Genomic DNA, 136991 nt, shown 5'->3' with positions numbered 1-136991 from the left:
TAATTGCAGCGATTTTTTAACATTGCCATATAGCAAAAAGTAGCGAAATAAATAAAACGCTGCTTTAGCAAAGAGTAATTGCAGCGTTTATCGGGCGCTGCTATTAGTATTTAAAAGTGACAACAAACCCAGCTGATGCATAATTTCAACCTTTTGCAGTGCCGTAGAGAGTAATTGCAGCGATTTTTAGTCACTGCTAAAAATGTAAAAGCAACCAAAGGGCACAATTGTTGCTTTTGAATCAGGTATTTACAGCGCCATGTGGACTAATTGCAGCGATTTTTAGTCCTTATAAAAACGGTAAAAGCAACAAAAGGACAGAATTGTTGCTGTTGACTAGGGAATTTGCAGCGCCCTATAGAGTAGTTGCAGCGATTTATAGCCCTTGCAAAAACTTTAAAAGCAATGAAAGCAAAATTTGTTGTTTTTGAGCTGATATTTTTACAGCGCTAAATAAGTAATTATAGCGATATAAAAACGTTGCAAAACAATTATAAGCAGCGTAATTAAGAAGTGTTGCAATTGTTATAAAGTATTTGCAATGTTTTTTACCAATTACAGAGATTTAAAGCGTTGTAATATTGATTAATTGCAACAATAACACCTAATGCTACCTTTATCTTTATTATTTGCAGCGTTTATTTTCATATTTGCAAGGAGTTCTGTCGCTGCAGTTGATTTATTACAGCGCTTTCTACAAGGAATGTTTACACCTTTATCAGTGTTATGATTTGATATTTACAACAAAATTGAAACGCTGCAAATAGAATCAATTGCAGCGTTTTTTCATATACGTTGCTATTGATCAAAAAAGAAGGGTTAACAATGTCGAACGTGCAAGGAACTATTCAATGCTGCAATTGAATTTTTGCAGCGTTTTTGAGTAGTTTTGCAATGCTTTTGAGCACTGCAAAAAGTCAAATTCCTTGTAGTGTGTACAATCCAAAGGAGCAACTCATTACTTAAAAGCATAAAAATAAAGAAAAGAAATAACACAAAAATTAGAAATAACATTAATAGGATATCAAAAATATGTTGTGTACTGAGGAAATATCTACCAATTAAATTTCAAATTATAAAGTTAAACATAAACATGATATTAATCAATTTAAATAACAACTCATATTTATATCTATTAACTATTTATCCATCTAAAATCAATAATAATGTCATGAAATAATTAAAATATATTTATTCTAAATATATGAAATATTTCTACTCAAATTCAAACAAACAGGAATAAATGTTAGGGGGACTAACTTCATTTATTCCTCTCGTTTCCTTAAAACCCTCATATTTAAACAAGAGTTAGGTTGAGAATTGAGGGTATATTGATGATGCCAAACTTGATGGACGTTAGACAAATTAGGTCTGCTGTGCCGTAAAACTCGAACATAAGGCGTAACGTCAGTACTTCGCTGTTAAATTACCCATCCAGTGGGCAACTGATCATGACTAAGTGGAAATATTAAAAGAAGAGAAAAGCTTGTATGCCGCTATAGTTGACCGCTTTAATTGATAGTTGGTAAAAAAAATTATTTTATTTAATAATTAAAAATAATAATTTTAAATATATCAATGTATTTTTTTTATTTTTTAAAATATTTAAATATATTAAAAAATATATAAATTAAAAAAAATACAAAAGCGACAAACAATATATAGACGAGCGATACTACTCAAGCTAAAGTAAGGAACGCTCTAAAAAGAAACTCTATTATTGAGAGAGTACTGTAATTACGCCTCCTATTTTTTCAAGGAAGTTAAGTGGTTGTAAGTTAGTTCTTCGACAAAAGAGCCGTACGTAATACTTGGACCGAACCGATCACAATCTAATCCCAATATTTAAACGAGTATATACAAGCCCACAACAATATATATATATATATATGGTACGTACTCATGAAGTCCCAGCAGGAGATCAAGACTGCAAACAGTAATTTTTTGAAAGCATTGTGAAAGAAAATTAAACAAAATCATCCAGAGGGAATTGGAGAAGCAAGATGATGATGGGTGATCATGTCAAGGCATCAAGAAGCAGTCATCATGATGAGGAGCCACTAAGTCCAGCAGCTCGGTTGTTTCATGCGCCACGCTTTAACGTTTATATCATTGTCGTCGTTGGGTTCAAGACAAGACTCAATCCTGACGTTGTTAAGGCTGGTTTGGAGCAAACTTTGGTCAAGCATCCTAGATTCTCCAGCAAGATGGTAAGTAATGTATCATACCTGCCCTATAATTCGTTTCTCTGCTTCTTAATTTCCTGTATGCATGGGGTTTCTGATCTGCAGCTTGGTCGAAAACATTGGTTTAATTGATTAATCCCAGAAAGTAATTAACCATGAGGCCAGCGAAGTGGCATTTTGGGTACCCTCTTCACAGCCCACCATGAGGTTGGCATGACCACCTGAAAAGTAATTTTGACATACTGGAACCGAGAAACATGCCCCTTTTCAAGCGTATAGAACACTAAAAGCCATTTGATTTGGATTTTAGGCATGCATGCAGCTAGCTTTGACCATTAACTCAGACACATGCATTCACTTATATCCACATCTGAGACACATATTTGCACTCGGCAAGTTCATGATCAACACATGGCATGCAAGCTCAACGATGAGAAATCTTTTAATCAATTAATTAATTGATGCATAATCTTTTAAGTCAGTTGAAAGCAATTATAAAAGGAAATTAACACTACTAGTACTTGTGTTGTTTCAAAATAGAACTAACATTTTCGTTATTTAATTATTATTAACGCATGTGTCCGAGCATGATGAGTAGTTGCGTGCGTGGCCACTTGTACAATTCAATATTTTTAACGTATTTAATTTGTTTCTTGCTATTTCATGAAATTAACAAATATATAATTAAAGGTCGTTGACGGCAACCAGTACTGCAAAAATAAAAAATGGACTCAGACGAAAGTAAATCTGGAGGATCATGTTATTGTTCCCGAATTGGATCCCAAAATAGATTTTCCAGACAGATTTGTTGAAGACTACGTGTCAAATGTCACAAGAACTCCCTTGGACCTCTCCAAACCATTATTGGAACTCCACATTCTCAACATCAAAACCTCAGATGCAGAGGCTGTTGGGGTCTTTAGGATTCACCACTCGATGGGCGATGGTGCATCCCTCATATCCCTTCTCCTAGCCTGTACACGGAAAACCTCTGACCCAGAAGCATTGCCTAGTGTTCCAGTGAAAAAACGAGCAGGTTCAACGTTTAATTCGCGGGATGGATTTTGGTGGTTCTTTTTAGCAATTTGGCTGTTTTTAAGGTTGATTTGGAACACTTTGGTGGATGTCTTGCTGTTTGTGGCGACCATTCTATTTCTGAATGACATGAAAACTCCGATCAAAGGTGCACCTGGGGTTGAGCTGAACGTAAAAAAGTTCGTGCATCGGACAGTCAACTTGGACGACATAAAGCTAGTGAAGAATGCAATGAACACGGTATGTACGTACGTTGGTTCACAATCCATTAATTATAGCACTTTGATTTGGATGCATTCTTTGAATGAAGTGGGGGCACGGACAACCGAGCTATAATTATTTTACTAATACATAATAAAAAATATTTTCTAAAAAAATCAAGCACATTAAAATAAAATAAAAAGTCGGAAAATTTTAAAATCTATTAATAAGTTGTACAGAAGTTTTTAAGCAGTAATAGTACCTTTATCAGTTCCCTATTCTAATCTATTTTTAGTACGTAGGGTTGCAAGTACTTCAGCTAGTAGTGGATTAGGGAATAGATCAATATTCATCCTTAAAGTGACAATAACATAAACTTCCTAATCTTGAATGATTGCTTCAGTTCTAGTCTTACAATGAGTTTTATCAGTCTTACAATGAGTTTTATCCACTGTCGCATCTTAGTTAAGCTTGAAGACATTATGAAGAGGAGCCTACCAGGAAAGAACTATTGGGTTCGGAGTTGCTGTTGGGATCTCAAAACTGCTATTAATCTGTTGGAAATCTTGCAGCAGAAGTAGTGAGTGATGCACTAGCTTATTTGGATAAGTAAAAGCACCTTTGAACACAAAATCATTTATTCTATCCCATATCTTTCAGGAAATGTCTAAGAATTCTTCCACTTCCTTCTTATAGACTTGGGTTTTTGAATTCTAATTGAACACTACCCCTATACATCTCTGGCTAAAATACACTCCCATATTGAATGTTCAATTGTCTCAGGTTCTTGCCCACAGATGGGACAACTTGAACTATCAACAACTCTCCTTCTGGAAAATGTTAAGCTTTGTGGGAAAGGCATTTAGGCAGGCCCTCCATATATAGAAAGGTCTTGCAAGCTTGAGGAATATTCAATTGCCAAAGTTTTGGCTAGGAGTCTTTTGTAGTCTGCACACCTGATGACTAGCCCTTCTTTTGCTCTTGAATAGCTCGTCTTAGGTGATAAGCAATAGCACTCGTCACAGAGAACAGACTATTGTTAGTACATCTCCAAATAAGTTTGTCAGGGCTATTGCATGGACTGATAGGGATGGTTTGATTAGTTTAGATTCTTCCTTGGAGAAAATTGCATACAATAAGTATAGCTTCCATTGCTTGGTAGGTAAATCAGTAAGCTCTGAAACCTTAGTGTCTACCTGGAGGAATCTCACAAAGCTTTGATGCTTGTAGGTAGTAGGTTGAGGGATCCACTTATCATCCCAAATACTAACTTGATCCCCATTTCCAATTCTCCAAAAAATTCATTCTTTCAAAAGTGGTCTTGCAGGCAACAAACTTTGCCAAACATAAGAAGGAGTACTACCCAGTTTTGCTTGGTGGAAATTTGCATTAGGGAAATATTTTGCTTTGAGGACCTATGCTGCCAAAGAGTCAGGACTTTTAAAAATCCTTCAGAATTGTTTTGCTGGCATGACAAGATTGAAGTCTTCAAAATATCTAAATCCAAGCCCACCTTCTCTATTTGCTTTTCTCATCTAATCCCACTTTATCCAATGGATTTTGTTCTCATTTACTTGTTGACCCCACCTGATGTGAACTCCAATCGACTCGCTTTGAGACCCAACAACAATAATGCCAAACTCAAGTCTATGGATGGAGAATTTAAATTCGTTGAGATCTCGTTTCAAGAACCTAAATTATATTAAAATCTACACCCAATGAAATCCCGTCTCAAGAACCCAAATTACAAGGAGGAACGCTACAAAGGTTGTGATTTACCTTTGATAAGTTCAAGAGTTCAATTAAGAACAAGAGGAGAAAACTCACTCACAATGAAAATTCAATAAAAAATGTCTTACCCTCTCAAATGAGGCTACAAGTGGTTTAAATAAAATCTCCAAAACCCTAAGTGAGCCGTGGGTACTGTAGTATGAACAGTGCCCGGGCTACAGTACTTCTAAAACCCTAGTTTACTTTAAATAATAACTTTTCAAATATGCCCTTGGCCAAAATACAAGGCCTTCCCAAAAATCCTAGTTCATTAAAAATAAGACATATGTGTGGGCTGACATCCTCAAGCCCATTTATTCTAAACTAATAAAATAAGCTCTTTTAATGAAATAAATAAATTCAAAGCCTTCAATAACAATAAGCTCAAGTTGTGTCTTCTGTAGTGTATCACGTGGATGAAAACTAGATCTCCTCCTCTCAAGCCCATCTTGAATGTTGGGCTCTTGCTAAACACGTGTCAAGTGGATTTCACCAATCCTTGCATAGCTTTCTTCATCTTCCAAGCTCTTGATCTTGTAATTGCCCATTCTGAAACTTGCAAAGGATCTTTACGACTTGGTCCACCTTAGGGCCCATAACCCACAGGTCCCAGGATCGAAACCTGGCTCTGATACCAAATGATATGAACCCCAATCGACTCGCTTTGAGACCCAACAACAATATTGGAAAAACAAACCCAAGAACGCCAAACTCAAGTATATGAATGGAGAACTTAGACCCGTTGAGATCTCGTTTCAAAAACCTAGATTATATTAAAATCTACACCCAATGAAATCCCGTCTCAAGAACCCAAATTACAAGGAGGAACGCCACAAAGGTTGTGATTTACCTTTGATAAATTCAAGAGTTCAATTAAGAACAAGAAGAGAAAACTCACTCACAATGAAAATTCAATAAAAAATGTCTTACCCTCTCAAATGAGCCTACAAGTGGTTTAAATAAAATCCCCAAAACCCTAAGTAAGCCGCAGTACTGTAGCATGAACAGTGTCCGGGCTACAGTACTTCTAAAACCCTAGTTTACTTTAAATAATAACTTTTCAAATATGCCCTTGGCCAAAATACAAGGCCTTCCCAAAAATCCTAATTCATTAGAAATAAGACATATGTGTGGGCTGACATCCTCAAGCCCACTTATTCTAAACTAACAAAATAAGCTCTTTTAATGAAATAAATAAGTCCAAAACCTTCAATAACAATAAGCCCAAGTCGTGTCTTTTGTAGTGTATCATGTGGATGAAAACTAGATCTCCTCCTCTCAAGCCTATCTTGAATGTTGGGCTCTTGCTAAACACGTGTCAAGTGGATTTCAACAATCCTTGCATAGCTTTCTTCATCTTTCTAGCTCTTGATCTTGTAATTGCCCATTCTGAAACTTGCAAAGGATCTTTACGACTTAGTTCACCTTGAGGCCCATCACCACTAATAGTTCTTCACAACTTTGTTAAGCTCATAGATCAGCTTCTTTGGTAATTTGAATAATCACATACAGTAAGTTGGTATTGCTTGTATTACTGATTTCAACAGAACCTCCTTACCTACCTAAGAGAGAAAAGTTATTTTCCAATTGCTCAAATTGACTCTCACTTTGTCAAGAATGTCTCTAAAGGAGATGGACCTTGATCTTCCCACAGAGAATGGTAGCCCCAAATATTTTTCATAAGATCCAGTGGCTTTTATTTCTACAGCTCTAATAATCAGATCCTTGGGTTCACTCCTTGTGTTACTCCTAAAAAAGATAAAACTCGTCTCCTTGTTTAGCCTTTAATCCAAGGCTTTCTCATAGACATCCACAAGGCTTACCATCCTGCTCCATTCAAGAGAGTTTGCTTTGCAAAACAACAAGCTATCATCTGCAAAAAAAAAAAAAAGTTGTTAATGGAAACATGACTTTTGCCCAGTGGCAATCCAATAATCATACCATCCACTTTTGCCTCATTCAATAAAGAGCTGAGGGCCTTAGAGCATAGGATAAAAAGTAGGGTGAAAGGGAATCACCCTGCCTAATTCCTCTAGAAGGGAAGAAACATTATTGTGGGAATCCATTTAAAAGAATGGAGTAAGACACAATGGATACACATTTTTGTGCAAACCCCATTTTCTCCAAAACTACCTACAGGAACCCCCATTCAATCTAGTCATAGACTTTACTCATATCTAGTTTTAAGGCCATAAAATCTTCTCTTCCTTTCATTATACACTTCATTGTATGTAAAGCTTCGAAAGCCACAATCACATTGTCAATAATTAGCCTATCTGGGACAAATGCACTCTGAGTTAGTCAGATCAAATCAGATAAAACAAGTTTCAACCTGTTTGCTAGGACTTTAGTAATGATTTTATAAAGGACATTGCAAAGGCTAATTGGCCTGAAATCTGAAACAATGGAGGGATTTTTCTTTTTTGGTATAAAAGCAATGAAAGTATCATTTAGGCCATGTGTCCACCTTCCATGATTAAGAGCCTCCAGAACTGTAGCACATACTCCAGGTCCCACAATGTCCCATTGTTGTTGATAGAAAGCAGCAGGAAAACCATCTGGTCCAAGGGAGCCAAGAGGATTCATTGAGAAGACAGATTCCTTAACTTCCATTTCAAAGAAGACTCTAGTGAGGCTAATGTTCACCTCCTCAATGATTGAATTTTGTAATGGACTTAGCCTCATCTCAATGCCTCCAGGATTAGAAGTAGCAAACAAATCCTAGAAAAACTCCTAAAAAATTCTACTAATAAATTCAGTGTTAGAAGTAGAGTTGCCATACCTGTCAATGATCTTATTGATGGTATTAGTCTTCTTCCTTTGACTGGCACACTTATAGAAGTATTTAGTATTCATGTCCCCATCTTTTAGCCAAGCTTGCCTTGCCCTTTGCTTCCATCTAATGTGGTCCTCTTCTAGCCATGCATTCACCTCACACTGCAACTGTTTGATCTTTGCATTAAGACTCCCAACATTTGATACTTGTAAGTGTTTGATCTTCCCAAGCTTAGTCTGGCCTTTGTGGGAATTCTTACTCCATTGTTTCAGCCTCAATTGACATTTTTCCAAACTTGTAGTGACACTTAAAATACTTTCTATCATTTAAAAATTTAAGAACTAATAGTTTCCAATTGAAATTTTATTTACTCGAATGTTTAACTAAAATACTTGTTTTATATCATTTTATTCAAAATTTAAATATTATTTTAGTAAAATAGGAAGAATAATATATTATAATTACATATTAGATGTTTTACATTTTAAATATTTTTTTAATTAAAAAGATCGACTTATTTTATTTTACAAAAACTCTTTGTGTTGTTCACTTTTACGTAGTACTCCTTGTATACTCCACTAACGTGATTAATTGCGTCACTTTTTTTTATATAAAATAAATATTTTGGTCAATCACAGCAGTAAAGTGCGCAAATTAAGAGTATGCAAAAATAACTGTATATAGCATAACTCTTTATGTTATCTATAAATTTTAGATTCAACTAGTATATATTGTATCGGCTAGCCATTTCTTCAGCCACCAATTGTTTACATGATACCTTCGGCAAGTTTTTGCATTTGTATGAAAGTGTCTTAGGGTTATCAACCTTTGTATCTATTTGGAATGGATAATAATAGGCTTATTATCTCCTATCACCTATTTACTACTGTCTTTATTTTTTTTAATTTTTTTATTATTTTTTTATTTAATTATTAAGGAAGTGACTATTAGTGAAATTGTAAAATTTTTTAATTTCTCCTTAATGATTAAGGATATCAAAAAAATATTCAAAAGAAAATAATAAAAAACAAAAAAGTTTCAAGCACACTATAAAGTAGTAAATGGATGGTAAGAAGTAGTATGTCATCATTATCCATTTGGACTTCCAACAAAAGTTTTGGCATGTTGTGGCTAACATGTGGGCAACCATTATGTCTTATTTTCAAAGTTTTCGGCATTAATAGGAACACAACTTCAATTTAGGATTCTAGCATAACCAAATCGAGCAATTATCATTTCAAGTTGTTTTTTGTTTAATTTTGTTATTTACATTAGTCACTCAGATGTTATCAAGCCTTGATCCCGGGGGTGCACATCCCTTCTAACTAGAAATCCATAAAATATAAAACTTAGATACAATAATCTTCTAAAATCACATACCTCTAAAACCATTCTAATAAAAGTAAACTCAACACTAGTTCTAAATATTCTCAAAAATCTCACCAATCCATGATTTATGTCACCTGGCACTTATATCACATTTCTCTTATAATGTTGTCATGTGACATCTATTCCAATTGTCATAACCATCTACGTCATCTAAAAAGAAAATGGTGGAGATAAATAGGTGAGTCCACCGATGCAATAAGCAGTGACCCTATACTAGTATGTAAGCATGAACCAGTTACAAAATGCATAAACAAACAGTCTAAAAAAATAGCAATGATATTTTCTAAACATTTTATTATATACAAAAGACCTTTGGCATAAGCTTAATTGAAACAACATCGTAACATAACATATGTCATGTTTAACCCATGTAGCAGGGTTGTGCAAACCCCCTCGGCAAACTAAGCAGAAACAGAAGTGAAATCTCCCATTTTCAACTCAGCTTGCCGAGGGTGCATACAACAAAGACCTACTTAAAAAATCACTTTGTCTCCAAAAATAGGTGCACTCAAAAACAAAGATGTTGGTACCAACATAATAACAAAGGCCATAATTTTACACCCGTGCTACGAAGCAAAAATAGAATGTCATGCCAAATGATTTTTAGATGCAATATCATATAAGAACAGAGTACTGAGCAGATAAATATTATATAATCATATTAAAGTTTTAGACTTCATATTCACATTTTTATACAATACTGAAATAGAGTACCAAAAATATTCATGTCTACACTAGTCATGACAAAATTATTTCATTTGATTTCTCAAATATCGAGTGTGCAGAAAATCACCAAGATTGTTTTCATAACAAAATATGCAAGTTTTTCACAAACTCAATTCAGAAAATTTTTTTGACAAAGTCTAGCATATATAGGAGCACTACTTACCTAACTTTTCAAGTATACTATCTAAGTCTTGAACCCAAACAGTACTAATATCATAACCTAATCTAAATCACCACTGGTATATTAATAGCTCATAGCATCATTAAACCAACATAAATAACGAAATTCTATAGTTTGGACTACAGTTCGTTTAGAACCAACTCTTGAGTCCATAAACGACCCATTCAACATCCAGTCCACTTGGTGCCTCGACTTTATAATGACTCGAGGACGATATGTCCCAAAAATACAACTCCACTGATAATCAACCCACCCTCGAATTTTGCTTAAACTCTATTAGAAGCCCCACATCACAAAACACATACACCACCTGAACATATTTTCATACCAAATTCAAGGTCCCAAACCACTTCCTCCAATGTCCATGATATCTCAAAACCGACCTCAATTGAAACCAATCAATTTACACAAATTTCACAAACAGTCTTAATCCATAAAATTTCTCAACAATCCAAAAAACTAAACAACCCATGTTAGTGATAGCTAGATGGACCGTCAATTACACAATAGAGAGAGAGAATCGAAAAACACTTACCACAATGAAGTGAGGTGGAGCAACTAGATTTTAGGAGCAAGGTGGCAGCACTTCAAGGAGGGTTCGACTTAGCAAGACAACATGGCTGGACATGTGGCAGCCTCCACTAGTCACGATGGCTAGCTTAGTACACACAGAGAGAGAGAGAGAGAGAGAGAGAGAGAGAGAGAGAGAGAGAGAGAGGAACAATTGAGAGAAAGAGAGGGATGGAGTGACTTACCAACGGCGATGCAGCACAAATTGGGATAAACAACCTGGGGCTAGGCACTACAGAACATCACAGAGGATGATAAAGAGATACCGAGATAGAGAGAGACAAAGGGAGAAAAGTGAGATAGATTTACCGCCAGCAATGGCGCCTTACGTCGACGGTGAAGGGAGCAGCGGCAGCTTTGAACATAGAGATAAGAACAAGTCAAGAGTGGGGAGGGTTCTACACATAGGAGACAAAGGATAAAAGAGACGTTGGGCAGGGGTAGGAAGAAAATAAGAGGGATTTAAGATTTGAGTAATGCTATATAGTCGTGAAGTGCGCAAGCGCCACATAATTGTTTTGAAAAAGAGTAGAATTCATAATTAAAAAGTTATTTTTCTTTCATGTGGGTCCCGTAGTAATTTACTTTTTTCAAATAGACTACGCGGCGCTTGCACAATCCATGACTGCAAATATCATTTCTCTTAAGATTTTGTCTCAAAATGACATTGTTTTTTGTTTTAGTTTTTTTTTTTTAAAACCGGATTGGACTGGATTTAAATAGGGGTGTCAAATCATGTTAACAGATCATGTTCATGTCATGTCAAGGCATATATATTATACCATATGGGTAACTCAAACCTGACTCATTAAGCTTATCATGTCAAAATATCAAACCCTAACATAACACATTAAAATAACAAGTCATGTCATGTCAACCCATTTCAATCTATTTATGTAAATGAATTGAATAGACCCGAAATTAATTGGTTTGACCTGACTAAATTTAGTATAATTTTATATAAATGTTAAAATTAAAATATCTATAAAAATTATAAAATTAACTACAAGTCCAAAATTACAATTCAAATAATACAAATATCAAAATTAAAATTATAAAAATGTTACCTTTTGATATAAGGGTATAATTATAATTTTAAATTTCTTAACGGGTCATAACGGATTATAACATGTCAAAACGGATTGACCCGTTATCAACCCATTAAACAATCGTGTCTTAACGGATCAATCTATTTTGACCCAAACTTGTTATTATCATGTCATATTCATGTTGGGTTAATGAGTCGTGTCATATATTGCCACCCCTAAGTTTAAAGACATTTCATCTTGGGGCTTATAATCGGGTCACGTCATTATAGCTATGCTCCCAACCAATTCATTTTTTAAAATGAGTTCAAATTTATTTACGAGATCTTTTATTCACTAAAACAAAATTGTTGGTTTTGAACCAAATATATTTGTCATAAAAAAGTCATTTTCGTAGCTAAAAATTTATGATTACTAAGACTTTATTTAGTTATATAATATAAACATACATAAAAAAAAGTTTGAATATATTTGTAATAAAAACCAAAGTAAACACCGTCTGATCTCTCTCCAAAACCACATTGGGATGGCTTTTATAAGCGTGTGGTTCTATCGTAAGATTGTTTCAAGCTGCACATGTGATGCTTAATTGTCAATTCATAGGCATTTGTTTATGCACTTTCTTTATACGATCCAAGCTAATAAATGAAGCTTTTATTTTTTTCATATAATTTTGATATTATGAGAAATGATATTTGCAGTTGTGGTTATGCAAGTGCCGTGCAGTCTCTTTGAAAAAAGTGAATTAATACAGGACCCACATGAAAAAAAATTAACTTTTTAATCGTGAACCCCACTCTTTTTCAAAGCGATGGTGCGGCGTTTGCACATTCTACGACTGTATGTAGTATTACTCGTTTGATATTGTGGATGAATATTTTTACAGACCGTAAACGACGTTGTTGTTGGAATAGTTCAAGCTGGCCTATCAAGATATCTGAATCATAGATATGGTAAGTTTCCAACAATTCTATAGACAATCATTTTGTAAAATATTAGTGTATTGTTTTACCTCATTCATGCTGATCATGGCATTTTTAATGTGAAAAGTCCCCATTTGCACTTCTGCTCAAGCAATTATGCAGGGACATGACTCTATATCATGTTTAGTTGTTGCAGTAATCCCAAAGGAAGTAGCTCTTATCTTCTAGGAAATTAAAGCAACTTCCTGGTAATTATATTCATCGTCTTCTAATATGGTATTGTTATGAATACAACCCGAATCCTTGCTTGAACTTAAAGACTCAAAACCGAAACTCAATCAAAGAAATACAGTACGATAAGATAATGATAACAAGATTAGCAAGATTAAACTGTAAAACAACCAGAAATATGAAAAGATTAAGGAAACAGAAAATACAAATAGAGATTACATGGTTCGGCCCTAATGGCCTACATCCACGGCAGGAACAGCCTCAGAACTCATTTTATTGATGAATCTGCAAAGCCAATGTGCCAATGTACAAGATTGAACCAATATCGAGCCAAAAAGAGCCACAAGAATTGGCTTTCTTTTTCCCTCAACAAACCCTAGCTCTCTCTCTCTTCTCTCTAATTCACTCAAGCTCTCTGACGGCCGAATACACAAAATGACCAACCTCCCTTAACCCTAACATGAAAACACTCATATATATACATGAAGCACAGATTACACCACGTGACTTAATCGGACGATTTTCCTTCATTTTCATCCTTTAATTGAGACAGCACTGTTTAATAACACATGCCCTGCACGTCCTCATCACTTCATTTAAACATAAGAGCTGCTGCTTATCACATTTTAATATCTGCATGAACATCAGTTAGTAACATAGTGAATATAAAATAATTGACACATATATCACAATTCTCCACCTTGACAATATTTTATTCATCACTCCTATTATACTCTCATCTTGACTGTTCCTGTTATGTCCCTCTACTAAGGGACCCCAACAGATTGCATATTAATTAAGTTTAGACAGATTTTGAACTTTGCTAATGGTAAGGACTTAGTCATCATATCTGAGGGATTTTCCTCAGTAGGAATTTTCTCCACTCCAACTTCTCTAGACTCAATTACATCCCTAACAAAATGAAGCCTAACATCTATATGCTTAGACCTTTCATGATATACTTGATTTTTAGCCAAATATATTGAACTCTAGTTATCACAATGTAAATTTATATTTCCTTGAAAAATACCTAATTCATGTGATATACCATTCAGCCATATGGCTTCCTTTATTGCTTCTATCATAGCTATATACTTAGCCTCTGTTGTAGACAAAGCTACAACAGATTGCAAGTTTGACTTCCAACTAATAGCCCCCCCATAAGCAGTAAAAACATATCCTGTTAAAGATTTTCTGGTATCCACATTACCAGCATAATTAGCATCTACAAAACCTTCTAACTCACAACCTTCCTTAACATTATTCTCATATTTCAAGCCCAACACCGTAGTACCAGGAATGTATCTTAAAAGCCACTTAATAGCCTACCAGTGTGCCTTACCAGGGTTACTCATAAACCTACTAACAACATTGACAGCAAAGGTAAGATCAGGTTTGGTACAGACCATTGCATACATCACACTTTCCACCGTGCTAGCATAGGGAATTTTATGCATAAACTCCATTTCTGATTCTATTTGTGAGGCTTGTGTAGTGGACAACTTGAAATGTTGACCTAAAGGTGTGCTTACAGGTTTAACTTGGTCCATACCAAATCTTTTAAGAATTTTAGATAGATAATTTTTTTGAGATAGAAGTAGACACCTCTCTGGTCTATTCCTTATAATATCCATTCCTAAAATTCTACTAGCTGGTCCTAGTTCCTTCATATCAAACTCAGATTTTAACATACACTTAGCCTGTTTAATCAAATCAAGGTCTTTACATGCTACCAACAAATCGTCTACATATAGCAACAGATATGTTAATATTCCATTAACATCCTTATAATAAACACAACTGTCATAACAGCTTCTTTTAAAATCATTTTCAAGCATGTAAGTATCAAATCTCTTAAACCATTTTCTAGGTGATTGTTTTAAACCATATAAAGATTTTTTAAGTAAACAAACTTGATCAATGTTAATGTCTTTGATAAACCCCTCAGGAAGTTGCATGTAAATTACCTTTTCCAATTCTCCATGTAAAAAAGCAATTTTTACATCCAATTTTTCTAAGTGCAGATCATGATATGCAATGAAGGATAAAAGCAATCTAATGGAACTATGCTTAACCACATGAGAGAATATCTCATTAAAATCTATTCCCTCTCTTTGAGTGAAACCTTTAGCCACTAACCTTGCCTTAAACCTAGTACCTTCTACCCCTGGTATGCCTTCCTTCCTTTTAAAGATCCACTTGGATCCAACCAACTTAACCCCAACAGGCTTTGTAACTAAATCCCAAGTTTTATTTTTATTTAAAGACTCCATTTCATCTTGCATAGCAAGTATCCACTTGGTGGCATCCTTGCTTGCAATGGCCTCTTTATAGGTCCTTGGTTCTTGATAAACAACCTCATCAGCAATAGTCAAAGCAAAAGCTATAAGCTCTGCGTGACCTTACCTAATAGGTGGTTTTATAGTCCTTTTCTTCCTGTCTCTTACTAAAATGTAAGAGTCAGAGCCTGGTTTATCTAAATCCTCTGAAATTGGGTCCTTAGAGTTACTGACTTCCCCAGTATTCCTATATGTTGAGGTGTTTCTTCTCTCCACCTCAACCTGTACATTTCCCTCAGTGTTTCCGGGTCTTTGTTCTGCCTCTATATTTTGTACACGAGCCATTTGGGATTCATTAAAGATCACATCCCTACTAATTATACATTTATTTCTGCCAGGTTTGTCTATCCATAGTTTATACCCCTTGACTCCCTCAGGGTATCCCACAAAAATGCATTTTAGTGTCCTAGGGTCTAACTTATCAGTTTTTGAGTGTGCATAAGCCGTGCACCCAAAAATTCTAAGGTAATCATAACTGGGGGGGTTTCCCAGTCCACATTTCTTGTGGTGTTTTAAAGTCTATGGCAGAAGATGGACACTTATTAATTAAATGGACAGCTATGGCAACAGCTTCAGCCCAGAAGGTCTTAGGTAACCCAGCATTTGACAACATCCATATTACCCTCTCTAGAATGGTCCTATTCATTCTTTCAGCTAGGCCATTCTGTTGAGGTGTTTCTCTAACAGTTTTGTGTCTTATAATCCCCTCCTTTTGACAGAAATTATTAAATTCTATTGACAGAAACTCTAACCCATTATCAGTTCTTAAGGTTTTCAATTTTTTGTCTACCTGTTTTTCAACTAAGGATTTCCATTCTTTAAACTTTCCAAAGGTGTCACTCTTATGTTTAAGAATGTAAATCCACACCTTCCTAGAGTAATTATCAATGATAGAGAGAAAATAATTCCCTCCACCATGAGAAATTACTCTAGAAGGTCCCCAAAGGTCAGCATGTACATAATCTAAGGTCTGAGTAGTCATATGAGTTGCCCTTTTAAAACTAACCCTTTTAGCCTTTCCATAGACACAGTCTTCACAGAAAGGTAAATTGTCCAAGTTTGCATCTTTCAGCAAGCCCTATTTCTGAAGTTCTAAAAGTCCTCTTTGACTAACATGCCCTAACCTCCTGTGCCAAAGCACAGATTTTTCTCAACTCCATTCTGTACAAGGGATGCTTCTCCTACAATGGTTTTGCCAACTAAGGTATAAAGGTCATTCTTTATAACCTCTTTCATAATAGTGAGTGAACCTTTAGTGACTCTAAGGACTCCTAATTCAGACTCAAAGGAATAACCTGAATTATCAAGCATACCAAGAGAAATTAAATTTCTCTTTAGGTCAGGTATAAATCTAACCTCCCTCAAAAGTCTCTCCATCCCATCATGTAATTTTAGTCTTATACACCTAATACCCATGATCTTGCAGGATTTATTATTCCCTAGAATTACATGCCCACCATCCAATTCAGAAAAGTTTTCAAACCAGTCCCTATTGGGACACATGTGAAAAGAACAACCTAAATCTAAAATCCACTCTTTTTCATGGCCTATTTCAGATATATTTAGTACCTCAGCACTATCATACCCATCTAACACCACTGCTACATCCCTATCCTCTTTGTTCTTGTTTCCTACCTGAGTTTTCCTATAAGGATAATCTCTCTTGAAATGTCCTTCTTTGTGACATAGGAAACACTTTAACTATTTTCCTTTAGACTTAGACCTACCTTTCTTGTTATCAGTTTTGCCTTTCTTGCCTCTCTTTTCTGGTCTTCCCCTAACAGACAGGCCCTCACCATGTTCTTGTTTAGTATTCTCTTGATTTTGTAATTCCCTAGCATGAAGTACAGATTGCACTTCATCTAAAGATATTGTATCTCTACCATACATTATGGTCTCCTTAAGGTTCTGCTATGAGGAGTCCAAAGAACTCAGTAAGAGGATTGCTTGATCCTCATCCTCCACCTTAATGTCTATATTAGCTAGGTCTAATATAATCTTATTAAAAGTGTCCAGATGTTCTCCTATCGAGGTTCCAGAAGTCATCTTAAGAGTATATAGCCTAGTTTTCTTATAGAGTCTGTTAGCTAAGGATTTTGTCATATAGAGGTGTTCAAGCTTTAACCAGATACTAGCAGCAGTTTCTTCACTAGCTACTTCCCTCAAAACCTTATCTCCTAGGGAAAGTATCAATACATTGTGGGCCTTTTGGAGAATGTCCCTTTGGACCTCCACCTTCCCTTCCTCTTTCGAGGAAGAGCCCCTTTTATCACAGGGGAGGGCATCCTGCAAGCCCTGTTGGACTAGCAGAGCCCTCATCCTAATTCTCCACAACCCAAAATCATTTTCCCCAATACATTTTTCAACATCAAATTTCAAGGTCCTCATAGAACCTAAGCTCGTGATACCACTTGTTATGAATACAACCCAAATCCTTGATTGAACTTAAAGACTCAAAACCGAAACTCAATCAAAGAAATATAGTACGATAAGATAATGATAACAAGATTATCAAGATTAAACTGTAAAACAACAACAAGAAATATGAAAAGATTAAGGAAACAGAAAATAGAAACAGAAATTACATGGTTTGGCCCTAATGGCCTACATTCACGACAGGAACAGCCTCAAAGATCATTTTATTGATGAATCTGTAAAGCCAATGTGCCAATGTACAATATCAAGCCAAGAAGAGCCACAAGAATTGGCTTTCTTTTTCCCTCAACAAACCTTAGCTCTCTCTCTCTTCTCTCTAATTCACTCAAGCTCTCTGGGCCGAATACAAAAAATGACCAACCTCCCCTAACCCTAACATGAAAACACTCATATATATACATGAAGCACAAATTACACCACATGACTCAATCGGACGGTTATCCTTCATTTCCATCCTTTAATTGAGACAGCACCATTTAATAACACATGCCCTGCACGTCCTCATCACTTCATTTAAACATAAGAGCTGCTGCTTATCACATTTTAATATCTGCATGAACATCAGTTAGTAGCATAGTGAATATAAAATAATTGACACATATATCATAGGTATTAATTAAATGCTTAACTGATAAGATGTCAGTCATTGATTCTGTATCAGCAAATAATAAGATCACAACGATGATTAATATATAGTATTTTTCAATATGCATATCATGTATAAGCTACCGACACTAGCATTAATATATAGTATTTATCCCTAATGCATATATAGTTCACTCATCATGATGTATAGGTGAGGAGACGAAAGATGGGCAAGTGAAGCAAAGCAATAGCAATATCCCCAAAGGTATCCACCTTAGGACAGTCATTCTCGTCAATCTCAGAAAGTCTGCAGGAATACAGGTAAATTATCTTTCTATCATAGTTTGAAAAATATAGCATCATCCCAATATGCCTTAATGCTACAATAAATCTAGGGGTGGGCAGCGGGGGCCCGCCCCCCGCTACCCCGCCCCAGTCCGCCCCGCCTCCGCATGGGCGAACGGGGTACCCCACACCGCACATGCCGGGGCGGGGGACCCCGCCCCGCATGAAAAACACTAAGCGAGGGTGGGGGGCGGGCAAGGCTCAACCCCGCCCCGCTTTTCCCCCGCCCCGCATTTTATATTTATATTTATAAATATATATTTTTATTTTACAAATTGTATATATATATATATAATATTACAATTTGTTAAACTTGTTCACAAGAATCACAAGAGAGTGAGACTTGTTCATCACAAGCTTGCATATGCCATGGGCACCCTAGGCCTCATTTATATAGAACTCTAAGGCCATACAAGAGTCTTACTTGAGCAATGTGGGACTTACTGTTAAGTCCCACATTGCTCAAGTAAGACTCTTGTATGGCCTTAGAGTTCTATATAAATGAGGCCTAGGGTGCCCATGGCATATGCAAGCTTGTGATGAACAAGTCTCACTCTCTTGTGATTCTTGTGAACAAGTTTAACAAATTTAAAAATTAGTAACATAATTTTTATGTTATTAGTTTTTAAATTATTATTATATATATAAATTTTAATTTAAGATTTAATTATATAATAATTTGGGTCTAAAAATAATATTTTTAGACACAAAATTTTTTTAAGCCCATTGAAATATGAAATTTTTGAAGTGGGCGGGGGGTGGGGCGGATGCGGTGTTCGCCCCACCCCCCCGGCACTAGAGCGAGGGGCCCCGCCCCCGCCTCACGGGGGTGGGGTGCGGGATGAAATTTCATCCCCCGCATCATGCGGGGGCGGGGTGCGGGGAAGGGGTGCACCCGCCCCGCATGATGCGGGTAGCACCCCTAAATAAATCCAAACTCTAAAAAAAGAGTACAAACTCTAAATGACTATGCATCAATCATCTGCATACTTCTAACAGAATTTAAATAGGATATGGCTGATATGATGGCTAAGGGGTCGAAAATTAGGTGGGGCAATTTGATCGGATATATGTTCCTCCCATTCACCATTGCTTTGCAAGACGACCCATTGGATTATGTTCGGAAAGCAAAGGCCGCCATTGATAGAAAAAAGCTCTCACTTGAACCTATATTCACAAATACGTGTGTTGGGTTAGTATTCAAAACATTTGGTACCAAGGTAGGTACGTATGTACGTACATACGATCAATCTCCAATTTGGACCTAACACTTCATTTTTATAACTCAAGCTAGTTATTGTCAAATAAATTATTACCAAGGAGTTAAATCATATCCAAATTCATACTTTGGACTAAAAAAAAGTGAAGCATTAATCCCATATAAGTAATTAAGTTATTATTTCATCACATACATAACGGTGGAAGCCTTGTGCAGACACTTTGTAAAAAAGTAGGTCTTGTTTAAAAAAAGTAATTTTTTTATACTTTTTCATGATATGATTCATTTTTTTACAAATGGATTGCACAAGCCTTTTATATTGAGACTTGTACATATCGTTATTAAAAAAAATGAGTATATCATTGCAAAAAAAATATGTTTATCATCAAAGAGCTGCAGAACAAGCTGCTGAATAATGTCATAAATTATGTTTACATCATGGATATATAATAGGTTGCTGCTGCAATAATACACCGAGCTCTCTCTAATATAACAATGGCATTTCCGGAGTGATTGGTCCGCAAGAGGATATTAGCTTTTATGGCCATCCAATTGCTTACTTTGCTCCTGCTGTTTATGGGGCCCCAAATGTAAGTTATCCAATAAAACTCACACAAATAATAATTAATAATATTATAGCACTCGCTTCATGTATTTCACTCTGTTTCACTTAAAACTTTTAAATTTAACAAACTTGAGAACTTTTTAAATATGGAAGAATATGTAATATTGCAGAAAGTCAATATGTTGAGTGCACATTAATTGAAGAAAGGTCTTTGAAGTCCAACCCCGTGGCTTACAAATTCTAATGCTTTGTTCTATGTTTTTCTCATGTTTCTATTGTAGGCATTGGTTATCCATTATCAAAGTTATGTGAACAAGATGACTATTTCTTTGTCTGTTGACCCAAGTGTGATTCCTGATCCTCACAAGCTCTGTAACGATATAGAGGAATCACTCAAACTCATCCGACATGTTGTAGTCAATAAAGGACTCATCAAGGATGTTGTCTAAAGATTGATCTTGCGAATCCAGAAGATCGATCCACTCAAGTGGAAGTGATGAATAAAGGATGTTAATATATAGCTAATGTAAGAACTCAAGTGGGAAGTTCTCACATTAGCAGTACTATGATGCGTGTACGTGTTAAAAAAATGTGTTTTAAATAGATCTTCTATCTCTAAATAAATGAGACCTACAATATTTTATATGTACACGAATAGATATGTCTATCTTTTTTCCTATATGATATATCCATCATTTCAAATTGGTACGATGGCCTCTTGCTTCCTTAACCGCCATTATAGCTAGCCACTTTTGCTTCTCCTACACCAAGCTCGTAGCATATAGGGGGCCAAGGGCTTAATGAAATCCAGGCATGGAGAGGTCCATGGCCATATGATGATTTGAACTTTTTTTCGTAAACATAAAATTGGGTCTAATGTTTTTAGATTAAAACATATCATCTCTGTTTCTAACGAAATTGGCACTACAAGAAAAATGAATTTTTGTAACCAGTATTTTGCAATCAAAATGACTATTTCTAACAAAAATGTACTTATTTTCATCAAAAATAATCCTTTTGGTTGCCATTATCATTTTCGTCGGAAATAATTTTTTGGTTATAAAATAATTGTCACAAAAATCGATTTTTTTTGTAGTGTGGATAGTATCTATTTTATATAAAAATATTTTAATTATTTCACTTATCAACACAGCAGGAAATGATCAAAATATTCATCATTTTATATTAAAACGATGCTATCCATTTCATTTAAAAGGAAGAAAATTATATTCCAATAGATTCATGATAGGATTCTTAAGTCTTAAAGTTTGAATAAAAACTTTAAAAAAATTCTATAGATTCATTCTAGTATTCTACTTAGAGAATGAAATAACATACATAACAGTATGACTGTAGTTCACAAAATTGATTTTTTTTCCTGCTAATTTGAGCTCTAAAGTCAAAGTTAAATAGATATATTTGAACTTTCATTGGCTGTAAGATTGCATAATCCTAAAATTTTCTTTTGATTTGAAAAAAGAAAAAGTTATTATGGCTTTAAATTTTCCAAAAACAATACTTTTTTTTTTCTTACTAGGAGAGTACAAATATAAAGTTAAAAGATAGATTTAGCCTCGTTTATTTTTATAGATAAGATGAGGTGAGTTGAATAAAATAAAATTAAAAATTATTTTTTAATATTATTTTTATTTTGAGATTTGAAAAAATTGAATTATTTATTTTATATTATTTAAAAATTTAAAAAAATTATAATGATTAGATGAGATGAAATGAATTAAGTAGAGTTATGAAAACAAACGATGATTGAAATGCTAAACCCACTAAGTAAATCTCCCGAGCCTTGCATCCCGAGTGACGTGGCTCCTTTAATTACGAAAAACTCAAGCTGAAATTAAAAACAAAATCTCCCTCCCTCCAGTCCATGAATCCACCCTCCCTCCCAAATCAGAAACCCTAATACTCCTTTTAGATCTCCTCTATACATCCTGTTCAGATCCATCCCTTCCTCACTCGTCCACGAATCCATCCTCCCTCCCAAATCAAAAACCCCAATACTCCTCTTAGATCTCCTCTATACATCCCATTCAGATCCATCCCTCCCTCACTCTTGTCCACAACTCCACCCTCCCTCCCAAATTTGAAACACGTCGACTCCCCAAGGCCTGGAGCGTCACCATTCAGTTGAACTGTTGCCACCGTCGCCTTCATCCCTCAGATTTGTGACTATAACCTCACCATTGAGCCATCGTTACTCCATTCCAAAGCTTGAAATCGAAGCTCCTCTGGCGTCCTCTCCTAAATTTGAAATCTTAAGAGCTCTCTCGCCTCCCCTCTGTTGGACTCCCCGAATCCTGAGGCCAACCCCCTCACCACTGAGCCTACCGTCGCCGCTGATTATTATTATGGTGCATATCCATTTACGTTGTGGTCTGGGTTCCCTCACATAAAAACTGAGGTTGTTACTCTATATCTATCTATCAAGTAATTTCTCCTTTGTTTTAATTTTTTCTTGCATAAATTGTCCCTCGAATTACTCTATGGGTTTATTTTTGCTAAGATATGACTCCTGCTCAATGCGATAGCTAAATTGAGCCTAGAAAATCCAACTGAAATGCAAAGTAGTTTTTGAAATTGTCTGCTGAAATGGCCTTAGGATTAAAATTTATAAAATTATAGAATGTATAGAAAGAGGAAAAAACAGTTTGGTTTTCAAATATTGGATTAAAATTTATGAAAGTATTCAACTTGTGCCATTGCAATTTGGCATTTAGGAAATTATAGAATGTATTTGAAGAGGAGAAAAATAGTTTAGTTTTATAAAATTGGATTAAAATTTAGGAAAGTATAACTTGGAATACATTTGGAATTTGGCATTTAGGAAGTTATAGAATGTATTTCAAGTGGAGGAAAAACAGTTTAATTTAGGAAAGTATTAATCATAGAATATGTGTATTATATTACTGTGCATTCAATTTACATTAGAAGAAGAAGCAAAACAAGTCATGTACTTTTACTAAGAAAGCTGCAAGTGTATAGACTTTTTAACTTTTTATAGTGCGAATTTGGGGCCCACTTGGGCTAGCTTTTGGTCTCTGAAATTTGGTTTGGGGCTAACTTGATTTCAATCTATACAAAGTCAGCTAGTTTGCAACCATGGATTCAATGCTATTGGGCGAGATTAGACATGTTGTATGTGCTATGAGTTTTATAATGTATAAAATGCCACAGCTCCTGCTATAAATGTCTTTAGAATCAAATGAACGGTTAATCTTCTACATTGGTAATCAATGCTAGCTTGCCAAGTTTATGCTTTTCAGCCCAAGATGCCAGTCAGCAAGTACCAAATTGTATTAATAAATATAAAGCAGATTATGAAATAGCTAACATAAACTTTATATATTGTATTCATGCCTTCTTTTTCTTTTGACAAAATATTGCTAGGGTGTAATTGCTGGGTTGATAGTTCTGAAAATATCACTGAGGGTGAAAGATTTTTGTAGCTCATATTGACACAATGTCTGAGGCATGTAGTAGCACTAGCAATGTCTCAAGCTCAAGAAACTAGTGTTAAAATGAATACCCAATATGTTATTGTGGTATTAAAGTATGTCGACAAACTGCTCATATAGAGAATAATGAGTGGCATCAATTTTTCGATTGCCAAAACTTTGAGGTATGTTATTTATTGGTACTCTTATTTGCTAAGCAATTATTGGTAATCTTGGTTTGCTAATATGTGTTCTTCGATTTTGCAAGTTGAGCACTTAATTGTTTCAATAAAACTCACATAAATAATAATAAATATTGTAGGACTCGCTTCATGTATTTATTTCTTTTTTACTTAAAATTATCAAATTTAACAAATTTGAGAACTTTTAAATACGAAAGAATACGTAATGCGGAAAGTCAATATGTTGAGTGCACATGAATTGAAGCAAATGTCTTTGCAGTCCAACCCTGTGGCTTACAAATCAATCCTAATGCTTTGTTCTACGTTTTTCTCCTGTTTCTATTGCAATCATTGGTTCTCCATTTTTGAAGTTATGTGAACAAGATGACTATTTCTTTGTCAGTTGACCCAAGTATGAGTCCTAATCCTCACAAGCTCTATAACGCTATAGAGGAATCACTCAAACTCATTTGGGGTGCTGCAATCAATAAAGGACTCATTAAGGATGTTGTCTAAAGATTAATCTTGTGAGTCTAGAATGACAAACTAAGGTTTTGCTCAATACTCAGCACATTTCAATGATGATTCCATCAGATGTTTATACAAGCAAAAGGGAATAAAAGTTAGTTACAACTACAGTAGAGAGTACAGTAGAGAAGTAAAATACAATTGTCTACAGTTTATTCTAGAAGATTATTTTTCTTTACATTTGCCTTAGCACTATCATCAATTCTAATATACCCCCTCAAGTCCAGTGGGGTGGATAGCACTTTGAGACTTGTTCGAAATTTGAAGAATTGATTTGAAACCAGAGGCTTTGTAAAGACGTTGATAGAATGGTAATAATGTATTAAATAAGAATAAAGTTGAGGAAGTTTCAGATTAAAAACATGTTACATGCTTTTTTAATACATTAAAATAGAAGAAAGGTTGAGGCATGATTAAAAATAAAAAGAATGTTTTTCTTTGTTTAAGTCACATTAAGGACATGGCAACGCAGCATATTTCATAAAATATTCTAAGTGCTTAACTAATTCCCCTCACTCTCACTCTTTTCTATTTCAATTCCAGCCCTAACCTTCAGTGATGAACCGCACAGAATAGGAGGGGATAACCAACCACTCATGGAAGATTCGGGAGTGGAGGTGGAGAGAAGGCACGAAGACAAGGATAAGAAGGGGGGAATTAGAGAGTAGAGGGACACAGGAGAAGTTTTCATTTTCAGAGTCGATTTGGAGATTTGTTTTTTATTTTCAAAGAATCGTAGTTTGTCATGTTTGGTTTTGATTTTCTTCTTTGCTTGAAAATACACTATGTGTGAGTAATTTCTAAAACCTAGGCTCGGGAGTTCTTTGAATAGGTTGCGTTACCTAGGGTTTAAAGATTTCTCATCATGTTTAGCAAGTTGGTATCCAGAGAAATTATTACCATATGGTTTTATGATGCTGATCTCAGGGTTTGCTTACTAACCCTTGGATTCATCGTCGGCTGAAAGGGCACGGTGGATTCTTGGGTTGGGGTAAAGTTTTGGGTTCTGTTGGCACACTAAATGACAGTTTGGTATTAATCTAATGGAGGTTATTTCAAATATTATGTTGTGTATGCATGAATCATTTACATCATCCAAACATTTTTTTTCTTTGACTAAAATGGTGTTTGAAGGAAATTGAGAAGTCCTACTAACCCTTTGTGGAATCAATCTGTGAAAGGGAACTTGCGGCCTAGGTGTTTGACAAAATGTTTCTTAGACTTTCAAAAATTGTTTTACAGTTCTTTTTTGAAAATCATCTAGTTTAGATACCTTTGAAAGTACCATGAAAAATTCAACAGAGTAGATACATTGTCCCAATTGAAAGAAAAGCAACTTGAATCATATCATCTTACATACTTATGCATACTGAATCACATTTGATGGTTGGGGGTTGTGCTGTTTTTCGTCCTTGATCCCTTTTTCACCATCATTCTTTCCAAGTTTTTAACAAAAAAAAAAAAAAACTTGTCTCGGTTTAGTTCTTCAAAACTTTAATCCCTGTGAATTTGACCTTGGGACTCTCCCTAAAAACAACCTCACACCTTCTGCACTTGGGAGGCATTTTAATTGGAGAGACAGACATCTGCTAGCTAATCCTGTGAACTAATATAGGAAACATGAAGTGTCTTGGCAGCGACTTGATCACGGACAAAATGGAAATCAATGTCCATGTGTTTAGTTTTTGAATGATAAACTAGATTTGCATTCAAATAGGTGACCCCAATGTTGTCACACCATAAGGTTAGGGCCTTCGATAAGGAAATTTCACGCTCACAAATTAGAGTTTGTATCCAGATCACCTCACAAGCAGCTGAAGCTAGAGACTTTTACTCAGCTTTCGTGCTTGATCATGCAACTATCCTTTGTTTTTTTGAGCCCCAAGAGATAAGTGTTTTTCCAAGGAAAATACAGAAGCCTCCAGCAGAATGACGATCATCTGGGCATCCTACCCAGTCCGCATCAGAGTATGCATTTAAAGTGAATGAGGAAGTGTTTGAGAAGAACAGACCAAAATTGATGGTGGTTTTGAGATACCAAAGTATTCTCTTCACTGCAGCCCAGTGGGATTGTTTTGGTGAGTGCATGAACTGCAGAACTTGTTCATTGCAAATGAGATGTCAGGTCTGGTGAAGGAAAGATACCGTAGACCACCTACAATGCTACGGAAGTGATAATCATCTTCATAACTGGGAGAGTCGAATTTGGACAACTTCATGGAAGCAGCCATAGGAGATGGCATAGGCTTCGCATGAAGCATTTTGCTTCTAGTGAGAAGGTCTTTGATGTATTTACGGTGAGATAGTTGGAGACCATTCTGTAAGTAGTCAACTTCTAATCCAAAAAAAAAAAAAGACAAGGGGCCAAGGTCTTTTACTAGAAAGGCTACACCCAAGGTAGAGATAAAGGAATTAATGGCAGTGGAGGAGGAGGAGGTGATTACTATATCATCTACGTAAATTTAAAGGTAGATGCATGTATCACCATGGGCAAAAATAAAAAGTGATGGATCGGCTTTGGAGGCAATAAAACCATAGCCTATTAGCCAAGAAGTCAATTGAGCAAACCAAGCCCCTGGGGCCTGCTTAAGGTCATAAATGGCCTTATGAAGTTGACACACATAATTGGGATGGACAAGGTCAGTATAACCTTGAGGTTGTTGCATAAAAACAATGTCAGTTAATGAACCATGAAGGATAGCATTGTCAATATCAACCTGTTGTAGGGGCCATTCTCGAGCTACAACAATGGCAACGATCAAACATATGGTGGGCAACTTGGCAATAGGGTTGAAAGTTTCATCATAGTCGATCCCAACCAATTGATGGTAGCCTTTGGCAATCAATCTCACTATCCATCATTCAATAGAGCCATCTGCCTTCAACTTTATTCAGTAAACCCACCTACATCCAAGAATATTAGAAGAGGGATTGGGGGGAACTAAGGACCTAGTGTGGATCTGGGTTAGAGCCGAAAACTCTTTGGACATGGCATCTCGCCGGCCAGGAAATTTAGAAGCCACAAAAAAGCTCGTGGAAGTGTCCGATGAAGTAGGAGTAGTGGTAAATCGTGAAACACTTTCGCAATGATATGGGACAATTTCATCCGTGGCAATGCAAGGACGGGAAGAGTGTGTGCTAGCACGTGTAATGATAGGGGAACGAGGGGGAACTAATATTGGAGCTGGTTGTGAGATAAAAGAGGAGTGAAGAGGATTATCATGACTCAAAGAAGAAATACTCGTAGCAGGGGAGACTGAGGGTGTGGAGGGATTTGAGTGTTGTGAAGAAGACGAAGTAGGTGATGTGGGCCCCGGGCCAAGAATGGATGATGAGAAGAGAGGAAGTTGGGCCTGAGGTACGGTCTGAGTGTATAGAGAAGGAATGGGCCGGGACTTAGAAAAAGGGAAGGAGAACTCGTTAAATGTAACATCACGTGAGATATAAAGTCTGTTAGTTGTAACATCTAGACGTTTATATCCTTTGTGATTAGCATAGTAGCCCAAGAATAAACACGATTTAGACCGAAACTGCATTCTATGTTTATTGTATGGCCTCAAATTGGGCCAACATTCACATCCAAATATTTTTAAGGAGGAGTAATCAGGAATGCGATTATGAACCATAAAATGGGGGGACTTATTTTGAAGAGTCGAATTGGGTAAAAGGTTAATTAAATTACTGCAGTTTGAAAAGCATCATCCCAAAAGGTAAGAGGAAGTGATGCGTGGGCCAAAAGAGCAAGTCCAGTTTCAAAGATGTCTCTGTGTTTACATTCGATAAGCCCATTTTTTTGTGGGTATGAGGACACGAAAACGATGAGTAATACCCAATTTTTGACACAGATGAGTGAGGAGTTTAAATTCACCACCTCCATCAGTTTGAAGTGTAATGAGCTTTATATTGAAGAGACACTTAACATAAGGTAAGAAAGAAGAAAAAATACGAAAGACATCGGATTTTAACTTTAAAGGAAAAAACCATGTATAATGCATATATTGTTCCACAAAAGATATATAATATCGAAATCCATTATGAGAAATAAAAGAGGCTGGACCCCAAAGATCTACTGCAAGTAATTGTAAGGGTCGTGTGTAAAAGGCCTGACTTAAACTAAAGGGAAGTTGGTGACTCTTTGCAAAGGGACATGCTGAACACTGAAATGAAGGATCTCTAGGCAAAAATTTCAAATGGTTGGAGTGCAAGATAGTTGACACAAGCTTAAGTGAAGGGTGGCCTAATCGATGATGCCATTGAGCTACTAAGGTACGTTCGCCAAGATGAGTGGAAGGAGACGGAGCAGAAGACGCTGTAGAAGGGAAGACATACAAGCCATCATGGGTTGGACCGGTGGGGAGGATCTTTCTGATTGTTTTGTCCTTAACAGAAAAATGATAATCGTGAAATCCAAATAAACAACGATTATCAACACAAAACTGACACACAAAAACTAAATTTTTTGTGATGGAAGGTACGTGTAAAACATTATGAAGAATAAAGGAGGAGGAGTTAGAGTTGAAAGAGGAGTCACCGAAATGTTCGATTGGAAGAGTCAAACCATTGCCCACGCGAATTTGCTCACCACCATGACACTGCTCGGATGAAAGGTTGAGGCTGCTGAGTTCATTGATAATATGGTGGGTTGCAACGGAATCGGGATATCAAGTGGAATCTGAGAAAGAACTTGGTGTAGTGTGGTTGGCAGAGAATAAAGGTGGGGCGTCGAGTTGAAATGCATGGTCGAACCGATGGTAACACTGTAATGCTACGTGACCAATTTTTATTGTAAACCTGGCAGGTTGGGCGTGGAGCCTGAGAAGCAGTGGAGGAGGAACGACCTCCACGAGAGAACGAGCAAGATCTACCTCTGCCACTATGACCCTGGCGTCCACCTCAAGATGAACCACAGCCTCACTGATTAAGACCATTAGTAGTAGAGAAACTTGTCGTGGGTTCGACAGAGAATGGAGAGTTTCTATTGGAATGGGACATGATACTCTCATGGACCAGAAGGAGTTGGTAGAGCTCAAGAGAGGAAATGGGTTCAGCTCGAGTGGTGATTGATGTAATGAAGGATTCAAAAGCAAGGCCAAGACCTGTGAGTAAGTAGGTGACGAATTCTTTGTCAAGAAAGGGATGGTCAATGGCTGCTAAGATGTATGCAAGAGAGTGGACGTTGGCAAAATAATAAGTGATTGACTAGGTAGGGGTGTACACCGATGGTTTCGGCGTCAGTTTTAGTGCCAAACCGAGACCCCACCGATGTCTGCCATGAGAGCTTAGCACTGACTGAAACCGCTCAATTGGGGAGAGAAAACCGATATTATCAGTCTTGACGTGGTGCGGTTCGGTTCTTCAGTTTGCCGTCGACATCTCTGTGACGGAGGAGGGATGTCGCGTCCATTGTTGAGAGAGAGTAGAAAGCTTAGGGTTTAGGGTTACAGAGGAAGAAGAAGACGCGAAGGAAGAAGAAGACGATGAAGGGTTAATGAAACCTAATTCAAAACGGTGTCGTTTGGTTTAAAGCCAAATAGTGTCGTTCTAAATATATATATATATATATATATATTTTACTTCCACTGGGAAAAACAACGTCGTTTGACTCATTTAAGTGAAATGGCGCCATTTAATATACATATATTCAAAAAAAAGATAGGATCGACAGGTTCAGCGGTTTCCCAGGGGTTCAAACCGGTGCTAAATCGCCGACATCGGTTTTCCCTCAAATCCTCTCACGCGCCGACCGGTTCTTTACCTGTTTCGGTCGGTTCCTAAATCTAGTAGCCGGTCCACGTCGGAGACTGTCGATCTAGAAAATTTCTATACAGCCCTATTACTGGGTACCTTGAGTGAGGTTGGTTAATTGAAAACGAACATGAAATTCTTTGGCCTGGGAGCTGGAAGCAAACATGGTTTCCAAAGATAACCAAAGTTCCCGAGAATTTGAAGAGCAGAGGACAAAACCAATGATAGAATCAGAAAGGAAAGAAAAGAGTATACTAAAAACAAGTTGATCGGTACATTTCCAGGAAGAAAATTCTGGATTGGGGGTGGTTGAGTTGGGTAAAAATTGAGAGGGAGAGGAACGAGAACCATCAATAAATTGATAAAGATCCTGACCTCTAAGATAGGCACTGATCTGAACCTTCCATAAGGTGTAATTTTGAGATGTGAGCTTGGTGGTGACAATGTGGGAAAAGGAAGCAATGGAGGTGTTGGGGGAAGGAAGGGGTGGGTTGGACAGGGCCATGGAATCCGGAGACAGCTAGTCTTGTGGCTCTAATACCATGACAGGCTAAGGTTTTGCTCAACACTTAGTGCATTTCATTGATGATTCTATCAGTTATTTATACAAGCTAAAGGGAATAAAAGTTGGTTACAACTACAGCAGAGAGTATAGTAGAGAAGCAAAATACAATTGTCTACAGTTTATTCCAGAAGATTATTTTTTTGTACATTTGTCTTAGCACTATCATCTATTCTAATATAGAAGATATTCAAAATTAGCTATTTTTAATATGATATGATCTATTAGTTCAAATGAAAAAGATCCACTCAAGTGGGAGAGATAAATAAAGGATTTTAATAATTGATGTGGAAAGTTTCCACATTAGCAGTATGGTTGGGTATGTTAAAAAAATGTTTGTTAAATATATTTTCTCTATATAAAGTCGGCCTACAACATTTTTTTGGTCATTTAATGTTGCCTGAAATCAATATATATATATATATATATTGGCAGGAATAAATATTATAAGATTTAAACAAAATGTTGAAAGTGCGATGATCCATTTCATATTGGTACGGTGGCCTTTTACTTCCTTAACAACCCTTATAGCCACGGCTAGGCCTGTTCATCTGGGTTCCGATTCGGGAATCTAGGTAGACCCAAACCGGAATCCGGATTTCAAATTCGGACCGGAACCCGGACCGGGTTAGCCCGGGTCAGAAACGGGCCAGAACCCGGATGAATCTGGATTTTTCAAAACTTGGATTCCGGGTTCCGAATTGAACCCGGGTCTTTTTTTTTTTTTTAATAAAAATAAAAAAACCCATATAAAAGCCTAAATGTATTCAAGAATAAATTTTTTAATAAGGGCCGGAACCTGGGTCTGATTTTTTTATAAAAAACAAGAATAAATTTGATTATGCACTTCAGAGTTTAAAAAATATCAACTCCTATATCAAAGTTCCACTTAATTTGCCTAGCAATAAAAATGCATGTAAAACTAAAAAAAAATTCCAATATTCATCTATGCAAGTATGCATGCATTACAATACAATCCACTACATATTATATTATTTGTTATTTATGCATTACATTTCGAAATACTAAATTACAATATATGAATTACATAATCAGTGATTAAATTTCCATACCAAATAGCAACTTCAAAGTGATTGGCCTGAAAGTGATCCTGCAAAAAACAAAATGGAATGAAAAACCAATCAACATTCTCATCAAAACATTATAGATCTAACCCAGAATTTCATAGAAACATGGTTAAGCGTATAGATTTATTCTCTATTTTTTCTGTCTAGACACATTTGAATAGAATACCTATGTGGGCTGCAGACATCTTAGGATTTATGGTTGAGACTTGCAACATGAACTCATGAACTCATTAGGATTTATCATTGATCATATGTGATTTTCAGGACTATCACTACTACTGCTATATTACACATATCAAACATGAAGTACTTGGTTGATATTCCAAAAATCAACGGCTATAATACAGTCACTAAATGCACCCCATTCACATCTGATCACTGCAAAGCCCTTATTAAAAAAATAAACATGTTTCTCTTGTCAACCACTAATCATGTAGAATGGGAAAAAGGAAAGGAAATGGCAAACTTACTCTTGAACAGAAAGAACAAACCCAGCAAAATAAGAAACCTTGATCCCATTCAGTAATGGGATGAACTTGATGTAAGAAAAACCCTTCTCAAAACCACTAGAACATAAATTTTTTATAAGAATTTCATTTCCAACACAAAATAGCATAACAAAGATGCAGTTATAAACATCAATACACAAATACTTACAGTCTGTCAACATGTTAATCTCCATATGGAAGAACTTGTTTTGCTAAATAGCCTTCTTTCAAAACTGTAAGTTATTTGTGGCCTTAAACTGCAGTATATAGAGAAAGAACTCCTCACTGTGATCTACTGCTCCATATCATTAGTATTCTAGAATCAAAGAAAAAAACTTGTAACTTCACTATCACCTAAAATTAAAAAAGCACTTAGAATATTTTGAATCCAAATAATCAACATAATCATGTCCTAAGAATACCTTTAGTCCAAATAACAACTCCACCCCCACTGCTTTCCTGCTGAGGCCGAGAGCTTTCACCCCCGCTAGGAAGTTCAGTTCTCCTCTTCCTCACCATGATGATGTCTGCACACGGAGAATAATTAATACATTAGCACCGAGTCTACAAACTAACACAAACCCATACAACCAAGACCATCTACAACATCGATATTAACATATCCCTCATCATCACCGTATAAAGAAAAATGTGCAGATTGCAATTAGAGAAAACAACCAAAAGATTAGAATCCACTACTAAAAGGGCCTGTTTTCGACCTTACTTCACAATGGGAAAACCTTTTCATGTTCACCTGGGAAATATGGGTGAGATACTATGCACCCTATAGTGAAACTAACGACGTTATTTTAATCTTTTATGCCTAGAAAAATGGAGCCAACCGTCTTCACCCAAATCAAGCATCAAAAGCCACGATAATTTGATCACCAGAACAGAGTCTAAAAATCACCAGAAAAACACCATTGGCTACCACTTAGTAGTTTTTTCTGATATTTTCTGGGAAAAGAGTATGAAAGAAATGCAAGGGAAACATTCCATATCACTGTGCACAGATGATTCACTCCTAAGAAAAAAAAAATCTGAAACTAGAAAGTAAGAGCTGAGTACAAAAACAGACCAAAGAACGAACCCTAAAAATCATGAGACGAAATTAAATTGTGACCGATAAGCCAATGAGGAACCGTGAAACCACTGAGGGAAGAAAGAAAACATACCCAAACGGAAATACGTTCTAATCCCTTGGATCCGAAATCACTTCCACCATTCGGCATCTCATCGCTTGAAGGGATGAGAGAGAGAGAGAAGCTGGGGGAGGGAGGTGAAGGACCAAGCAGAGAAGAGAAGAAAGAGAGAGAGAGAGAGAGAGAGAGAGAGGAAGGAAATCTGAATGGGGGGCGGGGTGGAATCGCAGTAGAGAACTAGGATTTTTTTTTTCATTTTATAAAACCGGGTACCGGGTTTTAAACCCGGGTCTCGGATTTAAAATCCGGTACCCAGACAGGATTAATCCGGTTTTTTAAATCCGAGTGCCGACCCGGATTTGACCCGGTCCGAAAACCGGAACCGGAATCCGGTTATCCGGATTTCCAGTCCGGGCCGGATTTTATCCGGCCTGTATGAACAGCCCTAGCCACGGCCCACTTTTATTTGTCCTACGCCAAGCCCATCATATATGAGGGCCAAGGGCTTATTGAAATCTAGGTATGGAAAGATTCGTGGACGATAATATTCATGCAATGATTTGAACTTCCTTTCGTAAACATAAAAATAGGTCTCACATTTTTAGATGAGTACCGCTACATCTACAAGAGAATTATATTAAATAATCTTATGAATTGACGTGATTTCATTTGATTTATTAAATTTACTACACAATAAAAGTTACTTTACAATAAAAACAACTTTACAATCTAACAAACTACATCAAACTACATTAGTTTGTAAGATTGTTTTTATATAATCCCTTTCTAGTTAGAGTATTTTCCTTTTTAAATTAAAGATGAATATCTCCTTTTCAAACGAAATAGATAGTATCAATTTTATATATTAAAAAAAAATCTATTCATCTTCCCCACACACCACACACTACACTTTTTTTCTCTTTCCAAATGTGTGATATATGGATGATGAGTAGAATAATTCAATTAATTTAAGAAGAATAAAACGAAAAAAAAAATTGAAAATATGATGTAGTATGTGAAAATAATGAATATCAAAACTAAAAATAATAATAAATATTTTTATCATTTCACTCTAGGAGTGAAATGATAAAAATATTTATTATTTTATATTAAATCCATACCATCCATATGATATAAAAGGAAGAAAATTGTATTCGGATATATTCATAAGCATAAACGCTTCTAACATGTGTCTCCTACACCCTGTAATTATTGGAGGCTAATGGGAGCTCGCCACGTAAGGAGTTTATGCAAAACTCACGGTGAGATGTGTAACAGGCGATCTGAAACTCCCCCCCCCCCCTTCCCGACCCCCCAATCCTCTTTGCTTTCATTCTCTAAGGAAAAAAAAATCCCTTCCTTCTCTCTCTCCCCTCTCTGTGCTCATAGAAATCTGAAATCCCTAACCTCTCTCTCTCTCCCCTTCCCTCTCTCTCCCCTCTCATTGCTCTCATTCTCTCTCGCTGCTCTCATTTTCTCTCGAGAAACCAACGAAGCCATCATGGTATTAAAGCTTAACCACTACTCTCATTCTCTTGCTACTCTTATCCCTAACCATATGTTGCTTTGAAGCTTGAGGGAGGGTTATGACTGTTGTGGTGAAAAGGGTTTCCGATTTCCCACTATTCGCACACCGATGAACCCATCATGGTATTAAATCTATGTTTAATAATCTTGTGTCATTGAATAATCTCGTTCTGCCATAATTTATTTTTTCACTACAATCTGTATTATTTTGGTGTGATCACTCGTGGGAACAAAGAAGTCCAGGTAATTTAATCTGTGGTAATTTTTTGGTCCAATGCCATAATTTAATTTTTCAATGCTAGATGTGTTAAAGTATGATTCTTGCATGATCTGTGTGCATGCAATTTGTGTTAATGCATGCTTATTGCATAATTGTTTTTTCAATGCTAGATGTGTTAATGCATGATTCCTGCATAATCTGTGTTAATGCATGCTTATTGTTTCTTTTTCTTTTTTCTTTTTTTTGTCAATGCAATCTATGTGCTTCCATGATGTTGTATTTTAAGATTCAAAATCTGATTTTTTTATTCTTACATTGTTTATTTTGGGATGAAGGATTTTGGGTGGAGTTCGGATAGTGATGATGTTGAAATAATAACGAGTAGAAACTGTCCACGAGTTGTAAATGAAATTATTGAGGATGAAATTGTGGAAGAGCAGTGTGATGTGAATATAAGAGATAGATTAGATATGGTAGATGGCATGAATTTGGGAGATGGATTGGATATGGGAAATCGTGTGAATTTGGGAGATGGAATGAATGTGGAAGATAGAGATGGAGTCAACTTCATTTCCACTTCTAGTAGTGGTGTTTTTGAACCGTTCATTGGAAAGGAATTTGATTGAGTTAAGGACACCCAAGCATTTTACAAGGCTTATGCAAGATGAAAAGGTTTTGCAATGAAGACCAACCATACACAATTGTCGAGAGGGGAAAGAAAATTAATTAGAGTACACTATGTTTGTATAAGGGAAAGATTTAGGCTTGAAAGTCTCAAAACAAAAGGAAAGAAAAATTCTCGAACTTACTAAAATAAAAATTGGGTGTAAAGCTACCGTGTGTATAAAAAAAGATAGTGAAAGGTAGATAGTATGCAAGTTCATGCCTGAACACAACCATGGGTTACTCACACCAAGAAGTACCAGCTTGCTCCGTGGACATAGAGGAGTGACATGTGTGCAAAAAAATCTCATTCTCTTGCCTTGGACAGGTACACAAGGAGATACTTTTAATGGAAGATATTGAATAACCCATTCTTGGAGGTGGAGACATGTAACAGGATGATTCCCCTATGATAAGATCACAAGTAATATCAAATTTCTCACAAACTTTATAAGATCCTCAACGGGTGTCAACAAAAAGAAGACCAAAATTTTTGAGATCAAAGAACCCAAGAGAGACTCAATCAATGAAAAAAAGGCATTGTAGCATTTGCAAGATTGAGGGTCATACGAAGAATAACTACTCATCGTTGGGGTATAGTATTTTTCTCCAAACTTTTGTTTGTGTTTTAATCTAATAACTTAGTTTTTATGCTTTTATTATCTTGCATATAAGAATATTTGAAATACAAATGACAACATATCACAAAGGGTGGATCTTGAATAAGAAACATGAGGTTGGTGTTTATGGAACTTCTTTGTATGGAACTTAATGGTGCTCTTATTGCCAAACTTATTTGATTTATTTTTAATATTACAGGAAAGTCCGAGGGAGATAAAGTCCATAGCTATCAATTGTCATGTTGAAGAGGTTGAATTTTGTATGATCTAGTGTTTATTTTGTCACGTCCAAACTGTATGATCAATTGTCACATCCAAACTGTATTTGAATGATCTAGTGTTTATAACTTATTTCTGCATTCCCATTTTCAAGCAAACTTAATAGTCATATAATGCAGTTTTATCTTCGAGTCTGATGTTTCTCCAATGCTATTATAATGGTGTGAGAGAAACGTCGGTTGTGCTTCTTCATAAAATTTTGATTTATTCTTGGCATTTGCAGATTGGCTTCATCCAATAAAGAAATAAATAGATAGAAAGAGGAAGAGAGAAAAGTAATAAAGAAAAGTCATTGCAACACAAAGCATAGGATCTTAACAAAGTGGCCTACTAACCATAGGATCTTAGCATTGGCATTGGCCGAGATACATGATTATCATTCAAATAAAAAACAATTAGAGCACAAAGCACAACAATAAACAACCATGAAAAGAATAGAACTTTTAATGTTCCATTGTACTTCTTTTCCATAGTTTTAAATTTTGCCGCTTCAGCCATTACACATTCTTGATTGATCCTATCATTCCTTCTTTGAGCTAACTCTAACGTCATTTTGCAACAATTGTTTTGCTCCATTTCAAAATCAATCTATTGAAAAAAACCGCATTGTTTGTTCAACTTATAATTTGGATAATTGAAAAACCGCCTACCAAAACTAGTATCTTTGGCAGAAATCCTTAACTTTGGTAGAATCCCTCAATGGCAAAGTGGTCTCTCCAAAGCAACTTCATTTTTTGCTCTTGAAGTCCAAGAACTTGAACTAGCACAATTGTCAGACTGCATTTGCCACATTAATACAAGTCAACTAATACAATAGATCAGAAGATTACATTTATACTTCATATTAAAATAACACCAATTAAAATATAAGTCAACAAAGTATCTCAGCCAAGGCCATCATCAATACAATGAGTGATAATCATCACATTAATTATACTCAATCATTCAAAAGCCAACAGAAATTATTTATTAGATAAGGGGTGATGACCAAAATTGACAACTTGGGAGTGATTGCAAATTGAGTGAAAATTTATGAAAATCTTGTTCTTATGAAATTCCCTATCAATGCTAGAGCTACCACAAAAATTTAAGGGTATCCAAAGTTTTTAATATAACAAAGAGAAGATACAAATACCATCATTAAAGAGTGTGTGGGGTGGGAGGGGGGGACAATTCCTCTAGATTGTCAAGCATTACAATGGCATTTTCCCAATATCTTATTATTGGCGAAACTTTCATTATTTCTTTTTAGTGAAAATTTCATTTTGTACCCCTATATGGCACCATTTTTTCACTTTGCATTCGAAACTACAAAAACTTTTTGTAATAAGTGAAAAAACACATAAGGTAAAAAAAAAACTTTTTTCACTTCACATTGCAGTATGCAACACATCAGTTTCACTTCACAATTTCTATTTTAGTTTCTAAACAATTGTAAAAGGACTTAATTATCATTGTATCCATGATAAAAATTTGCATACTTAGTGAAAATTTCATTTTGTACTCAATCTGTCATCATACAACCAAACAACTAGTCTATTTCTTCATAAACTACTACTCAATCTGTCATCATAAAACCATACAACCAATCTATTTCTTCATAAACTACTACTTAATTTGTCATCATCAACCAATCTGTTTCTTCATAAACTACGACTCAATCTATCATCATACAACCAGACAACAGTGACAGTGACCCATACAAAGCACAAAACATATATTCACAGGAAATTAAACGATGCCCAAGATCAGTGTTGGGGAAGTTAGTACCTTCATTCTATATGGGGGCTTGTTCTGTTTTTCAAGATTTTTCCTTCGGAGGAGTGAGTCGAGGGAGGGAGGCTTAGGGTTTTATGGAGGATTCGAGTGAGGGAGGGTTAGGGTTAGGAGCTCGATTTTATGGAGGAGTGAAGTGAGGGAGTGAGGGAGGGACGGTTAAGGTTAGGGCTTCGATTTCATGAAGGAGAGAGAGAGAGAGAGAGAGAGAGAGAGAGAGAATCCTGGGACGCAGAGCTACGAACAGCCTGAAGTTCGAATGAGAGACTCTCAGAAAATGCAGAGCTTCAGTAACGAGATAGAGAGAACGATTCGAGTAAGAGGGAGAGAGAGAGAGAGAGAGAGAGAGAGAGAGAGAGAGAGAGAGAGAGGGGGGGGGTTGGGGAGGGCTTCTCTTAGAACAGGGAGCTTCGAATAGCGAGGAGAGAGAAAGAAAATGATTATTTATTTTTTGATCCCTTGCAGCGTGGCGATAAAGAGTGATGATAGATGAGTGACGTGGCACAATGCTATTCGTGTCCGACAAATGAGGTTTATAGGAAGCACCAGTGAAAAGTTATTCTCATTCATAAGATATTAATAATAGAAACTCTTGGGCAAGTATACCCTATAGAAGGGGTTTATCGGAGATTAATAGGGAAATGACATCTCAGCTAAACACATCATCTAAATCTAAATCTAGCCACACCATAGCAAGGGCAAAATAGCAAATTACAAAAGTCCCCCTCCCCCCAATTCTCTTTCTTCTTCCCTTCATTCTTTGCACCTCTCTCTCTCTCTCTATGAAACATTTCTTCTTAGAAATGAATTGTCCATGCATAGGTCTCCCCATGTTTGTTTCCTCTTTTTTTTTTTATCAGCAAAAACCTAGAAATATGGCATTGATCAATAAAACATCTCAAAATCCAGGTCACTGATAGACCTAAATATCCAGATCATACACAACCTAGCTAAAATGATATAAATAAACACAAAAGAAAAACATAAATTTGTAGCCCAAAAAATTGTTTCTGAATTAATCGACGACCTATATGATAACCTTGGTGGTGAACTTGGAACCCTTGTCCTTGTCAGCAACAGAGCAACCCTTGGCCTTGCGATCGAGAAGGGACTTGCGGTCCTTGTCGAGATGGAGCTTAGTGATGACCACCTTGGAGGGGTTGATGCCGACGTTGACAATGGAGCTGTTCACCTTCTCACAGGTGATTCTTTCGATGTGGATGACCCACTTTCAATGATACACCTGGGCCACATTTCCCTCGCTGCCCTTGAAGGTTCCGCGCACGACCTGGATCTCATCGTCCTTGCGCACTGGCATCAACCGAATGCTCAGGTCATTCGAGAGCTGGAGACTCTAGGATTGTATTTCATCTTCTATCTCTCTCTCTCTCTCTCTCTCTCTCTCTCTCTCTCTCTCTCTCTCTGAGGAAACGATAGGTGGAAATGGGAGGGTCCTATGTTTGTTTCCTCCTATTCTACAAGAATGAACAATTCTGTAATTCCAATGAGACTATCAATACTATCATTTTTATTGAACTATTTATTTACCAAACAGTTACCATGATTTTTTGTGTTTCCCTATGCTCATTTTCTGCTCCATTTATATATGGATGCCTAGTCATGTCCACAAAAAACCCATAACAAATAACAGAGCATATAATCTCAACTCAAAGGATTTGCAGAACTGAAACGGGATATTTGAAGAAATGTTTCAGAGAGAGAGAGAAAGACTGGAGGGCACAGAGAATGAGGGAAGAAGAAAGAGAATCGAGGGGTGGGGGAGAAGAAGAAATGTTTCAGAGAGAGAGGGAGGGGCAGAGAATGGGGGAAGAAGAAATGTTTGCTCTGAACCACATTACACAATAGTTTAGGTGTGAGGTCTACATGGCAAGTTATAATTGGAGTCTATTATTTGGAGAAAAAGGGGCATACCTATGGGAAGTTTTTCTCTATTAATAAATATTCTAAAGCCCAATTTACTACGTTTCTCTCTCACGCTTTTAAGTCCTAAAAACTCTAAAAGACTCTATATATTTAGTACTAAGAGAATGAAATAAGTTAAATAACATAGATAATAGTACAAACATAATTGATTTTTTTCCGCTAATTTAAGCTCTTAAGTTAAAGTTAAATAGATATATTTGAACTTTCATTAGCAAAGAAACAGGCCTCATGCAGCAATAATTTTCATATGGTATGGCAACTTATTGGAAAATTGAAGATAACCCTAGGAGATAAGGTCTTCCTTTGGAGAGCTTGCCTTGAAGGATTACCAACCCAAACTAATTTGTTTAAGAGGAAAATAGTGGAGTCATCCAGTCTCATATGTTCCAATGTAAAAGAGACTATTGTTCATACAATATGCGAGTGTGAATCTTCTAAGGGTGTATGGAGTCAGTACTCAAAAGACTACGAAAGAGTCGCTTATCTCATAGGAGTCTGTTGGAATTATTAGAGGCAATGTCGAACACTATGGATTTTGAATTGATACAGGAATTTGCAGTGGTAGCCAAGAAGATTTGGTTGAGAATGAATGAACTTATTTTCAATAAAGAATTTAATCATCCTAACAAAGTGGTGAGAGATGCTCAACAAACCTTGCAGCTGCTACATGAAGTGGAAGAGCATAAGACTGATACCTCAAGGCCAAGAAGCAGTACAAAAGATAAGTGGAAACCCTCTCCTATGAATACTTACAAACTAAATTGGGATGCAGCGATAGATCAATCTCACACCAAAATTGGCATGGGGGTTGTTGTTCGAGACTATGAAGGAAAGGTTATTGCTACCATGAGAAAGAATAAGAGACTTTTTCCAAATTTACTACTAGCTGAAGCTGAAGGGGCACTTCAAGCAACAATTTTTGGGTTGGAATTGGGATTGGTAAAAGTTATAATTGAAAGTGATTCCCTTCAAATCATTAAGGCTTTGAAGAATAAAGATAGTACTTGGACTAGTGCAAAGATGTTTGTGACTGAAGCATAGGAAAATCTAATGAATTTTGTCAAGTGGGAGATTCTTCATATTAGAAGAAACATCAATGTAATAACATATATTTTGGAAAAAGAAGCATTATCTATTTATGATGTAATTGTTACTGTAGAGAAATCTTCTCCATGTATTTCAAATTTATTAAAATGGAAATGATAACTAAAGTTTCCTTTAAAAAAAAAAAAAAATCGTGACTTTTTCTTTTGCTTTGAAAAAAGAAAAAGTCACTATAGCTTTAAATTTTACAAATACATATATATTATATATTTTTGTATTTTCTTATTGGTGAGTACAAAATATAAAATTAAAGATGGATTTAAAGGTCATATGGAATCATGGATGCTTTCCAGCTCTAAACAAGTTTTCAGGAAGTTATTGAAATTACAGAAGTATGAGGGAGTTTTCAGCAAATGAAGCACGTCTATATTATACGTTTATGTTCCAGAGGGTCTTCACGTTAAACCCTCGTCGCGATTCAACTCATTTGACTCGACACCGAGTACACTCGCTAGTTTTCACTCGTACGGTCACGTATGGCAATTATCTCCGATCTCCAAGAAGAGGAAGACAACAAGAAAAACTCCTCGTCGTCAGCAACGACGGTGCCGTTTAGCGCGGCCTTGGATCCGTCGAGCCCGCTAGGGTTTCTTGAGAATGTTTTCGACTTTCTCGCTGATGAAAGCGACTTTCTCGAGACGGACACAGCGGCGGCACAGATAGAGGTGGCGGTGAGGGCGGCGAAGGAAAAGAGGAGTAGGAAGAAGAAGGCGGAGGCTGCGGCACAGGAGAAGAGGAGGAAGGCGGAGAAGGCGGCGATCGAGGTGGAGAGGGAGGAAGAGAAGAAGGTAGTGAACAAAGAGAAGGAGGAGGCGATGGAGGTGGAGAAGTTGGAAGAGAAGAGCGGCGTTAGAGGTACGGATTATTCTGTTTTTCTTTCTCCCTGGAATTTCTTGTTCTGTGTTGTGTTTGATGAGAAAACTGAGGGTCGTATGGAGGTTGATAGATAGAGGAATGCCGGAATGGGAATTTGAAATTTAAGAATTTAGTCATCTTTCAATGATTCTTTTTTGTTTTTATTTGGTTGCTTAGAAAAATGAGGTAAAGGGATAGAGAATAAAGAGGGAGTGAAAGGGCTTAACTTGAAAGGGCTTAAAAAGTTTTGAACTTTTTATTGCCTATCCGTTTTTCAGGGTTTGATGGTAATGTTGATCACTTCATCGACTATTTTGTGCTGCGTTACTGAGAATTTGAGGAAGACAATAAGAGTCCCCATGTGGCAAACTGATAGGGCCATGTCCACAACTAGGTCTTAGTTAATCGTTGCGCATGGCTGGAAACATGTATAGAAACAAAAACAAAATTGAAACTTAATCAATGATATGTTGATTTATTTGATGAGTTCTTTTTTTTTTTTCTGAGTCATACACTCCTAACGCTTCTTATTGGCACCTACGTGAGTCTGCATCCTGCGACCTAGTTACATTTTTAAATTGATAATTCAGGATGAATCTCGTGGCTTGAATGTTGCAGTAATCCACTTTAGGGTGAGTCTGGTTGTCTGAAAGATCTCTTCTGCGTAGGCGTGCCCTTCAATCTCAAGAAATGTCAAAGGGCACATCCAACTTTTAATTTCTTTTTTTTTTTTTTTTTCGAATGTCTGTGCAGCTCCGAATAGAGGTAACGGCCTTGACCTGGAGAAGTATTCCTGGACGCAGACCCTGCAGGAGGTCACCGTTAATGTCCCAGTGCCAACTGGAACTAAAGCAAGGTTTGTTGTTTGTGATATTAAGAAGAACCATCTGAAAGTTGGACTCAAGGGTCTTCCCCCAATAATTGATGTAAGTCTGCTTGCAGGCTTTTCTGTAGTGTGCTAAACCTTATGCTGGATTTGTTGTTTCCTTCTATGTAAAATGCTGCATTCAGCTTATTTTTACCTTGGCTCATCATGCACTTTGAATGCTTGCAGGGGGAGCTTTATCAGCCTATAAAGCCCGATGATTGTTATTGGAGCATAGGTATGTTATCAATAAATACCTGCATGAACTAGTTGAAGCTTAAAATTTGATTAGTCTACTCAAAGACAAATTGCAAGTTGATTAAGTTTGTGAATGGAAGACATTAGTGGGAAGTTCTTACTATTACCACACCACACAAAAATGCCAAATATATGGTTAAATCAATCATATAAATTGTACATATTTGTGTGTTTGGGCAGAGTTTGGTAGTCCATTGTTTTAGCTGTTGTGTTTATCAACAGCCATGAATGAAGTCTCTTAGTTGCTCAATAAATCCTCTTGTTTCAGAGGATCAGAATGCCATATCTATTCTTTTGACCAAGCACAACCAAATGGAGTGGTGGAAAGCGGTGGTCAAAGGAGATCCTGAAATCGATACCCAGAAAGTTGAGCCTGAGTCCAGCAAACTATCTGACCTGGATCCAGAAACACGGCAGACTGTCGAAAAGATGATGGTAAATAATTGATGCTTTATTGCTAAATTCGGCCTTTGGCTACTATCTCCATGTGCATGTTTGGGTGTTTCACTGATCCTTTTTCTTATATTTCTTTTGTTTGATAAGTAAAAAGATTATCAATTGGAATAGGCCCAAGTACGTATACAATAGAGAACACTTAGTTAAGAGGAAGAAATAGAAGCAAGAAAATCTAGCCCATTGAAGTCAATAGCTTTAGTTCATGAAAATCCTCTGGTGAGCATTCCTTATCTTTCCTTTCTGGTTAGACTTTTTAGCATTGTGGCCATGTTTAATTATTCCACAAGTGCTTGTGAGTCAGGCTCCAGTTATGTTAGTTTAAAAGCCATTTTCATTTATTGTTGTTGAATTCTGCTGATTTATATAAACATTTGGGTTTCTATGTTTTGTATTTGTAGAATTTTGCTTGGACCATGTAATTATTTAGGTACAAAATTAATTCGTGTTACATTAGGTAGGGGAATTTAATTTGTCTGTAAGAGCATGTTCTGACCAAGCATCTGTGTTTTTCATGTAAAGTTCCCAAAATTATTATTGGGTGTACCAAATTATTGGCATTACGTTGAGTTGAGGAATTCAATATATCTTACAAGGCATTTCCAGTCAAGCCTTAGGTGGTCACAGTTGTAGCTTTTGGCCCTTTACATAGAGTTTCTGGAATTATTGTTTAGGAGGACAAATAATAGGTAGCATGTAAGTCTAGCTCTAGCTGCCCTTACGGCAGAGTTTCTAGCCAAGTCCTCCCTCCCTCACTCACTCACTCACTCATGGGTTGTGCTTACTCTATCTGGCATCTAAAGATATAGCTCGTGTTCTGGTGCCACAGAAGTTGAGCTATTTATTTGCACATTGACCCTTGTCTTATGTTCTACCCTTCTTTTGCAAAATTTTGGTTGGTCTCAGTGTTTTTATCTTTGTAATTGGTTTGTGATTCTGGAGTTTTGTGTGCTTTTTTACCAGTTTGATCAGAGGCAGAAGACTATGGGCCTCCCGACCAGTGATGAGATGCAGAAACAGGAGATTCTGAAGAAATTTATGGCTGAGGTAAATACTTAAGCTTTTGATTGCTAAATTCCCCTCACTAATGGAATATGTAAAATGTTATGGTAATAAATGTTTGATATGCTGCAGCATCCGGAGATGGATTTTTCTAGGGCAAAGATGTCTTAAATGGGGGACTGTTTTGGTTGGTGATGCTCTGCGCGACCTGTAATGTACTCTAGCTTTCCCATTCATATGTTGGTAGAACTTTTGGACTTCTTTTTCTTTAGTTTTTCCTCTCTTCTTGGAGGACAAGTTGTGGACTCTGGATGATATTATGATATTTTAAAAGATGGAAAGTAATGTAGTCTTTTGTTTCTTTTCGTCTAACGGGTATTTCCAAGTTTTTCCAGTACTTGTTTCTTGCCTTACAACGAGGACCTGTAGTAGAGGATCATGCTCAATCGGACTGGGCAAAAAGAAATTAGGTTATGTTTGAGGGTCAAGCATATCTCAACCTATTTGAAATCAATTATTGATGCAGCGCATTATTTTTTCAACATATCTTAATCTACTTCATAAATTTAAACGTCTTTTAACTTATTTCATATATTTGAACACATTTTAATGTGATTTATAAAATATTATTATTCACATATCAATTCAAATAACTTGAGATCATCTTAAATATTATAATGCAGTCTCATCTCATTTGGATTCGAAAGCCATCTCAACTCATTTCTACAAATTTTTTAAATATTATAATTTTCTCAAATTTTTGTATAAAATATAATAAATAATTCAAATTTTTAAAATTTTAAAACAATAATAATAATAATAATATTTTATTAAATATTTATCTTTCATTTAAAATAATTTCATTTTATCTCTGAATTCAACGTTGGCACACTGGACAAGTGGAATTACCATTTAAAAAAATAAGGTAAAACAATTGTCTTAACAATGTAGGTCAAGTATAATTAGGGTGGGAATTGAATCAAGTTAGACAAAATATCAATTAAGAAGTTGGCTTTATATTGGAGCTATATTTGAAAAAACAAATGGGTGAAATTACCGATGGCGGCAATGTAGAGAAGGGCTATAATATAAAATTACGTCAAATTTATTTTATAATAAAAATTTATAAAATAAATTTACTTTTTAATATAGAGGGTCTATATCGTAATTTCATATAATTTATAGCATTACAATCAGACATATAATATCAAATCACGAAATATTTGTTTTGACTAAAGCATTTTTCTTCTATTACTATTAATGTTATCAACCATTAATTTTAAAAAAAATATGGCCTATTTTTAACAAATTCATTATTAGCTATTGTTGATTATTTTTTCGTCAAAGGCGATGCTAATGCTACAGTTGAAAGACTATAAGGTTCTCTTGTGGTGGGGTGATGTTCAGAGCGCTATTCATTTTGTCAAAATAAATCCTATATTGACCCCTTTTTTAATAAAAAAAACATATATACATATATATATAGTGCACACAGTCACTTAGGAAAAAAATAAAGTTCTTAATTAAAAAATTAATTTTTTTCTGTAAATCTTGTATTTATTTATTTTTAAATGATTGTGTAGTGCTTACACACCCACGATTGCAACTATCGTTTATATATATATATATATATCCAGTAAGAATATTTAAATGATTTAGGGGAAGAATATGTGAGTACTGAGTTGTTATGCAGGATTTTGTTAAAGTAACTAATTAAAATAAGTTTTGGATAGAAATTTAGATAAGCCATTGAGAAGACTCTCACAGTTACAGGCTTATTAATAAACACCTATCATTTAAATTCAAGTCATTTTATTTTATCAATCTGAACGTATATATTAAGAAGTTGGGCTTGAAAATTATAACCGTAAGATTGGGTAGGGTTCATTCTTTTGACCCCTTCACAACTTTGGACAAGATCAGGCCTGTCATGGTGACAAAGTCCTGTCTGATACAAATCTTCTCCATCTTCTTTCTTTTCTTTTCATTTTTTAGTTTAGCATGGAGAATGGCAAGAAGAAAGAAGAAGAAGAAGAATATTACCCAATTTCGCACAAACTATTCGTGTCTATAAATGCGACTAAAAATGACAAAATTTAGAATAAAAAACAACATTTTCACGTGTAAAGTACGTTCTTTTTATTTTTCTTGATCAAAAGGCTGTTGGAGTTTGGGATTGAAAAACCTCAATTCATTTTCTGCATTTCTGTTTATAAAGATTATAGTACGAAAATGCCCTAAAGTTAGGTACTGAAAGACCCCTTGTTCATTTGCTGATGAAGGATAGATATTGTAGGCATCTAATCTTATAAAGGATATTTATATTTGAAGATGCTCTTCAAAATGATCATTACTCTTGGGTGGCACTGTAGCTGAGTGTCTCCTAGTTTGGACAAAAACCTGAAAGTGAGACGGACACCTTTCAATTCCAATATGTGCATAATGCAACCACTCTGTGACACTTGCCTCTACTGTACATGACTCTTGTGGCCCACCCCTTGGGGGTCACTCTCAGACTCACACGGTACTCTTTCCATAAAAAGGTTATGGGCTCCGTTGGGGGCACCAATCCCAGTTGTCTTGTTCTGAGGCAGGTCTATTGACCCTACAGAATTTAGCCCAAATCCAAGAAATGACTCCTGTTTTCTTCTGCTTTTTCTAGTCTACAATTTTATTTTATTTTATTTTTTTATAATTTTTAACCATTGGAGTGGGGACTCAAATCCTAATAAAAGAAGAAAGATGCCATAAAGGTTCTATAGCAACATTGGAATGGGTTGTATTGTCCATTTCCTGTGCTGCTTTCATATATACTTGCACCCTGCATTCCATTGAAACTTTTGACGGAATTGATTTTGAATTTTGGAGTTTATGTACACGACACCTAAAAGATTAAGATTTTTTACATTGATATACTTGTAGGTTCACATCATGGGAAAAAAAAAAAAAAATCATGTCTGCAATTTTCTAAAAATAATCTCTGATGTGATACCAAGTGATCATTGACGTATAAAAATAACAAAATATTATTTAATAATAAAACGTCGTCATGGAATTAATGATGGTCAAGAGATTTATGATTAATATTATTTCTCTTTCACTTGTCACAAATCTAGTGTACGTTTAGGAACGAACATGCTTCGCATATTCCTAGGACTTTTTATTTCTCTTATTTAAGTGGTGATGTCTTGTGTATATATTCATTTCATTTTATTTTATTATTATAATTTTTTTAAATTTTAAATTTAATAATATTTTATTTAACTTTTATTTCAACTCATCTCATTTCAATTCACTATTCAAATGTATTGTTTTAAGTGTAATAAGCAAGAAAATATATTTGAATGTGTAGTTTTTTATATACTCTATGTAAATAAATTCTACAATGAATCAATGATAAAAAGAAATATTGATATTTTAATTTTTTTTTTTTAATATGATCAATAGTAGATGTCATAGCATGAATTGATGGTATGATTGACACGCCAAATTTATAAATTGCAAAACTCGAATAACAAATATCTCAAGTTATTCATATAATATAAGTACGTTATTTTTATTATAAAAGATATCAGTACTATATATTAATATATATGCATATTATATAATATATATCAAAATATCTTTTACTAATATCAAAAGAAAAAGGAGGAGTGCAGTAAAGCCAAAGGACCCACTTCAAACTATCTATTTTCACAAAATATTTAATATTTTTGCATTCAAATACTCCAAAAATGAAAAAATATTGTGACATGATATCTATCTTATCTCACGCATCGTCCGATGTTAATATATTGTACAACATGTCACTATAACATTTTTGCTAATGACATGATGTCGAAACAATAATTCAAATTAATAATTCATCTGGGTCGTCTAGCTTATTTTTTAGTGAAAACTCCAAATAATCAAGTCCAAATAATTGACAAAAACAACATGTATACATGCCAAGTTGGACATTAGAATGATCATGTGATGTGTCATCCCACTTGTCACTCAATTTTACTACTGTTTTTCTCTTTGTTAATATCTAACATTTTAAGTAAATACGAATAAGTGAACCTCCACCTACATTGGACCGACCGTGGACATGTCCCTATCCCAATTTAAAGCCTCTGGGCTCTGGGACCCTGCGGGTGTTGAGCATAAACTTGCAGATCCTTCGGCATATTTATATATCAGATGTTATATTTTCTTCCCATATTTGATTCATGTGTCAAGTCATGTTATCGTTTTCTTCTTGTACTTCTTCTTTTCTTGTACTGCAAAGAATCAAAACATATAATATTTCAAAACAGTGAAAACTTGATGAAACTGTGATAATTAGATTAATTTGCTGTGTATTATATATAATGTTTTCAGGCCGGGTCGATCCATTGGAGAGACTACTACTACAGGCAGCGCCAGCATGCATGCCGGACGAACACGTTCAGCCCCATAAATAGATAATCACAATACGTCGGTATTGGTTTTGGCTATATGCATGGCAGTAGAACTGGTGAAGCTAGCTGTACATGAGATTTGCCAAACTAGCTAGCTTTAAGGGGTACTGGGATTTGAGTTGTCTCAAATGGGGTTTGGAAAAGGTTTTTTATCCCATAAAAGAAATTTGTGAGGATCATGAAAAACTAGAAAAAGAAACACAGAGTTTTGGTGAAAGACTGAAAGTGGAGCACAGATCAGCATAAGACTACACGCTCTTAAATCCTAACCTAACAGCAAATTGAAAGATGAATTATTATTACTATTTTCTGGAGAAAAAAAAGGTTGTGGAACGTGTCGGTTTCACAGATTCATGCATGCTTTTTCCCAAATGGAACATAGATCACGGAATGTTTGTGGAAGCTGCGTGTGTATATATATATATATATGAGATAATTAGTCAGATAAGTTTTACTTTTACCTGGTTTGGTTTCTATCCATTAAGCCTGCCAGACAGTGAGTACAGTACTCATCCATTGGACAATGATTCTATCTCCATCACTGTCGATTTTACGACTTTTCCCGTTGCATTCATATTCAGATGTGATGTTGATATTTTCGCCGCCAATATATATATTAATAAAAGTTAACTCATTATAATTTTAAAATACATAAAATTAAAATTTATGAATAAATAATTATTTTATTATAAAATAAATCTAATAAATTAAATAAAACTATATCAATTTATAAAATTATTTTTTATAATTTCTTTATAAATATTGCAGTATTCTATAAACATACAAACACGAAATTTACATAGTTGAGTACCTAACTGTAAAAAGTTTTATTCAGATGAAAGTCAAATATATAATGAGGCAATACAACGACAGTATGAGATAATATAACATATGTATATTTATATCAAACTGATGATCTAATCATATCTACCAAAACGATATCGTGGAAAACTATAAAAAGTGTGATGTTTTTTTCTCGACGATGAGATCATAATCTATACGATCGTAGAAAGCAGGATATATTATAATTAATATACGAGATGGTGCTGAAACTGTATTAATAATCCATGTTATCTGAGTTTTATGACGGCTGATTTTAATCATTTGAATTAGAATCTAAATTAATGGACAAAGTGGAGTGGGAATTGTCCTGGCTGCAGCTTTTTGTTCCTTTGTAAGAAAAGGAATGGGGACAACAAGAGTCATTCATAGATATATATGCTCATGCAAATCAAAGGAATGGCTAAATTCACTTCATCTCCTCCATTAACATTAGTTTACTTGAACTACGTAATTAAGTGAAAACATGGGTTGATCTCAAATTCCATTACGTTATTATAAAGATAACTGTTTATGCTGAATTGAAGCAATAATAATATGCGGATCGACCCAGGTATGTGACATGCAGCCTCAATAATTTCACAAGATAATTTTATAAAACAAAAAGATATTCCTTTTCATTCTTTTGTCTGCTATGTTCTCTTACGAAAATTCGGCCGACAATGTGGGGGCGGGCATCAATCCATTATTTCCCACTTAGTACATCTACATGGACATCGTCATCAAGGGAGCGCTTTACTTTTACAATTTCTTTTCCTTTCTTTTATCCTAATGTGGGAATTTTAAGGTTGTGTAGCTTTCATGAGGAAACCCTAAGTGTGTATATATATACACCTCAGTACTCTTCATTGCTCAAAATAAAGGAGCTAGCTTATAAGTGGCATATAGTACTCCACAGTCCATACTTTCTTTTTGGTTGAAATTCCTTCATCCTTTTTCCCCTTTACTTTACAACTTCAAATTCCCTGTCGACTCCATAAATTTCCTTTCAAACTTGAAAGCTAGCAATCTGACCTATAATGGCAATTAAATTATATGTCTTAAAAGAAACCCATGGTGGGCTATCCTATTTTGGTATTGTCTTCACGTTCATCCCAAGCTGTCGCTATCCTAGCTGGGTTTCCTTTATAAAAATAATAAATAAAAAAATAGTTATAATAGTAAATACTTTAGTATCGAGTAATTATTTTAAAAAAATAAATAAATATAAAATTTATATAAAAAATTAATTTTTTAATAATAAATTTTATTCTTTTTCACAACGATTATATAATAATTGCTTACTTTACGATTATATATAACATTATTTAAATAATTAATATTTATTAATATTCCAATAAATTTGTAAAACAAATTACTAAAGTATTTTTCAATGTCGATAGAAGACTAGTTAGAGAAAACAAGAAATATATAGATCTTTTAAAAAAAAATAAAAAAAAGTTATGGTCTGTACTTTGTTTGAACATGCATGAGAAGAATAATTTAAAGATAAACTTATATATATGTAATTTTTTAATTTTCACCTAAAAAAATATATGAATTTTGGAGAATTGTTGAACATTACCCCCCCCCCCCAATTTTTCCATTCATTCACGTCTTTGGTTTTTGTTTTTTGTATTAAAGAGACCGAATTAATTAGTGGAAACTGATTTTCTTACACTTACGCCCTGTTTAGACAGTGAAAATATTTCATATTATCTCATCTTATTTTATTATTATAATTTTTTAAAATTTCCATGTGTATAAAATATAATAAATAATTTAACTAAATCTTAAAATAATAATAATATTAAAAAATAATATTTTAATAATATTTTATTCAACTTTTATCTAAAATCATCTCATCTCATCTTACTATCCAAACCGTACCGAATGCTTACGATTAAAAGGGTTTTCTTCAACTTCTCCTATCATGAATATTATCTTATGGAATAAAACTATATATTCTCTATTTATGTATTCTTCGAGTTTGTAAAGGGGACAAAAGTTTGGTAGAAGCTTTAGATTATTTGCTTCTTAAATTCAAATTGACACAGAATTTTGTATAAGTTGATCCAACTGATGGACAGAACCTTATTTTTTTATTTTTTCTTCTTTTGTAAGAACATGATGAACAAATCGATTGGTCCACTATATTTTTAAGCTACTTTTTACAATCCAACATGGGTAAAGTGGAGCAGATCGGTAAAAGTTATACCATAAAGCTATATATATTATATATTATATGGCAAAGTAACCAGGTAGTTAATTAATTCTTTATAAACAGTTAATTAATTAATTAATTAATATCAACATGATTACTTTTTGAATTTTGAGCATACAGTACCAGCGTATAATTATTATCTGATTAGGTCTAATCTTATGATGGTTTAGGCAATGCTCATGAAATGATATTTTGGTACACGCTTTGGAGATTCTCTTGATCAACTTGTATTATTTTATTGCAAAACAGGACAATTACTTATCAGATTGCATGCATGCTGACAATTTCGTGGATGGGCGGGCAGCTGGCCATCATACAAAACAGCATGCAGTATCCCATAATAATGCTAGTAACTAGTTGTTCATACTTGCAATTAAGATTAGAAATGTTTGACATAAATTTTTAAATCTATAAAATTATATGATTTGATGTGGTACGTTAGATTATAAAATTTTTTTTATTAAAACCCATATGACCATATAAAATTATATCAGTTTTAAAATTTATTTTTGTGAGATTTCTTTTTAACTATAGTACTTCTCAACCGTTAATGGACCAAAAAGTTGTTAATTTTTAATTATGTTGGTGACATGAATATGAAGTTTTTATGAATGTTGTGGCATTCTTTGATTATTAATTAACACTACAAGAACACTGCTTATTTGCGACTAATTATTTTTAGTGAAATGACTATTTCTAACTAAATTGAGTCGCAAATAGTCTTTTAGTTGTAAAAAATTAGTCACAAATATCCTTTTTTTGTAGTATAAAAGTAAAAACAAAAATAGTCATATAAGAGCAGTAGCATTGATTTTTTTATATGCATCTTCAAAATCACAACTTTTGAAGATTGATTTTGCATATAAAGAAAAATCCTCACATTGGATTATGTATTTTTGAACCAAATAACAATAAAATATTTTTATTTTTTTATTTTTTTCTTAAAATTATTATTTTAATATATTTTACAATTAACACAATGTGTTTAAAAATACAAATTCCATATATCTAAATATTATCAATTTTATATATCAAAATGACTACATTTATCAATAAATATTAATATATACTAAAAAAAACATTTTGTATCATTAACTTAATATAAACTTAATATATCAAAATCATATTAATACAAATTTCACAAAATTGATTTTAATGGGTAGGAGAGAGAAAAAATAGTAAAATAATATTTGAAAAATGAATTGTGATTCTTCAAACTTGAATAAATACTATTCATAATTAAGTAAAATTTTGAAGATACATAATTTAATATAGACTAATTTAAAAAAATATTATATAAATATGAAGATGAATATAAAAATAAATAAATTATTACCAATGCTCTAAAAACTTTCATCAGAGAGGAAAGAACAGAAAAATAAATTTTGTCTAGAGTGCATGCTCAGCAGTCATGGCTAGGTGCGCGCGGCATACTAGTAGTACTCTTTAACTTATCAGGCAAAAGAAAGAAGGAAAGTTTAGTTCTACTTTTACTTCTCTTTTTAGTCTGCATAGATTACTGACTAGGACATATTCAACTAGTTATTATATCATCCTTGATTAATGTAACATAATAATTGAATTTAATATGATCATGTACAGTTTAATTTCCACTAAGCATATATGGGAAAGAGTCAAGACTGCCCCCCGGCTGTAGCTTCCATTAATTAATATTCCACAGGTACTTGTTCCTACAATTATTATTTGCAGGCATCATCTGGCTGAATTAATTGATCATTTGACCATCTAATTCAGGAGAGTTCTATGCGATTGAGAATCATGGAGCCTGTATTATATGGTTGGATAAAGAGATTTTGACTATCTATGAGTAACTTGACATCTTCAAGAACTTGCCATATGCTCTCATCCGTTCGTATGCACTCGATCATGCCCCACATGATGCACCATTGGAGATGTTCATTCACCCTCACTGATCACTTCTCACACACCTTTTAATTTGCACCATTTTACATATATTACTTGGATCGTGAGCACTGACATGTTCTAGCAATTCCCCAAATCCTTTTTCCTTTTGGTAGGATGCTAATCTAACCTATGTCAGCATGCAGTAGTGGACTATGATAATCGACTTGCATTTGTTTTCTCCAAAATGGTTGGAGCATGTTGCCTCTAATCCGAGTAACACGTTTGTGTATGTATTGATTTTTCGTAAGGAAGAAATTTAAGTGTATTTGGGGTTAAAAGTGCCTCAAAACTTTTCAATATATTTCGTTACTATTTTTTATTTTATTATTATTATTTATTTATTTTTTACTCTTATTTATTATCTTTTACTATTATTTAATATTTTATTATTATTTTTATCTATTTTTTTATTGCTATTTATAATATATATCAATACTTCTCAACATGTAAATCCAACTATATAAAATAAAAAAAAAATTTCTTGTCATTTTTACACTTTACACATTATATTTATTTTAATTTATTTTTTTATTTTTTTTATAATAAATATATAGTATGTAGATGATAAATAAAATAATTTAATTAATTTAATAAAAATAAAATAAAATAAAAAATAAAAAAATAAAAAATAATATTTTAATACATAAAATATATAATGCGAGATGATGCGCAGCATTTGTCATCAAACAAAGATGCCCCGTATCGAAAGGGTATCTTATTGTACCCTGATGGCTGGTGATCAGTGTCCAGCACACGACCATGTCCACAGATCTTGGCTTGGTGCAAGTTGCAACTCCTCTGTTACAAATTGCAATATAATATTACAAAAAATACTTCTTGAAATTAAAAAATTTCATAAATAACATCTGAAAAATTAAGCAGCAGCAGCAGCAGCAGCGGCAGCAAGATAAGAGACATGGGAGTGGGACCGTGCATTATGACATAGAGTAAATGATGATGTCCTTTTCCCTAGTTTGTCCGGACTCTATTTCTTGCATCATCAGCTCCCCATTTGTTATTATATATACGAGTTCTCTCTCCTCCGGCCTGATTGAAAGCCACCCATTGAAAAAAAGTGAGTACCCAACAATTTGGCTGCTCTGGTTGTGTTCCCTGCTCTGTTACTCTGTTTGTGCTCTGATTTTTATTGGGGCAGGTAAAAACTTCTCTTATTTCTTATATAAAGGCTCTGTTTCTCTCCGAAGCTTCAAGTTGTTGGGGAAATGTATGCAGACGCCGGGTTTTTGTTTCCTTATTTTCAGAATTTCACTCAGGAAGCTCAACAACTTGATGAATACTGTAAAACCCAGAGGTCCGGTGCTTCAATGGTGCTGCCTCTTCTTCTTCTCTCTAATTCGGCTGCTTATTCTTTCTGGATTTAATTGATTGCATTCGTTGATTTGGTTTTAAACTACGTATGAGCTAATTTGCTGTGAAGGATTTATTTTTCTTAAAACAAAAAACAAAAAACAAAAATCTTTCAATGCGTACTTTTACATCTGTTTTTTTTTTTTTTTTCTGTACTCTGATTATCCACTGTTTGGTTTCCTTGCTAAGAAAATGAGGCAAATTGGAACGATTGTGTTTCGTTGAATTTGGATCTCGGAAATTCAATCTAATATTAACAGTTTCATAATTTAGGATTTTATTTTAATTTTTTAGTTTTTTACTTTGTTTACTCCAATGTTTGGTCGCTGAGAAAAATAGAGGGAAATGAAAAAAGGTAATATCAGTAATGAAAGAGTGGTGTGTCTTGTTTTGTGCTGTCTGGTTTTCAACAAAAGTGACGGCAAACAATTCTTTGCTTTTATTTTTAGCAATACTTTTTAGAACATAAACGGAAACAGCTGTGAGTTTCCTTTACACGATGAATCTGGAAAAGGATATGAAATGGGAAGAAAAGGTATAAATGGGAAAAAATTTCTGTCGTAGTTCGGTGTACCATACTCTTCCTTCCATTCTCTTTGAATTTTTCATGTGAACTCTTTGCTGGGTTTGTTGATGGGGAGGTTGTTAAGAAAAACAAGTAGGGGAAAAGGAAAAGTTGATCTTTACTTTCGTTTTCCTCAAAGGTGTTTATTTTTTCTGAAAAGAAAAATAGGGAAAATGGAGGAAATGAAAAGGCTCCAGTTAAATTTGGATTAAGATCTACGCTTTGGCTAAAAATGGGTGATTTACACAGCAAAATATGAGCAGCTTCCAAGTTAAGCCATTTAAAGAAGACTCAAAGGCAACTTTATATTTTACAGTGCGTCTTACTAAGTGCAGTGCTTGGAAAGCTGCGAACTTTAGTTGTGTAAATAGGGAAGCAGGTGCTTGGAAAGTGCGAACTTAAGCAGGAAAGTGCTTGTGATTTTGGGTTTCTATATAAATGCTCATTTATGACTTAAGTTTTTGGTAATATCAAGCCAACTTCTGCAAAATTTAACCTGGAATACAAAGATAGCCAGCTTTTCTAGATTTCCCCCCTGCCCCCCGGTTTCTCTCTTTTCTTTGACTCTTATGCTGGTATGGGTAGATTTGCTCGATAACTGTGACCTTTTGTCTGTCTCGTTTTTCCTGAATTCTATATTTGGAGTGGAATTGTGGGAAACTCACTGAACATACTTTCCCATTTGATTGCAATCACCTGCTATACTACTGCATCTCTGTGTCTTAGATTAGGGTCAATTACAAGGTCTTTCGGTCAAAAGTTTCTTCTTTGTTATTACTGACTACTTGTTAATTTTTTTCCCCTTGTTGTAATGCAGGGCAACCTGGTCCAGACCTCTATATCGGAATATGACTTGGGAGGAGAAGGGGATCTGTTCAAAGCTCCGGAACCCATCATTGAAGAACCGGTTGTGAGCCTTGATCCATTGACGGCAGCCATTTCAATCATATCTTGTGGGGAAGATGTTATGTCGACCCAAGGACTCAAGGTTGCAGACATTGAATCACTTCAAAATGAGCAGCTTTTGAGTGAGGTTTTCTATGAGTGCAGGAAGGATCTAATGGAAAAAGCCGCAATAGAAGCACCACTCTCTGAGATCCTGGATATCAAGATTCCTCTTTCAAGGATGGATGAAAATCAAATTCAAGAGAACAAACTTCCTGTTGTGCCATTCCAGAAAAGTGTCAGCTCAGAATGTTTAAGCTCAATGGAGTGGTTGCATGGAGCTGCCACCAAGCCAAGTTTCCTGGATTTTCACGGCATGGATTTTGGTGCAGTTTATGGAATGCGGAGGGCATTTAGTGAAGGAGACATAAAGGTTAGCCTTAATTAATTCACCGATTTTTCTGAAATGTTTATAATTTGAGGTTGAGGTTGTTATACAGTTTATTATTCGCTTCCAACAATGAAACGGCATTGAATTTATCTGCAGAGATTAGGTTCAAAAAGAGGTTATGCATGGCTTTAAGAAAAGTGATAAGATAATTTGATGCAAAGAAGAAAAGAAGAATATATGACACAGGATGCTAAAATATAGGAAGCACTTTTAGTTCTTTGCGGTGGAGTTAACAGGATACTCTTCTATGTGGTTTTAAGACTCATATATTTGGGATTAAAGCTTAGGTGAGTTGAGTATGCTGTATTTTTAATTTACCAAGGACCACATTTATATCATTAGTATTTCATAATACTCATAAACGCATGCAAGTTTTTGGATGATGTCTTAAGGCTCATTTTATCAGAAGTTTCGGGCTTCTCAATGCAGAGATGCTAAGCATGTTAAGAACTGGCTTTAATTTTTTATGTCCTTTTACCAGTTAAACTATTTGAATATAATTTTTTAAAATATATTTTTTAATTTTGTAAAGTTGTATTGATTTTTGTGTTTGGATAATGATTAGGAATGATTAGATGAAAAAATTGAAAATTTGAAATTGAAAAATGTTTTGTGTTTGAATGATGTTTGACAATAAAATTATGAGAAATTTTGAGAATTCTTTGCTTGTCCAAACATGCCCATAATTGAACACGAAGCATTCATCGGCTTTGTAACAAGTCATGGACTGAGAAACGTTTAGATGTTTCTGGCCATTCCAACAGGATAGGGCTGGGTCATTGATACTGAGTTTTTGTGACAGACTCTTGGTAATGGCATGAACCTCATCCATTCTCCTTGTGAGCGCCAAGTAATTAACAGCAACTGCACTACTGAAGAGCGCCAGGAAAAGCTTTCCAGATATAGGAATAAGAAGACAAAGAGGAACTTTGGCCGGAAAATCAAGGTAATCAATAGTCAATATGTGTCCTTTAATTAACTCTTAACAATGTTGAAGAAATATTAATCGATGATTGATTCTCTTTACTTGATTCTCTTTACTTATCAGAAACAATATTTCATCCACTGCTATTTCTTCAGAATTATCAGAGTTAAAGTTGGGATCATAGCATCTGAATTCACAACTATATAACCATGCTGTGTCCAAATGTTGCCATCCCTTGGAAATGCAAAAAATGAGTGCATCATATCCAATAGAATGTACTTATCAATGTCCACTTACGTGGTCTTTTTCAAGTTTGCTACTGGCGATCTCTTGAAAGCCACTCTTTTTAATAAATGCCTTGGAAATATTGCTGTCTTTGGCCTTAATTAGTGATCCTTGATTCAAAGTAGCCACTGATTGACCTTTGTCATTGCTTTCAGGGGCCTCAGGAAGTTCTTTTTAATTGGTTGATCTACATGTTTGATGATTGTCATTCACAAGATAATAAAGTTTAAAAGCTAATTCATTGTATGCCCTGGCTCAATGTTGTCCTACATAGGAGAGTAGGCAACTTATCCTTCAACCTAAATCTAGAAAGACCCCACTGTCCCCAAATTTAGCTGCACATTGCTTTGCGCATAATTCCAAAAGAAATGAGAACCCATGGAAGAACGCTCAACTCCCATATTATGCTCTCACTTTGAATATATATCTTTCACTTGCAATATTTTCCACTTGTTTGCCATTCATTGAATACACAGCAGCCCCTGAGTTGATTCCTTGCGCTTATGATTTGGCTTTGTTTCAGTATGCTTGCAGGAAGGCTCTTGCTGATAGTCAACCAAGGATTCGTGGAAGGTTTGCAAAGACTGAGGAACCAGATGCCAAGAGGGAGTAATTGTTCACCAGTTCAGAATGTGGAATTGTTGAGAAAAAGCTAGATTCGACGAAGTAATGGAAGAGAGCCGAAGCATGGAAATTAAATACCCAGACTCGATGAAGAGTTTGAATAGGTATTTCTCAATAAACCAGAGACCCCAACTCTTGTAGCCTCCCTTGATCTCTTTATTTGTAGTAATAACCACCTATGTAGATTGAAATACTCAAGTAGAGTTGTTGTACATGAGTTTGCTAAATAAACGAGGAAGCAAAAGTTCCTAGTTATTCATATATATATATATATATATATATATATATATATCTTTGTAATGATGGCAATGTTACATTTCTTTATGCTTGCTTCCACTTGACAAGTGATATGATCCGTCACGATGTCGCTCTTGCACGATCATCATGCACAAAAACTCCTAGAAAATATATTTCAATATGTGAAGTCCTTTCTATTCTATTTTTTCAAGGTCGAACTTTGAAGCGTTATGATTTGTTATGCCATTTAGTGAGAAATCGTCACTGTTTCTATACGGAATCCTACTTAGTTTTAAGGTCATTACCCAGTTTTGGTCCCCGTAAAGCAGCTTGGATTAGTTTACGGGTACCTAACAGTTTTGCATTCTTTGTCAAAGACACAACAAACAATTGTGCCGATTTTTTTTATACACAAGTTAGCATAACGCTGTTTAGGGTAGCTTTCTTTTGTATTCTTTCGAGTCGTTGTTTTACTGTGCACTCGTGAACTTTGGGGACATCGGAGCTTAAATGTGTATTGCAGGCAAAACATGTCCAGAAAAGCAAGTCCTCGAAGTTGTCCCATTTGGGAGAGGATCCGTGTGGAAATAGTTGAGACTTGGGTGCATAAAATTTGAAGTGTGGCTTCTCGTTAAGAGCCTAGCCATTGCCCAATGCAAGTCCAAATTAAAGAGAAATGCTTCAAAAAACATTTACATTGGCATAGCTAAACTTCCCAAGTTTGATATAAATGTTAGCTCTTCTTCATGTTTGGAGAGCTCCTCTACACGGATCAAAATAGTATTTTATTATTCCTTTACCTCACACCTGCTCTTTTACCCGGTTTGTCCCCATTGGAATATAAACTTTTTTTTTCTCTTTTCTGATTTCTTCATCTCATCGTGATGTTTTCCTCCATCCTTCTATCACTTCTAAGTTCTTCCCCTTTCTCATCACCTTACAATTATTTTTTATTGAATAATTAAGTTGAAGACAAAAATAGTTGAAAAATAATAGTTTTATTTTTTTAATAATTAATATATAAAGTGTATTTATAAAGTATTAAAAAAAACTTATCAAATATTATTAAAAATAAATAATATTATATTATTATTTAGAGTTAAGGTATCTAGTCTAATATGGACTAATCTATTTAGAAGTTTATATTATAACCAAAAGACTACATTGAAGTTCTATTTTAGACTTGGTAATAGACTAGCCATTGCCAATGCTCTGTATGGATAGATAAATTTATAACAAGTTGATTGATGGTCGAAAAGCAATCCACAACTACCATTTGAATGGAACCCTGTTATGTTGGACTTTCACATTTCTAGACCTCTCATTATAGTTGGTCCAATCAGTTTTAGTTTAGTTTTTAAGATAAATAGTGATTTTCCATAATATAAGAGCAAAACATAAAACTTGCGATAGCTTCACCTTATATGAAAAACCTTTATACCTTAAAAACAAGTGTATAAGAGCTGTATTATGTGGCATTGAGTTTTTCAAACATGTTAGTCCACTTTGTATGGTAAAATTGATTCAAGTTAGTCTTAATATATATTGACACATTATACCATAAATAAAACTTTTAAAAGAACATCAATATTAGTACTTTGATCTTCAAAATTTTGGTTCAAGCAAATTTATCTTCTATTCTCTTATTCCTCTTGTTTCCATGTTAGCAATGAGAAACCTCGCAAAACTTTGGTCGAGTGAAAATATAGACCAAAATGTATTTATATTTTGTAGTGTGCTAGAGTAAAAGAGCATTTGTTGAGAAATTATATATATAAACATGTTAGGAAAATTAAAAGACGTTCTAATTTTACATAAAACAAAATAATTCAAATTCAATCAAATATATTATGTTTTTTTATTTGACTTGACAATCGCCACCCAACTCATTTTCACCAACAACTGATTTTTTTAAGTAATGTTAGGTACAAATTTCAAATAGATAAATTTTGTGCATGTCTTTTTTCAAAAAGTAAGTCGTACTAAATAGGTTTTTTTATACTTTTCAACGTGAGTTTCAATTTTTCATAAAAAATGATTGTGCGGGATTTGGGCTTGTACAAATCATTTATCCTGATTTTTGCTGATCTTTTTCATCCCTAGTTCCTTCTTCAAAACATAAATCCATTGAAAAATCTGTCTGATATTACTAACAAAAAAGGTAGAACTTTCAACTTTACCATCTTTCACTACATGGGAACTCTCAGAGAGATATCTCTTACTGCAACTGTAGCTTTGAAACAACCCCAAATTGGACGCATTTTCTGGCCACTGCCTTGGAGCTACGCATATTAACCATTTCAGGAAAAGCGTTGTGTGGAATTTCAGAACTCTATTTCAAACACCATGATTGAAATCCACCCCATTACACGAATCCCAGAACACGCCACAAACAATTTAAGGAAGAAATAAGAATCCTCAAGATTTCAGAAATATGCCTCTGTTTCTTGTACTAAAGTCAAGGCCATACCAAAATAATTCAAACCTCAATGCCTATTATTAGCAGGATAAAGGTTGTCCTCTATTATCCCAATGTATGTAAAGGCTTTATCCTTCTTCATCCTATTCTTCGCGCAGTAACATACCCAAGTTTTCCTCAACGAAAAGGAAAGGTGGAAAAGCATGGAAAGCCCACCATCGCAAGTCATCTCTCCAAAGCTATATCCAAATTATTTAGGAAAGATAAAAATCTGCAGAACCACGAGGAGCATGAGCGAGCATCTTTTCTTTGTAAAACAACCATTAAAAAAAGCCATCGACTTACAATTCTATATTTTAAAAACCTACAGAAATTAACTGATCCTAGGAAATCGTTAAGAAATTCATGGGATTTCATGGTACAGCATGGTGCATCTTCTCGACCACATAATCCAAGATGAATTAACAAACCCTTCTGCCAAATTCCTTGCAAACTGATGTGATCAGATCGGCCTCTTTTCAGTCCCGACTTCCAGCAACAATAGACTGCCCAGAAAACCTGAATGTAAAATTATTCATAAAAATTTGTACAACATGCCTAACGTTGGATGATAATCAAACCTCTACAGTACTTAACAGTTGAAAACGGAAGATAAAGAAAGGACCAAAACTATTAGAAATCCGTTCAATGGTGGCTCTGAAATCCGACCGACCCCTAAGAAAATCTGATGAGCTACTACAATTAAAGGGTACCCAAAACGATCATCACATCTTAACATTCCAAAACAAAAACTCGAAAAGAACAAAAAAAGAGTAATAAAAGCTTACGATTTAGGCATTAAATGACTTGTCCTTTTATCTGAAGCTTGGGTTTGCAGAAAATTGTTGGAAATGATGAATCGAACCCATCAACGACTTCCGCTATAAAAATACCAAAGACATCACCAAGTTACCAACCCAATAAAAATAGGCATTCATTTCACAGATCTAGATGGGATGCATCCTGGAAAGATAATCCGCAGCGGTCCAAAACCACAACAAAAATAAAAGAGATTAAATTACAAAAAATAAAAAAGTAAAAAATGAAAACCAATGTACCAATAGTGTCACTGATTTCCAAACCGTTGACAAACGTATTTACCAAGAAGCTGCCCAAAATACCCTTACAAAATTTGGTGGGAAAATCCACGACCTCCATTGGTGAAGCTTATAGTTTAAACACAAAAACATTTGAACACCTCCGATCCGTTACATTGACAAATCCCTTCAACCAAAAACACAATCCCACAAAAAAATTGTGTTGCAAAGATTTCTAAGTCATTGTCCACAACAACAATTGTGGAACCAAATGTTATTGATCATGGGATTCAAAACAACAGCGATACAAACCAAACAAGCCCATGACAAATTTAACCAAAAACTATATGAATCTATGGTTATAAACGCCATGGAGTTCCTACAAACTGAAGGGACTCCAATACACTGAATTCCCATAGTACAGCGAACAAAAAGAAGAAGAAGAGAAGGATCTGGGACGTTTTTCTTGTTACATTAGAGTTTCACTTGTTGCATAAAGCAATATCAATAGAAACCAGCCCAAGCCATTAAACCTCTCTTTCTTTCAGTCTGACAACCTTAGAAGAAGAAATTGCTCTCCAAACACGCGAGGCACACGTTAGCCTTCGACCCACTCCCCCCTTCCTTCTCACGCATTTTAGTACTTTAAACACTTTCACTAGATAACGCCGAGACTCTCTCTCTCTCTCTCTCTCTCGCTCTCTCTCTCTCTGTTGCAAAATTTCCCAACAATTTTTTTAAAATCTTTTTATTAGTTCTTATATTTCTTTGCATAATCTCAAAGATTACGATTTTTTCTTTGTACAATTGAATTACTTGTAGAATTCTCCAAGACTCTGTCACCCTCTCTTTTTTGGAAATTTTCCCATAAATTTGAAAAGAAAACATTCTTTTTTATTATTTCATGTTCTTGCTTTCCGTAATCAAAGATTACAATTTTGTATAAAATTGTTTTATATTACTCTCTCTCTCTCTCTGTGCGCGCGCGCTCTGAAGCAGTTCTGAGAGAGCGAGCAGATCCCTATTCTAACAAACTCCATCTATTCGACCTTGTCGATTGATTTCTATAACATTCTCTCTCTCTCTCTCTCTCTCTCTCTCTCTCTCTCTCTCTCTCTCATTCGAGTTCGTTGTCTGCCTATCGGGAAAATAGACGTGTTCAGACCCTATTATTGCGATTGCTCTGTTTCTAGCAAAATTAGGGTTTATGGGTGTTTATGTGACCGGAGTTCTGGTGTGACTTTCAAGGGCTTTGGAGTCTCCCAATCCCAATTCCAAGTCGTGGGCATTTGATTATTTCTTTTTTAGTAAGAATGATAATCAAGCGGAATTTGAAATCTCAAATGCCGAGTCTGAAAAGGAGTAAACTCGGTAACTTGTCGGGTGAGGACGAAGAGAACTTGGCCGTGACTCGTAAAAAGAGGAAGACTAGGAACAACTCCAAGAAAAATGGGTATTACCCTCTCAATCTTCTTGGAGAAATCGCTGCCGGCATAATCCCCATGGGCTTCCAAGGGATAATCAGCTCGGAGAAGGGGTTTTCTGCTACGTGGTGCCCCGAATTGTCGTTCTCCCACGGGGAAGTCGAGTCGGAAAAGCAGGTCCGGAATTTGACAAGAGCGAAGGTGAAAAGCAATCGTACAGTTGCGGCTGAGGTTCCACGGCCGCCACTGGTGAAAACATCTCGGGGCCGAGTTCAGGTACTTCCTTCACGCTTTAATGATTCGGTTATCGAGGATTGGAGGAAAGACAGTAAGACTAGTGGGCGTGATTATGGTTTTGATGAAGATACTGAATGCAAAAAAGATAAATTTAGCTTTAGCAGGACAAAAATGGGTAGTCAGGATGTGAAAAGAACTATATACGATGAGAAACCCAGGCTCAATTGTAGGAAAAATGCGACATTGTGTGATGAAGAGGAGGAGGAAGAGGAAAAAGGGTATGTGGGGTTTAAGAATTTCAATCATATTAGGAAGTATTCGAGTTTGCGGTATACAATGACATTGGCAAACGAGCAGTTGGGAGAAGATAGAAGATGCCCGATTGAGGAAATTGAGGAAGAGGTTGAGTTTTTGGAGAATGATAGGAGGAAAGACGGTTTGTATGGGCCGGAGGACTTCTATTCAAGTGACATAGTGTGGGCAAAGCCGGGGAAGAAGGAGCCGTATTGGCCTGCCATTGTGATTGATCCAATGACACAAGCGCCTGAATTGGTTTTGAGGTCTTGTATCGCGGATGCAGCCTGTGTGATGTTTTTTGGGTACTCTGGAAATGAGGATCAAAGGGTATGTATTAGTTTTATGTAGTGCTTGTTGGTTATATTTATGAAATTTGTGATTATTGTGCCCGAATACTGTTGGTATTTAATGGGATGCTTTGAATAATCTTGAGCAGGATTATGCATGGGTCAAGCGTGGGATGATTTTTCCCTTTATGGATTATGTATACAGGTATGTAAATTGCTTTTGAATTTTGCTTTTGAATTGTGTCATCTAAGTTGACCATTGTGCACACCGGGGAATATGCTTGGTCTAGGTTCCAGGAGCAGTCCGAATTGATTGGCTGCAAGGCATGTGAATTTCAGATGGCTATGGAAGAGGCACTTTTGGCAGAAAATGGGTTTACGGAGAAGTTGATAGCAGATATAAATATTGCAGCTGGGAACACAACTTTTGATGAATCTCTTCAGCTTAGGGGGGTTGAAGAAGCTACTTGTTCAACCCAGGATCTGGACTGTCACTATGCCAACCAGGCAAGCTGCTTCCCGGTACTGCTTTCTTCTTTTCGTTACTGTGTAACTGAATAGAGTTGCTCAAAAATTATCTGGATGAGTATATAATCAAAACTAAAATATCAGCAGAATCTTGTTTGTAATTGCAATTTGTGCATGAGTTATTGATTGCATTCTTTATAATTGTTTGGGTTATGCATATTGCTCTTCTTGTCTGCAAAGGTAAGACAAGGAAATAAAACAAGATTCAAGTCTTATAGATATGATTTTAATTTTTTGTGACCCAAGGGGATAAAACTCTGGTAGCTTGCGTTTTCTAAGGAAGCCTGCATAAGATAAGACTTAGGTGCAAATTACATTTTCTTTTCCTAGTCTCTGTTGTCTCTGCAACAAATTGGAGATTAGAGGATTTCTCTTTATTCTGAAACAATATGTTGTCCTTAAAATCTCCATAATCAAGGTGTTTCGTTGCAGAATGTATTCGGGAAGAAGAAAGCCACACGTCCTTGTGAAGGCTGTGGTATGCGTCTTCCTTTCAAAATGACAAAGAAAAACAAGAATGCTATTCCTGGAGGCCAATTCTTATGTAAAACATGTGCCAGGGTTCGTATGACCTTTCTTGTCATATGGTGCTTTTTATATAAGTTTTGTAAACCAACTAATTAAGTTTTCATCCGTACTACATTGTGTTTATCTTCTACTTATTCGAATTCTTATTCCAGTTAACAAAATCAAATCATCATTGTGGCATATGCAAGAAGATTTGGAATCATCCAGACAGTGGAAGTTGGGTGAGTCCACCCTACAAGTTATTCCAGCATCGTGATGATTTTTTCCTGCTGGAAGATTAGAACTGTATCACATAAACAAAAATTCTGTTTGGATGTCCTCTCTGAACTAGGTACGCTGTGATGGTTGTAAAGTCTGGGTGCATGCTGAGTGCGGCAAAATTTCCAGTAACCATTTTAAGGTTTATCCCTCACTTGATATCTGACATTACTGCTCTGTTCTGTCCGCATGATGAGATGGTAAAAAGTTCTTTGTGTTTGGTAGAATCTGGGTGGAACTGATTATTATTGCCCGACTTGCAAAGCAAAGTTTGATTTTGAATTATCAGATTCCGGAAAGTCAGAACAGTCAGAGATAAAACTCAAGTAAGCCTTTTTTTTATTTTTTTTAAAGTTTGACGAGTTAACTCTATTCTACATTTCTTCATGTTTGTTTTTTCAAATATTGCAATGGTAACGTTCATGGTTGCAAACAGAATGAGGATGATAGAGGTAGTGGCAATGAGTAGCAGCAGCAGCTGTATTATTCTTGTTATTTGCTCGTTATTGTTGTTATCTTAATAGTTATAGCTTATTCTTATCTGCAAGCCATTTCTGGTGTGGCTTTCTGATTGATATTAGATTTTTCTTCACCTCCGTATCTCTAATTATTGGAGTTTTTGTTACAGATGGAACAAAAATAATGGTCAATTGGTTCTGCCTAAGAAGGTTTCTGTGTTCTGCAACGACATGGAAGGCATATATTTTCCAAGTCTTCACTTGTAAGAGCATAAATTTTTCATACCATAATCCTATAAGTCTTCCTCCAACAAAACTCAAGTAGAGACAGTGGATTCATTATAGTAGGTCTTCAATCTAGTAGTCAGTAAAGTTCTCGAATCCATCACAGTCACCACATATATTCACGTTAGTCTTCCCTTTACTCTGTAAAAAGAAGTTAGTTGTTAATCCATATCAATATTGTGGTTGGAGATCATTAGCATAATGCTACACTTTGTGGTGTACTGTTTATGTGCTTAACTCGTGTGCTGAATTTATGTTGAGAGTAAATAAAGGAAGCATGAAGTTTAAAACTCTCAGGGCACTCTAATAACTAATTTGTGTTGCTGAGCTGTGATGTTCTTGGATCAAAGGATAAATAATGGTTACATTATACTTGGCTTTTCTACAATTTTTTCCTCCCCTAATGGCAAGTATATCGATACATAATTGGACTTTCTTAGTTGATAATGATCTAATGTGTCTATAAAAAGAAAGACCTAGAAGGGTTTTAGAATTTTATTTAGATTACCAATACTTTATTTGTGGAAAATGGGACATTAGCTTTAAGTCCTGTTCAATTTACTTATTACACTTCCTGTGTACTCAAGCTCTTCCTTTTTCATTTTATGACAATATTCTTATTATTTATGTATATGTCCTGTGTACTTGACTTCGCCTATTTTAATAAAATTCTTATTTACTGATACAAAAAAAAAATTCTTATTATTTATAAAAAATAAAAATTCATACTTGGGATAATCAAGATAAGTGTTTTTTATCATCTGAAAATGCTTTCTTTAAGTTCTTTCTTCCTTCTGTTTCAGAGTCATCTGCAAGTGTAGGTTCTGTGGGACAGAAAAGCAAGCACTTACCGACTGGGTAAAACATACAGGTTCCAAATTGAAAAATTGGAGGACTAGTGTTAGGGTGAAAGGTTCCATGCTGTCACTGGAACAATGGGTTTGTATTATGCTTCAGTTTTTCACTTGTTCATATTGCATATCTTGTCATTCATGTCTATCTTGACATTTTCAGATAGATTCTTTTTATGTGAAGAATGTGTTTGCTGTTGGATTGATATTAGGGTGTCATCTGCATAGGGAAACAATAAGTAGTGATAACAAAAAAAGTTTCTTAGGATCCGTTTGGCAACATAATTGCTCTCAAGTATTCTCAGATATTTCCAGATATTTCCTTTCCAAACATCACTCAAGTACAAAGCACTTTCAATTTTCAATTTTTTCATCTAATCATTACCTAATCATTACAACTTTCTCTAACTCCTAAACAAAACACAAAAAACAATACTACTTTTTCAAAGTTCAAAACAAAAATTATATTCAAACAATCTTTTAACTTTATAATATTTTTATTCAACTTTTTCTCTCATTTCTCAAAACCTAATAAAACATCTTAACTCAAACCATTTCACTACTATTCACAAATATATTAAGATAGTTTGTGAATAGTAGTGAGATAATTTGAGTTAAGTATTTATTGGGTTTTGAGAAATGAGAGAAAAAATTAAATAAAAAATATTATAAAATTAAAAGATTGTTTGAATATAATTTTTTAATATTATTTTTGTTTTGAAATTTGAAAAGGTTGAATTGCTTTTTGTTTTTTATTTGAAAGTTTGGGAGAGTTGTAATAGTTTGAAAAGGTTGTAATGATTAGTTTGAAAGTGTTTGTGTTTGTGTTTGAATGATGTTTGGGAAGAAAATGAGATGGGATGAAAAACTTTTCCAAACATCCCCTAAGTATCCAAACGGGCCCTATCTTTTGGAAAGTTTATAACCCATTATTGTAATATATTATCTAGACTCTCTCTCTCTCTCTCTCTCTCTCCCCCCCCCCCCCCCCCCCCTCCCTTCTCCTGTAGTGTTGTTAATTTGGTGTTCTGTAATGAGTTTCAAGGGGCTTCATGCTGCACTTTTCAGTTTTGTAGTTTAACAAGTTTAACATATGTTATGGATTTTAGAACCTTTGCGTAGAACATATCATCCATTTCTTTTATCCACTTTATTCTACTGAGCAATTTTCTATGATAAGAACAATGCCTGTGTACACTTCCCGTATAAATTTATGGACCTCTATATATTCATATGTATTCTAATACCTTCTTGTTGTACTCTGCAGATGCTGCAGTTGGCAGATTATCATGCAAATGCCCTTGTCTCTGTAAGGCCTCCTAAAAAACCTTCCATAAAAGAACGAAAGCAGAAGTTGCTTACATTTTTGCAAGGTACATAGGTTCCTCCAACTATAGAACTTCACACTTCAAAGAGTTGCACCAACTGAATTTCTTCCACTGATAATTGTGCTAATGGCATTCTCAATTTTTCTGTGCAGAGAAGTATGAACCTGTTTATGCTAAGTGGACATCGGAGCGATGTGCTGTATGTAGATGGGTAGAAGATTGGGACTATAATAAAATTATCATCTGCAACCGGTGAAGTCAATGTCTTATTTTGTGTGCATTATAATTAATCATTAAATCGTAATGATTCTAAACAGGCCCTTAAATACACCAGAGAAATGCATGGTATATTACATCAAGCGACTTTGGATCCTTTCTTTGGACATTTTCTTGTTTTTCTATTTAACCAAAACTCGTTTTCTTTGTCTTGCTTTTTATGAAGTTCGTTAAAGAATTCTTAATTGGTAAATAGAGAGACCATTATCTGGAGAGTGATAAAGTTTCAGAATACCAAGAACTAGTGTATATTTTCGAGTCTTGAGAGTAGCTGTGTAATGCAAAAAAATACTGAGGAGTTGGATTTTATCCAAGAAAGCCCCTCCCAAAAGAAAAAAAAGTTGGGGCACTAGCACCGTATGGTGACTTTATATTTAATTTGTGAACTGGGACTTTTTTGTGTTGGGCTCATTCATTAGAAGTCATTCTGTTAACAAGAGAATAATGCTGCATTACAAAGGGAATGCACTAAAGGCAACTCCTCAAGACTTTCGATCCAAAATCTAGAATATAAAAACAATTCTACCAAAAAAAAAGGGAAAAGAGAAAAATGAACACTTTCTATGATAGAGGTCCACACAAGACCGGATGGAATTTACTTCCAAATTTAATTACCCACAGAATGACCATATTTTCCTATGACTTTCTATAACATTATATCTCCCTTTTTTAGCCCTTGCCCTGCATAGAGGAGGTCTATCTTTTTGGTTGAACCCGTGAAATATTTCATATGCACTGAAATTCTGCTCTAAGTCACATTTGTGCAAGTTAGTCTGTTTTCTCCCTTTCATTATCGGTCAGTCCAATTATGCCTTCTAACCAAAGGTGAGAATTGTTTTCTCGTTTTTCTTCAAAAGGAATCATAAAGCAAGACCCCCTTTATCCGAGATTTTACTACAGATGTATGTCCTGCTGTTACATGAATCTCATTGTTAATTCATTGTTTGTTTCAGATGTCAAATAGCTGTTCATCAAGAGTGCTATGGAGCCAGAAATGTTAGGGATTTGACTTCATGGGTTTGCAAAGCATGTGAAACACCTGAAGTCAAGAGGGAGTGCTGCCTTTGCCCTGTAAAAGGCATGTTCATTTGCATAGGATTAACTTTCATGAGTTTTGAGTCAGTCATTTTGGCTATTTAAAGTTCTTTGCATTATTTTGATATCAAGCTAGAAAATTTCTGTTTATTATTATTGTTATTTTTTTTTTGGTTATTGTTATTATCATAATTATTATATTCTTATTTTTCTTCTTTGTTTTGATATGTTCTGCAAAATTCTGAGCCAAATTCTTCTATTTTCTATATGCAGAACCTGCCTTTCATGCTTTTTTGTGTTTAGCCAGTTATTAATGTGTACGTTACTTAAGAAAATGTAGTCACATTTATGAGGGCAGCTTTCCACCTAATGATGGTTTTTTAACTCCTGAGTCCTGTCCTGATTTCTTTTGCCATTATTCATCAAGCATTTGTGAAGTTGGTTTCGACCTGTATGGATATCTTAATCTTATTCTGATTATGTTTTTTGGGCCCCTCAGGAGGTGCTCTAAAGCCAACTGATGTCGACACATTGTGGGTTCATGTCACATGCGCTTGGTTTCGACCTGAAGTTTCTTTTGCCAGTGATGAAACAATGGAGCCAGCTCTTGGGATCTTGTGCATACCATCTAATTCATTTGTGAAGGTGGAAAATACAATCTACTTGCGGCTTCTTCATTGCTGTACCAGCTTAATTCCTCTATTTAATTATATATCTAATTGTTTAGAATGAAAGTCATATTGAAAAGTCTGAATATTTGTTGCTTGAATCCATAGGTTTTTTTTTTTTTTTTTTTGTGACATTGAAAAGAATGATAAATGATTCATTCGATATCATCAAGGTGGAGTGTTTTCTGTGACTTGGGTAAATTGTTGAGTGATTTGAGTCCTGTTTACTTATCTCATTTGGTCTTAATGAATGTGTTCTGATTTTAATGAGTTGGTTGGTTCTGGTATTGAAAATATTAAGCATATCAATCTAATTGCATCTCGTTTTCTTGAATTTCAGATTTGTGTAATTTGTAAGCAAATTCATGGTTCGTGCACACAATGTTGCAAGTGTTCCACTTATTTCCATGCCATGTGTGCATCGAGAGCAGGGTATCGCATGGAGGTATGTTTGAATAAGTATTTCTAAAAACAATCTGTATCTTAGAGGCCATACATCATTTATATAAAAAGTGAAAAAAAGAGTTCCTGAAGTTTAGTACTGTTATGTGCTGGGAACCTTGTTTCAAATTATATTTATGTAAATTGAAGGATATTTGCATCATGATTCTCATGTACTGCTTGTAATCATTATTCTTGTGCATCTTCTTCTAGGATAATTTCTATGCTTACTTCTTAAAAGCCTCTCGGTTGAGTTTTAATGGCATAATTTGGGGCAACTGCATGTGAATATTCAAAATTTTGTCAACTTCACATGATAACTACACAAAGGAACTCAGATTGATTGTGAGATGTCTAAAATGTGAGAATGATTGTGAGATATCTAAAATGCTGATGCGCCTGTAAAATTGTTTGCATTGATATATGTCACGTACAGTTGAGCTCTTGCCTATTCTTATAATAGATAAGATTTTGTTTACCGATAAAAAAAAATAGCTTGCATTGATATGCTGATGAGCCCCTGCTTAGGAAATAATATACTGCCTCCAGTCCTCAAACCGTCAAGGCTACAAGATATTTCATCCAACTCAATCAAAACCAACTTGTGTTTTTGGCGTTTTGCATTCTTTGCTATAGTTTTTTAAATGGCTCTTGATAATGTGCTTTTCTTTTGATTAGATTTATGATTATTCCGCTGATATAAGATTGCATTTCTCCCTTGTAAATTTCAGTTGCATAGCTTGGAGAAGAATGGTAGACAGATCACGAAGATGGTTTCTTATTGTGCATACCACAGGTATAGGATCTTCATTTCAATATTTGTCTTTTTCTCTATCTTCTTTCTCCCTCACTTCTGCTTATTATGTAGATTTGGATTACACTGTTATCATCCTTTACAAGCAATTACACCTGTGCTGTCAACAGTTTTAGCCTTTTGTCTTTGTTGTTTCAACTTCTTTGCAGGGCTCCAAATCTGGATACTGTTTTGATTATCCAAACTCCTCTCGGGGTATTTTCTGCCAAAAGCCTTCTCCAAAATAAGAAGAAGGCTGGGTCAAGGTTAATTTCATCTAACAGAAAAAAGATCGAACAGATACCCACAGAAGAAACTGCTGAACTAGAGCCTTTCTCAGCTGCTAGGTGTAGAATCTTTAAAAGATTGAACAATAACAAGAAGGTGCTTTTTCCTAGAATTTTTTTTTTTTTTTTTTTTTTTTTTTTACTTTTTTATCTTCATATCCTATATAATTTTCCATAGAGTTTTTCCTTGGGGTTTCTTGGGGAGGGGTTGCCTGTGTCAGAAATAGTCCTAAATGCAGTGTTGGGCTAAACGGATTTGCAGTCACTAAAATGGGTTGCAAGAAAGTGGTGAAGTACCAGACTTGTTAATATCTTCTGGCTAAGTTAATTGAATTTTTGGCATGCTTTAAACATAAACACCTGGTTGGTTCCAGTTTTTCTGTTGTTTATACATGTTTGGGATTTTATCAAGTTTTCCAATTTCTGGAGATAACATTAACCTTGCTATTTTCTCACCTTTTCTTTTTCGAATCCTCCCTAGAGGGTAGAGGATGAAGCCATTGCCCACAAAGTGATGGGTCCCTGTCATCATCCTTCAGGAGCGATACGAAGTTTGAACATCTTCAGAGTAATTTTCTTATCTTTTCTAGATTAAATGCAACTTTATAGTTTTGTCCTTTGTGATTTTCTTGGATTCACTAGAAATCAATCTAGAGGTGACGTGATGCTTCTTTTTTCCCTTTAGCAGGTACTAGACGAGCCTAAAACCTTTTCTTCTTTCAGGGAACGACTCTACCACTTACAGGTAAATTTCCATCCTTCCAATTGTATACTAATCTACTTTCTGTGTTGGCTTCCTGACTATTTTTGGGGTACATGTATGATAGCAGAGAACCGAAAATGATAGGGTTTGCTTTGGTAGATCCGGTATACATGGATGGGGCCTTTTTGCACGTAGAAACATTCAAGAAGGAGAAATGGTATGTTGGTTAAACCTAGAATATATATGTATAATCTAAGATAGCAAAGGTATGTTTTTTATTCTTCCTCTAAGATTTTGCATATACAGTAATTACGTAGTTGAGCATGATTTTTGACCGATTACTTTTGAGGGTATCTGAATGTGATACTGAATACCCTATAAAAAGCAATTCTTGTGATACTGAAGTGACTCCCTTGTGTTTTCCGTATTATAGGAAATGGATGGCCCAAAAAACAGGCTACTGCTGAAACCGTTCACTTATTACTAAGATATTTTCAACCGCATTCTCATAATGTGAAATTATACGATGACCTTGCTCATGGAATCACAGTCAATTAAAAGGCTGATAAACATTATAACTTATTCTAAATGCACTTTTCCTCTGTTTATTTCGAATAAAAATTAAAACACAATGGAACGTTCTAATGAACATTGATTCTTGAAGGATATGTGCGTTTAAGTACACATTTGAAGTACCTATCAAAAAAAAAAAAGTACACTTTGAAGTATCTCATGTCTCTGTGTCTATCCCATGCATATCTCTCAGGGTTTTTAATGTGTGATTTCTGTGTAAAAAAGCCTGAACTTTTTACTTTTTCTTTCCATCTTCTACCTTTCTTTGTTCTTTTTTCTCTTTGCTTTTATTTTTTCCCTTTTGTTACTCCATGCTTGAGGATTCTGCAGTTTCTTTGGCTCTCCTCGTGTATTGAAATTCAATCAATGTTTCATATGGAGTAACTTGTACGTGTTTGTCTGTAGGTTCTTTTTGTTTATATATAAGAAAAAAATATCTTATTAACACTGAGGGAGTAACGTGCGTGTTTGTCTATAGGTTCTTGAATATCGTGGTGAACAAGTTAGGCGTAGTGTTGCAGATCTAAGGGAGGCACGCTACAGATTTGAAGGCAAGGACTGCTACGTGAGTGGTTAAAGAATATATTGCTTCTGTTATACATATATATTCACACGCATATATATATTTTGCTTCTTTCATAAACTTTTCTGATACATAATCTTGCAGCTCTTTAAGATCAGTGAAGAGGTTGTGGTGGATGCCACGGAGAAAGGAAACATTGCACGCCTTATCAACCATTCGGTGAGTTGTGATTGAAGGAAATAATTTATCGTTCTAAGATGCTGCTGCTTTCTCTAGCTGTTCTTTCTTATTTCCTCATTAACCAGAAATAAATTGCTTTGACACCCTGATCTTCATCGTGTAGGCAGCCTTCCATCATGTGATGGAATTTAGAAGGGATATGAATTCATGTTTATTTCCATTTCTCCACCTAATGATATAGTTATTGATGTTATTAACTTATTAATTTTGTTTACTACCTCAATCATCCAGTGTATGCCCAATTGCTATGCGAGAATCATGAGTGTGGGTGATGACGAAAGCCGGATTGTACTTATTGCTAAGACCAACGTGTCTGCTGGTGACGAGCTGACGTAAACACTCGACCAACTCCTAGTTTTTTTCGACTGATCCCTCTGTTTCTCTACTCGGGCTTACTTTGCTATCATTTATTTTGCATATTGCAGGTATGACTACTTGTTTGATCCTGATGAACCTGATGAATTTAAAGTGCCTTGTTTATGTAAAGCTCCAAACTGCCGGAAATTCATGAATTAGGATGATACACACTGCATGCCCCATTGTTTCTCCGCAAGGAACGCTAACCCATTCCCTCTCTAGTGGGATCTCACACTCGTACAAAATTTGTAATTTCCATTTTTGTTGAGGAAAGAAAAGGGAAAAATGCCATTTATGTATTTTTTTTTTTCTTTTTCTTTTTTTGTTTCTTTAATTTTATTTTCTCTTGACAATCTTTAGAGCTTAATAAAAAAAAGCTTTAATTCCCTTCGGCTTTTGTGTAAATTCATTCACTTATGTTTTCGGTAATGGCTTCTTCCCTCAAATGCCATGTCCATTTCGCGAAGTCTTTTGTAATCTGCCTCAAATGGTAGTTCTAACCCGATGAAAATAGAGACGTGAAGTCGGTCTATTGAGAGCAATTGTAACTGAATAAAGAAAAGTACTGTAATTTAATAATTTTAACTTAAATTACCTATACATATAACAAATTTTTCATTCTTGAGGTGAAGTACACAGTTTTCTTTACTAAATATGTGGCTCTAGAGAATGGAACATTTTAAATGTCTGATATTGACTCATCCGTCTATTGTGATATAGAAAATGGACTGTATTGCCTTTTATAGACCAATTGCCATAGAACGGTGCTTGCCCGACGTACCGTCCAATTATTTTTTAATGCATATCATATTGAGATAGAAATCAACGATGGACCAACCACAAATGGAGGAATGTATTTACTTTTGTCAATGTTCAAAGTGCAGGTATGTGCATCGAGCATGCACGCTTGTGTGAGTGTGCGCATTCTCAAAAATAAAACAATAAGAAAATATAAATGGAAATTGTTGTCCAACCTAAATGCAGGCATGTTGTAAGAGTGTTCGCGTATGCTACTAACCCTTTCGACCTAAAACTTACAAAAGCAAAGAAAGGATAACACAGATACCTGACCTTCTCAAGAATGGGCCTCAATGGAGGACCACCGCACACAAATATCTGGCATAAACGCATAAAATGATGTGGCCATGTGGGGCTTGACCACCCCCCTGTCACGTGACCAAAAGAGGATATTTCCCATTTCTTTTTCTTTTTATTTTTTATTTTTACTTTTCTTTTTGTTCTAATTTCCTTACCGAAGAGAAGCAACAAAAATACCTTAAACCAAAAATGCAATATAGAAAGCAGAGTTATAGAAATTGTCTCAATGTGTACTTTCAGGAGAACGATGTATCCGACTTAAAATTACCGACTGAGACTCATTTGACCCAGGCATCAAAGCCTCACAAGCCCTTGGAGAACCAACCGGAAAACATTTAGGCCCATTTATGGCATCACTCAAAAGCCCTTCCTCTGCACTATAGGAAGAGCTACTGCCATTGGTGGTCATGCCAATCCAGTTGAAGTTCTCACCATCCATGGGGAAATTGGTAGTCGACTGTGAATCATGCTCCCGTGTCAGAAGACAAGCCCCATCTGCAACGTCCAAATTCATCTCTTTGGGAGGCATGCTGACCTTGCTCTCACTGCTGGAAACTGGCAGTGGTTCTCCTGGGTTCTCACCACCAATAGCCAGGCATGGTGCTTCCATCTGAGGGATACCAATGCAATTCTGCACCACGGGATCAGGCGATGAAACTGGCTCCACAGTTTCCTGCATGACATCAGTTGAAACAGCTTCCACTTTATTCTGATCTACAGTTGATATGTGTGCACTTGGCATTTTAACGTCCATAGTTGGGACTGGCTCCTCTGCTTCCACCACCTCACAGACAAAGGCTTGCTCTTCTACTGTCTCCTGGTTTGATGCCGAAATAATGCCTAATGTTCCCCTTCTAACTGACAGTAATCCCACTACTTCCACCCTCTGCTTCTTGTAGAGGTCCAAGGCTCTCTGCAAGTCAGAAAGCATGTCAACTAACGAGAATCTAGAATCAATACCCATACATTTAGTCTTGTATATAAAATTTGGGCAATATTCTTTGTCCAACAAGAGAAAACAGATATGCTTAGTTTGCAAGTATCATACATAAATTACTAAATACTAGGCAACTAAAGGTATTGTTTAGCTTTAAAGTAAAGATTTCTAAGACTTTAATAAACCTCTAATTAGAAGCATGCATCCTGACCACCAGTTGTAGCCCACAGACACGCTACCATGCAAACCATTACAAGCGACGACTAAAACAACCTAAAAATAAATATCCAGGAGTCGCAACTTTTTAATATGTTCGTCCATCATAAAATTTACCTGAAGAACAGAATCTTCTTTTATGGCAGGAAAAAGCGAATGACTGGATAAGTCATTGAAGTATTTAAGACCAGTTCTTCCTCCATCCTGTCACATCATAAAAGAATTGATGCAACAGTTATCAATAAGTCCAGAAATTTTCCAAAGCAAAGCAAGTAACAGACTTCTGTCAAGATTCTCTACCTCCACATATCCATCCATAGTGGTGCCCTCATCCATAGTTGTGCTTTGTTCAATATCCAGTAAGCTTATACACCGACTATACAACTCAGGATGTGCAAATTCTGCTGAGATATCAAGCTTAGAAAGATAAAAGCGGCTGAAATGAGAAACATCATCACTTGAAAATTTTGAAGGATCAGCTGCATTCCCATGGCCAGGTTTAGGCAGAACCTCAGAAGTCTCTTGTGGTGGAGAAGTGTCAGTGGAACTTATTTCAGTGGTTTTTGCCAAAACCTCATGATGGTTCCCTTCATTATGATACCTCTGACCTGCCTTCACAGCCAAAGCATCATCTACAGGGACCTGCACTGGATGATCCCCTTTATGGGATGGGGAAGACAATTCCCTTTTAATATCACCATCTTGTCCTTTCCACAAGTCCATATTAGATTCCCACCCCCTACCATTCATTGAATTCCTTTTTGGGTCCCATTCAGCACCCCCATATATGTGAGGAGGGCCTGAACCATTACTTCCATCCCATGCATGCAAGTGAGGAGGGGGGCCTGAACCATCCATCATAGTCTGCCAGCCAACTGGGCGCAAGTGACCAGAAAACCTGTCAGCTTCAGGGATATGATAATGAATCCCAGAGTGGTTAATTTCCATAGCAGGTCTAACTCCAAACAAAGGTTGTGACGGAAACTGTGGGATCATTGCCTGAAAACCTCCATGAGGAGGTCCATGTTGGAAAGGAATGAAGCCATTTGGTACAGGTGAAGACCAACCTGGGACACCTCTCCATGCATTTCCATGTCCTCTTGCCAAACTGGAATCACTACCCCTCTTATAACGAGCAGTGGAGTTCAGTCTACCATCTTCTTCAAATGAACCCACAAAAGAAGGGCCGTCACCTCCAGCTCTAAATGCAGATGGTAGGGGAATCAAAGAAGACACATTGCTCTGACCAGTTCTGTTGTAATAAGGTGAATCTGCCCGAGGGGAATCATCCAAAAGAGGCTTTTCTGATGGAAGTTCACGATACGGCCTGTCCTCAGTAGTAGAGAAATCTCTTGCATCAATAGAAGCAACGCTCCTTCGCCCTGTTTCTTCAATATCAAGACTCCGTCTAACACCAGTTCTATTCATATACTTTCGGTCAATACTTGTAGATGAAGGAGATCTTTCAACATAGCCCTTAGGTGATGCCTTAGAACTTGAAGACCTTTCAGTAGACATATCCCCTAAATGGCTGTCATCCATTTTGATGGAATTCTCTGTGGATCTGTACTTGGTACCTTTTTCTGGCACTCCAGATAAAACACTTACCTCTCTCGAAGAAATTCCTCTGGGCCTCTGTTCAGACTTATTATCCCTGTACTTAACATCTTCTGGGTCCAAATGCCTGAAACACAGAGAAATAGAAGTAATTCAAATTTACTGGATTTCGACATGCTTCAAAAGAATATATATGGTTCAAATCGCAAACCAATAAAATTCTATTGACCGTTAAAAGAATTTCATGTGAATTCAAGTTCCATATATTTCATCTCAAATGAGACATAAAAATATATTAGTACAAAAGATAATGACAGTGTTGGTTACAAAACAATCAACCATAGTACTCTTTCCTCAACATGATCAACACAGTAATATATATATAATATCACCACTTTTACCATGGACCCACAATCAAAATAATTTTAACTAGTATACAACTAAAGATGGTTTCCTAGGGCAACAAATGAACAACCATAAACATGGACCAACAAGTATATTTCATGTCCCACAAAACTTATGCTCCCCTCTTTTCTCCACAAAAAAAAAAACCCACAAATATGAAAATTAAGGAAAAAAAACAAAGAGTTTGCCACAGTGCATTTCTATGCAGGCTCGCCTGAGACAGTTTTAACATAGTACAAGAATATGTTTCAATATAATAAACCCAAATAGCCTGATAAATACTAACACAAGCATACCTAGAAAATCACCATAAAAATTGCCAGAGCAAAGACAATTCAAAAGATAATTTACATAAACAAAATATGCTAACTCCAACCAGATTCCCAACTAAATGGAGTGGAAGTAAGACAACTACCTGTACTCGTCTGCAACAACACTGGAGCTGGGCGAAGTTCTCAGTCTGTTGCTACTAATAGTAGTGTCAACATGAGGTTGGCGTGATTGAGATCTCCCCCTATCAGCATCTGATTCAACTTTACCACCAATAAAAGATTTATTTTCCGTGTCAGGATAGTGAGCTTTGACAAGTCTAGTCTTATTATCATTAGAATCGTCACAATCATCTGGTGATCTTTTCTTACCCCTGCCATCTTTGTATCTAGCACCCCGGCCATCAAGATGGGACCCATCACGGTCACGATGCCGATCTCGGTCACGGTCTTGGTCTCGGTCTCGGTCGTGATCATAGTCATGGTCATGCTCATGCCCACGATCACAACTACGATCCCTACCACGGTCACGATCCCAATCACGTCCCCAATCTACGTCATGGTCACGGTCACTGTCACGGCCACGATCATAGTTGCGATCACGCCCACGGTCTCCATCACCTTCGCGTTCATGGTCCTGGCAACGATCACGATCTCGGCTAACCTCTAGCTCACGATCCCGGTCTCGCTCCCAACCACGATCCTTATCACGCTCTTGATCACGGTCACCATCCTTGATTCTCTTATGTCGTATTTCTGCAGCATCCTTTTCAACCTTTGCATGCTTATCATCAGATTTGATACTAGTATGATCTTTGGCAGCATGCTCATCACTTTTCTTCTCATCACGGTGCTTGTTATTCCTATCCAAGTCATTCCGATACTTGTCTTTACACCTCTCATCCTTACGCTTTTCATCCTTCTGTCGCCCATCCTTGCCAATATCATCCCTAGATGATAATCGTCTATCATTAATCTCTCGAATGTCATCTTGATGCTTTTCCCAATCACCAGAACCATCTCTTCTTTTCCTCATTCGTCTCTCAAGCTGGTTTTCATCAGTACTTTGCAGCTCATCCTGGGCATTCAAATCTACAAGCAGGTAGAACTGAAGATGTTAATTGGAGTTCCAACCACAGAAGTTTGGATCATCTACATGGTTTTCATATAAAACTTCATAACACAGTCTTCATATCTCATTTATGGTTTTCTTATATAAGTCATATCTCATTAATAAAATGTGTCAAGTCCACTGAAAAAATAAGGGAAATAACAATAAAAGAGGCAGGGAACTAGGTCACAAATCAGACTAATGCTTCTTTAAGTTGAACTTGAAATTAACAAGATTCTTTGTTGATCAATCAAGTTATCACAAAAAAATGAATAAAAGTGCCCATTTGACTCAATTCATGAATTAAGCCACTATGAGTTTACAGCATTTATTATATAACACATATTTACACTAATTTTATTAATAAAACACTTTCTTCCCAAAACAAAGTTTAATTATGTAATATCAATGACTCAGCTCTTCATTAGCACAACTTTTGTATGGTTAATAAAAAATTTTATTAAATGACATAAAAGGCAAAGCCCATGCACACGGGTCGCATATAAGAGAAGCACCTAATTAAAAAAAAGTTCAATAACACAATTACTTATGAAAACTGACTAACACAGTGGGTTCATAGTCCAGTTTTACATCCAACACCGTATTCAAGGTTGTTCAAAACTAATATATTGTACTCCACATGTCAACTGTTCTTTCTTATCAAAGAAAAATCAAGAGCAAAAACCAATCAAAAAAAAAAAAAATTACCAAAGATAACAGATACATCAGTTCTCCACACTCCTATGCGATACATCTTTCATAAGGTATAATTGCAGTGCATACAATTATAAAATGCTATTTCCTCCTATGTCTCACTCAAACTTAATACTTATCTGAACTCCATGACTACCACGCAGTTGAAAAGTTACAATAGTGAATGTGTCTTCTTTTTTTTTTTTTCATCAACCATTACTAAAATATTATATAATGGCTCAACCACCATTATGTCTTAAAAAAACTGGAAAAGGAGTTGTCATGCCATGATGAGCAACCACAGATTATTTTTTGGCAAGTAAGACGAAGCTTTTTAACAAGCAACCACAAACTATGATCAAGCATGAATTTCACCCTGAATACTACTTAGGATGTAAGGGTAATCAAGGAGTTTGTGATTTTAAAAAAAAAAAAAAAAGAATAATCATACCAAGCAAATGCATATGCAATTATTTTTGTGTTCTTGAGGCATGATGTGGCAATAGTTAATCCAAGAAAAGATCACTGTGATATGACCAGTTTGTTATAGTATGAAGTGTTCAATAGGTGTGGTATGGCCTGGGTGATGCCAAGGTACCCGGTAGGCCTTTTTTCTTGCTGGAAAGGTTTAAGGGGTAATGTGCAAATAGCTGCTGTTTGGAATATGATACCTTTTATGCCTTATGCGGTGCATTAGGACTGAGAGGAATGTCAATGCTTTGAAGATAAGGAACACTCAGTGGATGAACTTAGATGTTTTTTCTTTAATTCCTTATTTCAATGGGATTCAGCTATTGTATTTAATATAACTAGTGTCCATGATTTTCTTGTTTCTTTTTCTAGTTCCTGACATGTAATAGGTTCAGTTTTTGAATACTTCATGGGTACTTGGCTTAGCCTTGTTACTTGTCTCAATAAAATTTTTATTCATCTAAAAAAAAAACAGAGATCATCAGCCTGCTTTCAGTATGTCCACATTAGATGGGCACCAAACACATGAAAAGAAGGATGTTCTAGAAAATAGATTAATACTAAAATAGAGAAATGTTATTAGTGAACGCAGGAGACATTATCATAATTGCAGGAAAGTTTTTTTTTATTATTATTATTTTTATAAGTAGGAAAGATAAGTTAGGTGGGCAGTGCATTAAAAATCAGGAATATACAAACAGAATGCTTCTCATTGAAGTCATATCATGCGAGCAATCACACCCCAAACTCAAACCAAGCACATTACTTCATAATATTATCTGGAAAAATAAAACCCGACTCAACAAATCACAGTTTACAAAAAGCTAAGAATTTTTTAGTTTTATTTTTAATTGGCATCAAGTGTCCGGGAGAAGCATCCTGACTAATCCTAGGGGTGCACACACCCTCGGTAAAGATTTTCCCACAAGTGCACCTCAGATAATTCAAAGGAAAAATCCCCCAATCCGATAGCCCATAGAGTTGTTTGCACCCAAGGGAATTCGAACCTTAGACCTAGGGGGAGCATACCCCCAAGCCCAAGGCCTTTACCACTTGAGCCAACCCTTAGGGGTTTCTATGCCTATTGACAAGTAAATAGGCATAGCCTAAGTACACAGGAAATATACAAGAAAAAACACCTAAATACAAGCTAGGAATAGAAAATGCTAAAACCTTAGAATTTATTTCTTCGACGTCTGCAAAATCCCACAGAATACCTATGACACTGTACACAAGACATATATAAAGGAAATACCTACATCAGACTAGAAAAAAAAAACAACTGAAGATCCATCTATGATAATTATAACTATCTCCCAGGGAACACCCAAAATTAGTAGTACAACACAGTTGCTAGTTCTAGTGATACTGTGGTAAAATCTGAGGTACCAAAGAAAGCGTGTGAATGCCCAAAAAGGCGTGGGTGGCGACACAAAAAGACATCATTACAAAAGACTTAACAAAGTATGTTGACCTAGAAAGTAAAAGATGGAAAAAAAAATTATTCAAATAGTCAATCCAATTAAGTTGGCATAAAAACTAAGTTCAGAAATATGAACATCTTCTCATAGGATCTGGACATATTTGTGGACATACAAATGGTATAACATTAATTTGTATGCAATAAGTTTTAACATTCCTTTATTTTTAACTTAAAAGTGTAAAAACATGCTTGTATCATCAGTATCTCAGGAAAGATTCCTAGTTCCCAATATTTAATTCTCTTGACCACTAATAAACCACCTTTAACTACTAATCCTAAAACATTATTCCATAAGAACTCGTGTAAAATAAGCTGAAACCCATGATTATCTTGAGAAAACCCAGGGAGGGAAAAAAAAAAAAAAAAAAAGCATAACACTTCACTTGGTTTGGTTAATCTAACTCCCATTCTCTCCAAATCCCACACATTCTGTAGGGAAAAATCTGATAGGGTCGAGAACTGGACTAGCATAAAAACTTGTGGTGTTCATTACACGATCCCATGAATTGGACTAGCATAATAAATAAACTAACAATTTAGATTTTGAAGTTCAATAGCTACCTTCTTTAGCATAGCTACAGCACATCTTAGGCACTACGTGAAATGGTGCTCCTCATTAGTAATCGTGATGTTTCTGATTCTAATAATTGCTTCAGGTTAAAAGAGCAGAAACGCACTTAGCAGTGTTTTCTTGTAATAAACATGAGAACAATTGCTGGATATGTAAGACTATCGCATCAAAATGTACTAGTATCATTTTTTCCAATCAGAAGAAAACATGAGAAATATCTAAAATATTTTTTCAGAAGTACTAGAGATATAACTAAGATAGAAAGATTAGGCACCAAAAGAATTTAACATAAGTAAGAAATCTAATGTATTTAAGCCCCTCGGCCACTGAAATGGCACAAAGTTAATTCAAAGAGTAATTGGGACGTAAAACTAGATCAAAAGGAAAATATTTTTTTTTTATAAGTAAAAAGAAAATATTCTTCCACTTATGATGCTTGAGATCAGCACTCAAAAACTTCAAGGTCCTCTCTCACAACCTCAAGTTCTAATGGTATCTAGTTCGTATGCTGGATACGACCTAATGTTCTAAAACTTTAACATCCATCATTAGTCATAACAAGAGAGGGGTAAGGTTACAATGCGATTAAAAATCACAGAAAATCATATTAACCAACAATCTAACCAGTTACCTTACCAGTTTTTTCTACCGCCTTCTTTGCCTCCCGCTGTTCCTCGTTATCAATGGCCAGCCTCTCACTTTTCCCATCTTTAATCTTCTTCTCTTTTTCAAAGCCAACTTCCCTACTCTCCTTTCGACCCGAATCCCGGTGCTTCCCACTACTCTTCCTTGCCTCCTCACTCTCACCATTCACTCCGACACCCTCCTCTCTTCTCTTACTGCTGCTACTACTCTTCGATTCACCCATAGCCTTCGACTCCTTGGACTTCTTTGAAACCTCAGTCCGATCATCATCGCCGCCATTCCACCGATCGCTAACTCCGTCGGCAGCCCGCTCCCTCCTTCGCTTTGAAGGGCCATGATCTTCAGAATAATTCCCATTCCCAGACCCGTACAAGTCCTTGGCATCCTTCAGAGAATCTACTTTCCGCTTCTCACTCGAGCCTGAGTCCCTCGAAACCCTAGAGCCACCGCCACTCTCTTCTTTGCCCTTCCGATCCTTCAAGCTCGAATCTTTCTCCGAGTCCGAGTACTCCCTCGCTTCCCTCGAACTGTGTTTGCTCGATTTGTGCCGCGAACTCTTCGGCATCTTTGAAACAAACTAGAAAACCGAACAGGAGCCTCCCGAACCGAAACGGAAAAGCTATTTTCAAATTCGTAAGCAAAATTTGGCACTCAGATCGAAACTCAAAACCCTAGTCTCGAGAACCCGAATGGTTGATCGCCGATGAGACTAGGCATCAGAACCCCAGCCGTGAAGCCTCTCAACAAAATCGAGCACTCCAATCAGAAACCCGAACCCTAATTTCGAGACATTATGACGTTGAACCGCCCGGCCACTCAGAGAAGACAAAAGCCCTAACAAGTGGACGGAAGTCGGGCAACCGGACGGCGACTCATCGGTACGAAGGGATCGCCGGGGTGTTAAGAGATTGGGATCGAAATGTTAAAGACGAGAGAGCCACCGACAGAGTACGAGCATAAATGTGGAACTGTGTATGAAGTTAAGAGCAAGTTAGGGCCAAGGGAGTCTCAGGCCCAGACGCCGAGCGGAGTTGGTATAGGTATGACTATATTACCCTTGGTATTTCGACTTTATGACGGAAGATTCCTCGGAGTTTTTGGGAACTTGATTCACTGTAGCCTTGAAAGTGACCACGTCTCAGTGACTGTCCAATAAAAAGGTGACGCGCTAGCAAGAAATTTGAAGGGAGCAACGCAGAGTAATCGGGTGCTCCCGAGTTCCGACAGAGGCATTGCGGAATTTAGCGATGAGGATACCCCTTCATCTGTCCGACCTGACCTGGTAGCTGGGTGGACATATCTTTGATAAATGACCAAAAAATAAAAATTAATGACAAATTGCATGATGAATAGCCTCCACACCATTGAGAGAGATATCATATAATCCAATTATAATATAAGCAAAAAAAGTTTTTCGTGTAAGTAGTTCAGCTTCACTTTTATATATTTTTTATACGATTTATTAATATAATTAATTAAAATAATAATTTTACATTAAAAAAATTATAGAGTTAGTTATATTAATAAAATACATAAGAAATATATAAAAATAACTATATATAAAACTTTATCATAAATATTATTATATCAAAAATTTTATATAATGTTATTTTTATATACTTATATTGCATCATTTTTTTATTATTTCAAAAATTTTATATACTTATATTGCATCATTTTTTTATTATATAACGTAAAAAATGATTAGAATTTTTGTTATTATTCTATCGTTGGTGGTAGGTAGGAAAAGTAGCTACATTTTTGTGTTGGGTGGGCTAGCATAAAAGAAAAGTAAAAGCACCCCAACCATCCAATCCACAGTGTCAACCCCCCACCTTTAGCGACAAGCTCGTTCCAACTTCTCTCCTGCTGGCTGCCGCCGCTGCCAGTCTGCAACAAGCATCCTTCTCGTTCTTGGCCATTAGTCTTCAACTCGCTTATTGCCACCGTGGACCTCTCTTCAACTTCTAGCAAGAAAACTTGCAAATAGCTCCAAACTTTAAACTTCTATAAAATCAACAGTATTTTGAAAGAAACAGGGACGACTACACGACCGCTGGGATTTAGAGGCTTGACACCTATGCCCATTAATCTTTGCTCACTGGCTCTCATATCACTATGCCTTCATTGGTACAAGTATCCAGTTCCTATTTTTCACGTACAACGTTATCAACTCTTGAGTGTCCACCTTTTGTTTTCCCCACCTTCTCATGCAGGGATGTATTTGGAAAGAAATTAAGAACCAAAATTATCTATTGCATCTATTTGGAGAAAAAGTATTGTAATAGAAGCATTATTTAGTTAGCAAAGCGGTTGTCTAATATTGTAGCAATTCCAATTAGCAATACTAAAATTTGAAACATTACAAATTACTGTATTAAGTTATGCGTAAGGTAAATGGCTGGATGGGAGGAATTCCACTCTTATGCCATCTTGCTTCACTTGGACTCGCTTTCCCTTCCACAGAAAAGAGAGAACCTGCCGGCTGACCTGTCTCATTGATGAGTGAACATGGGACGCGTTATGATAATACTCCAACATTTTGAATGGTCTGGAGATTGCAGGGATAAAGGGCCATGCGTTTTGTCTAAACGCTAAAGGCTTTGATACCAACAAATGGTTTCACCCCCAAAGAGAAGGGCGTCTTCATGAAGCTCAAAAATACAGTAAAATTCCAAGGGAAGATCTCTTACCCCTTCGAAAGCACAAAACACATGAAGATTTTCCAAAATAACTGCTCTTCTCAAATCAATCCCTGCCGCTGCAGATCACTGTATGTCTTCTTATTGTAGATATTACCCTCTCTGTCTTCATATTCCTCTTCAAGATCCGGGCACCACTTGTTCACTACTTGCCGTTCTTGTATTCTCTTCCACAGATCTTTCGCTTCCTGTGTTTAAATGTTGGAACATACAGGTGAATTATCAAGATATAAACTGAGAATATTTTTTTTTTATAAATAAAAATATTATATATATCAATGGGAGTAACCAAGTACACTGGACATATACAAGAAAACGTCTAGCCCATACTAGAGAGCTCCTAATAACCCAAAAAGCCCATGAAAACTACCCAAAATACATTAAGTCCGAATTGGAATAGAACACACCTCCCCAACCCCAACCCCTTGTATCCCATAAGACTAATACTCCACCCAAAACTCCTTTTACGAGAACGTCTTCATAATGCCCTCCCTTAGTCTTCTTTCAACTTGAGCTATCACCCTTAGCGTCGTAGTTGATTGTCCAAGAAAGAAACTTTAAATCCCTACTTTTCTTAAAACTTGATTTGGTTTCATGCGAGTGGCTCGCCTTAATTGCAGTGAGTAGTGCTTTAAATTGGTCTTCCCATCCTCCATGTGAAAGCCCCACAATATGCTGAATTTTTTTAACCTTATGCAAAACCCAATTCGATGGTAAACCCGCTATATTGTTTATCAGAGGAAGAGAAACCAGTAAAACAACATTATCCCCAGACACAATACCTAATTGCACTCTCAACCCTAAACATTCCTCCTCACAAGGCACCAATGACAAACCCACAATTTCCTCCCCACCATATCCTGCATTCAAATCCCGAACTTCCTCAACAGATATATGGTTGTTGTCCATTGTTGCTACTATCACCATTAAAGGTTCCTCCCCTCCATCAACGAGGACATTGCTTGTATGTGCTCCACCCCTCGACGATCCTTTTTGTGTCACTTTGTCAAACCTTACTGCTCCCTAAGGAGGCATAGAATAAGTAGGGGAAGCACTACCTTCTATTACCTCATTTTCATCTTATAAAAGAGGCTCGTCTGTTTCTTCCAAAGTACTCAAGACCCTGGAAGGACCCTCATCTTCAACTGAAAGTGAACCTTAGAAAAAAGTACCAACTCCATTTGCAACTAGTGATTGAGGGTAGTCAGACGACAAGCTACCGATGTCCTAAGTGACACTAGTGTGAATGGTGATGCCGGTGTCCAACAACCCTATCTGTGACGGCGTCGAAACACCCTTTGCTAGCGCACTTGAGGCCTTCAAACCCATAGAATCTACCCCCCGCCCACCCCTCATCCGTTTTCGACCCACCACCCAAACCCACGACTAGGTCCAGCCCCTTATCCACTTTAATCATGTGATTTCTCACATATTCCATAACTCTTGTCAATTGAGCTTTGACAACCCACAAGACTATTATTAGTGCTAAACAAAAAAAAAAAAAAAAAAGACTTGGCACATGCTCTCATCAGTTGGTCATGGATTATAAGCACACATTCCTGATCTTCCACAAGACAAATAGGGTAGATATCAATATGTATGTAGTCCTTGTTTTGTTTGGCCAGAATGCAGCATAATAACCAACCAATAAGCAAGTAGTCGTGTAAGACTTCTATGTGTTATGAAGTTGAGCTCTGTTAGTTTTAAAACCAATTTCATGATGTGAAATTTAAAATCAATTTCAAAAACCCAGAACAGTTCACAAAGACACAGGCATTTTCAGGATTTTCATAATCTATGGCAGAACAACAAGAACAAATGAACCAAAATTCCACATAGATGCCAATGATAAACTATACTTAGGATTATTATTAACAAATTAACAACCCACTATCACTTTGGCTATCCTTGTCTCAACTGGGTGTTGTTAGTCCAATTATTCAAGAACCCAACCAGAGTAACAAAAATGCCAGAATGAGAGAAAAACAGTTGACACTGTTGACTTGATCGACTCATGCTAATAAGTGATATAGAGAAAATCCATTGGACTAAGAATTTATGCAAAAGCATACCTCGATTGATGTGATCTCATTGAAGTTCTTGGTGTTTGGAATACCCAGGGAGCGCATACCATGCTGATGACGCCATTCCTTGAAATGCCTTTCAAAAGCCCTACATCCCCAGTAACTATAGTTCCCACGTATCTCACACTTGAATTCCTGAGATGCATTGAAAAAAATAAATACAATCGTGAGAGCCACAAAGAATCTCATAAAAGATGTCTACCATAACAGACACCAGTGCCTGATAAGCCACTCTTATTTCCCTAGTCTCCATGGTTTGGAAATCAATAATAAACAATACTACTTTCTTTTCATGCATTTGATCCAAGGTAATCAAAGAATCTTCCAAGATGATTTAGGATAAACTAAAGAGAAACTACATACGACATGATGCATATCTAAAATGATCGGAATAATAACTAAAAACTTGCAATGCATGCAATTTAACCAATACAGGAGGCAATATAGCTCAAAAGGCTCTTACAATTAAATGGATAAACTACCTGACCAAGACCATGAAGCTTATACAGCCAATATGGTATAGGCTTCCCATCCCAACCCATTGGCAACTTGAGGGGATTATAAATCTGCTATTCTTCGTCATCACTTTCAGTATCAACTTGTGTTTCCTCATGCATAAATAATCAAATCCAAGTGACTTTCTATTGTAAGAACCAACACAAACCAGAAGATCCACACTATAAAAAAAAATATTCTCTAACAAACTCCAAGCATATTTCAACATGAAGCGTGGGGGTATAAATCCCCAATTTAGATAGGGAGCACGACTATTAAACATCAAGCAATAACGCATGCAGTAGACAAAAAAACTGCATGTATAATCAACAAGTATAAGAAATTTAAAGCATACAGTTTCAATGAAAAACACCACACCATTTCATTAATCTTTTAACCAAATATATACAAGTGCAAAGCTGTTTTTGGTAACTACATATACACGGAAACTGATATTGTGCAAGAATAAAATTTACAATAAATGAAAATATTTACAATGAATGGAAACAGCTAGGATTTGATCTTGATTTGGTTGATTTGGCTGGAATCAAGTTTTCTGGCCGTGATTATTGGGATCCTCCTTAATACGCCCCCGCAAGATAGGGCTTCTATCGGCAAGACCAATCTTGGATCGAAGAAGTTCAGTACGTTGCCGTGACAATGGTTTGGTTAGCAAGTCTGCAAGCTGGTCCTGGGTGTGTACATGTTTGACATGAAGAGTCCTTTTTTGAACTAAGTCACGGACAAAATGGAGATCTATTTGAATGTGCTTCATGCGAGAATGATAAACTGGATTAAAGCTTAGATGAGTTGCTCCAAGGTTGTCACATAACAAAGAAGGTGGATCTTTGAGAGGAAAACCAAGTTCATTGAGAAGGCCAAGTAACCACACAGTTTCTGAGGCTGCATTAGCTAAGGATCTGTATTCAGCTTCTATAGAAGAGCGTGCAACAGCCCTTTGTTTCTTGGAGCTCCAGGAGATTGGGTTGGTACCAAGAAAACTAATATAGGCAGAGGTAGAGGAACGATCATCAACATTCCCAGCCCAATCAGCATCGGAGTATATCATAAGATGCCAAGGAGTGTCCTTTCGAAGCTGAATGCCGTGAAAAATGGTTTGCTTGAGATATCGAAGTAATCTTTTTGCTGTTGTCCAGTGTGTAATGGTGGGCTTGTGCATAAATTGAGATAACTTGTTAACAGCGAAGGATATATCGGGACAAGTAAGGGAAAGATATTGAAGACTCCCAGTAACTTGTCGAAATTCAATGCTATCAAAGGAAGCAGTACCATCAACCAGTTTTAAGGATATACTAGTAGATAAAGGAGTGGACAGATCCTTAGCACCAAACATGTTGGTTTTGGACAGCAATTCACGGATATATTTATGCTGGGATAGAAACAAACCTGCACGGGTTGGGACAACTTCCACACCCAAAAAATAGTGAAGGGGGCCCATGTCTTTCAAAGAGAATGTAACACCAAGTTGCTGAATGATAGAGTGCACAAAGCTGGAATCATTTCCAGTGAGCACAAGGTCATCCACATAGACCAGAAAATAGCATATAATGGAGCCACTTTGATAAATAAAGAGAGATGAGTCAGCCTTAGAGTTATGAAAACCAAGGTGAAGAAGTGAATCCCTGAGTGTGGAGTACCAGGCCCGAGGGGCCTGCATAAGGCCATAAATTGCTTTCCGTAATTTGCACACATGATTGGGTTTGGACGGATCCTTGAACGCTGGAGGTTGACTCATATACACATCCTCAGCCATGTCCCCATGCAGAAACGCATTGTTCGCGTCCATTTGTCTTAGAACCCAGCCTTGCATAACAGCAACTGTAAGAACAGATCGAATAGTGGCAGGCTTTACAACGGGACTAAAGGTCTCCGTGTAATCAATCCCAGTTCTTTGATTATACCCTTTCGCAACAAGGCGGGCTTTGTATCGGTCTATCGAGCCATCAACCATTCGCTTAACCTGAAAGACCCACTTACAACCCACGGGATTTGAGCCAACTAGAGGGGAAACTAAGTCCCATGTGCCGTGTCTCATAAGGGCAGTGAGCTCCTCGGACATGGCAGCACGCCATTGAGGCGTGGATAAGGCTTGGGTCACACACGTTGGTTCAAGACACGGGGGAAGGGGATGTTTGGTGACAACGTTGAGTTGTTTGGGTTTGAAGATATTATTCATAGATCTGGTGGTCATGGAGTGTGTGCGTTGTGTGGATGTGGGAAGTGACCGAATGGGTTCGGAGTGAAAAATAGGGGAAGGGGAAGAGGGAGATATACGAGGAGCAGATTCATAGTGAGATTCAAGCACATGTACAGGCAATAGAGATGTTGAATCCGAATGATTTTGAGAATCTAGAATGTCATTAGGAGAAGATGTAGGGAGATTACCTGGAGGAGATGAGACCGTGGCGGAGACAATTTCCAAGACCACTGGTACAGCATGCGATGGCGGCAGTGAGGAGGCTGCAGGTGCGAACGGAACGACATCGTGTGGGTGTGGCACGCAAGATGGAGAAGAAGAAGATGAATTCGGAGAGGAACTGAGGGAGGCTAGGGTTCGGGCTTCATCAAAAAGGACATGCTGAGAGGTGTAAATCTTCTGGGTAATGGGCTCAAAACACTTGTAGGCGTTTTGGGTTGTAGAGTACCCAATGAAGACACATGGGCTGGACTTGGGCTGTAGTTTGTGGGTGTTATACGGCCTGGTAAGGGGAAAACATAGACATCCGAAAAATTTTAATTTGAGGTAGTTTGGTTTTTGACCAAAAAGAGCCTCAAATGGAGATTTATTTTGAAGAAGAGGGGTGGGTTGACGGTTTATAAGATATGTGACAGTTTGGAAAGCATGGGGCCAATATGAGAGAGGGAGATTGGCATCATGAAGTAAGGTAAGGCCAGTCTCAACCAAGTGACGATGACGACGTTCAAAAACACCATTTTGTTAAGGGGTGTGAGGGGCAGTAGTGTAGTGACTAATGCCATGGAGAGAAAGAAATGGTTTGAGACCGATCTATTCGCCACCATTGTCAGAGTAGAGACTTTTAATTTTTGCTTGAAAACGCTTTTCGACAAGAGTTTTGAATTGAGGAAAAATGGTCTTAACATAAGACTTCGCATTGATGGGATAAAACCACATATATTTAGTGTAATGGTCAACGAAAAGTAAATAGAAACGAGAACCATCAAGACCAAGACAATGAGCGGGACCCCATACATCAGTATAAATAAGATCTAGAAGAGCATTACTCTGAAAACTCGTGGATTAAAAAGGTTGTTGATGAGGTTTATTAATAGAACAAGAGGAACACAAAGAGTTCATTGTTTTATTCATAACAGGAAGTGAAAATTTTTTGACAAGATGTTGGACAATTTTAGATGACGGATGTCCAAGACGCTTGTGCCACCCATCAAACGAGGTCTGTTCATGCACGTTAGCCACCATTGGGGAAGAGGAGCCCACCAGTGATTTCAGAAAAATGTAAACGCCGCTTTCACATGCTCCTCTTAGTAGGGTCGCTCCCATAATTCGATCCTTCACAAGAAAATAAGAGGGGTGAAACTCAACAAAAACATTATTTTGAGAGGTGAAATGATGAACGGAAATTAAATTTTTGCAAATATTGGGGACACAAAGAGTATCACGAAGAATAAAAGTCCGATTTGGAGAATTTAAAGTTAATGAACGAATATGTGAGACAGCCAAACCTGACCCATCACCAATAACAACTTCATTAGTACCATCATACTCAGAGTGAATAGATAAATTCGCCAAGTCACCAGTAATATTGTGAGAAGCAGCGGAGTGAAGAAGCCATTTTTTTCTTGTTGATTTGACGTAGTGGCACAGTTGACCGTGACTTCAGATGGGTGAAGCTGGGGACAAGACTTGGCAATGTGGCCCATTTGATCACAAAATTGGCATTTTGGTTGATAACGACGCTAGTTGGAGGGATTAGAGGGCTTGCGATTTTGCTGGGCTTGGAAGTTTCGATTTTGGCCTTGAGGCCGAGAAGGCCCACTGGCCTTATACGTGCCTTTTGATTGAGACCCACCAGACTTCGGCTTGTTGCGATAAGAGAAATTTGCAGAAGTTACAAGTTGCTGGGTTTTCATCTCCAAACGTCGCAGGTAGCTTTCATGCCCCACAAGGATGTTGTGCAATTCTTCGAAGGCCAAGGATGTTTCCCGGGCACGAATCGGCGCTACAATTTCCCTGAAATCAGAACCAAATCCGTTAAGAACATAAAGGGTAAGATCATCATCAGAGATGGAATGATCGATAAGGGTGATTTCATCGGCAAGGGCTTTCACCGCATGCAAATAATCAGGGATGGAACGAGTTCCTCACTGAATCAAGGTAAGTTCTTCCTTGAGTTGCATGGCTCGGGTTCTAGATTTACTGGCATACATATGATTCAGTTTTTGCCAAGCCTCATGGGAGGTTTTGGCAATGGCGATGAGGGGAGTAATGGTGGTGGAAGTTGATGCCAGAATAGCACTTAGGATTAATTTATCCTGACGAACCCAGTGAGTTTTATTTAACTCGGTGGAAGAAGTGCCGACAGGGGAAGGGCACTTTGAAATGCCATTGACATAGTCAAGGAGATTATAGCCGATGAGGAGAGCTTCAAATTGAGCTCTCCATTGAGGGAATGTAGATGGTGTCAATTTCTCATTGATCTAGGTAGAGATATTGAGAGCGATGAGGGCATTTTCAGTGGGTGAGATGGGATGAGAGTGGGGTGGATGAGTGGAAGTTTGTTCCGATGAGGAGGCCATCTTAGAGAGTAGGATCTGTTTGCTCGTGGGAGAACGGCTCTCTGGATACCATATAAGAAATTTAAAGCATACAGTTTCAATGAAAAACACCACACCATTTCATTAATCTTTTAACCAAATATATACAAGTGCAAAAGCTGTTTTTGGTAACTACATATACATGGAAACTGATATTGTGCAAGAATAAAATTTACAATAAATGAAAATATTTACAATGAATGCAAACAGCTAGGATTTGATCTTGATTTGGTTGACTTGGCTGAAAACAAGTTTTCTGGCCGTGATTATTGGGATTCTCCTTAATAACAAGTAGGTACAAATAATCATGCAAGAAAAAATCCCCATGAAAATATATAACGCTCAAGGGTTTGGATACCGTACCGTATCAGCCCATATGGCCAGAATTTACCGTGCCAAAACAGTAACCGGCACAAGGGAGGTAGGTGTTTCATACTGAGTCAAATACCGACCGTTTCGGTCAATACCAGCCTAAATTACTGTATTTTTGTAAATAATGTAAAAATCCTGACTTTTTCATCATTTTTACTCCAATTCTCACATTTGAAGACTATTGTTGAACCCAAGGTTTCAAGTTTCATGTGATTATAAATCTACACATGGATTTTGATGATAACAAATGAATTCAAAGAGGGAGTTTCAAACTCAAGTTGTCCACACAATGGAGTCAAGCACATCAAAGAACCAAGTATGAGCAAGAAGGAAACAAATTCACATTAAAGTCATAGAGTAATGTTGTAAATCACTTAAATTTTGAAATTAGGATTAATGCTCAAAATTAATATTTTATCATAAAGCATTAAAATACATTTTCCACATGTGCATGAATATTTTTGAAAATTAAATTTGAAAATTTTGAAAGATGATTGATTATCATCTTTTGCATGTGCATGCCTTGATTAAAGAGTTGAACTTTGAAAATATTAAAGATGATTGATTGTCATCTTTTACATGTGCATGCCTTGATTAAAGGGTTGAACTTTGAAAATATTAAAGATGATTGATTGTCATCTTTCACATGTGTATGTTTTATTTGAATATTTTCAAAAGTGATTGATGCTTTTTTAGACTTATACAAAAAGTATATGATTTTGTTTGAAAATTTTAAAAAGTAAAGTGTGCTCATTTTGTCATATACAAAAAGTAAAAGATTATATTTGAATTTTTTGAAAATGAAAGTGTTCTCTTTTTGTCATATGCAAAAAGTAAAAGATTAGGTTTGAATTTTTTTTAAAAAGGAAAGTGTGCTCCTTTTGTCATATGCCAAAAGTAAAATATTAGATTTTTTTTTGAAAAAATGAATGATGTTGTCTTTGACAATTGAAAAAGAAGAACCTTTTATTTGAATTTTTTTTGAAAAAGTGAATGATGTTGTTTTTGACATGGGAATCTTTTTTAATTTGAATATGAAGTCTCATATGCCTATAAATAGATCATTTGAGGGCTTCACATTCACAGCACCAAGAGCATACAACATTTATTCAAAGCTTTCATTCTCTCTTCTCTAAGCATTGAGTCTTAATCTTTGTTTATTTTGAGAGATATAGTTTACGCTGTATTGTTCTTATTTCACTCATTGAGGAGTGTTTTCTGATAACCTACCCACTATCAGCTCTTGTATCAGAAAAATGGTGTGTATAACCCTTGTGCGTGTAAAAAGTATTCTACACGGGGAATAGTTGAATCACCACGTGTAAGGTGATTGCAAGTGTAGAGGGTGTTCTACACGGATCCTTTGTAGCGGTGTTGTTCAAAGGTGTAATAGGTTTCTATCTCCACCTGAAGGAGGTTGAATAGTGAATTTGGGAATCCTCAAGGGGTAGCTTGAGGCGAGGTCATAGGCAGTGGGGTCGAACCTCGTTAACATACTAAGTTTGCTTCTCTCTTACCCCTACTCTTTATATTTATTGTTATTTCATATTTTGTTTATATTTTATATTATATATTTGATTTATAATTGTTATTTTTTTAATACAACTCAATTCACCCCCTCTTGTGTTAGTCATCTGGGCAACAATTGGTATCAGAGCTAAGAGCTCTATTATAAGATTAACTATCTTTTGAGTTAAGATCTTATGGCTAACATTTAAGCTTCATTTGGTGAAGGTCAATCTAGCAGTCGGCCTCCACTCTTTTGTGGAGATAATTACTCATTCTGGAAAGTTAGAATGAGAATATTCCTTCAGGCTCAAGGTCGAGAAATCTGGAAATGTATTATAAATGGACCTTATATTCCAACAAAAGTGGTTGATGGAGTAAAGGTCAAAAAGGAAGAAGAAGAGTTTGATCGTGAAGATAATAGACTTTATACTTTGAATTTAACTATTATGAATTTATTATTTAATGCTCTCAATGGAAATGTGCACTCAGTTGAGACCCTCCCTGCCATCTGTTCTGATCACAGCCCAATATTGCTAAATTTCAGTATTGAGAGGTGCTCATTTCAAAGATGGCATCATTCCTTCAAGTATGAGGCAAACTGGAACTTTGAGGAGGGCTGTAGTGAGATAGTAGCAGAAGCATAAAACAAACAGATGGGTGAGAGAAGCAGGATGGAAGTTCTGATGGGAAAGTTAGAATCAACCCAAAGGAAGTTAAGCCCGTGGAGCAGGAACTTGAATAGAGAGAGGATGGAAGCTATTAAAGTTAAAACTCACCAATTAGAGCTCCTACAGAGGAATGCAGGGCCAGAGAATGCGAGAGAACAGAAAAAGCTTCAAGTAGACCTTAATCTCCTTTTAAACCAAGAAGACATAAAGTGGAAACAAAGGGCTAAGAGACACTGGTTGGTAGAAGGAGACAGAAACACCAAATTCTATCATGCCTGCGTGAACCAGAGAAGAAAGAAAAACACCATCAGGAAAGTGAAGAACTTGAATGGGGTTGAATTAGTGGAGAAAGAAGCCATAGCAGAAGGTTTTAAGACCTTTTTCAACTCAGTTTACCAGTCTACTCAACCAGATTCAGCAAGCATCAACAGGTGTCTGCAGGGACTAGATATTAAGGTCTCTAATGAAATGAGATCTAAGCTGGAAAGAAGTTTCACTATAAAAGAGATAGAAGTGGCTCTTAAGCAGATGTCTCCCTTCAAGTCACCTGGACCTGATGGGTACAGTGCAGGTTTCTATCAAGAGCATTGGAAGATAGTTGGGAAGGATGTGTCCAGTGCAGTTATGGAGTTTCTAAGTTCAGGAAGAATGCCATGGAGAATGAACCATACTCACATTGTCCTTATTCCCAAGGTAAACCAACCTATCTCAGTCCAAGATTTCAGACCTATATCCCTTTGTAATGTTGCCTACAAGTTAGTTTCCAAAGTATTGGCAAATAGAATGAAAGGGGCCTTGGAGAAGGTTATATCGTGGAACCAAAGTGCTTTCCTCCACAATAGGCTTATCACAGACAATATTATGGTGGCCTTTGAGATGTTACATTCCATGAATTCAAAAAAGAAAGGAAGAGAGGGATCGATGGCAATTAAACTAGATATGTCAAAAGCCTATGATAGGGTGGAGTGGGACTTTTTAGAGGCAATTCTGATCAAGTTGGGTTTCGGCTTGAAGTGGACTAATCTTCTGATGAACTGTGTCAGATCAGTCACTTACTCTACTATTTTGAATGGCATACCAGGAGATGTAATAACACCCACCAGAGGCTTGAGACAAGGTGACCCATTGTGACCTTATCTATTTCTGTTATGCGCTGAAGCTCTCAGCTCACTTTTGAATGGTGCTGAACAAAGGGGTATCATAAAGGGGGTAGCAGTATCGAGGAATGGAACCAGGATTAATCACCTGCTCTTTGCAGATGACTGTGTTATTTTTTGCAGAGCTCAGCTGGTGGAATGGTACCAGATCAAGGGGCTCCTGGCTGTGTATGAGGAAGCATCGGGCCAAACACTGAACAAGGAGAAGACAAGTGTTTTCTTTAGCTCCAATACAAGGGTTGAAACAAGGTGTTTTATTTTACAGCAGATAAATGGCTCAAGGTGTAACAACTATAACAAGTATCTCGGACTTCCAACAGTGGTGGGCAAATCGAAATATAATACCTTCCAAAGCCTCAAAGAAAAGGTGTGGAGGAAGGTTAACAGCTGGAAGCATCGGTTCCTTTCCACTGCTGGAAAGGAAATCCTTATTAAAAGTGTGTTACAAGCCATCCCATCCTATGCCATGAGTGTTTTCAAGATGCCTGCCAAACTGTTGAAAGAAATAGAAGCAATTATAGCCAAATTTTGGTGGTGTCAATCAGAGGCGGGTAATGGAATCCACTGGAAATCTTGGGGCAGCATGGGAATAATCAAGAGCCAAGGTGGATTGGGGTTCAGGGATTTTATTAGCTTCAATAGGGCTCTACTAGCAAAACAATTGTGGAGAATGATTAAAGTGCCACAATCTTTAGTATCAAGAGTGTTCAAAGAGAAGTATTTCCTGAACTGTGATGTGATGGAAGCTGAGCTGAAGGGTTCTCCATCGTATATATGGAGAAGCATCTGGTCTAGTATGAATCTGGTGAAAGAAGGGCTAGTATGGAGAGTGGGCAATGGAAGAGATATATCAATTTGGAAGGATAAGTGGCTGCCTCGACCAGTAACATACCAAGTACAGACACCTCCTAACATTTTGGATCCAAACTGCAGGGTGAGTGATTTAATCAATGAAAGCTCGAAGTCATGGAAGGAGGACTTAGTCAAGACCATATTCTGTAAAGAGGAAACAGATTTGATCCTCTCAATCCCCATTAGCAGGAGAGGAGCCAGTGACAAAAAGATATGGGCAGGGTCTACAAGAGGAATTTTTACAGTCAAAAGTGCTTACCATATGGATACCTGTTTGTCAAAAAGAAGAAGGGGAGAACCCTCTTCGGGAGGTGAAGATGCAGGGATGTGGAAGGACCTGTGGAAGTTAGAAGCCCCGGGGAAGATCCGAATGTTTGTATGGAGGAGCCTTTCCAATGTTCTTCCAACAAAAGATGTGCTGTACAGGAAGAACATTCTGAAGGATAACCTCTGTCCTATCTGTACCAGAGAGCCTGAATCTGTTATTCATGCACTGTGGTCATGTCCAGCAGCACGAGATGTATGGGGAGCTGACAGTAGCAAGCTCAAGAAGTGGAATAGCTCCTTTTGTGACTTTCAGCAGTTATGGAAAGATATGTCTACAAGACTGGACAGTGAGGAGCTACAAATGACAGCAGTGAAGTTTCAGCTTCTATGGAAAAGGAGAAATGCTTTTGTCTTTAAGAACCAGTTCATGAGTCCTGAATCCATCTCAACACTGGCTCAGGCTGAAGTCTCAATGCTGAGGGAAGCTAATTCTATGGATAGTCGAGGGGTGGAAGGAGGGGTTTCGGCTACAGTGGCTAGTAGGCAGTGGAAAGCCCCTGAGTGGCCTGCTGTGAAGGTAAATTTTGATGCCGCTTTTGACAAGCTTCAGAAGAGGGGTGGATTTGGCATAGTAGTTAGAGATTGGGAAGGGAAACTAAAGGCATGCCTAACTTCCTCAAGGAAAAATGTGTTCACGGCAGCCCAAGCAGAAAAAACAGCTTTACAAAGGGCAGTGGACATGTGTATAGACATGAACCTGACCCAAGTTGAATTTGAAGGAGATGCTAAGGCAATCATAGAAGCTGTCAATTCAAGAGCTGAGGACCAGTCGTGGGGAGGCCAGGAAACAGATGATTTGCAGCAAGAAATGAGGCTTCATCCAGGTTGGAAGCTGTCTTTTGTTCACAGGTCAGCAAATGGAGCAGCACACAATGCTGCAAGGTTGGCTGTCGGGGATTCCAAAGAGAGGGTGTGGACTGAGAGTGGACCTTTAGTGGTCGTGAATTCTGTTTTGAATGATGTATCTAGTGCCTTTGCAAATTAATCAATGAAAGTAGGTTTTCTATCAAAAAAAAAAAAATAGAATAATGACTTGTACTACGGCAAAAGAAATTTGGGATAACTTGAAAGTTACTTATGAAGGAATTTCGCAAGTCAAGGAATCAAAAATTTATATTCTTACTCATGAATTTGAAATGTTTAAGATGAATGATGATGAATCTATTTCTAGTATGCACACTCATTTTACTAACATCATAAACAACTTGACAGCTCTTGACAAAGTTTATTCCAAGGTGGAGATAGTAAAAAAAATCTCAACTCTCTACCAAAACGTTGGGAATCAAAAGTGACAACGATTCTTGAAGGTAGAAACCTCAGGAAGCTCAAAGTAAATGAACTCATCGGGTCACTTATCACACATGAGTACACACTGAAAAGATGAGAAAAAGAAGGAAAGGCAAAGAAGAGCTTGGCACTTAAAGCTGTTCCTCATAAAAGTGAAAGTGATGAAAATGAGGAAAATGAAGATAAAGATGAAGAAGTTGCGATGATAACAAAAAGAATTCAGAGGTTCTTAAAGAAAAATAAAATTCCTCCGAGGAAATCCTTCAAAAAGTTTTCCAAGAAAGATTCAGGTAAAAATGACACTTTAATTTGTTATAAATATAATAAGCCTGGTCATATCAAGCCAGATTGTCCTCTGCTTAAGAAAGATCGAAACAAGGGCAAGAAAGCAATGAAAGCTATATGGGATGATGATTCAAGTAGCTCAGATAGTAAAGTAAGCAATGGAGAATCAGCAAATCTTTGTCTTATGGCTAAAGATGACATTGAGGTATGCATGAAGTCATCCACAAGCAAAAATAAGTGGTTTTTAGATAGTGGATGTTCAAGATACATGACGGGAGACAAGACTAAGTTATTTGATCTTAGATCTAAAGAAGAACGACACGTGACATTTGGAAACAACTCGGAAGGGAAGATCGTGGGAATAGGTAAAATTGGTAATGAATCTTCTCTCATAATTGAAGATGTTCTACTTGTTGAAGATCTAAAATATAATATTTTGAGCATAAGTCAATTATGTGATAAAGGATTTACAGTTACTTTCAAAATGGATAAGTGCATTATTTTGAATGATCATGATTGTAATAGTTGTTTTATTGCTTTTAAAAATAATAATGTTTATATAATCGATTTTGAAGAAATTACCTCACAAGATGCTATTTGCTTTTCAGTTCAAAATGAAACTAGTTGGTTATGGCATAGAAGATTAAGTCATGCTAACATGGAACTTATTTCCAAACTTTCAAAAAATGATCTTGTGAGAGGTTTATCAAAAACAAATTTTCTTAAAGACAAAATTTGTGATGCATGTCAATTTGGTAAACAAACAAAAATTTCTTTTAAAACTAAGAAACATATTTCCACTACTAGACCGTTGTAACTGATACACATGGATCTTTTTAGACCAAATAGAGTTGCAAGTTTAGGAGGAAAATATTATGCATTTGTTATTATTGATGATTTCTCTAGATATACTTGGATAATCTTTTTTGCTCATAAAGATGAGGCACATGATGTCTTTACCAAGTTATGCAAGAGAATTCAAAATGAAAAGGGTTATACTATTTCAAGTATCCAAAGTGATAGGGGAAAAGAGTTTGTTAATAAAAATGTTGAAACATTTTGTGATGAAAATGGTTTTGTGCATAATTTTTCTGCTCCTCGAACTCCTCAACAAAATAGGGTAGTAAAGAGAAAAAATAGATCTCTTCAAGAGATGGCAAGAACAATGCTCAATGAGAACAAATTGCCTAGTTATTTTTGGGCCGAAGCGGTAAGTACTGCATGTTATGTTATAAATAGAGTTATGCTAAGGTCTAAATTAGACAAAACCCCCTATGAGTTTTGGAATGAGAAAAAGCCCAACATTTGTTACTTTCATGTATTTGAATGCAAATGTTTTATTTTGAATGACATGGATAATTTAGGCAAATTTGATGCAAAATCTAATGAAAGTATCTTTATCGGGTATTCTACTAATAGTAAAGCTTATAAAGTATTCAATAAAAAGACTTTGACTGTACAAGAATCTATGCATGTAATATTTGATGAATCTAATTCTCCACTCTCCAAGAAATCTATTAATGAAGAAACAGGAGGTATAAATAACATGGAAAGTCTCAATCTCAACAAAGATAAAACAATAGAGGAAGTTCAACATGGAGCCATCAGGAAAGATCATCAAAATTTAATACAAGATGCAACCAAACAGTGTAAATTTGTGAAAGATCATCCAGTGGAACAAATTTTGGGAGAACCTTCACAAGGTGTAAGTACTCGATCATCTCTTAGAAATATTTGCAATCATACTGCTTTTCTATCTCAAATTGAACCCAAAAATATTGATGACGCACTTCTTGATGAATCTTGGATTCTAGCTATGCAAGAAAAGTTGAATCAATTTGAAAGAAATGATGTTTGGACACTTGTTCCTAGACCCAAAAATCATACTATTATTGGAACAAAATGGGTTTTTAAAAACAAGAAAGATGAGTCCGGAGTCATTACTAGAAATAAGGCTCGACTTATAGCCCAAGGTTTTAATCAAGAAGAAGGAATCGATTATGATGAGACATATGTACCTATCGCAAGATTAAAAACTATTCGAATGCTACTTGCATATGCTTGTTATAAAAATTTCAAACTTTTTCAAATGGATGTTAAAAGTGCTTTCTTAAATGGTTTTATAAATGAAGAGGTATATGTTGAGCAACTTCCAGGTTTTGAAAATCATATTTCTCCAAATCATGTTTTCAAACTCACAAAAGCACTATATGGACTTAAACAAGCTCCTAGAGCTTGGTACGAGAGACTCAGTGGTTTCTTGATTGAGAAATGTTTTTTATGAGGAAAAATCGACACAACTCTTTTCATTAAATATGAAATTGATGATATTCTTTTGATTCAGATTTATGTTGATGATATAATATTCGGTGCTACTAATGAAAATATGTGTTAAGTTTTTGCTAAGACTATGCAGGAAAAATTTGAGATGAGCATGATGGGAGAACTTACATTCTTTCTCAGATTGCAAATTAAGCAAGCAAAAAGTGGGACATTCATCAATCAATCAAAATATATTAAGGAATTACTGAAGAAGTTTGGGATGGAAAATGCTAAGGAAATTGGAACACCAATGAGCCCATCAACTAAACTTGATAAATATGAATCTGGTAAGCCAGTTGACTCGAGGATAAATTGAGGTATGATTGGTAGCTTATTATATTTAACAGCCAGTAAACCAGATATTATGTTTAGTGTGTGCTTATGTGCACGCTTTCAATCATCTCCAAAAGAATCACATTTAATTGCAGTTAAGCGCATTCTTAGATATCTTAGTGGTACAATTAACCTAGGGTTATGGTACCCTAAGCACACATCTTTCGATCTAATCAGCTACACAGATGCAGATTATGCTGGCTGTAAAATAGATTGAAAAAAAAGCACTAGTGGAGCATGTCATTTCTTAGGTCATGCACTAATTTCCTGGTTTAGTAAAAAATAAAATTCTGTTGCACTATCTACTGCTGAGGCAGAATATGTTGCTGCGGGTAGTTGTTGTGCTCAAGTTCTCTACATGAAGCAACAACTTGAAGATTTTAAACTCATGTATAATCACATTCCAATCAAATGTGATAATACAAGTGCTATAAATCTTTCAAAGAACCCAATACAACATTCTAGAACTAAGCATATTGAAATAAGATATCATTTTCTTCAAGATCATGTGCAGAAAGGCGATATAGTACTAGAATTCACAAACACACACGATCAGTTAGCAGATATTTTCATAAAATCTTTACCAGAAGATAGATTATGTATGATCAGAAGAGAAATAGGTATGATGCATGCTATGAATGTCTCTTAAAAGATAGACTAGAGTCAATAAAAATAGAGATAGATTTTTTAAATACTTTTACATAAACTTGAGATTCTTAATCTCATGTTTGAGACGCTCATTCTCTTCATACAATATCATGTCATTCTTATCCATAGGAACGGGCAAGTGGAATGAAGAATCTAATAAAGATTTCAACTGTTTATTCTTCTGCCGAATGATTCATTCCCTTGTGTGAGACTCTTGAACAATTCGTTGAAGTACAACAATTTGTTCTTTGAGCTTTTCAACTTCATGATTTTTGGCTTGTATCCGCTGAGAAAAAGCAACAATAGAGGAAGAGTACCGAGTCCCAAGACTCACAAAGTCATAAATAGCATCAGAATCTGACTTATTAGTCAGATTATTATTTTCCTGCTGCAACATGGCACCAATGACAGCTGCAGAAAGGACAGGAGGTTGAGATGCAGAATGCCTCATGGATGGATCTAGAGAAATGTTAGAAGAATGAGACATTGAGAAAAGAATAGAAAGCTTAAAACGAGAATGTTGAAGGAATGCAGATGAGTTATAGAGATAAGAAGAAAACTTGATGCGGATTGGATGAATTTCAGGACTGATTTTATAGAGATAGCATAAAGAATAAGACAAACTATTATCTCTTCAAATCTTATTTAGTCAAAAGAAATACAAGATATGCTGGACACACATTGTCAAAAGTTTTCTTACTAAGCCAGCGAGATTAACAGTAGATTGTCCCTATTTTTCTAGTAAACGATGAACATCTGCTGTTATCTGCTGATGTTGACCTTGTATCTGAACCCTTTCTCGTTCCAGCTCCTCTATTCGTGGTTGCAGATCATGAGCATACCAATCTGCAAATTTTTTCAACTCTTGGTTTTCTTGTTTTATCCTTTTATTCTTACTATCCTTATTAGCAAGCTTCTGTCGTAACTCAGATATTTGCATGTTAAGATGATCAATCTCACTCATCCTCACCATTAACCTTCGAGACATGATCGTAACAGAGGCAGCATATTGACTACTGAGCATTTTTTATTCTGCAATAATTTCAGAATCAGCCTTACTAGAAAAACGGTTCTCTGCTCCTATCATGGTATTGACGGCCTCAGGAGAGAAGATTGATGATTGATGCGTCAAGGGTTCCTGATTCAAGTCTGGAACATTAGTGGAAGAGAATTGCTCAGCCATTCTATCGTTGTGGAAAAACATAACTCAGATCAAGAAGCGATGTATTTTTTTGGCATCCGATAGATGAAAATGCTCATTTTTTTTATAGAAACTCGGAGCCTTCAATCACGTTTATCAACAATATCAGGCGATTGTTTAAATCTCCAGCAGCACTAAATTCATAGAGTTAGGCCTTGAGACTTTGCAGCATTTGTCGGGTCACGGACGGCTCAGTTTTCAACTATCTACAGTGACTATTAAACGCATCATTTTCTTCAGTCCATTTACTTGCTGCCGATCATTTTTAATGATGCCAAGAGGGGGAGAAGTTTTAGACTAGAACATTAACATTGTTTAAATTGCTAAACTTATTATATATACTTGGAATTATATTTATACTTTTGTTTGAAAAACTAACGCATATTTTCAGGGGGAGCTGAAGTATTAATACAGGTTTCAAGTTCTATCAAGTATTTGTCATCATCAAAAAGGGAGAGATTGTTGAACCCTAGGTTTCAAGTTTCATGTGATTATAAATCTACACATGAATTTTGATGATAACAAATAAATTCAAAGAATAAAGGAGTTTCAAGCTCAAGTTGTCCACACAATGGAGTCAAGCACATCAAAGAACCAAGCATGAGTAAGAAGGAAACAAGTTCACGTTAAAGTCATAGAGTAATGTTATAAATCTCTTAAAATTCGAAATTAGGATTAATGCTCGAAATTAATATTTTATCATAAAACATTAAAATACATTTTCCACATATGCATGAATATTTTTGAAAATTAAATTTGAAAATTTTGAAAGATGATTGATTGACATCTTTTACATGTTCATGCCTTGATTAAAGGGTTGAACTTTGAAAATATTAAAGATGATTGATTATCATCTTTTACATGTGCATGTCTTGATTAAAGGGTTGAACTTTGAAAATATTAAAGATGATTGATTGTCATCTTTCACATGTGCATGTTTTATTTGAATATTTTCAAAAGTGATTGATGCTTTTTTAGACTTATACAAAAGGTATATGATTTTGTTTGAAAAATTTGAAAAGTAAAGTGTGCTCATTTTGTCATATACAAAAAGTAAAACATTAGGTTTGAATTTTTTGAAAATGAAAGTGTACTCTTTTTGTCATATGCAAAAAGTAAAAGATTAGGTTTGAATTTTTTTTGAAAAGGAAAGTGTGCTCCTTTTGTCATATGCCAAAAGTAAAATATTAGGTTTTTTTTTTTTTTATGAAAAAGTGAATGATGTTATCTTTGACAATTGAAAAAGAAGAACCTTTTATTTGAATTTTTTTTGAAAAACTGAATGATGTTGTTTTTGACATGGGAATCTTTTTTAATTTGAATATGAAGTCTCAAATGCGTATAAATAGATCATTTGAGAGCTTCACATTCACAACACCAAGTGCATACAACCTTCATTCAAAGCTTTCATTCTCTCTTCTCTAAGCATTGAGCCTTAATCCTTGTTCATTTTGAGAGATATACTTTGCGCTGTATTGTTCTTACTTCACTCATTGAGGAGTGTTTTCTGATAACCTACCCACTATCAGCTCTTGTATTAGAAAAAGGGTGTGTATAACCCTTATGCGTGTAGAAAGTATTCTACACGGGGAATAGTTGAATCACCACGTGTAAGGTGATTGCAAGTGTAGAGGGTGTTCTACACGGATCCTTTGTAGCAGTGTTGTTCAAAGGTGTAATAAGTTTCTATCTCCACCTGAAGGAGGTTGAATAGTGAATTTGGAAATTCTCAAGGGGTAGCTTGAGGCGAGGACGTAGGCAGTGGGGCCGAACCTCGTTAACATACTGAGTTTGCTTCTCTCTTACCCTTACTCTTTATATTTATTATTATTTCATATTTTGTTTATATTTTATATTATATATTTGATTTATAATTGTTATTTTTTTAATACCACTCAATTCACCATTCCTCTTGTGTTAGTCATCTGGGCAACAACTATTTTCTTAACTTTTTTAATCAACTTTTCTCGAGAACTGAAAATCAAATCCCTACTCTCATTTTTGTGTTGAATATAAGTGATTATTTTTTTTAATAGTTGGATTGAGAACTTAGGAGAATTATTGAGTTTTATAAATGTGTTTTAACTTTTAAAGACTTGCATTGATGTTATTTTAAAATATAATTTATATACACATAATTAATTTATCTATATATAGACTATTCAAAAATAGTATTAATATCGAAATATTTTGTTCTAATATGTTAACCAAATTGATCACTAAAATAGTATTCAAAACTTAACGCTCTTATTTGTTTACTAAGGGTAGTGCGGGGTGGGTTTGAGGAATAGAAAACAAATTATATTATGTATAGCTTCCAAAGCGATAGTTGGCTTATGTGTTTGCCCAGCTGGCCAGTTGAGCGCCAAATTAGGTGTTGAAGCGGAAGCCACTCAAATTGTGATGAATTTGAAACTCCAAGTTTTCATGTTACTTGAGGCATGCCCCAATTAAATTTTTTGCGAGGACCACTTATTGAGCAATTCTTCTTTTTTTTTTTAATAATTAATAAATAGTTTTGTTAAAAATGTAGCGCATATCCCAAGTATATGGGCCGTATGCAAGAGAACAGCTGTCAAGCAATTTCACTAGTCTTCGTTAAATAGGCAACTTTTAGTTAAGAGACAAATCTAAGAGATACATGAATGGCTGGGACCACCTTGTGGCAGTTCAAAAGTGACATTGGGTATGGACAGTTTAACCATCTGCACCCTCAAACTTGCCACCCATAATGGGCGTTTAACACTTGCTCAACATACTTGTGGTAAGTTAAATGTGTTGAATGATTGAAATAATATGCCACAGAACAGACACTTTAAAAAAGAAAGCTATATGAAGAGAAACTTAAAAGGTTTTAACAAAGTCCCATAATAATAAAGATGTCAACTTATACACTTGAAAGATTGAAATAAAGGTCTATTTACTCTCCTCCTCGCATTCTGCTTCAATTTCCTCATATGTCAAAGCCTGCTTCTTCACGATATTGTCTTTTGTTCGTGCAATTGTCTGTGCAAGGTCACAAAAAATTCAAAAATATAGCCGTCTCTGAAAACATTTTTACATATGCAATTGTGCACCGATATTCAAATGTCCCATCCAAAAATTTTCCTTTCTAAAAAAATCAAATACATACAGCGGACATATACATAAGGTGAAACTAAGGACGAAACATAGGCTGACCTCGTCCAATAAGATACACAGTTTTTTCATTTTGGTCTCAATTAGGGCTATTTCTTTTGCATTATCATCTTGTTTTGGAGCAGCACCAGCCCGGTTTTGTTTGGACACACGAGTACCTTTGGCAAAATGTTTCCTTTCTAACTTCTCAAGAGGTGTGTGCTACACAAAAGAAATGAGGTAATTGAGAAATTATGTCATCTTAAAGTGCTGCGGTAAAGATAAAAATTTCAAGACAATGTGAGCTGAACAGTACATAAAGCTAGTCATACAACATATGCAATGCATAGAAATAGCTAAATTAATGGGCATCAAGATGGACCTATTCTTAAAGATCCTACGAGTTCATATCATAAATTTCTTAAACGAAAAGTACTTTGTAACTAAGTTAGCATACCTTGAAACATTATACAATAAAAAGAACTTTCAAAAGAGTGTCAATGTTAACATTTTGACCACCAGGATTTATTTGAGTAATTCAATCTTCTACCCCTTACTACCCCCTTTTTCTGTTAATGGTGAGAAATCTCACTAATTTTGCTTTAATGAAGAAAATAACCAAGAGATATTTATATAATATGCCTAACCTGATCATCAAGTCTTGTAACGGAAAGACTACTTCTGTGAAATTCAATAATATTTCTGAATCCATTGGTTACAGAACTAAAAATGCATGAGTTGAGAGAACAAAAAAGGTACGCAATTGGAAACCAAAGGACTATAATATTAAATAAAAATTAGTAAGCAGAAAAAGTATAATAATTACAGGATCTCAAGTAGATCCAACTGTTGCTAATCCAATTTAAAGCATGTTTATCATTCGCAATAATCCAAAAAAAAAAAGTTTTCTCCGTATCCAGCAAATCCAAATTAAAAAATAAAAAGTATCACCTTTAATTAATTAATTAGTACCACTAAACAAGATATAGGACGTGTTTGCATGGTCTCCAGGGTTCCTTATCATCAGAAGAAAATAGTATAACTAAATAATAACACAAATGACATATTTATTTGACTAAAGAGCTAATTTAGAAAGTGAAATACAGACAACATTCATTCACATTTTAAAATTTTTTCTGACTTACACCTTATATCTTAGGTACAAAATCTGATCAATTACCTTCGTTAGGAAAAGTCTTTCAGCACGCTGCTGAACAGTACCACCGGTCTTTAGTCCAAAGGCAGCCAATGTCTGCCAGACAGACAACAAGGCAGTGGTCAGTAAAGGAAAACGGACCTACTTGTCAAAAAAGAGTCAAAACTCAGAAATTTAGATTTTGCTTTTCCGTTTGGTTCCATTTTCTTTCAGTTATCTCCCCTGTATATTTCCCAATTCCCATGTAATCATGATTAATCCCTCCCTCCTCCAGCACCAGGGCTGAGGGTCCTTTCATTTTGAAAGTTTCATTAACAATTACAGGAAAAAGAAGAAAGATAATATCAAGAAAAGTGATGATAAATTCTAAAGTTTGGATCTTCAAAGCAACTTAAACATATGTTCTAGAATTAGGGCTCTGCAACTACAGGTTTGTAAATGAAGGGAAAAAAAAAAAACACATTTGCACAACAAAAAATGGCCGAGGATACCAATCTATCTACAGACCCCTTACCTCCTTTAACTTTTCAGGACCAACTTCCACCAGCTCTTCAATTGTGCTGTAATAATCAAGATCAATTATAGTATGCTGAGCAGGAACATGTCAATTTTCTTGACCCTCATTCTCCCATCCTTGTACCTTTTTATTTGCCCATTGCTCTTCAAATTCAGTCACAACCTACCACAAGCCTTTCATAGATTATTTTTTGAGAAATGATAGTTGTAGTCGTGAGTGCGGAAGCGCCGTGCAATCATTTTAAAAAAATTGAATAAATCTGAGACCCACATGAAAATAAATTAATTTTTTAATTGTAAACCTCACTCTTCAAAGCAACTGCATGGTGTTTGTGTACTCCACGACTGTATGTAACATTACTCTTATTTTTTAATGAAAAAGAAAACACAATTAGAAGGGCTTCCATATCTAAGAAAAGGGTCCATGACCATTCTGATGAAATCTTATTCACGTTCCATGTATGCATGAATATACAACAGTCCATCAACAAACAAGTAATAGAACTCAAAAGATGAAGCAAGGAAAAGAACACTAAAGTGGTCTATGATAAATTGGCTTTTGCAAGTAAATGCCTCCCGACACATTTTAAATAGTAGTTAAAAAGCCTTCTACACTATTAATTTATTTATTTTTATAAGTAAAAAGAGATTTTATTAATCCACGTAATTAGGTAATGCCCGAGTAGATAAGAAGTGTATAAGAAAGAGCCTAATTACAAATTACGCGCTACGGAAAGTAGAATAAAAATCATTAAAACTCATTCCACTCAAAACAATAGATGAAGCCCAAAGCAACAATGTATGGAAAAAAAATGGCCCTAAAACCATCCAGAGCGTTCCCTATTGTCAAAACAACAACCATTTCTTTCGCTGTATAATTTCTAATCTAGCCAATTATGGCGTAGGCCTTTCAACCTCCAATTGCCACAGCTTAATAATTGTATAAAAAAGGCTTGTTATAGGCAAGTAAAAATCATGCACCGGAATGGGATTGAATCTAGGAACCTGCCATCCACCATTTGTTTACAGGGCCAGCCAGTGCCACTTAGTCTAAGGCCCACTGATTTTAATGGACCTTTTAATGCAAATAATTCACTTTAGTACTAGTGCACACACTATAGATCATTAATTTTGTACAGTGGCCAAAATTATACTTTAAAACTACAATCCACTTTTGAATGAAAAACATCATATGAAGTGTGCGAGTACCTTTGAGAATATTCTATCGAGATCTTGCAAGGGTTCTGTTCGCTGAAAAAAAAATATTAGGTATTCCAATAGATCTCCATATATTCCCTGCATTGTCTGCAGAAAATAAAATTTTCACGAGATGCACATCAATAAATATGAACAATCATTGTTGCAAAAATTTTACATAAACATACAAACATATTCATACAAATTTACATTGGGGGTCTACCATAGCAACTATCTCCTTTTTATTGAGCCAAATATCCCCCACCCCCCCTTTTTCTTCTCGATACCATGTAAAAACTTGTCCATTACTGTCAAAACCAATTTTGTCCAAGACTGTAAAAAAACACCCTCACAAAGCCCCACTCCACGTCCCACCATGTCTAATTGGGCCAGACCATTCCCCCCCCCCCCCCCCCCCCCCCCCCCGCCGCCCCCCCCCTCCCTCTTTCTGCCCCTCATTTGCGGCTCTATCTCACAATGGATCTGACCATATCCCTAGGCACTTCCACATATAGACATCACCAACACGTTTAATCCATTTCAACAAGGCCTACTTCCTTACTCAATTTTTTTTTTTTGGATAAATCAAACAGATTTTATTCATAGTAAATAGGCATAATCCAAATACATAGATAGTATATAAGAGAATAAACCTAAGTACAATCTAAAGCAAAACCAGTACTAAGAAAAAGCATTACAAATGTTGATATCCCTCAAAAGATTATTCACCCAAAAGTCTAAAGTGTTAAAGAAAAAGTCCCTAAATTCCATCCTTGTGCGTTCACGATCTTCAAAACACTTCTCATTTCTCTCAAGCCATAAACATCAGAATAAGCACAGGGGAATCATTCTCCACTCCTCTGTACTTCGTCCACTTCCAGCTGCACCTTGCTAGCAAGCCAAAAATTCCACCACATGAAAAAGCATTACCCAATCGATACCTACCTTTACAAATAACTCATTCCACAAAGCCGTTGTCATTTCACAATGAAGAAACAAATGGTTAACAGATTCACCATCATTTTTACACATGGTGCACCAGTCCATCACATAAAAGCCTATTTTCCTCAAATTATCGGTAGTTAAAACTTTCTCGAGCGACACCAACCAACCAAAAAATGAAACTTTATTAGGCACTTTAACTTTCCAAATACATTTCCAGGAAAATGTTATATTACCATGACTAAACCCTTACTCAATACACTAGCAAAGATTGAATCAATGTATTTCATTTATATTATTCAGTCCGCTATGACCTGATCACCCAAGGATGCCTCTCAATTAACTTTAATTCCGTAAGTGTAAACAAAGCCAACCAGACTTTTTCCTGATGTTAGTGGGTAGGACTGCAAACCAATATGTAAATGTAGATATAATCAGAAAGTAGTTTACCTTGTTAATTTCAGTTTGCAAGGAATCTCATGTGGTTGTGAAAAAACATCAAGGTAAGCAGAGTACTCGGTCGAAGGGTCCCCAATTTGGAATTAATGTACTGGTTGAATAATTCATGCATGTCTAGGTATCGCCCCAAAGCTTCCTGAAATTTAAAACAAGATCTATTAAAAAAGACAAGTGAAAGCCTGTAAATTACACTATATTAGAATAAAAATGAAATTCACGCGACTGGCACAAAACAGAAAATATAAGATGTTCTTATTCAAATTATTTTTTACATGTGATTAAACTGCACTTCCCCGAAAATGCAAAAAACAAAAGACAAAAGAAAAGGTTGGATTTTTTTTTTTTTTTAATAGCTTAAGCTTATAGAAAATCTTGTGACCTTGGGCTGGCTTAGAATTGCTGGTTGGACTGGTCTAATATTTGGGATTTCCGCTAGCCAGTAGAATCAGTTGACTGCAAGCTACAAACTAACCCATAATTTGTTACCATGAAGTTATCTTAAATCATCATTAGGAATCCAAAAGTTCGACAATATCAAAGCCTAGAAAGCCATAAAATTAACATTGACATACCGCATTACACAAAAAGCTAAGGCCTACTTTGGTTACACAGTTCAAACTATCTCATTTTATCTCATATAATTATTACAACTTTTCCAATTTTTCACACAAAATATAATAAAAAATTCAACTCTTTCAAATCCCAAAACAAAAATAATATTAAAAAATTATATTCTAACAATATTTTATTCAACTTTAAACTTCTATCTCATTTCATCTCATCTAATTTATTTAACCAAACGAGGCCTAAATTTAATAACAAACACACGAAATGCAAATATACACAGTCAAATAATCGAATTATGGGCCATGAGTTGCTCTTGGCAAACAAGTTGGCTCTAGAGACTTTAACTCTAGGCCAGCCAGAATTTAATCTTGCAGTAATTTTAGACCTAATCAAGGCATGAAAAACCTGAGGCCAAGATTGCTTAAAGCCCAAATTAACATTGGATTTGGACTCAGCTAGCTTGCTTAAGTTGCATACCTAATAGAAACACTCATTTATATAGTACTAAATCTAATCATATGACTTTCATCTCATGATTAAATTGCACCATAAAGTTTATAGGCAATAACAAAAGTGTATTAGCATTGATTGCAATAATTTTCATGGGGGCAAAAATGAGCTCAACTACAATTAAGCATTCCATTAAATACATAGTGCAGAGACCTCTCCACTAAACTCGATTATAGGTTCTTCTTTAAGTAGGGCCTCGTACTCCTCAGTAGCATCAACAACACGTGCAGCCGGATGCCTTCTATGGTATTCTCGAATCTGCATATACGGCAAATATTAACAATCTTAACCAATAAGAAGTCTAACCAACCAATTGTAGAGCACGTTTCACAACACGAACTGCACATGTCCTGTGATATTTTCACGTATGTTTTCTTACATATTTTTTTTTATAATATATGCTCTCTTACATATATGATAATAAAGTTGTAAAAGGAGCAGAATAAGCCTTACTTTTCTTTGAAATGATAGAGATGTAAAAATGAAAAATAAATTTTCCAAACCATTAACTAAAGAAAAAATATCCACTTGAACCATATACTTCTCAATGCTTCCACCAGTCCCTACAGAGTAACTCAAGCACAACGTTGGAATGCTCAATGACAAAATAAAGAGCATTCCTCCTGGTTACATTTTAATAGAATATAGCAATATGGTACACTTGGATGGCTATATATGAATAATGTGTGAGATGCTTTTGCTTGGTAAAAAGAGGTACTTCTGCAGATACCTCTTTCAATCTATCATAAAATGCACTAAACACATTTGTTCCTGTCACAGTTTGGCCTCCAAGAGCTGCAATCTCGTCCTTCCTGGCATTATCCTTATCATCATACATCTCTACCTGAAAATTTTTATTTTCTTTTGATCAGTACGTAAGAATCTTATTAATGAGAAGTAGGCATAACCTAAGTACATGGGACATATAGAAGAGCAACACCTAGGCCTTAAAAACAGTAAAGTAATTATAATTATAATTATAATTAAAAACAGTAAGGTAAACTCAATCCTTTCAAAGACAATACAAAACAAGACTTACTCTGAAAGCATAACAAACTCTCTCCAACAATTATGAGATTAATTTACTTTGGTTGTCCCTTTGCACCTTCAATAAAATTTGTATTACTTATAAATATATGTAAGATTAATTGATTGATGCTATAAACAATCACAGAGAAAACGTTGAAAACTAAACAAATAACTAATTTAACGTATCTATCAAAATTTAAACTTAAGATGAGAACAAATTTCCAATCACTAGGACTGAATACAACTATTCTTCCTCAATGACATGATTTCCCCAATAATTCTAAATATAAAATTACAATTAAACATGATTCAAAGTTTTCTTCTTCTCTTTTTACTTCTTATTTCTCATATAATGAAACTTACTTTGCCACTAAACACGCCAGAATGCAACCTAGTGGTCAATGAGCGGGCTTCGATGAAGGTAGAAGTAGACGACGTAGGTTCTATTTCTCACTAGGAGTACTCCTAAATTACCTAATAGTATCTAGAATGTGGTATAAGTAGGTCCAAAGCGCCCTACTTTAGTGAGGTTTCACCTAAAAAATAACTTCTCTACAAAACCGTGTTGATATTTCGAGTCAGTCAGATTTAATTCTGATATTAATCACTCGGTTCAGGTCTGTTATCATTTAGGAAGGTACTGTTATTCCCATTCAGAAAAATAAACAAATAGAAATTTGCTTCCAAAACTTAAAAATTAATCAAAAAATATTTTCACCTAGACTAATCCTCGGAAGTGAAAATGTCAAAAGGGAATTCAAACTTCCAATCTTCTCCTCCTTTTTTCCCAATACCCAAGTACTTCCTAGAATCACAAAAATATTTGCTTCCAAAATGATGACTTACGTTTGGTTCTATGTTACGTGTGTATTGAAACGAACATATATATATATATATATATATGAGTTTTGCTACATACAAGCACAATTGCATACTAATCTGTGTACCAATACTGATTTATTCATATTTAAAATTTAAATTAACACTGTTTTCAATAAAATCTATTTTTTGACCAATCACATCACATTGGTATACAGATTAGTATACAATTGTGTTTGCAACTATATTTTTCCTATATATATAGACACCGTTCCTATGTATAAGAACGGATTCGAGGAAATTTCTTCATTTTTATTTCGTATGCCTTTCTCGGCAAAAAGAAACAAAGAAAGAAGAAAGGAACTAAATATGAAGATAGAGAAGAATGATACGAGCTTATCGGTGTTGGAAATGATAGTGTCGATCATGTTCCGAATGCGGTGGCTCTGAAAGAGGCGGTCCTTGCTGGTAGCAGTCTCGTTCTGCAGGTCCTTCACTATCAGCCTCTCCAGCCGTTCCACGCCCTCGTGAGCAGCCCTCATCACCTCCAGCAATGTCGACGACATCTTCTCCTCCTTCTCTTCTCTGTTTTCTCTCTCTCTCTCTCTCACTCTCTCACTAAAAAGTAAAAATTGCAGTTTGGGCTCAGGAAGAATGATTTTGCAGTGATTCCATAGGAGAAACTAGCAAATATTCGTCAATCACCACATATCGAATGGGAGGCTGAAAGCTTCACGTGGAAATTATATGATAAAGTGACTTTTGTGCACTCTTTGTGGCTTTTATTGATGTGATTAACTGATTAAATTTTTTTAAAGATTTTGTTACGAGTAATTCAACTAGGCAACTTACTGTTTACTTAACACCGCACACCTTACGTGTATTTTTATTTTTTTAATTTCTTCTTTGCATCTGTAAAGCCTTCACTGCTCTCTACCATTTGATGCTACTGTCAAATAATTGATTTGACTGACCTTTTGTCAGAAAATGTCTTTTCTAGATTTGTGCTTTCGTTTTCTTTTCTAAATTCAAATCCACAAATCTCATACTCTCTTGTTTTCCCTTCATTTTTGTCTCTAATCCTCTACCTAATGCTCTGTATCCCTCCCTCCCAAAGTCGCACGCCTCTCTCCCTCCCCTCTCTTCCATTTGAAACCACAAAATTGGAACAATCTCAAAGCTCCACTTCCATTTCTCTCAAAGATTGAGAGCATACTGTAACAGCCCGCTAGAAATTCAATTAAGGAATTTCTATTGACTTTAGGAACCTCGTGAAAACTCTGTAAATTTACACGAATCGACTAATCGCATAAATTTTAGCATGTCAACATAGTTAGTGTTATCACTCACTATGGTGCTAGAAATGCGATTTTAATTATTTGAGATAGTTAAAAGTGTCAGAATACATTATAGTCTACACCACTAGGCTTAATTAAATATTTAAAATTTTTCAGTACTAAGTTTATTACGTTTATTTTTGGAGTGAATAGTAACCTCGGTAAATGTACTGAGCGCAGTGTTTTCAAAATCATAGTGTGAAATGTCCAAATTAGGATAGCGATATTTTATTTGGACACTTGGCAAGATCTTAACCACACATAATGAATAGTATTAGATACTTGGCACAAAGAGAAACCATTAGATGGAATTGTGAAGTAAATCAAGGTATGAGATCATGACACCTAAGCAAAATACACATTTGGAAAATATCTTAAGAATAGAGATTTAAAATACACATAGAAAGATTTTAGCCACCTTACTCTTCCAAGTCTACTCCACATTTGGAAAATATATTGAACTGATTTTTATAGATATTATTGGATAGAATATTTTGAGATAATATTTTATAGATATTTTGGGTAGGAGAAAACCACACTCAACTCTCAACTCCAGCCTTATCATCTCCCTTATCTCTTCCATAAGCATCTCCAGCCATCACCCACGAACTTATCTTCATTTACACGTTTCTTTAAAAGAATATCAAACATTCTCTCTCGGACAGCTTTTAGGAGTTCTTTTGCATGCCCATTTCGAAGCTGTTGTAAGTATTTTATCATAAAGTCTCCTTCATATAAGTTGTTCCTTTTTTAGTCTAGTTTACATGGATATCTTATTTGCCCCATTTGAAGATCATTTGGTCAGTCAAATATTGTGTAAACTATAGAAAGGTCATTCTGGGAGATAAACTGGAGAATATGTTATAGTTTGGAGTTTTTGACCAAGCTAATGGATAGATATTGGTCCGAAATTTTTATGGAGTATTGTTAACATGTATATATGACTATTGGTTGAGGATTTTTGCATGATTGAAGGTTTTGATGAAATATTTGCTTAGATTTAGAAACTTAGAAACTGGAAGAAGAAAAACAGTTTCTATTTTGAGAAAGTTTAACTCTTTGGTGGTCTAAACCTATTCTAATGACTTTGATAATTTTATTGGAGGATCCTAAGCATCTTATATACATGTTATATTATTATTTTGAAGATATTTGATGTTAGTTTCAAAGATATGAAATTTTATACAAAGAGATATTCAGATAAGCCAAAGTGTGGATGTTCTTGGCTAAATTTATGTTTTGGTTAATTTTTAACCATGTGATCTTGAATTAGAAGCTTATATATGTTTTAGGACATCTTTTTAAACCATGTGATGGTTTGGTTTGAAGATCACATATTTATAAGTCATAGATCAAAAGGTTGATCAAAACAAGTTAGAAACAAAAATCAATAGAAATAGCATATGAGAATTTCGGCCCTATGGAGTTTTAATAGTTGTGATTAGTTTTAAATTTTTCTAAATTGATATTTGAGTTGAGGATAAAATTTACATGAGGCATGTAAATTTTGGTGACTTTTGGAGTTAGTATGCAAAATCCTTAAGTTATGGGTAAAACGGTCATTTTCCTACATGTAGGAAGTAAAATGGAAATTTTACTCTTTAAGTTAGTATTTTTTCATATTTCAAATTATTAGTGATTTAGTACTAACTTTAAGAATCACTAATTACAGTTCCTCGTGATCGCGCTTGAGGTTTTATAAGAAACGCGGAGATCGAGGTAAGTTAGCTTTTAACTTACTAGCAGTCTACTGTGTATGTGTGCTAAGTAAAAGAACTATAGTGTATGTATGTGTGTTATCATATATGTCATCCCACGCCAAGTTATCACGTAATTGTTTATTATACAGAATTTATTCTGTCATCAATTTTTATCTGTTACATAATATATTCTGTTATGTATTACTGTACATTACAAGTACGTCATGCTAAGTATGCCATCTATTACATGTATGTCAAGTCATGTAATATTCACTGTTGTAAGTATGTCATGTTAAATATGTTGTCTATTATATGTTATGCCATGTTACGAAATGTTTATATCTCAAGTTGGTCATGTATTTCAAGTTATGTTCAAGTCACGTTTCATCTTGAGTACATTATGTTTGTGTAGAATACATGGGCCCACAACAACTGTGGAGTATGTATTTTACTACAATTGTGATGCGTAGAATACATGGGGCCACAACAACTGTGGAGTATGTATTTACACGTAGAATACATGGGGCCACAACAACTGTGGAGTATGTATTTTTCATGTTAAGTCAAGTTTGTGTAGAATACATGGGGCCATAACAACTGTGGAGTATGTATTTACACGTAGAATACATGGGGCCACAACAACTGTGGAGTATGTATTTTTCATGTTAAGTCAAGTTTATGTCGAATACATGGGGCCACAACAACTGTGGAGTATGTATTTTTAATGTTAAGTCAAGTTTGTGTAGAATACATGGGGCCACAACAACTGTGGAGTATGTATTTTTCATGTTAATTCAAGTTTCAAAGCAAGTTCATGCTAAGTCAAGTTTCAGATTAAGTTCATGTCAAGTCAAGTTCAGTTCATGATTCAATTTAAGCTATGTCAATTATGCTATGTTGTACGCTAAGTTATGCTTTAATTACTTATGAATTTGATTATGCATTTATGCTTTTACTGTCATACATGTATCATTAGTCTGTATGGAAGTTTTTTGTTAACTTGCTGAGATTTGTAATCAAATCTCACTTTGGTAGTCCCAACTACCATTCCCCCCGAATGGTAGATCTTGTTACAGGACCTGAAGGAGAATCAGGAGCTGATCAACTAGACACAGTTGACTAAGTGACGGTGCGACATAAATGTTGATATAGTAATTAACGTAAATTACTACTTGTACGATTGAGTTGCATCTCTACTACTTTTTGGATCATAACCATTTTGGACTAGTGTTGTGATCTTAGTTGTTCAATGGATTTTTATGTATGAAGTATGTTTTAAGCATTTGGGATATTTTCAATTTGGTGCATAGTATTGCTAAAGAAAAAATTTATCCGCTGCGAATATTGCATATTGTTAGATGCATGTTAGGAATATTGCATCTTATATGTCATGAACGGGGGCAGCTAACCTTGTGTTGCATGTCTCGACGCTTCAAATGTCCGTCCGATCCCAAACGGAATTTGGGGGCGTCACACATACCTCCATTTATGGCGTGGCTATGAAGTGTTTGTTAATAGGTCTGCATGCTTCTCTCTCTAATTTTCACATCTCTATTTCTGACATGGCATGGGTATAAATTGTTAGTTTTCTGTTTTTTTTTTTTTGGGTGAATTAGATTTCTGATTTGTGATAGTGGTGATTGCCTATGTGAGTGATCATTTTTGGGCTTAGGAGTGGGGTATCGGTTTTTTTTTTTTTTTTTATAATTTGATTTTATTCGTGACCACTTGTTTGCTCACTGAGGAGAAGTAGAAGGAAAGTTCAGTTTGGATGTTTTTTGGTTTTCAATGGACTTAACTGTCTAATTCTTCTATTTTAGTATGCTTGAATACAGTATTTTGATTTGGTTATTTTGGTTTCACTATGCTTATCATTCTGGGTGTTGGCACCGAGTTGTGTTGCTTTTTTTTTTTTTTTTTTTTTTAACAATAGTTGATGGATTTGTTATTTGATTTTTCTCTCAGGAGCTATTTGTTATAATATATAGACCTGTTTTTTTTTTCGCTAAATAACTCTGCTTGTTAACAACAAATTCATCTCTATCATTCTGGGTGTTGGCATCAAGTTGTCCCTTCATTTTTTTTTTTACAATAGTTGATGGATTTTTATTTGATTTTTCTCTTGGGAGCTATTTGTTATAATAAATAGACATGTTTTTTTCTTTTGGCTAAATAACTCTGCTTGTTAACAACAGAGTCATCTCTACCTGTCCTTGATTATTTTCTATGGAAACAAACACATATTTGGTGTTTTAAAATTTTCAGAAGAAAATATTGTGTCCTCAAGTGTATGAAACAGTATGATACACTTTGTGATCTAAAATCATGAAAGGCTATCTTCCGCTAAAGGTGCTGGCAGCGAAATAAACAATAACAAGATCAAATTTTGATTTTTTTCTATGCCTTGATTGTGTGTCCTAATTTTTTGAACCGTCCATCACAGGTTTATATTTCATCCTTCTGAGTCAATTTGTCAATAAATTCCTGTGTTTAAGAAACCTAGTTTTATTTGTAACATGGTAGAATTTGACAGAAGCACTTGTGATCTAAAATCATGAAAGGGTCTTTGCCACTAAAAGTGCAGGCAACTAAATAAACAATAATAGGATCAAATTTTTATTTTTTTAATGTGCCTGGACTGTGTGTTAGTATCCAAGGGTTAAGTACCCAATGTTTGAACCACTCAGTAGTCTTGTTTGCTAATATGTGTTTGTACTGTTGTTTGCTAATATGTACTGGTCACTTTTGTTGGTTGGGCAGTCTTGCAGATTTTTCTTTTGGTACGATCCAAAAATTTCAGTATATAGCCAAAAGACAATCAACTTATTACAACAGCCAATTGGTAGATCAAAAATCAAACTTCAAAAGATACAAGCAGCAATAGACATCCAAACCACTCAAAGATCAACTAGAAATAGAGGCTGGGCGACATAAGAGAAAACCGGAGGAAAACAGTTATATCATCTCAATTTCACTACTGTGGATATTCTTTTTGGAATATGGTTAGTTTTTAGAAAACCATGTTGACTCACAAGTCTTGTCAATGTAATAAGATGTTATATTTTTTGGGGCAATCCTGAGCCAGGCAGTATCTTATTAGCAGCAACTACAAAATATGATATATGTATAGCCAATTGATTATATGATTAGTTGCATCATTTTTTTGTTTTTGATTAGTTGTTATCCCTTTACCCAAATAATGTTCAGCTATATCTGGTTGGATTTTTAGCTTTTCCCTTCTTTTTGTTTTTTAATGTTTGTGGAAAGGGGAGAGAAAAATGCCGGATTTTTGAATTGCAAACAGGTGCATGCACGGAGAAAATCATTCGTAACCATCCCTTGCTTGACTTCATTTTTCATAATTAATTAGGTCCAACACTGTTGTAATCCACAAGACTGCCCGATTGACTGCAGTTTTCATCATTAATTCAGGCCTGAGGACAATACATTCCATCTCTTTGCTAAGCAGAATAAAAGAAAAAAAATGTATAAATACATTCCAATGTTCAACAAGTATTTCCTTTCCTGTATTGTCTGGAGAAGAAAGCATTTACAATAAACTCCTTACTTTGTTTTTAGTTCTTTTTGCTCTTTAATAGAAATTATGTACAAACACATTTAACAAAACACAACAAGTTGTGTCTCAAACTAACGCATGGCATCCCAACCAAAACTTCCCCAACAAAGGGTGTGCCACCATTTATACGGGTGTAGATCACTATTTGCACCTAAAGGAATAAAATGTAGTTAGAACCAAACTAAATTAAAACCATAATCTTGCCCATATTCGACGTTAACATTACCTGAAATGGATTCGCAGTCAATTTTGTACCCATATAAACTTGGATGTTTGTCCAAACTTGACTGTGTATACTGTTTGGCATAAAAAAAAAAAAAAAAATAACCTAATAAGAACCAACTTGACTTTGTTGAATGCTTATTAAAAAAAAATAAAAGCATAAGTACAAGAAGTCAAGGAAACCACATAAACTAGGCTTTTTATAAACACAGGAATTTCTTGACAAATTGACTCAGAAGGATGATGTTGAACCCAAGATTTCAAGTTTTGTGTAATTATATATTTACACATGGATTTTGATGATAACAAATGAATTCAAAGAATAAAGAAGTCTCAAGTTCAAGTTGTCTACACAATGGAGTCAAGCACATCAAGGAAACAAGCATGAGCAAGAAGGGAACAAGTTCACATTAAAATTATAGAGTAATGTTGTAAATCTCTTCAAAATTCGAAATTAGGATTAATGCTTAAAATTAATATTTTATCATAAAGCATTAAAATACATTTTCCACATGTGCATGAATATTTTTGAAAATTAAATTTGAAAAATTTGAAAGATGATTGATTGTCATCTTTTGCATGTGCATGCCTTGATTAAAGGGTTGAACTTTGAAAATATTAAAGATGATTGATTGTCATCTTTTGCATGTGCATGCCTTGATTAAAGGGTTGAACTTTGAAAATATTAAAGATGATTGATTGTCATCTTTCACATGTGCATGTTTTATTTGAATATTTTTAAAAGTGATTGATGCTTTTTTAGACTTATACAAAAAGTAAAAGATTAGGTTTGAATTTTTTGAAAATGAAAGTATGCTCATTTTGTCATATGCCAAAAGTAAAAGATTAGGTTTGATTTTTTTGAAAAAGTGAATGATGTTGTCTTTGACAATTGAAAAAGAAGAACCTTTTATTTGAATTCTTTGAAAAAGTGAATGATGTTGTCTTTGACAATTGAAAAAGAAGAACCTTTTATTTGAATTTTTTGAAAAAGTGAATGATGTTGTCTTTGACATGTGAATCTTTTTAAATTTGAATATGAAGTCTCATATGCCTATAAATAGATCATTTGAGAGCTTCACATTTACAACTCCAAGAGCATACAATATTCATTCAAAGCTTTCATTCTCTCTTCTCTAAACATTGAGCCTTAATCCTTGTTCATTTTGAGAGATATAGTTTGCGCTGTATTGTTCTTATTTCACTCGTTGAGGAGTGTTTTCTGATAACCTACCCACTATCAGCTTTTGTATCAGAAAAAGGGTGTGTATAACCCTTGTGTGTGTAGAAAGTATTCTACACGGGGAATAGTTGAATCACCACGTGTAAGGTGATTGCAAGTGTAGAGGGTGTTCTACACGGATCCTTTGTAGCGGTGTTGTTCAAAGGTGTAATAGGTTTCTATCTCCACCTGAAGGAGGTTGAATAGTGAATTTGGGAATCCTCAAGGGGTAGCTTGAGGCGAGGACGTAGGCAGTGGGGTCGAACCTCGTTAACATACTGAGTTTGCTTCTCTCTTACCCTTACTCTTTATATTTATTATTATTTCATATTTTGTTTATATTTTATATTATATATTTGATTTATAATTGTTATTTTTTTTAATACAACTCAATTCACCCCCCCTCTTGTGTTAGTCATCTGGGCAACAGATGAAATATAAACCTATGATGGACAGTGGGTTCAAAAGATTAGGACACACAGTCAAGGCACATAAAAAATATCAAATTTGACCCTGTTATTGTGCGGCAAAGAGCTTTTCATGATTTTAGATCATAAGTGCTTCTATCACATTGTTTTATAAACTATGTAAGGTGTGCAGTGTTAAGTGAACAGTAGGCTGCCGAGTAGAATTACTCTTTCAAGTTTATGAAACAATGTGATAGAAGCACTTATGATCTAAAATCATGAAAAGCTCTTTGCCGCACAATAACAGGATCAAAATTTGATTTTTTTTATGTGCCTTGACTGTGTGTCCTAATCTTTTGAACCCATTGTCCATCACAGGTTTATATTTCATCATTCTGAGTCAATTTGTCAAGAAATTCCTGTGTTTATAAGAAGCCTAGTTTATGTGGTTTCCTTGACTTCTTGTGCTTATGCTTTTATTTTTTTTAATAAGCATTCAACAAAGTCAAGTTGGTTCTTATTAGGTTGTTTTTTTTTTTTTTCTAATGCCAAATAGTACACACAGTCAAGTTTGGACAAACATCCAAGTTTATATGGGTACAAAATCGACTGCGAATCCATTTCAGGTAATATTGACGTCGAATATGAGCAAGATTATGGTTTTAATTTAGTTTAGTTCTAACTACATTTTGTTCCTTTAGGTGCAAATGGTGATCTACACCCGTATAAATGGTGGCACACCCTTTGTTGGGGAAGTTTTGGTTGAGATGCCATGCGTTAGTTTGAGACACAACTTATTGTGTTTTGTTAAATATGTTTGTACATAATTTCTATTAAAGAGCAAAAAGGACTAAAAACAAAGTAAGGAGTTTATTGTAAATGCTTTCTTCTCCAGACAATACAGGAAAGGAAATACTTGTTGAACATTGGAATGTATTTATACATTTTTTTCTTTTATTCGGCTTAGCAAAGAGATGGAATGTATTGTCCTCGGGCCCGAATTAATGATGAAAACTGCAGTCAATCGGGCAGTCTTGTGGATTATAACAGTGGTGGACCTAATTAATTATGAAAAATGAAGTCAAGCAAGGGATGGTTACGAATGATTTTCTCCGTGCATGCACCTGTTTGCAGTTCAAAAATCCGACATTTTTCTCTCCCCTTTCCACAAACATTAAAAAACAAAAAGAAGGGAAAAGCTAAAAATCCAACCAGATATAGCTGAACATTATTTGGGTAGAGGAATAACAACTAATCAAAAATAAAGAAATGATGCAACTAATCACATAATCAATTGGCTATACATATATCATATTTTGTAGCTGCTGCTAATAAGATACTGCCTGGCTCATGAATGCCCCAAAAAATATAACATCATATTACATTGGCAAGACTTGTGAGTCAACATGGTTTTCCAAAAACTAACCATATTCCAAAAAGAATATCCACAATAGTGAAATTGAGATGATATAACTGTTTTCTTCCGGTTTTCTCTTGTGCTGCCCAGCCTCTATTTCTAGTTGATCTTTGAGTGGTTTGGATGTCTATTGCTGCTTGTATCTTTTGAAGTTTGATTTTTTATCTACCAATTGGCTGTTGTAATAAGTTGATTGTCATTTGGCTATATACTAGAATTTTTGGATCATACCAAAAGAAAAATTTGCAAGATTGCCAACCAACAAAAGTGACCAGTACATATTAGCAAACAACAGTATAAACACATATTAGCAAACAAGACTACTGAGTGGTTCAAACATTGGGTACTTAACCCTTGGATACTACTACACATAGTCCAGTCACATTAAAAAAATAAAAATTTGATCCTATTATTGTTTATTTAGTTGCCTACACTTTTAGTGGCAAAGACCCTTTCATGATTTTAGATCACAAGTGCTTCTGTCAAATTCTACCATGTTACAAATAAGACTAGGTTTCTTAAAGATAGGAATTTATTGACAAATTGACTCAGAATGATGAAATATAAACCTATGATGGACGGTTCAAAAAATTAGGACACACAATCAAGGCACATAAAAAAATCAAATTTTGATCTTGTTATTATTTATTTCGCTGCCAGCACCTTTAGCGGAAGATAGCCTTTCATGATTTTAGATCACAAAGTGTATCACATTGTTTCACAGACTTGAGGACACAACGTTTTCTTCTAAAAATTTTAAAACGCCAAATATGTATTTGTTTCCATAGAAAATAATCAAGGACAGGTAGAAATGACTCTGTTGTTAACAAGCAGAGTTATTTAGCCAAAAAAAAAAAACATGTCTATTTATTATAACAAATAGCTCCCGAGAGAAAAATCAAATAAAAAATCCATCAACTATTGTAAAAAAAAAACTGCAACACAACTTGATGCCAACACCCAGAATAATAGAGATGAATCTGTTGTTAACAAGTAGAGTTATTTAGCGAAAAAAAAAAACAAGTCTATATATTATAAGAAATAGCTCCTGAGAGAAAAATCAAATAACAAATCCATCAACTATTGTAAAAAAAAAAAAGAAAGAAAGAAAAAAAAGGAAAGAAAAGAAAAGCAATACAACTCGGTGCCAACACCCAGAATGATGAGCATAGTGAAACCAAAATAACCAAATCAAAATACTGTATTCAAGCATACTAAAATAGAAGAATTAGACAGTTAAGTCCATTGAAAACCAAAAAAATCCAAACTGAACTTTCCTTCTACTTCTCCTCAGTGAGCAAACAAGTGGTCACGAATAAAATTAAATTATAAAAAAAAAACCGATACTCCACTCCTGAAATCCAAAAATGATCACTCACATAGGCAATCACCACTATCACAAATCAGAAATCTAATTCACCCAAAAACAAAAATAGAAAACTAACAATTCATACCCATGCCATGTCAGAAATAAAAAAGTGAAAATTAGAGAGAGAAGCATACAGACATATTAACAAACACTTCATAGCCACGCCATAAATGGAGATATGCCACTCAATCTTTGAGAGAAATGGAAGTGGAGCTTTGAGATTGTTCCGATTTTGTGGTTTCAAATGGAAGAGATGGGAGGGAGAGAGGCATGCGACTTTGGGAGGGAGGGATACGGAGCATTAGGTAGAGGATTTGAGACAAAAATGAAGGGAAAACAAGAGGGTATGAGATTTGTGGATTTGAATTTTGAAAAGAAAACGAAAGTACAAATCTGGAAAAGACATTTTCTGACAAAAGGTCAGTCAAATCAATTATTTGACAGTAGCATCAAATGGTAGAGAGCAGTGAAGGCTTTACAGATGCAAAGAAGAAATTAAAAAAAAAAATACACGTAAGGTGTGCGGTGTTAAGTGAACAGTAGGCTACCGAGTAAAATTACTCTTTTGTTATATATAAATAAAGTTACGTATTAATCTACATATTAATATTGATTCTTTTATATTCAAAATTTAAATTAGTATTATTTTCAATTAAATCTATTTTTTGACCAATCGTATTAAATTGGTGTACATATTAGTACATAATTATACTCGTAATTAGATTTTTCTTTTTTTTAATACACAACTAATCATATTAGTAAAGTGCATAAAAAAATATGTAAAAATGACTGTACATATAATTTTTTATTAAAAAAATGAGTTCTGCTATATTTATTTTTGCATATTATTTTATACATTTCATTGAAATGATTAATCAAAACAGTCATTTTATATGAAAAATAATACAGACAATCATATTAGTAGAATACATAAAAATAATTGCCCATAAAATTTTTATAAAAAAATAGATAAATCTCGTACAAATTAGTTAGGTACTGTTTGGCCATATAAAATTTTCATCTTATCATTATAAATTTCTCAAATTCTCATACAAAATATAATAAACAATTTAACTTTTTTTTCCTACTTTTTTAAATCTCAAAATGATAATAAATAATATTTTAATATTTAATCTTAAAACTCAAAATTCTCATATGAGAATCATATATGACCAAGCAGAACCAGTCATTTGTAAAATAGTCGCATAGTTGTTTAAACATTTCTTTGATAATGCACAATATTGTGACGTGTATTTATGCACAATAGTTCACTCTTACAACTTGAGTTACCCACGATACCAATTTTTTCTTTTTATTGGGTGAAAAAAAAAATAATAGCCAGATGTGTTTTGTTTGGGTGTGATTACAGTAATTTATATTTGGCTTCAAAATTTATGACTTGATAAATACCAAAGCATATATAAGTGTAATTCAAGAACCATTAAACTATTACTTAATGGTCTCTCTTCAAGGCCGCTAAAGAGCTAGAGTTCAACTTGATTTTTTGACAATGTGGAAGTTCCAGGGTCTATTTTAGGAGGCAATGAAGAGTGGGGAGGGGGGTTCTTGGCTAGTTATTCACATGATCATTAACATCTTCAGTTCTACTTAACTTTTTTGAGTGAAAAAGTGGTATCATATAGCCTTTCTTTCTAGTCTCTTCCTTTCATGGAATTCTATACATGATCTAGAGACTGAGTGACAAAAAGGAAGAGAGCTCTTGAACAGGTATTTTCCAAAAGAACAAGTGTTAACAAGCAAACCATCTATTTTAGGTACAAGCTTTTAGAATAGAACAGTTGAAGTTGGAGGCAATTGATAAACATGCCTAAAGGCTAACCATTCCATTAAATATCTTGGACAATCTAAGGGACTAGCCCAAGTCAATTTCCTGGATATTTAAAAACAAAACAAAAAACCAATCAAATTGGAATCTCTTAACATTTTCTAACCCAACTAGCCATTTGATTCATAAAATTTCAAGCTTTTAAGTAGGCCTTCTGTCTAGTTGCTGATTAGCCATTGAAAAGGACTGCACATAAATGTGTCTTTAACTTCAAAAACATAAACACCAAGTTGATTGAACTTCATCATCTATTTATTGTACTCATTGAGACCAATCGAGAATCTCTGTCTCTATTTTATATGGACAAAGATGCTGCTAACATGACATCATTCTTACCCCTAAACTAACAAATAGAAAGAAAAGAATTACATCATTGAATCTGTTACTATTACCATGTTTTCAGTATGCAACATCTCATGATTCTTTGACTATGAGAATGCATGGCTTTTGATGGGCCAACAATGTTGCAGCAATGAAATTTCCAATTCAAAAGGGAAGTTAAAGAAGGCTTCGGAGTGAGAGTTGAAGGTGAAATGAAATTAGCCCATAACCTGCAACCTGAGTGGAAGGAGTAGTTCCATTCTCCAAAAGTGAGGGAACTTGTAACTCCTGAAAAGACGGCATTCACCAATATCCTACCTTTCCAAGACTCTTTACAGGGAAACGAGCATAATCAAGGAAATTTAGATCTTTGACTAATCAAACTCTTCAAAAGCTATTATTATTGGGTTAGTGGAAATGGTTTTATTACCTCATGATGATTAGGACCTTACTCTTTGTTAATCTAAATGAATACTCACCAGCCATATCTACCTTTTGACCAGCCGTGAATCAAACGACAAACACTCTAAACATATTCAACAGGACTCTTACTGTTAAGTTAAAAGGAATTTGTTTGGAATATGGTCTAAACAGATAAGTTAATTTTAGAGTCAAGCAAGTTAGGACTTTGTCAATTTTCAGGAAATATATATTTTAATGCCAAGAAAGCTTTCGTTTGTACCCAAAACAAAATGCTAAAGATTTTTGATCGAGGTGATTCTCTGAGATTTGTCTCACAAATATATGACTCTCTCCGAGTTAAACAATTTCATTGGAACGAGTTTTTCTGATCCTTGGGGTCTCCTCCAAGATCGTCCAACTCCTAAGAGAATTGATGTAAACTTTTTCAGTTTACTTGTAAGCTTTTAAAATAGGTACAAATATGATATTACCTTAGCTTAGACCTCATCCACATGAAGCACACATTACGCTGAGTGGCTCTTTTGCATCTCACTCTTCACAATCGGAAGAGTATACAATTCCTCAACCGATCAAATGGCCAAGATCTCTTCTTTCTTCTTTCTTCTTTCTTTTTCTAATTTCATTCTCTTTGACCAAATTAAAATGGCATTGAAATCTCACAAAGTGGCATTGATAATTAAGTTTGTATCATGATATGAAAAAATGTGGAATAAAGTCGTGCCTTGGTCAAATATGAACCGAAAACTAGTAGAAAGAGGCAGGAAAACAAAAGTTGGCCAAAAGTATCCACTAGCTACTTTACTTATGTATGCATTGAATGACAACCATCAGATTAACCATTCATCAAAGTGAATGAAACTCATTTTTCAATTTTTATATTAAGAAAACAATACTAATACTAAAGGAGGACATGTCCCTATATATACAATTACAGACCCAAGATAATACAATGGTAGATTGGAGGTTCTGGTTATGCTTTGCTCTTCATGTTTTGAGTCTCAAGTTGGTGTATCGAAGCATCTGTTTGTAGCCCTGATCCAGTTTCTTATGTATTTATTGAGTCAGAGAAGTGTTAGGGAAAGTATAAGAAGATGGGAAATAACAAGGATTGAGTCCATCTCCGGGCTTTTTCAATTATATGCATCATCAAGACTTGCAATTATATACATATATTCTCTTTCTTCTCATACTTCCCTTCAGCACTTCTCTAACAGTCTCTATGAATGCCTAATTGCTTATCTTGCGAGATAATGGATTAGTAGAACAATCTTCAATACACAAACATGAGAGCAATTGACGGATGAATTCGTACTGAAAATGGTTGAAACCATGAACTCGATCATAAGAGAAATACTTTATTTTTTCTGGATCCTTGAGTCTCTCAATTGTCTGATAATATGGTGAATTGTTAAGTAGATAATTTGCAATTCTTATAAATTGTGCCATGAATCTTACTAGTACACTGATGATGGAATGGTAAGTATATATGCATCTGTTTTCCTTTTTTTCCTTGGGTGTGAATTTTTTTTTCTTGAACAAGCTTTAATTATATATATATATATATATATGAAACAAAATACATGAGTCCATGCTCTTGATTTATAGTATTACATACTCTAGGGTAGATCTTTCCCACTATGGAAGTCTAACATGTAGGGAGGAATAAAAATGAGAGGGATATTTTCATAGGCCTGTGTTGAAGCTGTCCATTGCCACAAAATTTGCACGCATCGATTTTTCTTTCAATGTATTTTTACAACTTTCTATGCTTCGAAATTGCCAAGAATGTGCTTGATATCTCTAATGATGTTTTGCATAGTCCAATCTAAGGCTTGTTTTTTTATTGTTTATGGCTTGAACAACCAGATTTGAGTCACCTTGAACTATGATTTTCTGTAAGTGTAATTTGTCAGCTTCTTGTATAATCATCAAGGAGGCTGCTACCTTCCCTATGTTGGGATTGATGCTTTGTATGAAGTCTGTTTTCACCATTACTACATTTCCCGAGTCAGATCTACATATTGTAGCAATAATACTACTCTCTTTCCTAACCACCACATCAAAAGACAAAAGATCAAACCCTTTAGGTGGTAGGCTGCTGAACTTTTTTGGGGTTTTTGAGATTTCTGTACATGCTTTTGTATGTTCAGTGTATGATTATTGTAGGTTAGAAACAAACATGTTGGGGGGGGGGGGGGGGGGGCATGACTTTCTTTGTCATGCATTGCCTTGTTTCTAAAAAATCATAAATTGTCCATTGCAAGTGTGGCTAAAATTTGGAATATGTGATGCTCTTCTGTGGGGATGTTTAAACCAAGGGATGGATTTATGATGATAGCATCCAATCTGTAATAGATTGGGTTGCTAGACATGCTATGTTCAGAGGCCAAGGTGAGCTCCTCCATAGGATTCTAGTGTATATGCATTTGAGAGACATGTGTTCAATGCTTTCAACTTCTTCCTTGTACAGAGGACGAAGAATTTGGTTACTTTCTAAATTGATGACTTTCTCTAAACTTTTCCTGGTTGGAAGAATATTATGACTAACCCTCCAGAGAAACAATTTGAGTCTGTCCTAAGGTTTGATCTTTTACATTTTTTTTTCCAGTTCACTTCAAATGGATGTAGAGTTGTTTATGGTTTCACTAGTGCAGCATAAGCTGATTTGACGGAAAACTTACCAGAAGAATGGTGTATCCATTTGATTTTATCTTTAAGAGTTTGAAAGTTGTAGTTTGAGAGATGATTTTTTTGAATTTCTGCAACTAAGTTTGTAGTAAAGAGAGCATTTAGAAGGAGATTGTTCCATCTTCTTGGCTGTTCAAGAGTGAGGTCAAAGACAATCAGATTTTGGTCTAGTTGTGAGAAACTTTGATTCATTGTGGGTTTAAAAAGGGATAGAGTTGGGACCCAAGGGTCTGTCCAAACTCTAGCTTTTGTACCATTATTGATCTGGAAACATAAACTTATTTTGATGAATTATCTTTGTTTTAGTAAACCTTGCCAGATCCAAGAGTTAGAATTTTTTGGGTTTACTTCAAGAAATAATGTGTTCCTAAGATATTTTCGAGTGAATATCTATTTTTAGAGGCTTTTTATTTTTATTTTTTTTCAGTTAAGAAAGACCATGCAAGTTTTGTGATTGGAACCGAGTTAAAAAGAGTAAGTTTCTTTAGACCTAATCCACCCATGGATTTAGGAGTGCAAATTTTGTCCCAACCTTTTGGGGTGTATTTTTTAGTGTCCTGAGAACTGATGCCCCACCAGAATCTACGAAGGGATGAATCCAAAGACTTATTGAAACTAATTTATGCTATATTTTTAAAGAGGACCACTACGAATACATAGGAATCCACACATTGATAACTGCCATGTCAGATTTTTTGTCCTGTTTTTTTTTTTCAAAAATTTGCTAGAGATGTATTGTCTCCATGAGTATCTTGTCCCATCCCATCAGTCACAGCCAATTGTCCCATTCAGCAATTTTCCCAGTCCCTATGTCATGTTTCAGTGATTTTCTTTCCACCCGTGCATTTGAGCTTCCTCGCCTGCCAGTAAGCCACTCTCTCTGGTTTCCCAGCCCTTACGTCTTGTTTCAATGGTTTTTTTTTCCACTTTTGTGCTCTAGTTAGGTATAGCACATGATGAAGATACATATTCTCTAGTCTTTTATGCTTCTGTTAGTCTTTCAGCAATGAATCAAGGTAATTTGATCCATTATGAAACCATAAAAACAAGTTTTATGAATAATGCATGCATTGCAAGCTAATTGATTACAATTTATGCAAAAAGTGGGAGCTTGGTTGATGCCAATCACGTGTTCGAATAGATTCAAGAACGAAATGTGGTTTGTTGGACAATGATGATCGTTGCTTGCCAACAACATGTCTCTGCAAACCAAGCCATTGAGTTGTTTGTGGAAATGCTTGAGAAGGGGATTGATTCTGATTACATTTCATTTATATCTATTCTATCAGCTTGTAGCCATCCTGGTCATGTTGAAGAAGGATTTGTTTACTTTTTCTTAAAGCAAGGGCCATAATACGTACTTATTGATGCAAAGGGTCTGAGTCAGATAATACTAAGATGTTAGATTGCATATTAATGACATTGATTATTCCTTGAGACGTAGATTAGCGCAGGTATATATAGTAGGAAACAATGATCTTTCCTCGATTTGGGGTAGTTTTGAGCATGTGTCAATATTTGGCCATAATTTTAGCTATGAGTATTGGAATTAGGCATATGACTCAATTCGGAAAGTTCTTTTTGGCATGCATGTTGTAGTCATGTAATTACACTTGGCATGCATCATTTTCGATGCCAAAGTTAGCTGTTTTTCCCTTTAAATCTCTATATTTAGATATTTTTTGCCTTTATGGTAACATTTCATTTTTTTTTCTAGGAATTGATTTTGAGTTCAATTTTGGCCAAATTTTTGGCATATTATTTCTTTATTTACAAATTTATTTTTTGTGTGTTTATTGAGATTTTTCTATTTTTGATTTTAAAAAAATGATATTTTCAAAATACAGTTATTACAACTCGGCTTGTGGGTTGATTTCGATGTTCTTGAGTTTTAAACATTTTCAATTAAATATTAGAGTCGTTTTCTTTGTATTTTTGAGTGAATCTCTTGTATTTTCTGTTTTAATTATCTATTGGAACTAACTACCATAATTAATCTAAATTATGTTCGACATCACTGATATGCCAAAACATGGGTAAAGGTTTATACTAATAAAGCAAATATTTATTTGAATTTTTTAGGGAAAAAAATGATGACGTGGCATTATGTGATTCATTTGTATCCCTATCATTTCTTATTTTTAAAAGATAGTTAACAACGTGACAAATGATAGTTATAATCATAAAATGTGCAAGTCCTCTGCAATCCTTTTATAAAAAGTAGATAAATTTAAAACTCATATGAAAAAAATTATTTTTTTAATAGTATATTTTTTTTTTTCAAAAAACTTGCACGAGGCTTGATCCAGTTTTAAGAATGCAAATTTTGTCCCAAGCTCTTGGGGTGTAGTTTTTAGTGTTCTAAGAAATGATGCCCCACCAGAATCTACAAATGGGTGAAGCTAAAGACTTATTGAAACTGATTTGTGCTATATTGTTAAAGAGGCCCTCTACGAATACATAGGAATCCACACACTAATAATTGCCACGTCAGTTTTTTTTTTCAAAAATTTGCAAGAGCTATCTTGTCTCCATAAATTTCTTGTCCCATGCCATCAGTCACAGCCAGCTATCACGTGCAAAAGTTTTCCCAGTCCCTACATCATGTTTCAATGATTTTTTTTTCCCACCCATGCATTTGAGCTTTCTCAGCTGCCAGTAAGTCACTCTCTTTGGTTTCCTAGTCCCTTTGTCCCGTTTTAGTGGGGTTTTTTTTTTTTTTTTCCAATTTTTTCACTTTTGTCCTCTTATTAGGTATAGCACCTGATGAGGCTACATACTCTTCTGTCCTTCATGTTTATGCAAGTCTTTCAACAGTGAATCAGGGCAATTTGATCCATTATCAAATCATAAAAACAAGTTTTATGAATAATGCATGCATTGCAAGCTCATTGATTACAATTTATGCAAAAAGTGGGAGTTTGGTTGATGCCAATTGCATGTTCGAAGAGATTTAGGAACAAAATGTGGTTTGTTGGATGGTGACAATTGTTGCTTGCCAACAACATGGCTATGCAAACCAAGCCATTGAGTTGTTTGTGGAAATGCTTAGAAAGGGGATTGAACCTGATTACATTTCGTTTATATCTATTTTATTAGCTTGTAGCCATCCTAGTCATGTTGAATAAGGATTTGTTTACTTTTCCCTAAAGCAAGTGCCATAATACATACTGATTGATGCAAATAATCTGAGTCAGATAATACTAAGTTGTTAGATTGCATGTTGATAGCGCTGATTATTCTTTGAGATGCAGATTAGTGCAAATATAGCAAGAAACAATGAACTTTCCTTGATTTGTGGCAGTTTTGAACATGTGTCAATATTTTGTCCATAATTTTAATTACGAATATCGGAATTGGGCATACAACTCAATTCTGAAAGCTCTTTTCGACATGCATGTTGTAGTCACATAGTTATGCTTGGCATGCATTATTTTTTAGACCAAAATTAGCTATTTTTCCCTTTAAATCTCTATTTTTAGATATTCTTTGCCTTTATGGTAACATTTCAATTCTTGTTTAGGAAGTGATTTTGAATCCGATTTTGGCCAAATTTTTGGCATATTAATTTTTTATTTGCATATTAATTTTTTGTGTATTTATTAAGATTTTGCTATTTTGGATAAATAAATAAAAAATTGATATTTTCAAATTATAGCCATTACAACTCGGCTTGTGGGTTGATTTCTACATTCTTGAATTTTGATAATTTTTAATTAAACATTAGTCATTTCCTTAAGC

At 35.4% G+C, this 136991-nt stretch overlaps 4 protein-coding genes, 1 long non-coding RNA gene and 2 pseudogenes across 10 annotated transcripts; 4 read left to right on the top strand and 3 right to left on the bottom strand.

The window, feature by feature from the left end:
• The first annotated feature begins 1771 nt into the window (after window positions 1–1771).
• On the top strand, window positions 1772–21231 carry LOC122313001 (annotated as a pseudogene).
• A 20990-nt stretch (window positions 21232–42221) lies between these two features.
• LOC122314362 (protein BOBBER 1-like) lies at window positions 42222–45645 on the top strand. Its single transcript, XM_043129892.1, has 6 exons — window positions 42222–42695; window positions 43449–43621; window positions 43750–43798; window positions 44087–44253; window positions 45235–45318; window positions 45406–45645. Exons 1-6 carry the CDS (start codon window positions 42317–42319, stop codon window positions 45442–45444), a joined length of 891 nt encoding a protein of 296 aa, XP_042985826.1. The 5' UTR covers window positions 42222–42316; the 3' UTR covers window positions 45445–45645.
• A 10084-nt stretch (window positions 45646–55729) lies between these two features.
• On the top strand, window positions 55730–60042 carry LOC122314463. Its single transcript, XM_043130080.1, has 4 exons — window positions 55730–56012; window positions 57435–57935; window positions 58756–58899; window positions 59687–60042. Exons 1-4 carry the CDS (start codon window positions 55908–55910, stop codon window positions 59774–59776), a joined length of 840 nt encoding a protein of 279 aa, XP_042986014.1. The 5' UTR covers window positions 55730–55907; the 3' UTR covers window positions 59777–60042.
• A 2299-nt stretch (window positions 60043–62341) lies between these two features.
• Window positions 62342–63810, bottom strand: LOC122313502. The gene is made up of 2 exons (XR_006243421.1): window positions 63271–63810; window positions 62342–63001 (listed from the first exon to the last, which is right to left on the bottom strand). It is a non-coding gene; the product is annotated as an uncharacterized LOC122313502 (long non-coding RNA).
• A 265-nt stretch (window positions 63811–64075) lies between these two features.
• Window positions 64076–76283, top strand: LOC122313501 (histone-lysine N-methyltransferase ATX5-like). 4 transcript variants are annotated; one of them, XM_043128578.1, is made up of 23 exons: window positions 64076–65804; window positions 65914–65969; window positions 66055–66271; window positions 66725–66853; window positions 66973–67041; window positions 67152–67220; window positions 67304–67404; window positions 67707–67799; window positions 68625–68760; window positions 69940–70045; window positions 70153–70252; window positions 71230–71354; window positions 71811–71956; window positions 72320–72424; window positions 73152–73216; window positions 73384–73597; window positions 73982–74068; window positions 74186–74245; window positions 74331–74420; window positions 75255–75341; window positions 75444–75518; window positions 75771–75871; window positions 75965–76283. In XM_043128578.1, the coding sequence occupies exons 1-23, from the start codon at window positions 64833–64835 to the stop codon at window positions 76053–76055; spliced, it is 3294 nt and encodes a 1097-aa protein (XP_042984512.1). In that variant the 5' UTR covers window positions 64076–64832; the 3' UTR covers window positions 76056–76283. The 4 variants fall into 4 exon arrangements, with proteins under 4 accessions (XP_042984512.1, XP_042984510.1, XP_042984513.1 ...); XM_043128576.1 differs by having other exon boundaries at window positions 66055–66286; XM_043128579.1 differs by having other exon boundaries at window positions 64149–65804; window positions 74189–74245.
• Window positions 76284–77168: 885 nt separating this feature from the next.
• LOC122313500 (uncharacterized protein DDB_G0283697-like) lies at window positions 77169–86584 on the bottom strand. Of its 3 annotated transcripts, XM_043128574.1 has the most exons (6): window positions 85344–86584; window positions 80751–81470; window positions 80525–80642; window positions 78448–79831; window positions 78265–78351; window positions 77169–77907 (listed from the first exon to the last, which is right to left on the bottom strand). In XM_043128574.1, exons 1-6 carry the CDS (start codon window positions 85915–85917, stop codon window positions 77218–77220), a joined length of 3573 nt encoding a protein of 1190 aa, XP_042984508.1. In that variant the 5' UTR covers window positions 85918–86584; the 3' UTR covers window positions 77169–77217. The 3 variants fall into 3 exon arrangements, with proteins under 3 accessions (XP_042984508.1, XP_042984506.1, XP_042984509.1); XM_043128572.1 differs by having other exon boundaries at window positions 80525–81470; window positions 85344–86582; XM_043128575.1 differs by having other exon boundaries at window positions 80525–81470; window positions 85339–85479.
• Window positions 86585–87616: 1032 nt separating this feature from the next.
• LOC122314207 lies at window positions 87617–117287 on the bottom strand (annotated as a pseudogene).
• Between the last annotated feature and the right edge of the window lie 19704 nt (window positions 117288–136991).

This window comes from Carya illinoinensis, chromosome 6, assembly GCF_018687715.1.
Source record: "Carya illinoinensis cultivar Pawnee chromosome 6, C.illinoinensisPawnee_v1, whole genome shotgun sequence".
In the NCBI taxonomy this organism is placed as follows: Eukaryota; Viridiplantae; Streptophyta; class Magnoliopsida; order Fagales; family Juglandaceae; genus Carya; species Carya illinoinensis.
Note: the sequence above shows the minus strand (reverse complement) of the source record. Positions and strands in the feature narration are given on the sequence as shown.

Bases quoted from the DNA above. Each gene is read 5' to 3' on its own strand.
- LOC122314463 (XM_043130080.1), top strand. From the start codon at position 55,908: ATGTATGCAGACGCCGGGTTTTTGTTTCCTTATTTTCAGAATTTCACT. The intron at 56,013-57,434 runs GTGCTGCCTCTT...GTTGTAATGCAG, and splicing joins AGAGGTCCGGTGCTTCAATG to GGCAACCTGGTCCAGACCTC. The intron at 57,936-58,755 runs GTTAGCCTTAAT...TTTTTGTGACAG, and splicing joins TTAGTGAAGGAGACATAAAG to ACTCTTGGTAATGGCATGAA.
- LOC122313500 (XM_043128572.1), bottom strand. From the start codon at position 85,917: ATGCCGAAGAGTTCGCGGCACAAATCGAGCAAACACAGTTCGAGGGAA. The intron at 81,471-85,343 runs GTAAGGTAACTG...ACCTGCTTGTAG, and splicing joins GAAGGCGGTAGAAAAAACTG to ATTTGAATGCCCAGGATGAG. The intron at 79,832-80,524 runs GTAGTTGTCTTA...TCTGTGTTTCAG, and splicing joins GTTGTTGCAGACGAGTACAG to GCATTTGGACCCAGAAGATG.
- LOC122313501 (XM_043128576.1), top strand. From the start codon at position 64,833: ATGATAATCAAGCGGAATTTGAAATCTCAAATGCCGAGTCTGAAAAGG. The intron at 67,042-67,151 runs GTGAGTCCACCC...TCTCTGAACTAG, and splicing joins ATCCAGACAGTGGAAGTTGG to GTACGCTGTGATGGTTGTAA. The intron at 75,872-75,964 runs GTAAACACTCGA...TGCATATTGCAG, and splicing joins TCTGCTGGTGACGAGCTGAC to GTATGACTACTTGTTTGATC.
- LOC122314362 (XM_043129892.1), top strand. From the start codon at position 42,317: ATGGCAATTATCTCCGATCTCCAAGAAGAGGAAGACAACAAGAAAAAC. The intron at 44,254-45,234 runs GTAAATAATTGA...CTTTTTTACCAG, and splicing joins AGACTGTCGAAAAGATGATG to TTTGATCAGAGGCAGAAGAC. The intron at 45,319-45,405 runs GTAAATACTTAA...GATATGCTGCAG, and splicing joins TGAAGAAATTTATGGCTGAG to CATCCGGAGATGGATTTTTC.